The sequence below is a fragment of the Homarus americanus genome, unplaced genomic scaffold (genome assembly GCF_018991925.1).
Source record: "Homarus americanus isolate GMGI-L3 unplaced genomic scaffold, GMGI_Hamer_2.0 scaffold5201, whole genome shotgun sequence".
Lineage (NCBI taxonomy): Eukaryota > Metazoa > Arthropoda > Malacostraca > Decapoda > Nephropidae > Homarus > Homarus americanus.
Genome location: NW_024724685.1, coordinates 160,001 through 273,360, shown reverse-complemented (window position 1 = coordinate 273,360; position 113,360 = coordinate 160,001). Strand labels below are relative to the sequence as shown.

Below are 113,360 nucleotides of genomic sequence, written 5' to 3'. Positions count from 1 at the left end.
TCCGGTAGCTGCTTCGTTCAGTTACGTGACACTTTAAAAGTCACTGAATATGGAAAGTTTTATCGCAAAATCACAAAAAATGAAATAAATAATGTTTTTCATAAATGCTAATCTGTGAAAATAATTTATACAACAAAATGTCAAGAGGCATAAATATATAGAAAACCTTGAAAATTAAAATCAACATTTTCAGGGAAGAAAACAAAGAAAAAAGCAACAGTCAACAACAAAGGTGTAAATTCTTCCAACTCACAACTTTCCAAATAAATCATTCTTTTCATTTTTTTTTCACAACAATCCTATCAGGCCGTAATATTTCCCGTTTATTTCCATGTTGAAAGCAGTTTTTTGCCATTTTACTCTCTCTACAAATACTCGAGTTTGTTGATTTGGGTCCCTAACAAGTCAGAAATTGAATCTAAAAATCTGAGCGAATGTTTTTATCTGTGTTTTGTTTAACGCTTTACAAACTGGCGAGAATGTCGACCTTCTGGACAACCCTGGAACTAAAACATATTCAATGGAAAGTCAGTGTTTTGATGAACTGAAGCTCCACCAATAATGAGCAGCTAGTGGTATTCTCTCTCTCAGGTTTGACGGTTCACTTACATCAAAAATTAATTAAAATTTCTTTCTTAAAATATAAAACCGAATGAAAGTACGAGGAAATATTTTCATTTTTTTACAAGTTACCAATGACAGAGACTGATGTTTACACTAGAGAGACCCTCCTTACTCGCCTTCACTCCCTACAACAGTAGGTCTTCACGCCTGGGAGAGCTTTGAGGCTACACAATTAATATATAGATTCATCCTCAATTATTTTTTGGGTCAAGTGAAGGATGAGTCAATAAAAGAAAAATATATCAAGTGTTTGTAGATGAATTTTTCGTAGTCACTGTAGATTAAAAAGGAATTAAATCTTGCCAATATATTAATGTAATATGCTAGTCTCGTAGTCATCATTGAGAGGTTAGGATGAGTTAGGTTTTGATCACTAATGAGAGGAGAGGAGGAGAGTGGAGAGGAAGAGAGAGAGAAAGACAGGAGAGGAGTGAGGGAGGGTTGAGGGAAGTGAGGAAAGAGAAGGGAGAGGACTGTGAGGAGAGAGAGAGAAGAAGGTAAGCAGAAGAAGAAGAGAGAGAGACAAGAGGGAGTGAACAACTGCCCTCTCTCTATCTTTCGTTAGTTCGTTTCTTCTGAGCTGCTCACTACCTGTTTGCTCCTCTGAAAATTTCTTTTAGTTTGTATCCTTCTTCCTCGCCCCCTTCTCCCACTCTCTCTATCTCTCTCTCTTTCTCTCAATTCTCACATTCTTTTCTTCTATTCTTTCTCTGTTCATCTTTCTCTCTGAATTGTATTTATCTCTCTATTCTTTTCCATTGTCTCTCTCCTCTTTCTCATTTTTCATTCTCTCTCTATCCCTCCTCTCTGTTTCTCGTTCATATATCTATTTCCATTTATCACATCTTTATCAAAACACAAAAAAACTCACCAAACACTAAAAGGAAATGTTTTTTTTAAAGTTGACAAACAAACACACAAGGAAACAGATCTCGTGTGATATAAAAACATCAAGTTCTTTCTAACACAGATGAACAAAGCCACTGAAACTCCACGTCTGAGTTGGGATTATTTCTGCAGCTCTGACTACAGTGTTGGTCAAGATATTTTTTAATACCTGAAGCTTTTATGTTTGTGTGTCTGTCTGTCTATAATATCTATATTCCTGAAGTCTATCTTAAATGATATATATATATCTTTCAAAGCACCGCTCAGTTAATCTATTTCATCGTTATCATTGTCATTATCGTCATCGTCATTGTCATTATCGTCATCGTCGTCAATTGTTATCGTTATTATTATTATTATTATTATTATTAATCGCCATCATCATTGTTGTTGTTGAGAGGAAGAAAGTGGAGGAAGAGGGGAGGAGGGAGAATAAGGTAGGTGGAGAGAGTGAGGATGAAGAGGGAGGAAGGAGGAGAAGAGGAGGAAGAATGAAAAGGGGGGGTAGGAGAGAGGGAAGATATCAAGAAAAACTCCTAAATGTTCCAGTTCCTCGTCCATTTGTACAGAGAAGGTGGGTTATCGTCTCCACCTGATTGGTCGGGTGAAGGCGGGGACGATAACTAGCAGAAGAAAGAGACGAAATAAGGATATTGGTCTAAAATATCGGTGTGGAAGAGTTGTGAAGAGGATAAAACTGGTGTGTGTGTGTGTGTGTGTGTGTGTGTGTGTGTGTGTGTGTGTGTGTGTTTGGGGATATAAAAGGTGGATAAATGATTATAGGCTGGAGAGAGAGACATGTGCCTTCAAATAAACCCAACTGTTTTTATTGTTCACTCCTAAACACAGCCATAAATCTAATATACACATCAATACACCATTTGTATATATAAATTGTCCTGCCAAGAAAATATTACCCCCACAAGGTATATACTGTGGTACTTTAATTATTAGCCGGGCAGAGGTGATGTCTTGGGGGAGTCACAGAGGCTGCAGGTCTAACAGTTTAATAACGTTATGTGAAGCAGTGACTCCTGTCCTTGTGGTGAAGCTCTTGTCAACCTTCTCGTTTTTGTGTCTAAAGTTTTCTTCCTGTGTTGATTTATCCTTTATAGACTCGAAGGGATTAGACGGCCTACATTGTATCATGTTTCTCTCTCGTGTCATAAGTCGGTAATCCTAAAATAGTTGTCAAACGAACACCAGCAGTCATGTTGAGCTGCAGTCTGGTCACACATTAGTGCACTTGAAATTGACAAAAAATTAGTTATTTCTGATATATATTTTATCACTTTTTAATATTTATTGTGTGTTTTTTATTTCATCATTATTTTCATGTCTATCTCGTATCAGTTTCATCTTCCTCTATTTAAAACAAATTATGTTTTCCCTCGGGAGGATTATAAGCCCCTTTGACGTAATAGAGTTACCTTCGCCTCACGTTCAAAATTGGCCAATTCACAATGGGTATTCCCTTTACCCAACTTTTGGTCTGTTAGATTAAATAACACCAGAGGGGGAGGTCAAGTCTCAGAGGGGATTAATGCTGTTCAAATTCTGGACTGAACACGACTACAGTAGATAGTGTGATTTATACTCTGCCACGCCTTTTATTCTCAGCAAAACTGAGACCAGAAAAATGTTAGGACAGACGAAAGAGGATTTTGCTGTTATTTAGGTTCTGTAATACTGGCGACATCCAAGTTAATCCCAGGATGTAAAATTTTGCTCGGACGGATATTACAGGACACCGAGTGTGTCCCGGTACAGTGGATGGTCGTCCCGGTACAGTGGGTGGTCAACATACAGAACTATAAACTCCATAACTTGTATAGTGACACGAGTATAATTTGTATGCACTTGTATGTATATTCAGGTACATGTTGGCAACTGTAAGGGTAACTGTACACTCCGTCCTTACAGGTTGAGTCATCAGACGGTACACGAGTGTTGCCTCTACTACTGGCGGCGGTGTCAGGCATCGACTATACAGGGTCGCTCTCACATTCTGCTCGGAACTAAAAATATGTATTTTTCTGCTTTGCAATTCAAGTTTATAAAAGGGTTGGTGGTCATCTCTAAAAGACCGGGCTCTGTGGATCACATTTTTGTTGTATATTGTTTTGAAATTATTTATTTTTATGTTGGAAAAAAAAAGATGAAAAATTGAGACTGGTAAAAATAAACTGTGACGTGAAGTGTGTTATTGATTTATTGACTTAATATCTATGTCAAGCACACACACACACACACACACACACACACACACACACACACACACACACACAAGTCAGAGGATGTTGTAGTAGTGCATAGTAATGGGAACTTGACTCTATGTGTAATAATGCTGGTAGGATAAAAATGTAACATGTTAGATAATGGTGTGTGTGTGTGTGTGTGTGTGTGTGTTTGTGTGTGTATAACAGTATGCCATATATTACCATGAACGTCAATATCACTGTAAAACTTTTAACCCTGACAAAATATACAGCCTTGTGTGTGCATAAATAAATTAAAACCAACAATATCTGATAGTTCGGTGACATAACCAGCATGAAAAACACATACACGTACAAACACAGTCACAGGAGGTTAAACATAAGTCTCTATCCTAAACCCAACCTAAATAAAACACATGAGAGGCCCTTAACATAATTAGTCATGGTCGACCCTCCTAACACGTGAGTTAAGACCATTATATTCCTCCATTAACCATAACATTACACAATATGTCTCTCCCAGGATAAATAGAATTAATATATTAGTTACCCCCGTTCACCAGGAGAGGCATTACACATTTCATTCCTGGGTCAGCAACTATACGCTATTCATAACACAGCTTTGAATATTAATTTAATGTGATATATAATTAAAACACTCGTTGTAAAACCGGACATGAACAATAAGTAGATGTTTGTGAGTGGAAATACATATAACATAAAGAAATCGACGTTACTATAATTATAACTAGACTCTGTGTATAGGTGTAGGGTGGGGGTGATGACGTGTGTGGGGGGGTGATGACGTGTGTGGGGGGTGATGACGTGTGATGACGTGTGTGATAACGTGTGGGGGGTGATGACGTGTGTGGGGGTGATGACGTGTGGGGGTGTGTGTGTGGGGGGTGATGACGTGTGTGACGTGTGGGGGTGATGACGTGTGGGGGTGATGACGTGTGTGGGGTGATGATGATGACGTGATGGACGTGTGGGGGTGGGGGATGTGTGTGGGGGTGATGATGTGTGGGTGATGACGTGTGTGGTGGGGTGATGACATGTGGTAGGGACGTAGAGTGAGGGGCGATATGATAGAGGTGTATAAATGGAATTAAGGTCTGAACAAAGGGGACATTACAAAGGTACTCAAACTATCCAACCAGGAGCGAACTCGTAACAATGGTTTTAAATTAGACAAATTTAGATTTAGGCGCAAATAGGTAAACACTGGTTTGAAAATAGAGTAGTGGAAGAGTGGAACAAGTTACCAAACATTATCATTAACTCGAATACGCTGGACAGCTTCAAACATAGGTTGGATGGATATATGAGCGATAGGGGTTGGGTGTAAACAGGACTGCCCAGTTTCCTCCATTCTTAGGTTCTTATTTGTGTGGTGGGGGTGGTGATGTGTGTGTGGGGGCGATGACGTGCATGGCAGGGACGAAGAGACATTAGTGTGACGTGATTCTTGTCATTACACGACATTAATTGAATAATAATTATACAACCTTGATTATTTATTGTCTTAACGGTAACTAATTGTTGTTAAGATACATGATAAAGTCTTATTGTGAGAACACACACACACACAGACAGACAGACAGACAGACAGACAGACACACACACACACACACACAGACAGACAGACAGACAGACAGACAGACAGACAGACAGACACACACACACACACACCCACCCACACACACACACGTATTTTTCCTGCTTGGAGTCATTATGAAGGAAGTGATTTTTAACTGGTGAAGGAAGACCCTCGAGATGTGTTGATGAGACCCATAAAACCTTTTGTCTGTTGGTACTGACTTTTGAAGGACTTGAAGTCTTTCACTCTGAGATAATGAATGACCCAAACTCTTTGTCTCTTCCAGGGCAAAAATGTCGATGTTCCAGACACTTGGTCTACATCGCCTCCAGCTGCTGTTACTCCTACTTCTGGCAGGTAAGGCAGCGTTAATATTTTGGTTATCGTACTGCACTCAGCTCTACTGTTCTCTGGTATGGAAGCAACGAATTTTCTTTATAATCTTCAACAGTTTATTGAATTTTAGTTTCTGTTCCTTCTTGTGTAATATTACTTCCTACTGAACTGACGACTATGGGTCAGGCGTCATTGATAACCCCAAAAGACCCAAAGGTTGAATAAGTATCGTTAAATATTGTCATCGGTGTGTTCATAATCAACTTTATCCTCTGCTCTTACGGTTGACAAACGCTTTTACTTCGGTCTATTGTTTACAACGCTGGACCAACAGAAAGCTATCGTCAGGGTCTACGGTGTTCAAGGGATCGTAGAGAGAATATTTATCCTACGATCCTTTGGCAATCTTCTGTACCCTGATGGAGATAAAAAAATTTCCTTTATTATATTTCAACGGCAAATAAAAAGCCCGACGGTTCAATAGTTATTAAATTAATAACAATTAAACTGTGTAACAATGAAACAAGTAGAGTTCAACGCCCACCTGCTTCGCTCTCCCTCGTAAAGGATCATCTTACAACACCTTGGTAAAGCCGTCATCTATAAATAGCGATAATCGATGACAATTGCCGTCCTTTTATGGAGCTGCTGCCGGTGTCATTATCAACCAGTTTAGGGGCGAGAATGTGCAATGGCTAGTCCCGTATCTCACCCCAGGAAGGTGGTAATCAACACACACACACACACACACACACACACACACACACACACACGTTATCGAGCAAGGCAGGAGAGCATCAAGAATACTTGTGGTCAATAATGATACTCAGTAGACTGCAGGGTGCCCCGTGGTCAGTTAACAAGGTAAGCACAGTAAAATTCTTGATATCATGTCGTGCACAATAATTACCGAGTCGCTCTCTCGTTCTCTCATTTTAGAGTTTTACAGTTTCTTTCATAATACGTACGTGTGTGTGTGTGTGTGTGTGTGTGTGTGTGTGTGTGTGTGTGTGTGTGTGTGTGTGTGTGTGTGTGTGTTACAACCAAGGTTTCATCGCGCCAGAGAGAATTCTTTGTGGGTCGAGAAATTTTTAATATTTTTATCTGGCAGACCACCATCAAATATAGTGTTGAATAAGAGGAGGTGGGTGTAAAGTATTTCTGCTTGAGATTACACGCCATAGAGAGAGAGATACCCAGGTGAAATATGAGAACCAGATATAGCGAGAATTTCAGGAGAGAAAGAGAAAGAATAGGAGAAAAAAAAACTAACTGGGGAAACTGTGAGTGAGAGAAATACCGAGAATTTTGTTTAAAAAAAAAGAGACAGAAAGAGATGAAAAAGGGATATGTGAGAGAGGAAGAGAAATTAAAAGACAGACTGGTGCGGTAGGTAGATAGACAGGGAGATAGGAAGAGAGAAAAAGATAGACAGATAAGTAGGTGGACAGATATGTAAAGAGAGAGAGAGAGAGAGAGAGAGAGAGAGAGAGAGAGAGAGAGAGAGAGAGCATACAAACTTTTCTATATATATGAGAACCAAAACAAACACTTTATACAATAACATGTTATAGAACAAAAAAAAATCTTATACCGTGAGAAAAAATAAGTCGATTTTTCTAATAGTCAAAAACATATCAAATCACTTTTTTACGGTGAGTATTGTTTTAGAAACCATCTGACTCAACAGTATAAATGTTTGCTAATATCCTTTTGAAAGTCTATGAATACTTTTCTAACTATTACTTTTCCTTGAAGTGATAAAGATTTTCAACATAATTTCCTGGAACTTTGAGAGGATAAACGGCAGCAATTCACCTTAAAAAAAATAAAATATGCCTAAGTTGAAAGTACTTATATTTCATACGCAATTTTTACTCTACTAAAACTTTATATCTTGGATCTAAAGTTTCGTAATTTATTCAATCTCATGTGTTATATATAATTGAACTTGTTATAACTTATGAAAACTTATAACGATTCTTAAATAATACGAATCACGATGACTATTATCACGTAATATACTCTACTGTGCCTCTCCACCCCAGGTGATGTGTGGAGACCTGGGCCCCCCCACCCAGGTGATGTGTGGAGACCTGGGGTCTCCACACACACACACGTACACACACGCGCACGCACATACACGCCTGGGGGAGGCATAATTGAGTCTACACACAGTTAAGAAAGCCAAACATAACAGAGTTGGAGAATAGATTACGGATTTGTATTTTGTTATTTAAATATAAACTTAAACTTTTAAGGACGATGGTTTAACCCTTTAAAAACGGCGGTTTAACTCTTGAATAATGATGGTTTAACCCCTTAACAATGATGGTTTAACCCTTTAAGGACGATAATCTACCCTTTACTTCCTCAAAAGGTCAACAGCCAGTGACCTTTGGAGTATTATTATCCAGTCATTCGTCCATTATAACGTGTAATTTGCATGTCGCTTGTTTTCATTTCTCAAGGTAGAGGAGAAAACATGCGATGCCAACACACTATCTCAGAATATATCTTTAAATAGAGGTAAGCAGCAGCAGCTATGTCTTATAAATTAATCCTATACCATATATGATCTATATATATATATGCTGAAGGATTTAATTCAAAGTAATCAGTATTAAGCAAATATTAGTATGTCAAAGTAAGAAACATTAGATAATTATATAATGTAGAAACGCGTCGTGTTATATGTGATATATATCGCTGGTGTGGAGGCGGCGGTGACAGTGTCTCAAGTTAACTAACAAATATATATTCAGAATGAAGAGCATTGTGCACTGAGCAACATTCCTCTGTCTGGGTTGAGAGGCAGAGAACACAGCACCGGAAGCTTACCTCTTCCACACAGTTTAATTCTGGTTACAAACTGCGAGTTTGTCAACACAACAAAATGTGATATCTGGAAACTTTATTCACTGATTTAAATACAGATTCAGGCATTAATTATATACCTACCTTAAGCCTTATGTAGTGATGAACAAACACCATCACTTTTCAATAATTAGTCTCTTTGAACATTTACTCGGCTTTTAACCCGTAACATCAGTGAACTTGTTCAATCCCCAATTAAAACATCCTAACATCCACAGTAGATATGGGTCATAATTCTTCATGGCCAATATACTCTAATATCACCCGAATGTGCCACTTCCCTATGTTGAATAACTAATTAACTAAACATACATACCATGCAAACATACATGCACACACACACACATATATGCATGCACACACACATACACCCTTACATGCACACACGAAAATACGAAGGAACACACACACACACAGGAGCGTCATGTGGGAGTGTATGCGTGCAGTCGCTTTAAACCTGTATTCAGTGTGTTATTTTGCAAGGTAAAACAGCTCAACCGCACCGCAGTCTCCAACACACACTATTGACCTTGTTAATGCTGGTATATTCACCAACACCCTTCCCACCTCTGTCTGTCTGTCTGTCTGTTTGTCTGTCTGTCTGTCTGTCTGTCTGTCTGTCTGCCTCTTCTTTGTCTCGTAATTATTAGTATTGTTACCCCTAGCGCCAACAACAACTTAACCCATTCCCACACCAACAACTTAACCCATGCCCACACCAACAACTTAACCCATACCCACAACAACAACTTAACTCATGCCAGCAACTAGCCCACACCAACATCTTAACCCATGCCCACAACTAACCCACATCCACTGTACCGGATCTTTAACACACTTCTTCTCTTCAGTTGACTCATAACATTACTAACACCAACAATATTTCCTCACTCAGTGTCATCAAAACAACCCACCAATATATATTTTTTTATCAATAGATTCTTTTTGTTTATTTGAAGGATTTGTTAACTGATTGAGAGGCAGCCGTTAGTTTGTTTATTTTCTACGGTCGATAATATCAATTGGATTATCTCTGTCTAATGCGCTTAGTTTGTTGACGTTTTATTACCAATGGAGGAGAGGGTGGGGGGTGATCTCTGGACGTCATGTGTCGCCTTCCTGGGTGGCGTGACTCCTGGAGCCACACCCAGGGGAGGACAGATTGGCTCGCGCGAGTTTTCTTGCCGCTGACCGAAGCCATTAAAAACACGATTTTTAGTGAACGCGATTTGTGATTTTATGATTCAGGTAATACAGCTGTGTGTGTGTGTGTGTGTGTGTGTGCTGTGGCAGGAGGAAACTCTGATAATCGCTCCCGTGAGTTATTTTCCGACCACTTAAGCTGCACGGCTCTTCGCTCCATCAGTCAAAGGTCAAAAGCTTTTTATGCTCGAAAAAATCTAAGAAAAAAACGAGATTTCTAAAACAAAATTCCTCTTTCCTATTTTCTACCATTTTTTTTTCATGGCAATTTATACTGACGTCATTATAAATCACATAATGAAATATAAATTCTTTCTTTATCGTCGTAATAGATGACAAGCGATAGGCCCAGGATTTTGTCAGCAGGACGTGCGTGTTTATCCCTGTCAAACACATTCATTGCTGGTGGTTCACAGTAGAGTGATCAGAGCTCCCGCACGCCCGCACACGCCCTCACGAGACCCCCGCAAAACTCTTGAGTCTTGAGAGGCATTCTGCACCTGCCAGGGATCATTCTTCCCTTTTATTTGATTTTAGTGAGAAAAATCGTCCTCCCTGGGGTCATTCTTCTTCTTCAGGCCGACGCTGTTGTTGAAGTGTTTTAGTGGGTGCCGACCAGCTGCTGTCTGTACTGGCTGACAGACACACACACACACACACACACACACACACACACACACACACACATGTATACATTTACCAACATAACATAAATACACACACACACAAATTCAGAATTTGTATACACAGAAAGCACGTCATTTCCCGCGAGGAAAATTAATAATTTCCAGTAGTGAGCGTCAGGACCTGCAATATTCACAAGCACAGAGGCAGGAGGGAAGCAGCAGTCAGTCGGGGGGAAAAGGAAACGGCAAATGTCAAACGCGCCACAGGAGGAAGAGACCGTGAGGGGTTGAGACAGTGAACTTGTGTATTTTTCTCACTATAGAAAAGGAAAACAAATTTAAGATGCTTGTAGCGAGATGCGAGACTTGAGGAATGAGGGTCTCTCTCTCTCTCTCTCTCTCTCTCTCTCTCTCTCTCTCTTTCTCTCTCTGTTTGTGTGCAGCTTACATGACACAGTTAACAGTAATGAAATATTCGAGAGGTTCAGTAGAGTGTTAACAGCATCATACTCTGGTGGGAATAATCTTTAACATCCATGGAATAAATGACAAGAATTCCTAATATCATGGCAGGAACGCTTGGCCAGGAGGTTAGTTTATACCTCGTGTGAGAATGGGTCCCTAAGGCGTGACTCTCCGGCCGTAAGGAACAATTTAGACACAGTACAATGGACAGTAAGTCTTCGATAGGCAAGACACTGTACTCGATCGCCCTTACTTCCCCAACTGAACATGATTGTAACTTAGAGAATGAGGATAAGAAAGCGAATCTTCATATGAGACGAACAGTACAATGTAGGCAACGTTAATTATTTAGTTTGATAAGATAAAGAGAAAGTTAATACGAGAAGGTTAATGATATAAACATAATTATATAAAAATAACATGTTACACTAGCTGACAAATTCTCTCGACACTTGACACTACCTGACATTACCTTTGGGTCGAGTAAGTAAGAGAGGATTAACGTTATATTCACTGAACTTCCATTCTCCAGAAATAAACTGAACACACATATATGAACCACAAGTTGATGCCAGATGTTAGTAAAAGTTTCGAGGGAATTTTGTCTGAAACTGCACTAATATATTATGTACATTGTCGGTATGTAGTGTCACACAGCCCAGACCGTGAACACAGACACACGTGATTATAACAACATCTCAACTGAACACGTTAAGTCAACAGCCCAGGACTCAGTGCGGGGACCCTCAGCTAATCACATTACCTGCCACTCTCTCTCTACTAATTCCCTAAGAAATACATCAAATTACGAGCTGATTCAGAGTGACTCAAGATGATTACTTTTACTCTTCTTATCTTAGAGGTGTCTCACGGTCTGTCTGTGTGTGAGAGACTGAGTGAGGGGGGTACTGTGTGAGTGTGTGGACGAAGGGTGTGTGGGTGTGGGGACACAGGGTGTGTGGGTGTGGGGACACAGGGTGTGTGAGTGTAGGGACACAGGGTGTGTGGGTGTGGGGACACAGGGTGTGTGAGTGTGTGGACGAAGGGTGTGTGGGTGTGGGGACACAGGGTGTGTGGGTGTGGGGACACAGGGTGTGTGAGTGTAGGGACACAGGGTGTGTGGGTGTGGGGACACAGGGTGTGTGGGTGTAGGGACACAGGTGTTTGGGTGTGGGGACACAGGGTGTGTGGGTGTGGGGACACGGGTGTGTGGGTGTGGGGACACAGGGTGTGTGGGTGTGGGGACACAGGGTGTGTGGGTGTGGGGACACAGGGGTGTGTGGGTGTGGGGACACAGGGGTGTGTGGGTGTGGGGAGGCACAGGGGTGTGTGTGGGTGTGGGGACACAGGTGTGTGGGTGTGGGGACACAGGGGTGTGTGGGTGTGGGGACTGGGGGTGGGTGTGGGGACACAGGGGTGTGTGGGTGTGGGGACACAGAGTTGTGTGGGTGTGGGACACAGGGGTGTGTGTGTGGGGACACAGGGTGTGTGGGTGTGGGGACACAGGGGTGTGTGGGTGTGGGGACACAGGGGTGTGGGTGTGGGGACACAGGTGTGTGGGTGTGGGGACACAGGTTGTGTGGGTGTAGGGTTGGGTGTGGGTGTGGGGACACAGGGGTGTGTGGGTGTGGGGACACAGGGTGTGTGGGTGTGGGGACACAGGGGTGTGTGGGTGTGGGGACACAGGGGTGTGTGGGTGTGGGGACACAGGGTGTGTGTGGGGACACAGGGGTGTGGGTGTGGGGACACAGGGTGTGTGGGTGTGGGGACACAGGGGTGTGTGGGTGTGGGGACACAGGGGTGTGTGGGTGTGGGGACACAGGGGTGTGTGGGTGTGGGGACACAGGGTGTGTGGGTTGTGGGGACACAGGGTGTGTGTGGGTGTGAGGGACACAGGGTGTGTGGGTGTGGGGACACAGGGTTGGTATGGGTGTTGGGGACACAGGGTGTGTGGGTGTGGGGACACAGGGGTGTGTGGGTGTAGGGACACAGGGGTGTGTGGGTGTGGGGACACAGGGGTGTGTGGGTGTGGGACACAGGGGGTGTGGGTGTGGGGACACAGGGTGTGTGTGGGTGTAGGGACACAGGGTGTGGGTGTAGGGACACAGGGTGTGTGGGTGTGGGGACACAGGGTGTGTGGGTGTGGGACACAGGGGTGTGTGGGTGTGGGGACACAGGGTGTGTGGGTGTAGGGACACAGGGTGTGTGGGTGTGGGGACACAGGGGTGTGTGGGTGTGGGGACAGGGTGTGTGGGTGTGGGGACACAGGGGTGTGGGTGTTTGGGGACACAGGTTGTGTGGGTGTGGGGACACAGGTGTGTGTGGTGTGGGGACACAGGGTGTGTGGGTGTGGGGACACAGGGTGTGTGGGTGTGGGGACACAGGGTGTGTGGGTGTGGGGACACAGGGGTGTGTGGGTGTAGGGGACACAGAGGGTGTGTGGGTGTAGGGACACAGGGGTGTGTGGGTGTAGGGACACAGGGTGTGTGGGTGTGGGGACACAGGGTGTGTGTGGGTGTAGGGACACAGGGGTGTGTGTGGGTGTGAGGACACAGGGGTGTGTGGGTGTGGGGACACAGGGGTGTGTGGGTGTGGTTTGGTGTGTGGTTTGTTTTTGTTGTTGGGTGTGGGGACACAGGTTGTTTTGGGTGTGGGGACACAGGGTGTGTGGTGTGGGACACAGGGTGTGTGTGGGTGTGGGGCACAGGGTGTGTGGGTGGGGGACACAGGTGTGTGGGTGTGGGGACACAGTTGTGTGGGTGTGGGGACACAGGGGTGTGTGGGTGTGGAGGCTGGGGTGTGTGGGTGTGGGGACACAGGGGTGTGTGGTGTGGGGACACAGGGGTGTGTGGGTGTGGGGACACAGGGGTGTGGGTGTGGGGATGGGGGGGTGTGTGGGTGTGGGGACACAGGGTGTGTGGGTGTGGGGACACAGGGGTGTGGGGTGTGGAGGGACAGGGGTGTGTGGGTGTGGGGACACAGGGTTGGTGATGGGTGTTTGGGGACACAGGGTTGTGTGGTTGTGGGGACACAGGGTGTGGAGGACACAGTGTAGGGACACAGGGTGTGGGTGTACAGAGGGAGGATGTATAGTAGGTTTTGTTTTATTTTATTCCACATGTAATTTACATTAGGCTTGTTGGAATTTTTCAGGATAAAAAGTATTGTGATTCATGGTCAGGGGCGGCAGACGCTGTTTAACAGGGAGTCAATCACTGCTCTATTTTTGGATAACAAGGAGAGCCATCCTCCTGCTGCAAATGTTGTGGTCAGCTCACTTAACCTGACCTACTACTGTGTTGTGTTTCACTCTCACTTCAACAACTGTGTCCAGAGGTGACGTTTATTTACCTCGCTTGAGTTTGTTCTCTCTCCTGTGCAATGACTCATCACAATTAATAACATTAGGATATCATTCTTGCTTTTTTGGCTTTTAAGACTGCAGACAGGAGCCAGTTGTACCTGGATGTTTCCCCAGACCCCAGACCCCTACCCAAGGAGCAAGAGGTTCTTAAAAATTTCACGATTACCATTTTAGTGTGTTTGGTTACGACTCTGCAGTGTTAAGCAGAAGCGTTATGTTGTGTTGTGGCCGGTCAGAGAATATTCTACTATGACACACCCTGAGGTTGCAACATAGAATAAACTTGTTACCTGTACACATGGCAAGGATTTTGATTGGACAGATGAGGTCCTCCGTGTGGAGTATTTAGATAAATTCATTCTGGAATATTTCTTGTCATGTTTTAAGATGACTGAAGAGGTGTATAATATATATGTAGTTATTTAAGTCATATGTAAACTATCACCAACGTTTAACATATAAAAATAAATGCCTCTTTTAGAAAACTTTACGGCAAAAGGTGACAACTTGAAGAAGTGTACAGTGTGGGCTTTCAACAGTCACACCACCTGCCGCCCGCCACACGCCTCGCCACTCGCTGCTGGGCAACACCAACACTCTGTGAACTCAGGAGGAAGACGATCCTCAGAGTGGCCTGGTGATACGCCCCTCTGCTAACATATTTTCAGATAATCTATTACAATTTTTTATTGGTTGTGCCGGAGACAAGGATGTGACACTGGTGATTAATAACCCAGGTAGTTGAAGCAGCTCACACCACAACAACAACGTGTGGTGCTCCTCCTCCAGGCCTCTACCACACCCTTAACTAAAAACCTATTTCTTGTGTTAATTTATTTGAGGGCAGAAGATGTAGCCCAAGTGGGTGTAGGTGCTTAGTGAGATTAGGTCAGGTTGGGACCTATTAGGACGGGGCTCATTAGGACTGGACCTCAATCCTTGCAAGTTGAGTGAAGCTTGGCAAGGGCCCATGAACACTGGTTACTTAATATGATGAAGAGGTTAGGTTATATTAAATTAGGTTAAGGTACCTTCGGTTAGGTTAGCTAAAGATAAATTATCTTTGGTTATTTTCAATTAGTTTAGGTTAGGTGAGGACTGGGATAAGTTAAGTAAGGTTAAATTATTTATACTTAGTTGATTATGGTTTATGTTAAATCTGGATAAGTTAGGTCAGCTGAGGGTATTTAAAAGACAAACATGTTGAGGTAGATTAAGTTAGCTTGACAAGATTACATTAGGTTAGGTTAGGTGAGGTTGGCTTTTGACAGGTTAGGTTAGGTTGGGGCTAATTAGAACTGTGGTCCTATTGACCTGCAGGCAGGAGACAGATGTCCTGCAGGAGAGTAGCGCCAAACACAATTAATTTTAAAGAAACGACCCACCCTATAGACACACTCGTATGTTACCTTGTCTGGCTCAACCAATACAGTAAAACATTGGGTAGAAAGAGAGAGAGAAAGAGTGAAGAGAGAGTCGGCCTGGGTGCCACGGGACGGCTTCTGGGCCAATCTTGCGGAATGTTCTTACCAACGACCCGCACCAGCTGCCGCCAGCGCCACCTTCACGGCTGCACCCTCACCCACCAACTCCTGCACCCGTGACGCAGATCAGCTGGTAACACAGATGGCTACCTGGCAGCTGGAACAGATGAAATTCGGAGGCGGAATTTACGTGGGAAAGATGCAAGCGATGGGGCGAAGTTTTGCATTTGTCTCAGGTTGTCAGACTAAAGCTTATCAAGTGGCGTCGGAGTCGTGTTGTATCCTTATCTTCCACAGCTAAACTATGCCCCACCTTCGCTATCTATTGCCAAGCTATGCCTCACCGGTATCAACAGCCTGACTATGCCTCACCACCACCGACCACAGTTGTACTATGCACAAAACGATGCCTTTGATTTTCTCTGTACAGGAAACAGACGCCCTGAGGGGTTGACTCTGATCTGACTCACCAAAGACTATGCTCACACGCCTCCAGCTTGAGTACCTATGTTGATAGATGACTCGGTGTGTGGAAGTGGTGCTCTCACAAGTATAAGTGTGTCGACAGTTTAGAGGACATCACTACAGATTACAAGAGATATTATATTAAGCTCACAAAGTTTACGTCAGGCTGAGGTTAGTGGAGGCGTGTGGGGACGACCTGGTTGAGAGAGTGATTAAGTCAACACGTCACAATACACATGAGTGAGGACCAAATTTTATAATGCTCGTCCATTGAAAGTTGATTTTACTGCTGATTGTTTGATCATAAAACTGATCACTTCAACACACACAAGACAGAAGCAACGAGTAACTATGGAGGTCATCTCTGCCCCTTGACCAACGACCCGCCCACAGCATCACTCTCAACCAAACAGTGCAAATTGATCTCTCCGTCTTATAGCGCCTCTAAACTACCTATACACTCACTCCTACACATGCTCCCTCATTCCTATACACATATGCTCCCTCACCCTCCTACACATGCTCCCTTATTCCTATACACATATGCTCCCTTACCCTCCTACACTTGCTCCCTCACTCCTACACACGCTCCCACCCTCCTACACATGCTTCCTCACCCTCCTAAGCATGCTCCCTCACCCTCCTAAACATGCTCCCTAACGCCTAAACATGCTCCCTCACCCTCCTACACATGCTCCCTCACCCTCCTAAGCATGCTCCCTCACTCTCCTACACATGCTCCCTCACCCTCCTACACATGCTCCCTCACGACCCACCTTAGCTGTGTGAACAAGAGTAATAAACACGATCATTGAGGTGGGACATAGCGGCCAGAGTCAGCGTATGTTACTGAACCAACCTGTAAAATTTGGTTGGTTACGGGCAGACGTGTACAGATTACAGGTGTGTGTCTACTTGGGCAGGAGCGTGTAGCTGTGAATTATCCAGTTTTTGTGGCTCTCACGGTGTGTGTGTGTGTGTGTGTAGGAGTACTGTGTGTGTGTGTGTGTGTGTGTGTATGTGTGTGTGTGTGTGTGTGTGTGTGCGTGTGTGTGTGTGCGTCAGAGAAGTTCAGGCAATATTGTGTTGTGTGTGTGTGTGTGTGCGTGTGTGTGTGTGCGTCAGAGAAGTTCAGGCAATATTGTGTTAAGTTTCCTCTGTTAGTGTTTCAGTCTATCTTAATATTTACTTCTGTTTTTCTATCTTTCCTTTTATCATCTTTGAGTATATGTGTGTAGAAGATAAAGAAGAACACAAAGAAGAAGAACAATAACAATAACAAAAAGAACAAGAACAAGATCCATCCAAAATGAAAAAAAATGAAAGAAGACAAGAGAACAGAAGAACAAAATCAGAACAAAATCAGAACAAGAGGAAGTAGTTAAGTAGTTACCCTCATAGAACACTGTAACACCCCCCCTCACTCCCCTCTCACTCCCCTCCCCCCCTCCCCTTGGCTGGCGACGCGAGAGTTAAAGTGAGAGAGAGAGAGAGAGAGAGAGAGAGAGAGAGAGTAATGGTCGCTGCTTCAGGCCACAAATGCAAAGTGAAATAATCGTCAAAAAATCTCCCATTTGCTTTATGGAAAAACTCTGAATCAAATTTGTTGGTCGGTAACACAGTAAAAGCCTTTACCTGGTTCTTAACGTGCTGGCAGAAACCTGGGGACAGTAACGTTAAAGAGAGAGAGAGAGAGAGAGAGAGAGAGAGAGAGAGAGAGAGAGAGAGAGAGATAAGCTTCCTCTACCTATTCAGTTCTCATTATCAGCTTAAAAAAACATGTTGAGGGATGTCGGGTCTTGCCGCTTTTAAACACCAGACACCAGATGCCAAAACGAAGCTGGCAGATTTAACTGTCTTGCAAGATTAAGTACTCTGAATTATGTAGCAATATTGCAGAACCTTGCAAGAAAACACAGAGACGTGGATTAAACTCGGCAATTACCTCATGTGGACGATGGTCATCAATTTAGCTCTTATATTCCTTCCCTTTACCCCATTCCACTCCCCTTCCTGCATACCTCATCCCATTCCTTCCCTTTACCCCATTCCACTCCCCTTCCTGCATACCTCATCCCATTTCCTCCCGCCTACCCCATTCCACCCCCTTCCATCACTCCTCCTCCTCCACCTTTCCCACCACTTATCCACTACTCCACCTCTTCCACCGTCTACTCACCCCACCTTCTATTCCTGTCTCCTGTCTTTATCACCATCTCCTCCGTCCACCCTCCTTCATCACAGTTTTTGTTTAATTAAATTGCACCTATTCCCTCTCCGTTAAACGTTCCACCTCATGCCCTCTCCCTATCTTTTCTCCTCCCCTACACTCTTTTGATTTTCTCTCTATCCCTCTTCATTCTCCCCTCTCCCTATCATTCTCTTTTCACCCTATACTCTTTTGATTTTCTCTCTCTTCTACCTCTTTATTATCCTCTCTTCCCACTCCCCTACCATCCTCTTCTCCCCCTCCCCGTCATCTCCCGAGGCCGTTCTTTACACTGTATCGATTTCTGTCACTTGATGGTTACGGTAATATTTTCGGGGTTTTCAGTACAAGCCACATGTCTGTCCTCCTCAAAGCTAAGCCATAAGACCCGTCCTCGAAGCTAAGCCATAAGACCCGTCCTCGAAGCTAAGCCATAAGACCCGTCCTCGAAGCTAAGCCACATGTCTGTCCTCCTTGAAGTTACAGTTCGAGGACTGATAACAGCGAGAGACGTTCATTTTGTATCACGGTTTGAAAAGGTTAGTTACAGTATATTAGTTACGTTACATACACATCACATGAGTTACCGTTAGTGACACTAGTTGAGAATTTGTAACGTTTCGATGATGATCACTTTTAAATGCCACAGGTGTTAAGAGTTATTACTGGAATTATTATATTGACATTTAAAAGTTGGTGTGGCATTAGTTTGATATTATATATTAAAATGTTTGTGCTGTTACGAGTGTATTGTGTCGGCCTGTTGAGAGATGAAGAAATTTTAGCTGTGTTAAACTGACTGATGCTTTACTTTACCTAATGGCTGGATGGATGTCCGTATGTATGTATGTATGTATGTATGTATGTATGTCCGTATGTATGTATGTATAACACACTAGGTACACACGGAGACAGCCCTGCCACCAATGCACTCCACCTCCATAACTTCCCCGACTTACAAAGTTAGACACCCATTTGCGACAGGATGGACTAAGGTGTCCCCAAAATCGAACCAGGACAGTAAACAGTGCTCTATTCTCTCGGCTACTACACCTTTACATCCTGTTAGATGACTTATTAAAGTTTGATATAATAAATATGTAAAAAATACGAAATATCTGCACAAAGTTATTAAGTAAATGTTTTTGATTGATGGATTTTGTCTAATAGTGTTGATGAATATACCAAACAGTTCCTTACTAGTTGATCAAATTTTAAATACACATACATACATACATACATACATACATACATACATACATACATACATACAACTCTGACGTAAGTAAAGTGAGAGACACAGCAGGACGATAGCCTGCCACCATCTCCTCCTCACCCAAGCCAAGTTGTTTACTACAGGGAGCACAACGATAAGACAGTTATAAAGTTACAATTTTCGTCTCCGCTACAATATACTGCCTCGGCAACCTCACATAACTTGCTTCTCTCTTAATTACTGTCTCTTTATTAGGCAGTTTTATGACCACCAACCTACTATACCAATTTATATTACGGACAAATTTTTAAAGGGTGACGCTAAGCTGTTTACTGATAGGACTGTAGATGTGTAAAAATTCTTGTTAGATTTTGTTTTTCATTTAACTTTGGAGACGAAAATTTGACTCGAGACAATTTAAATTTTAGTTTTTATTGTCATGTTTTTACTGTATATAAGTTTTCACCTTATCTATAACGTGAGCATTGATGGAACCTTTGTTGATTCGCCTTTGTGACTTACGAGTTGTTTTGAGAATGTATCGTAGTTTAAGTGAGTGAGTTAGGTACAATCTTTACGTCTATTAACAGGAAAATATTTCACAACGAGCCATTTAGGTTTTATCCCAAGACTGATGATGAGATGGGTTGAATTTACTTGACAATGGCTCGATGGACTTATAAAAAAATATGCAATAGAGAAGAAAATATCGTAAATAAATATAGAGAGATAGGGAGACAGATATTTCCCTGGGAGATTAAGAGGGGGAGATAATGAAGCGTATAGGGAGAAGTGTGGGGAGATTAGACTACAAGAGAATTACTGTACACCTATTGTAGTAAATTACTTAATGTTTTTGAGAGGGATCAAGTACAGTTAGTCGACAGCTTACCCGAGGTTAGTGTGAGAGAGAGAGAGAGAGAGAGAGAGAGAGAGAGAGAGAGAGAACTTGATATACCAGTAATTATGTATACTATATAATAAACATGTGAGAAACAAGAGCAGTGGAGAGTTGTTTGTGATACAGAGAACCACTATTCACAAACTCCTAGTTTATACAATACACAACTTATAAAGCCCAGCGTTCAATAGCCCCGAATATTCCCTCGTAATAGTGACTTAACGTGTGTTAGTATGTGGCCGAGTGTCAAGAGCGTTAAGTGGTTTGGTCGGGTTCAGTAGTGGGTGGCTGGGTGGGTGGAGGGGGTGGCTGGGTGGGTGGAGGGGGTGGCTGGGTGGGTGGAGGGGGTGGCGTGTGTGTGTATGTAAAGATGTACAACTTATATACACACAATGAACGTTTAGTGAATATCTTACATATAACAATGAAAACAAACAGACATGACATATTGCACCGCTAACTGTGGGTAAGCAAACAGGTGTGTAAAGTTAATTATCTTCGTTGATATACAGTCAGTCAGGGGGTAATTTTTAAGTACAGTTAGTCAACCTAATAATCGCCTATCCTAACTGACTGTACATATTTTTTTTTTTCACGTGAGGGATTTTTTCAGTTGTGTTATTTTACTTCATGCTACAGGAAGTACGGCCAACCCGGCACTAACGCAGCTTGTGGAGAAATCTTGGCTACCCTAATAATAGAAAGGGTTAATTCTATCCAAACTTACTACAACATTAAAATGAATTATCCAAACATGGTTGTATATATGACTGAAAACAAGCGTTAATTTTTAAGGTTGTTCGTGTTATTACCAAGTAAATTACTCTCGCTAATTGCTGTACATGAGTTAATTTATTCCTGCAAATAACCTATGTTTTGTGGAGGAACAACCCGTCACGTTGGATCACTTACAAGTTTATAGTTCTCCTCCCTGGCTCAACCCTCTTGACCACGATGACTTAATCCCCTGAGCACAATGCCATCTTACTCAGGGGAGGTCATGGTATGTTAAGAGGTATTATTATTATTTTTTATCTCAGGGGATTAAGTCACTTTACTCAGAGGGTTAAGTCAATGTGTTTAATGGGTGGAGGTATAATGCTCAGTGGGTGGAGGTATAATGCTCAGTGGGTGGAGGTATGATGCTCAGTGGGTGGAGGTATGATGCTCAGTGGGTGGAGGTATAATGTTCAGTGGGTGGAGGTATAATGCTCAGTGGGTGGAGGTATGATGCTCAGTGGGTGGAGGTATAATGCTCAGTGGGTGGAGGTATAATGCTCAGTGGGTGGAGGTATAATGCTCAGTGGGTGGAGGTATGACGCTCAGTGGGTAGAGGTATAATGCTCAGTGGGTGGAGGTATAATGCTCAGTGGGTGGAGGTATAATGCTCAGTGGGTGGAGGTATAATGCTCAGTGGGTGGAGGTATAATGCTCAGTGGGTGGAGGTATAATGCTCAGTGGCTTGATCTATTGTGATGGTAGCGTGTGGTCAGGTCCTGAAGGCGAGTATTATCATCATGTGTGTGAGCCATGACCTCCAGGACACACACACACACGCACATACATACATACACACAGTTTTTAATTGATTTATAGTTTAATAATGAATGATTTAAATTTTTTTTATACATACTTATCATATAGTATTCATTCATTCATTCATTCATTCGTTCATTCATTCATTTTTTCATTCATTCATTCATTCATTCATTCATTTATTTATTTATTCATTCATTCATTCATTCATTCATTTATTTATTCATTCATTCATTCATTCATTCATTCATTCGTTCATTCATTCATTCATTCATTCGTTCATTCATTCATTCATTCATTCATATCATTTCAACTTATGTGATCAACTAATACATCATATTTTAACATCATTCATCAAGTAAGACTAAGAACATTTGTACAGTCCAATTTCCCTCGACACCTGACACCTGACACCAGACACCTGACACCAGACACCTGACGCCTGACACCTGACGCCTGACGCCTGACACCTGACACCAGACACCTGACACCAGACACCAGACACCAGACACCAGACACCTGACACCTGACACCAGACACCAGACACCAGACACACCTGACACCAGACCCAGACACCAGACACCTGACACCTGACGCCTGACACCAGACACCTGACACCAGACACCAGACACCTGACACCAGACACCTGACACCTGACACCAGACACCTGACACCTGACGCCTGACACCTGACACCAGACACCTGACACCAGACACCTGACACCAGACACCTGACACATAAGAACATAAGAACATAAGAATGGAGGAAACTGCAGCGGGCCTATTGGCCCATACTGGGCAGTCCCGTTTACACCCAACCCCTATTGCTCATATAAGCATCCAACCTATGTTTGAAGCAGTTCAGCGTATTCGAGTTAATGATGATATTTGGTAACTTGTTCCATTCATCCACTACTCTGTTTCCAAACCAGTGTTTACCTATTTCACGCCTAAATCTAAATTTGTCTAATTTAAAACCATTGTTACGAGTTCGCTCCTGGTTGGATAGTTTGAGTACCTTAGTAATGTCCCCTTTGCTTAGCCCTGCCTTCCACTTATACACCTCTATCAGGTCGCCCCTCGCTCTACGTCTCTCAAGGGAGTGCAAATTAAGATGCTTTAACCTGTCTCTATACTCAAGGTTCCTAATGCCCGGGATTAGTCTTGTCATTCTCCTCTGAATTCTTTCCAAGGATTCTATATCCATTCTGTAATACGGTGACCAGAACTGAACTGCGTAATCCAGGTGTGGTCTCACAAGAGCAAGATACAGTTTTAGGATGACCTCGCTAGTCTTGTAACTGACACTCCTTTGTATGAACCCAAGTACTTTATTAGCCTTGTTACGAGCAAAAACACACCAGACACCTGACACCTGACACCAGCAGAACATTATTGTTAACAAAAATTTTGATTCTGTTCACTTTGTTCAGTGGTTAAAAAGTTAGAAATTTATTAACACTCAACCAGTTGTTATTGTTATTCACGGCACCAATATACATGTTGACGTTTATATATATTTGTGGTGAATTGGCTGCACCAGATTGGGTTTGTCTCTTCAAACTTCAATTGTGTTCCGCTTGACAAACAGCCCTGCTTCCCCCATCATAAATGACCCGGAAAATGGACTGGAATACAATTTATGTTCTCCTGACTTTTGTTGAATCCATATATATATATATATATACATATATATATATATATATATATATATATATATATATACATATATATATATAAGCCGTACCGTCGCACTAGTAGTGTACCCACCACGTCTGGCTAATGTTTAAGCTCCGCCATATTGGAACCAGGCATAATTTTCCCCAAATTCAGTTGCCAAACCATTTCTCACTCAGAAAGACGCTCCCGGCTGCAGTTATTGTGTTTTGGAAACTAAGAGTTACGATGTAATGTTATTGTTACACATCTGTAGCTGCTGTATTTATTTACCTTGATGTAATGGTGGTTTATATGTTGATAATGGTGTAGTGTAGCTCTTGGCGCACCTTGGTGTTACTGGAGCTGTCTAACTCCGGGATATACCATAAAGGTGGGCTCAGTGAGGGAGCTTCTCTTGGTAGATATCAGGTGACGTCTGGCGAGAGCGGACAGCATAGCGTTTGCTGTAAGGGAATCTTACATTTTAGGTCGTAGGGTAATTCTTCAAAGGACTCTCGTCAACCAGCTTCAAGGGCTTTAGACCGATCAATGAGAGTAATTAAGGTCGGCATACAACCCGGGTCTTGTTCCATGAAACTCTCACCAGAGCAGCGGCGGTGAGGGAACACGAGACCGCTGCACCCCGGGGTAGGGAACACAGGACCGCTGCACCCCGGGGTAGGGAACACGAGACCGCTGCACCCCGGGGTAGGGAACACGAGACCGCTGCACCCCGGGGGAGGGAACACGGGACCGCTGCACCCCAGGGGACATGAACTGTGTGGTGGATCACTCTTATAAAGATGTGTTTGTTTTTCTCACTGACAGTATATCAGTAAATATTTGTTTGGCGGCGATAATGAAACATCACACCACGCGGAGTTGAGTTAATTCCTATTGTCATGTGCTGGGGTTGGGACCCGAGGTGTAATTAATATATCAGAGGGAGAAGAGCGCTAAACCTTGTGTAGCTGAGGCTCCTGATGCCCCACTCATACTGAAGGTGATCACAAACATTGTCTTATATATGCATAACTTGCTGGTGTTTAATCCCGAGGACTGGAAGACTGCTGATGGTATTTTCTTGGTGTAAGCTGTTCCTGATCCCTTGCTTAAGCAGGTGATTCGTCTGGTTTTCTGAGGCTATAGGGGAGCAGATCCTCTTTAATGGCTGGTAGGTGATGACTCTGGCCCGTGTAGAGGGTGAGAGTTTCCCCGGTGGTGCTTGAAGGATGAAGGACTCGACCCATATTGTTGTTGTTGTGGTCTCAGGAGGGGGAGGGGGTGGGGTGGACACTGTTCTACATGATGTGAGGCGTCTGACTGAAGGCTCGGATATACAACAGAATTTATAAGATCAATCCTCCGTTGGTGATCATAGGGTTGGTCCGGGTCCACCACTGCCGCCTCCCTCACAGTAAACCTCCTCGTAATAATGTAACACAACCTTAGTACTTGAGCTGGATCATCACCTTACGCCCTCTGTTTTATTAAATTTTTTCTATAAATGTAATTGCAATTTTAAGATTATTATATATTATACGAGACTATTAATTTTTTCTGGTTAATACTGTAATATTTTTGGCTCATTAGTGTTGTAGCTATAGAGTTGTTCTCTGACATGAATACTGTAATTACCTTTAATAATTACCCTTAATAATTACCTTTAATAATTACAGGTGATTATTTATAAATATACAAATATTTAACTTTTATTTGGGTTCCACAATAGCAATTAATTAATTTCTTTTCAAACATATTCTAAATCATTTTTGTCAAACATCAAATAACTTTAGTCCATAACTTGACTCATATATTTAGAGGAGTGTTAAGGTAGACTTTAGCCGTCAGTCACAGGGTGTTGATCCTCCTGGTGTGGACTAAACCCTCTACCTGTGTGTTGGGGATAGTGTTTTTATTTTAGTGGGATTAGATCATTTAGGATTGACATCGTTTTGTATTGTATAAAGGATTAATGGATTTAAGGGATTCTATGTATTGTAATTTTATTTATACTTTACGTCTATTTTAATATTAGGTGAATTGTAGACTAAATTTAGACTCCATATATTACGTTTGTATGAGTGTTTCTTTGTCTTCATTATACCTGCAGGGACACAAGTCAATTCCCTGTCATAACAACACCTGATGTAACTACACTACTGAACCTCACGCATAAGAGGGGAATTAACCTGAAATTACATAAGTAAACTCTAAGTGAACTACAGACTTCACCCACCTCAACAACAGACAAGAATATAATAATATATTCAGAAAGTATTCCGTTTTTTTTTAATTATTTATCACTGCCTTAAAAATATAGAACTTAGTTTGGACGAACAAAACAAATTTAAAGTTTGAGGTAATAAAGTTGTTGAAGTCTCCTCAAAAACGATCACGGGAAAAATTTTGTACAGCTTGTTTGGTTTATGGCGTTGTCTGGCACCTCCTCTTGTTTTATTTATTTAGTTTTTTGTGGTGTTGTTGAAGCCTCCGTGTGGAGCCGTGCCTAGTGCTGTCACCTGACTATGAGGTTTGGTCTCGCACCTGCCAGTGTTTCCTTCCCACAGTCTCGTTCTTTTTCTCTGGGGTCAACGGTCGTCTGGTGGATCTTTACGTAACGGGTGAACTAACTTGGGTGTTTTAAGACGAGAAGGCTCTGGTGTAAAGTTTACACTCTAAACGTTTTCCACAAGGGAACAGCATGCGTTTTAACTAAGAGGTAGTTTACTCTCCAAAACGTTCTCGACAAAGAAGCACTAAACATTTTAGCAAATAAGGCATTTTACCATCTTCAGAGTGTTAGCTATGAGGTAGTCAACCACCATGCACGTCTTAGCCAACAAGGTAGTGTACCACCATGAAGGTTGAGGCTGTAGTAACGTATCAGTCAAGTTTAGTATCAGAGACAAAATATTAATACCTAAAGCACTTGTTAGTTTTGACCTCGTCGACAAGACCATCTTCTTAACTTCACTCTAACACAATCTGACCTGTTAAAACGTCTTGGCCTCATCCACCCTCTCACGGGATAAAGGATCAACTCATTCAAGATTCAGAGCAGCATTAGGCTGATGTGAGGGCCTAGAGGGGGCTGATTCCTCGCCCCTCAGGAGTCCTTTCTGTGTGTGTTGTGGTGTAATTCCTCCTCCAGTAACCATCCAGGTACTGTAGGTGGTCGAGTGAAGTGGTTCTCTAACGTGCATCTTCAGACACACACACACCTCCACGCAACTCTTCGTGTACACATATGTGTGTTCCGGGCATGTGTGTGCGTGTGTGCGTGTCTGTTTGATATTGCATCTTTTTGTTTGTTCGCATTTGCAACTATTTGTGTTAGTGTGTGTCCAGGGCCGTGTGTATTTTTTATTAACGAACAGTTGAAAGCTGAAACTGGACTGTTGTTTACAGTTCCATGAAATAAATATGAAATTTGGACATGGCTCTGGCACCAAGCCAGCTTTGGAAGCTAATTGGTCGACAGCGGAGGAATATGGACGCTCATTGGACGATACAACACACATATCTAAGCTCATTGGATGACTGGGTTATTCGGTGGCTAATAAATCATTAATTTTATGGTGTCGTAGGTCGTGTTATTTAATTATTAATCTAAGCCAAGCTAACTAAACAGAGCTTCACAAATGTAAAGGTGAGATCAGGTTTGTTTTCATCAATCTGTTCTCTTATCATCGTCTTTATCGGCTGATGTTTGCTCTTATCTCTTCTCTCTTTCACGTCTTCTTCCGCTCTGTTTCTTTTGTTGTTCTTTCTCTTAGTCTTTTTCTTTTTTTCTGGTTCTTTTCCTTATGCTTCTTCTTCTTCTTCTTCTTACAGCTGTCCCCTACGTCTATGTTTTCTAATCCTCCGTTATCTTTTCTTTCTTCTAAATATTCTTCTTTTCCTCTGTCTAGGCCATAATCATCCTCTCATTTACCAATTCCTCTTCTTCTTTGTCCTTAATATATATCGAGTATTATTAATTTTCTACCAAGTACCAGTAAACAGCGTTGGTTACCTCAATATTAGCTAATAACTACATAACTCTCTACTCTTTCTAATGTATAATCTACATGTAACCATTTTGTATATACCCTCGGGAATATTTTCAAGGAATAAATATTAAATCATCGTAAGGCTTTCATGTTATACCCAAATTAAATTTTTTTTTTTTTTGGGAAATCCTGAATTTGTCTTGAACATTTTTCTTGGTAATTTTTCTAGTTACGTAGCTTAGACGAGAGAGAGAGAGAGAGAGAGAGAGAGAGAGAGAGAGAGAGAGAGAGAGAGTAGGTGTGTGTGTGTGTGTGTGTGTGTGTGTGTGTGTCTGTTTGGTGAACAAGATAATACCATTGTGAGTGAGTGCGCTAGACATGTTCGCTGATTCAATTTTCGTCGCTGGGAGTTGTGCCAGAATTCAATAAAAGTTGAATTCTTGAGAGTAACTTGGGAGCGTCGGTCAATAGTACGGATGTCGTTAACTCCACCACTTCCCACTATCCCCACCACTACCACCCCCACCACCCACACCACCCCCACCAGTGCTTGTGGTCGGATTTCACGAACACGTCGGTAATGTGTAGTAACTTTTGAAGAAGTCCAAACACGAAGGTCCAAACACGAAGTTCCAAACACGAATGGCCAAACACAAAGGTACAAACACGAAGGTCCAAACACGAAGGTCCAAACACTAAAGTCCAAACACGAAGGTCCAAACACGAAGGTCCAACACTAAAGTCCAAACACGAAGGTCCAAACACTAAAGTCCAAACACGAAGGTCCAAACACGAAGGTCCAAACACTAAAGTCCAAACACGAAGGTCCAAACACGAAGGTCCAAACACGAAGGTCCAAACACAAAGGTACAAACACGAAGGTCCAAACACGAAGGTACAAACACTAAAGTCCAAACACGAAGGTCCAAACACGAAGGTCCAAACACTTTCCTGGTAACATACATCTTCAGGGACAATATAGTATTAATAAAAACAACACGCCATGCTTTTTTTTTACCTTGATGTACTGTATGAGTGTGTGATGAGATTAACCTGTGTATTACGTGATTTTTCTGAGTTGGTATTATAGAAGAAATGCAAAACAGACGATATATGTAGTGACTGCAGTTCTCTCACGCTCGATGTTATTGTTTATAACTGATGTAAGTAACAGGTGAATAATGTTGATGATTAAATAATTATATAAAAATACCTGTATATGACACCACAAAAACCTGGAAAAATTATCAACAAATTTGCACTGTTTTAAAGGATTGTATGGTATAATGTATCCACTACATGGTATAATGCTCCTATCCACTATATGGTATAATGCTCCTATCCACTATATGGTATAATGTTCCTATCCACTTTATCAGCAGAAGGTACACTGGTTAGACATACTCGTAGACTCTTGAAGTGTACATCTTTATAACCAGCGTCAGGTTGAGTGAGTGTCAGTCAGGGGTGTTTGATATATTTCTTGTTCTTTACATCATTATTTGTGATTATCTCTCTCTCTCTCTCTCTCTCTCTCTCTCTCTCTCTCTCTCTCTCTCTCTCTCTCTCTCTCTCTTTCTTCTTTACACTCTATCTCTCTCGTTCCTACCTTTCTCTCTCCCTCTCAAGTCCCTCCCTCCCTCTCTATTCCTTCTCCCTCCCTCCCTCTCTCGTCCTTCTCCCTCCCTCCCTTCCTCCTCCATTCTCTTCATACCACAAACATTTTCTTCACACCACAGCCCAGGGAGTACACCTTCTCTCCACACCACCACCACTACACAGCTCTGTCTCTAATAACACTCACCCGTGCAGCTTAAACTGGGCTGTCAGACTTAATAGTGTCCACCTTTCATCTCTGGTTGCTAAGGTTGACGCACCTCACCTTGGCTAGCGTGGTGCAGTCATGGTTAAAGCTTAATCAATTTCATCCAGGTAGTGTAGTGTAGTGTAGGGGGTCTGGTGTGCAGTGTAGTGTGGTGTAGTGTAGTGTGGGGGGTCTGGTATGTAGTGTGGTGTAGTGTAGTGTAGGGGGTCTGGTGTGCAGTGTGGTGTATGTGTGTGTGTGTGTGTGTGTGTGTGTGTGTGTGTGTGTAAACTTATACTTACATTTAACCAATTAGTGTTCGAACTTTCTTGGTGATGAGATACAAGCGTTAACACTGTACCTACAGGCAGCCAAGCATGTCTGTTCATACATACATACATACATACATACATACATACATACATACATACTTACATACATACATCCTTGTTCACCGGAGGGTCAAGACCTACCAGGCGCTGCGGCCCCCCTCGGCCATGTTCGGCCCCATATCCCCAAGTCCCTCTCCCCGACCCATCCTCACCACCGGGATATCAACATAATCAAAAGTGACAATTTCGTTTCGCAAAGAAGTGGGATCAGTGTTGAACATTGATGAACAGTGTTTAAGCCAGTGAATTGAGCACTAGACAGTAACAGTGAGAACAGTGACCCGCCAGTGAGATAAGCACCCCTGAGAACCATCCACTATCTTCTAACCAGACGGTATTCATCAGTCCTCTCTGGGAACAACAATGGGCTGGATGTACACCTGACTACGAGATAACACAACACCACCCAGCAGAGAGTGGGGTACTGTGACACTACCCCACACCACCCAGCGTTTCTATGACCACGTGAGGTCCTTCATATCAACACCCGAGGACGAGTTACTGCATCACGTGAACACCACACCACCCGGTGTCTCCATGACCACGGAGGTCCTTCACATCAACACCTACGGACGAGTCACTACACCACGTGGCCTACGTGACCTCACACAGTATGGCAAGAGACCAGCCCGGGCCATCAGCTGTAAACTATAATAATTTGTATTTTCAATTCATGTTCCTTCTCCTTTTAGTAATGAAAGCTTTTGTTAAACGACCCACCAACCCCATGGCTTTGTATGTAATATGTCATTTTTGTCTAACGTATATTTTCAGCCTTCTGGCTGCAGAACTTTCTCAATAAACTGTTAATTATTAGTATTATTATTTACATTAACTACGTTTTATGAGTTACACCAGACATTCATCTATTTCTCGGTCACCCGCTAAGGTACTTGTATCGACAACAGCACAGTACAGCACAGCAAAGTACAGTACGGTACAGCACAGTACAGCACAGCACAGTACTAACTCCTGTATTTCGTTCATGCAGACTACAAAAAAATTCTCTGGGCATTTACATTGCGAAGGAGGAAATATTGCTCCTGGTTACTTGATCAGGATGTAGTGTGTAGACTCTCGTCTTGCATGGGTGGGAGGGAGGGGGGGGGGCCTTAGCGAGGTCAGAGGTCATCACCGGCGAATGTGAGGTGAAAATCTGCGGTGAAAATGAAGGATAATTTCCTGTTTCCCTCAGAATGAAAATTTTAATTTTCACCCATCTGGCGTTATGGAAAGGTGTGTGACGTGGGATTATTTGGCGTCTGAAAGACGAAATGAATGATTAATCTATTATTCCCTTAATTAGAACACTGTAATTTTCGTCCATCAGCCTTGAGAGAGTTTTCTTTGTTTTGCAGGATGCCTTGAGGAGGGGTGATGACTTAAGACAGTTTCCTTGGTGTTGCAGGATGCCTGGAGGAGGGGTGATGACCTAACACAGTTTCCTTGGTGTTGCAGGATGCCTGGAGGAGGGGTGATGACCTAACACAGTTTCCTTGGTGTTGCAGGATGCCTGGAGGAGGGGTGATGACTTAAGACAGTTTCCTTGGTGTTGCAGGATGCCTGGAGGAGGGGTGATGACCTAACACAGTTTCCTTGGTGTTGCAGGATGCCTGGAGGAGGGTGATGACTTAAGACAGTTTCCTTGGTGTTGCAGGATGCAGGAGGAGGATGCCTGGAGGAGGGGTGATGACTAACAGTTTTTTTGGTGTTGCAGGATGCCTGGAGGAGGGGTGATGACTTAAGACAGTTTCCTTGGTGTTGCAGGATGCCTGGAGGAGGGGTGATGACTTAAGACGTTTCCTTGGTGTTGCAGGATGCCTGGAGGAGGGGTGATGACTTAAGACGTTTCCTTGGTGTTGCAGGATGCCTGGAGGAAGGGTGGTGACTTAAGACAGTTTCCTTGGTGTTGCAGGATGCCTGGAGGAGGGGTGATGACTTAAGACAGTTTCCTTGGTGTTGCAGGATGCCTGGAGGAGGGGTGATGACTTAAGACAGTTTCCTTGGTGTTGCAGGATGCCTGGAGGAGGTGATGACTTAAGACGTTTCCTTGGTGTTGCAGGATGCCTGGAGGAGGGGTGGTGACTTAAGACGTTTCCTTGGTGTTGCAGGATGCCTGGAGGAGGGGTGATGACTTAAGACGTTTCCTTGGTGTTGCAGGATGCCTGGAGGAGGGGTGATGACTTAAGACAGTTTCCTTGGTGTTGCAGGATGCCTGGAGGAGGGGTGATGACTTAAGACAGTTTCCTTGGTGTTGCAGGATGCCTGGAGGAGGGAGTGGTGGCCGACGCCGCCGTCGGAAGAGAGCCACAGGAACAGCCTCACTTCCTACATGATCGCCTCACCCTTAACGTGTCCGTCCAGCTCGCCTCCACCGCCTACCTCCACTGTCAAGTGACCGGCCTCAAGGATCAGTCGGTAAGTGTCACATCACAGCCTCAGGGATCAGGAGGTAAGTGTCACATCACAGCCTCAGGGATCAGGAAGTAAGTGTCACATCACAGCCTCAGGGATCAGTAGGTAAGTGTCACATCACAGCCTCAGGGATCAGTAGGTAAGTGTCACATCACAGCCTCAGGGATCAGGAGGTAAGTGTCACATCACAGCCTCAGGGATCAGTCGGTAAGTGTCACATCACAGCCTCAGGGATCAGTCGGTAAGTGTCACATCACAGCCTCAGGGATCAGGAGGTAAGTGTCACATCACAGCCTCAGGGATCAGTCGGTAAGTGTCACATCATAGCCTCAAAGATCAGGAAGTAAGTGTCACATCACAGCCTCAGGGATCAGGAGGTAAGTGTCACATCACAACCAATAAAAAAAAACAATAAAAAAAATCACTCAACGTGTCACAAATATTAAGTTCACTCGTAAATAAAACCTTTATTGTTATCCTATGATGCCTGGTGCAACAGTTATGGCGTTGGTTTTATTTTCAACTATGACAGAGAGCGACCATCTTTGATTTACCTCCTAGCGGGAAAAAAATATAAGTTGCTTTATGTGTGTCGATATTTTTCCTGCCTCAATATCAATAGTCCAGAGTTAAGAGTCTCCTCACGTACCAGTAATAGACTCATTATGGAAAGCGTTGTTTGTTAATGAAGATCAAAACGAAGGGCGTCATAAACTTCTTCATTATTTATAGTTTCCAGGCAGCTACTACATAATAACACAGTCCATAAAAAATATCCATATGTCCGTCAGAATAATTCAATCAGAGTAAATTACATATGAATACATTATGATTAACAGAATGTTTTATCCCCAGTTGAGTTTCCGAAGACTTTTGCATATATTTCAACTCATCAAAAACCAGTTGTCAAAAAGTGTTATATTAATTTGGTTTGACCATTGTCTGTGTCAACTCACCCGTGACTCCTAGCTGAGAGACTCATTTGGTTAGGTTAGGTTAGGTTACAATGTCCTTACTTCTTAAAAAACATCTTGAGATAGTCTAGGTTTTTCTTAAGAATCTTGATATAAAAAAATTAAGGTCATCTGGGGACTCATTGGTCAGGTCGGTGAGCAGCGGCCATGACCTCAAGTGGACACATATTAGGATAAGGTCCCTGGTTAATATGTGAGACGTCTGAGGTCATAAAATATTTTAAGTGAGATAATAATAATAATAATAATAATAATAATACATGAAAAATATGAGAAACTTTCTAATATCTGGTATAATACTTAATATACAGTGTGAATATTGTGACAATATTTCTAACAGAGGCTGTGACACTCTCGCCTCACCCACTAATCAACTTTCTCTTCACCATTAAAAAAATAAGAAGAAAAAAATTCACGAGCATATGTCACTGTTGACGTCAGCAGGGGGTCGCTGGGTCGGGTCGTAAACTGAATAAATGTTTGTTAACGAAATTACGAAACTTTTACCTGGTTTTTCAACACTACAAATATATACATATATTATATCACACCAGAATATAGATATTACATGTACTACAATATATATTTTGTCATATTATATCTTTATGAAAATTGAACACTTTGTTTACTGAAGACAGTGACGTAAACAGTGATGTTTGTAAAGGCGGAAAAGTTGTTGACAGTTATCCGGCACCTTCACAACGGCTCACGAGCAAACATTATCGTTTGGAACTAAAAAAATTACTGGTTCTGGTGTGTTCCTCCGAGGATGAAATCTGCTCATCTCGATTCATTCTGTGATTTCACGTGGTTTTAAGCGAACTCGGCCGACTCCTTGATATGAGCTGTGAGGAGCCGGCGAGCCTCCTAGCAGTAATTATAGCAGCTCCTCGAATATTAACAAGGCTTGGAATTAAATGCTAATTCAAGGGTCTCGAGATTACTTTCTCTCTCACTCACGTACACCAGGGCACGCGTTGCCACGCACAGTTGTGTATGTATGTATGTATGTATGTGTGTATGTGTGTGTGTATGTGTGTATGTAGGTATATATTATGTAGGATGGCGTGAATTCAATACTTTCGCTCCACTTGTTCCTCAACTCAGGCCTCAGTAACCTCCTTCAGGTCTTCGTCATTATGAAGGCATTACCCTCGGAGGTTAGACTAGAGGCTTGGAGACAGATAACAGTCCCTCGGTGTGGGTCGGTGAATTGCTTGAAGCCAAAGTCGTGAATAACCGTCTGCAACACGATACAAGATTTGATGTCGGGCAGAGAGCCTGGTTCCGCACCTCTTGTTAGATCTCTCCGCCATTTGTCCTATATAGCACTGGGCTGTTTTCACCTTAAGCCAACTTGGTAGTCAATGTGATCGTTGTTTTATGTAACAGGCAGACGAACACCAGAATCCTTTTAACATTCAAGAAAATCATGATCAAGACCTTGGCAGCAGAAGGATGGCGTCTTATGGTCGGGAATTCTGATGCTTCAAATGCATAGATTCCATTTTTAACTCGAAGCCCCAATTTTGAATTCAGGTCTCATCTCCAGCCACCAGGCAGGAAACAAAGTTGGCTGGATCGGCTTCATACAGTCCAGGGAACTCGGGCCTTGAGATCATCGTCTGGGGTCGATATTGAGCGTTGAGTTTGGGGGAACTTAAATCATTCCCATTGTTCCTGGATGATGGTCACAACACGTTCATGGGAATTGTCAACTTCGGTCTTTATATCAACCAAATGGACAAACTGATCCGACACATTCAAGTTCTCGATGTGGGCTACAGTTGGTGTGTGTGTGTGTGTGTGTGTGTGTATATGTGTGTGTGTGTGTGTGTGTGTGTGTGTGTGTGTGTGTAAATCCCTTCCAATCAACAGAAACAAACGCGATCTTACTTCTGGATCCTCTCATTCGCGCCAAGGCTGCCGTGATTAGACCCCTTCGCCCTGCCCAGTGTGGGGCTTCATGAGGGGACTACGACGATTTAACAAGAGTGCAGTAGAGGAGTTGACATGGTGCCCCGTGAACCATTATTGCCACATCATCTACCACATCATCTGCCATATCATCTACCATACTATCTACCATATCATCTGTCACATCATCTGCCACATCATCTGCCACATCATCTGCCACATCATCTGCCACATCAACTGCCACAACCGAAGGAGCTGAGCCACAATAAACAAACTAAGATTGTCAAGGTTCTGTTTTAAAAAGGTGGAACTTCAATGAGTTTTCTTAATAAACTTCGTAGTCACATTTGAGATAATGGAAGGAAAACTTTGATATAAATGTTATGTGATATTTCCCGCTGCTTGCCAGAGCCTGAGTATAGCGGCCTAGAGAAGGAATGTCTCACCTGAGGAGTTAGAGGGAGTCTTCTATTTCTAATATGTACTGTAACCTGTAAGTAAATAAAACAAGCAAAACAAATGCAACAAAAAATAGATTAAAAACAAGGATGTTGTAGGCGACGGAAAATATCGACTCACAGTTCAGGTAAAATGATTCAGGTAAAACAATTTTTTGGTGAAAGATCCTGAGTCTCTTCCTTGAGGCGACGATCTCCCCAGCACAGCCAACAAGAGGATGGATGATTGTATTGATGGATGGATGGATGATTGTATTGATGTTTGGATGGATGATTGTATTGATGTTTGGATGGATAACACTATATTGCGTTACACACCGCAGGCTCTTCACAGTAGTCAGGTTTTTCTATGTTTTTCAAATATATGTTTGAACTTTAAAGTGTTCTGTTGTTTTAGTAAATACAGACTGTGTGTATTTTTTCCACAGAAATTACAAAATTGTTATATTTCTTGTATTTATTTTTCTATCCTGTTCTATCACTCACTCACTCACACACACACACACACACACACACACACACACACACACACACACACACACACACACACACACACACACACATATCTCTTGAAAACAATACAAATTTCGACGTTGAGCCTCCAATGGAATCATAATTTTCGTTTAATATGATAATACTTCGTCGTGCCCCTGGCTGAACACTGTGTCTTATGGTGGTCTCTTGTGTGTGTGTGTGGTTGACGGTCTCTGGAGGTTGGTTGTGTATGTGTTGGTTGATGATCTTTACCCGTAGCTGACAATGGTTGAAGATATGTTTGTGGTTGACGATGGTTGACTGTATTAAAGATAATCCGTATATAGGTCGCTTCACTTCAGAGAGAGAGAGAGAGAGAGAGAGAGAGAGAGAGAGAGAGAGAGAGAGAGAATTAAAAATATCTCTCAGTCTTCCATCTCTCCATCACACCCTCTGACCTCCACCCGGTAACGCCCCCCTTCCACCATATTAACTTCAGAGTCTCAGTAAATCGTAAATGAAGCTAAAAAATATATCTTAACTTGTTGGCTTAAGCTAAGACACACACACACACACAAAATTACGTTTAAAATGATCTCCATTACACAGGGACTCTACTTTACTGGACGTTCGTTTGCTGCCAGTCAGGGTACATCACTTTATAATCTTTCTCGTGATCTGCTAATTCTTGTCGTCTAAGTTGTGTTAATTAATGAAAACTGTGGTTAAGGTTAAGTGAATTGTAGTTTTAATGTTATGGTGGAGACCTTCCCTTGATGACTTGAGCAAGACAGCAGCCACGGGTGTAGGAGTTAGGACTCTGCAGGAGCTCCTAACAGTAGTGTGGTGGAGACTCATCTGTCGAAGAGCCTGCCTTCCCGGCACAACCTCGGCCTTAAAACTCCACAAATCAAATTGACGTTTCCCCCCCACGGACAATAAAGGGTTGGAGGTATGCGAGTCATCAGGCAGACCGGGTCGGCTATCTTGGATGGATTTCAGGATCACCCATTCAGCTGCAGCCACTACCTGCTCTTCTACGTCTCCTGTTGAAGCTAAGTGCTTTTTCCTTTACATTGATTGCGCTATAAAGCCGTTGGACTCGTGCCACGCATTCCTAAACGTTATTGTCAATACACGAGCTTTTGTCTTTGTTGTTTCACGTCGTAGGTATGTTTACGTTTGCTTAATGACCCAGGTTGTGAGTCAGTAGTGTACCAGGAGTGGGACTGAAGGTACTCCAGCATCAGGGAAGTATTACTACCGGGTATGGAGGATTGTTATCATTCCCTCAAGTGTCGCTCACAAGAGGTTTATATCGTGTCCTCTTTAGTTTAATGTTGGATCATATTGGGAGCCTTCAGGGAGTCTGACAGACATTAAAGCTTGGATTAGGTTGTTAATTGAGAACAATCAATCTTTAAACTCGTTTTCTTGTAGGTGAGAGTTACAGTTACCATCTACAGTAGCAGCTCCAAGGGGCCGCCACCCGCAGGTTTAAATAAGGAGTGCATGTCTGTTTCCTCCATGACTCTCCCTGTAATTGTTAAATGTTTACTTGTTTTCTTTTGTAAAGTAATTTTTATGTACGTGAACCACTAAAATTTTTTGTGTACGTCTAGAGCATTTCATTGTTTGCTCCGGTGAAATGGGACTGTGTGACGGTGTGAACCATCTCTGTGTGGGTCGGGGGTGAAGGTCAGCGTCATACATTAGTGTTGTCCTCTGCTTAGACACTGTTTGTTGAGCTTCGGGTTAAACAGAGTACGTGTTTGTACTGTGAGTGTTGTACAACAGTCCTCTGATACTCCGCCTTCTGTGGTAGTTGACCACACTTGAGGGTTGTGCTTGGATGTATGTCGTATAGATGTTAAAGATCTTTCCAGGGGTCCCGACGGAAGGTGATCACAGGTTTGGCTCCAAAAAGGGGCCGTGACACAACAAGGTTTGTGTCCTGGGCAGCATCTCAAGGAGACGGTATCTACTTGGAGTGAGGTGAAGCTTAAAATTCTCACCGAGACCTGGTTTTATCTGGTGTAGGTCCGCTGTCAGGGCTGGTCCTGGACACGGTGCTTGGCCAGACCTTTCTCTTTCATCACGTAATTGTACAGTGATTTGTTTTGGGTTGGGGCAGCGGGTGTAGATATTCGCTTTTTGAGGGAACTTCGAGTTTATTAAAACTAGGATTGATGCTTGGAAGGCTGTGTGGAAGGCCTGGCTTGTTAGTACACTTTCTCAACGTCCGAGTACAGTACTCTGGGGAGTTGCTTCTAATCCCCGGGGTAAAATATCCACTCACAGTTTGCCCCGACATCCACACAAAGGATAATTATTCAGGGGTCGTGCTTTAGAGCCGGATGTAAGGGTGTTGTTCCTTGCCTCAGTCCTCTGCACTGTTAGGTCGGCCTTCAGGCACCACTCATACTACGATCCTCGTCTTGTGAAGTAGTTCTTGTGTGGCCTCTACTTCAGTACATCTCGTGCAGGATTAAGTACTTTACTCTCGAGTAATTTGTTCTTTATGTGGGTACTTGTAGCCTTTCCATGAAATTCCTTCTTGTTGGGTGTTGCCCGGGGAAAAGAAGTTTGTTAGTAGTCTTTCTTTCTTGCCGTTTCCATGACACAAGAGACCACAGGGCGGAGATCAGTGGTGCTGATGCTGGTGAATGATACTAACGAGGCTCACTCCAGTGCACACATTACACCTGTAGACTGTGTTGCCAATGTCCCTGTTTTAGACAATTTGGTTTATTCCAGGACAGCTCCGTTTTCTTACAGAGGTGACATTTGGAGACTTTTGTGATATTGTGATAGTATGGAAGTCTGTTAGATAAAGAGTCTCGGCTTTTAATATTTGTGTCTGTTTTCCAGTTTTTGCTGCAGAATCAGTCGTAGTTCCGATTTTTACAGAAAATACGACTAATAATACGACAGCAGTCTAGTACAGAGTCTAAGACTGGCCTCTGGTGAAAGACATGAGCTTTTGATCTCTCTCATCATTAGAAGTCTTTCATTCTTAAACTTCCTTTTGGATGTTATATGTAACCTGGTCTTTAGTGGCGGTCTCTTGGCAACAGTAGGAACTTGAGGTTGGAATAGTCTTGGTAAGTTTATTCTCCCATTGCTCTTGCTCCTGTGAGAAAGGTTTTCAAAGCTTCATACTCTGGGAAGGAAGATATTTTGGTCTTTTTTATTATTTCCCTTTGAGTGTGTAGCTCCGAGTGGTGTGAGGCTCGATGGGTGAGAAACTCTTTATTCATTTCCGACTTTGGAATAAAATAATAGTTCAGCTTCCCATTGTTCTTTTTAATGTTTAGATGACAAGTTTCTCTATTACGCCACAGATCCTTTAGGTCAACACTCGAGTGTGGGAGTGAGGGAGTGAGGGAGTGTGGGAGTGAGGGAGTGAGGGAGTGTGGGAGTGTGGGAGTGTGGGAGTGAGGAGTGAGGAGTGAGGTGAGGGTGTGGGAGTGGAGTGAGGGGTGGGGAGTGAGTGTGAGGGAGTGGGGGTGTGGGGTGAGGTGTGGGAGTGGGGTGGGGTGAGGTGAGGTGGGAGTGTGGGGGGGTGTGGGAGTGGGAGTGGGGTGAGGGTGAGGTGAGGGAGTGAGGGAGTGAGGGAGTGAGGGAGTGTGGGAGTGAGGGAGTGTTGGAGTGAGGGAGTGTTGGTACAGTGTGTTAGTCTTCCTCCTCCTGATTGTTGTCATTAAGCTCACTCGTCCGGTGTTTGTATAAGCTTACTCTGCTTTCTCTCGACTTATGTTCTGACGCTCCCATCAATCAAGGCGCCGACCATCAATATAGTTTAACCCGGTGATGGTTACACGGGTTCTGGTGTTTGGCGACACAGAGGAACATGTAAAGGTATATTTTGTGTCTTACTTTTCTTTTAGTTGATTTATTTTCATCGTTGTTTAACACCAGTCAGTGTAACACCTGATGTCCAAGTCTTACCAAGTTATTGACGTGTTTAGTTACACGAGTCATCAAGTGATGAACGTTGAGTCATAAATGAAGGATTGATCATAAAATCTATTTTTATGACCGACCCTGAAGCTTGGGGTCTGGGACACTCTCTCTTGTCTCTACGGGGAGTGAAGGTCTGAACAGATGGTTCTGGAATTCATAAAAAATGGCTTGCTGAGTCGCATGCTAGTGTGACGTCATGACTCGTCAGCCTTTACTGTTAGTGAACAAAACTTCTGTTTGGCGAGGGAGGTACACCTGCTGGCGAGGGAGGCACACCTGCTGGCGAGGGAGGCACACCTGCTGGCAGGAGGTACCTGCTGAGGAGGCACACACTGCTGGCGGGAGGTACACCTGCTGGCGGGGAGTACACCTGTGCTGGCGGGGCACACATGCTGTGGCAGGGAGTGCACTGCTGGCGGGGGTACACCTGCTGTGAGGAGGTACACATGCTGGCAGGGCACACTGCTGGCGACAGGTACACCTGCTGTGGCGGGGAGGTACACCTACTGGCGAGGAGGGTACCTGCTGGCGGGGAGTGCACTGCTGGTGAGGGAGGTACACCTGCTGGCGAGGGAGGTACACTGCTGGCGAGGGAGGTACACTGCTGGCGAGGGAGGCACACCTGCGTTCCTACGGATTAGTTGATACGAGATTACTATTCTATCACTGGAGAGAGAGAGAGAGAGAGAGAGAGAGAGAGAGAGCACTCCTAGACCGCCATTCTCAGCCTATCACACAGCGAGTAAATTTACATAAGTGAGATACAAAGGTTCTCCGACTTCTCTTGTGTTAGTGGACTCTTAATGACCTACACTCCCTCACCTTACCTGTGTTACCTCACCTTACCTGTGTTACCTCACCTTACCTGTGTTACCTCACCTTACCTGTGTTACCTCACCTTACCTGTGTTACCTCACCTTACCTGTGTTACCTCACCATCACAGAGACTCGGACACGTAGATAGACTTATGGCATTAATGTCTTTAGGTTTTATTTCGTTTAATATTTTTTTCTTGTTCTTTTATTTATCTTCCTTGCCCTCTCCTCCTCCTCCTTCTCTACTCCTCTTCTACATCCTCCTTTACACCTCCTCCCTTTCAGTATCATCATTTTTTCTTCCTCCTCTCCTTCCCCTGTTTCTGTTTCTCTCTTCCCCCTTCCCTGTTCTCCTCCTCCTCCTCCTACTAAAGATGAAGTACCATGAAAGTATAGCGGCAACAGACTTGGTCCACCGCGGGAGCTAAGAGGGGGAACTTGTTATGGTGGAGGCGCGGGAGGTGGGACTACGTACCTCACACAAGTACACTTTGCTACCCATTACATTCTGTTGATATTGTTACTATCCTCATCAGGCCCAGGTAGATGTTGCTGCCTGTATCGAGTGTGTGTGTGTGTGTGTGTGTGTGTGTGTGTGTGTGTGTGTGTGGGTGGTGTGTGTGTGTGTGGGTGGGTGGTGTGTGTGTGTGTGGTGGGTGTGTGGGTGGGTGTGTGTGTGTGTGTGTGTGGGTGGTGTGTGTGTGTGTGTGGGTGGTGTGTGTGTGTGTGTGTGGGTGGTGTGGTGTGTGTGTGTATTATTATTATTATTATTGGTGGTGTGTGTGTGTGTGTGGGTGGGTGGTGTGTGTGTGTGCGTGTGTGGGTGGGTGGTGTGTGCGTGTGTGTGTGGGTGGTGTGTGTGTGTGTGTGTGGGTGGGTGGTGTGTGCGTGTGCGTGTGTGCGTGTGTGGGTGGGTGGTGTGTGTGTGTGTGTGTGTGTGGGTGGGTGGTGTGTGTGTGTGGGTGGTGTGTGTGTGTGTGTGTGGGTGTGTGTGTGTGGTGTGTGTGTGTGTGTGTGTGTGTGTGTGTGGGTGGTGGTGTGTGTGTGTGTGTGGGTGGTGTGTGTGTGTGTGTGTGGGTGGGTGGTGTGTGTGTGTGTGTGTGGTGTGTGTGTGTGTGTGTGTGTGGTGTGCATGTGTGTGTGTGGGTGGTGTGTGTGTGGGTGGTGTGTGTGTGTGTGTGTGGGTGGGTGGTGTGGTGTGTGTGTGTGTGTGTGTGGGTGGTGTGTGTGTGTGGGTGGGTGGTGTGTGGTGTGTGTGTGGGTGGTGTGTGTGTGGGTGGTGTGTGTGTGTGTGTGTGTGCGTCGTCCTCAGAAGTTACTTGACCAAACCTAACCTAACCAAGCCTAACTTAGCCTTGCCTCACTTGGCCTAGTTTGACCTAACCCGACTTAACATAAACACACTTGACCTCACCTAACCTACCTTGACCCAACTTATGCTGTCTATCAGAATCAACACAGTGTTCGCCTGTCAGCATTGAGCAGCCGTGTGCAGTAATGGGTCATAACAGGGAGCAACTCACAAACAACCTGACCCTCCTAGCGGTGATTCTATTATGACGTCATTATAAACAGCTTGGCTACCGGCAATTGGTCTGCAGCCTCGTTACAGCAGCGACGTAGTAAACGCGTCTTTAGTCTGAACGTCGCTCGGTTTGATCCAAAAACTTAATCAAAGTTAACCAAAGTAAACCCAATCTAACTTAACTTAACAAACATTACCGAGTTTGACGTAACGTAAGGTAACGTAACGTAACGTAACGTAACCTATTTTTTCCCAGACAAACTTAAAATGACCAAAACTAGTTACATAAACAACAGGACGCTGCTACATAAACAACACGGCACTGCTACATAAACAACAGGGCCCTGCTACATAAACAACAGGACGCTGCTACATAAACAACAGGGCCCTGTTACATAAACAACCTGACGCTCCCACATAAACAACAGGGTCCTGCTACATAAACAACACGGCACTGCTACATAAACAACAAAGGCACTGCTACACCAAACAACAGGGCCCCTGCCATAAACAACAAGACGCTGCTACGCAAAGCAACAGAACGCTGCTACGCAAGCAACAGGGCCCTGTTACATAAATAACCTGACGCTCCCTGTAAACAACGAGGGTCTGCTACACCAAACAACACGGCACTGCTACGCAAACAACAAGGCACTGCTACACCAAACAACAGGGCCCCTGCCATAAACAACAGAGACGCTGCTACCGCAAACAACAGGGCCTGTTACACCGGCAACCTGACGCTCCCACCGACAACAGGGTCTGCTACGCAAAACAACAAGGCCCTGCATAAACAACAGGACGCTGCTACATAAACAACAGGGCCCTGTTACATAAACAACCTGACGCTCCCACATAAACAACAGGGTCCTGCTACATAAACAACACGGCACTGCTACATAAACAACAGGGCACTGCTACATAAACAACAGGACGCTGCTACATAAACAACAGGGCCCTGTTACATAAACAACCTGACGCTCCCACATAAACAACAGGGTCCTGCTACATAAACAACAAGGCCCTGCTACATAAACAACAGGGCCTTACAACATAAACAACCTGACACTCCCACGTAAACAACAGGGCCCTGCTACATAAACAACAAGGCCTTGCTACATAAACAACAAGGCCTTGCTGCATAAACAACCTGACGCTGCTACATAAACAAGGCAGAAGCATATAGTCCTGGTGCGGTTAAATATTAAAAGAAATGTCCAATTTGCTTCACCTTTAATAAAAGTTTATCTGATCATTGAGCGTAAAATGTAAATCTTTCATATTTACGTCACCGAGTTGTTCACGCTCAACTAACTCGTTTTAACCTTAGACGAAAGACATGTTTTATGCAGTGTGCTTATATATATATATATATATATATATATATATATATATATATATATATATATATATATATATCACAATATTAACATGTGTGTCGGTGTGTGTGTGTGGGTGTGTGTGTGTGTGGGGTGTGTGTATGTGTGGGGGTGTGTGTCAGGGTGTGTGTGGGTGTGTGTGTAGGGGGTATGTGTCTGGGTGTGTGTGTGTGTGTGGAGTGTGTGTCTGGGTGTGTGGGTGTGTGTGTGTGTGTGTGTGTGGGTGTGTGTCAGGGGTGTGTGTGTGTAGGTGTGTGTGTCAGGTGTGTGTGGGGTGTGTGTGTGTGTGTGTAGGGGTGTGTCTCAGGGTGTGTGTGTGTGTGTGTGTGTGTGTGTTCTCTCTTACACACCCAACAAGGCTGACCGTCTCCCTTCACCTCTAGTTACCATATATTCAGCGACCAGAACATAGCGAGGCTCACCAGCTGCTGTCAGACGCCACTAAACAATAAAAGATTAATTATCTCTTCAGGTGTTTATGTGCTACAGCGACAGGCAGGTGAAGCTAGTGATCACACCTGTTTTAAAAATATACAGGGTGTTCATAAATGATTACCCTGATTAAAGAATGGTCTACCACTGTGTTTAGGGTAATCATTTATGGACACCCTGTATTTTTCTCGTTCTCTAAATTTTGTTAATTTATTTTTCCACCATTATAGTTGTGTTTGTATTTATCTTTATTTATATTTTTATATCTTATCTCTATTTAGTAGTTGTTAATGTTTTCTAATATTAATCTAGTTCCTTGTATCTCTGTGTGTCTCTCTTTCTCTCTTTGTCTCTCTGTCTCTCTGTCTCTATCTCTATCTGGATACTATATGCGATGTAGTGTGTATTAGATAATTTGCTCCTAAGGGCAAGAGGAGGAGTGTGTGCGTGTGTGTGTGTGTGTGTGTGTGTGTGTGATGCTGCCGGGGTTGCCTGATATATCTATAGGTGCGGTTAATGAAAACATCGATTTATGTTACACAAGGGAGAACTATTTAACTTTTTTAAACGCTTTAAAACCTAATTTGTTAGACAAAGGTGTTTACAAGGGCCTCCACTTAAATCTTAATTAGATACTAAATTGACTTGGTTAAGGCGTGAGTGCGAGCGGTGAGCCATAGGACGGAATGTAAGCCTGGTCACTTGCTAACACAATATTATCACGCTCAAAATACCTAAGTGTGTGTTCCAGGAGATGTAAACAGTTTAAGTCACTACCACAACTCTCTACCGTTCACCTACAGTGTGGTATGATCTTTTACACCTCCCCCCCCCACCCAACACACACACACACACTAGGAGGAAGGTGCTTATGAAAACTGGTGGAGTCTAACCCAAGCATGAACCACCACCACCACACAGTGTACTTGAGCAACACTTTCCTGGCCACCACACAGTGTACCTAGGCGACACTTTCCTGGCCAGTGTGGTAGTGACAGTGGCCAGCTCACCCCAGGACAGCATGGCGATACACGGTCCACTCCTCCCACGCTGAATCAACCAACACGACCCTCGCTCCCTTGGCTGAGACGTGACGAGGCAAACATTAAGGTTGTCAACTTTGGCTGTCAACTTTGGCTGCCTACTACGGCACAGCCTCCCACAATGATATAAAACTCGTACAACCAAAAGAGAAATGTGAGAAAATAAGACGAAAAAGATCGATAAGAGAACTAAAGAATGGTCGCTAGTCTTCGTAGAGAGGAAACTAAATAATCGCAGAAGAAATATTTATGGAGTCATTTAATAGTGTGATGATGAGCATCTTCCAAGTGGAAAGTTTTATGAAGCACTTAATGAGGCTGTGTGTGTGTGTGGTGAAAAAGAGAGGTGATCATCTTACTGAACCAGCAGTGAAAAATAATTTCTCTAGCAGGAAATACACCTTGAAAACCTGCAGCGAAAAACAGACTCGAGACTTAAATTATCTAAATTTGTGGACGTGTTGCTGACGACTCAAGTGTGACGTCTACAGGCAGGTGGTGGACACAGCTAAATTAATTCATTTACAGGAATAAACTTCACGAAAGCTAAAGGAATCTTCGTTGGTATTGAAAACTTAAATAAATAAAGAAAAATTTTATCCTGTTAAAATAGAACTGATAAAATAGGTTGAGTGCAGCCAGAGATAAAGACGAGAAACGGACGAAAATAATTTCAACCAACTTGTTATAAATTACTGAAGAAAGTCGCCACCTGAGGCTCGGCGAAGCAAGGTAATGAATTATCTGCTGTTACCCTCAACCAGGAACTGTTGAAGAGAACGAAGAGAAAACTAAAATGTGGAAACAGTCCAAGAGAAATTCTGAAAACACACACACGTAAAGACGCACGGAGAGTGTGTATTGGTCCCCACGGGCAGCGGCTGCATTATATAGTTGAGAAAAAAAGGGAAATAGTACAAAGACCTGCCGATAAAGTCTGTCTGTCTGTAAGAATAATAAAGGCTTTGTTTTGGACTGTGTCGAGCTGACTAAGAGCGGCCTCGTCGCCCCAGCCGGAGCCGCCAGCTGTGACCAACTGGTCCTTCCTAAAATAATGTTTGGACAAATTATAGTGAAGACCAAACCTTTTGTAGAGTTCCTTTCTTTATTCCAAATTGTCTCTGTCTGTCTGTCTGTGCGTGAGCTTGTGTGTGCACGTGAGCGTAACTGTAAATGCACGTCAGAAATTCCAGGAATGTCTGGGGTGTTTGTGGAAATAAATGCCGCTGTGGTCAGTGTCACACCAGGCACCGAGGCGCGCGCCGCACACTGGCAGTCTCCAATCCTTAATGTAATTTCTGTCTGGATGCAGCACCAGTCCTTGATGCAGCACCAGTCCTTGATGCAGCACCAGTCCGTGATGCAGCACCAGTCCGTGATGCAGCACCAGTCCTTGATGCAGCACCAGTCCGTGATGCAGCACCAGTCCGTGATGCAGCACCAGTCCGTGATGCAGCACCAGTCCGTGATGCAGCACCAGTCCTTGATGCAGCACCAGTCCTTGATGCAGCACCAGTCCAATTGTCCGTGCAGCACCAGTCCGCAGCACCGATCAGATGCAGCACCAGTCCTTGATGCAGCACCAGTCCGCAGCACCAGTCCTTGATGCAGCACCAGTCCGTGATGCAGCACCAGTCCTTGATGCAGCACCAGTCCTTGATGCAGCACCAGTCCTTGATGCAGCACCAGTCCTTGATGCAGCACCAGTCCATGATGCAGCACCAGTCCTTGATGCTGCACCAGTCCTTGATGCGGCACCAGTCCTTGATGCAGCACCAGTCCTTGATGCTGCACCAGTCCGTGATGCTGCACCAGTCCTTGATGCAGCACCAGTCCTTGATGCAGCACCAGTCCGTGATGCAGCACCAGTCCTTGATGCAGCACCAGTCCGTGATGCAGCACCAGTCCTTGATGCAGCACCAGTCCGTGATGCTGCACCAGTCCTTGATGCTGCCTCAGTCCTTGATGCAGCACCAGTCCTTGATGCAGCACCAGTCCTTGATGCAGCACCAGTCCGTGATGCAGCACCAGTCCTTGATGCAGCACCAGTCCTTGATGCAGCACCAGTCCTTGATGCTGCACCAGTCCTTGATGCTGCACCAGTCCTTGATGCAGCACCAGTCCTTGATGCTGCACCAGTCCGTGATGCAGCACCAGTCCTTGATGCAGCACCAGTCCTTGATGCAGCACCAATCCTTGATGCAGCACCAGTCCGTGATGCAGCACCAGTCCTTGATGCTGCACCAGTCCTTGATGCTGCACCAGTCCGTGATGCAGCACAAGTCCTTGATGCTGCACCAGTCCTTGATGCAGCACCAGTCCTTGATGCAGCACCAGTCCTTGATGCAGCACCAGTCCTTGATGCAGCACCAGTCCTTGATGCAGCACCAATCCTTGATGCAGCACCAGTCCGTGATGCAGCACCAGTCCTTGATGCAGCACCAGTCCTTGATGCAGCACCAGTCCTTGATGCAGCACCAGTCCTTGATGCAGCACCAGTCCCATGTGACTACACACAACCTGGGTGACAATAAAAAAACAACAAAAAGAAAGGCAAGAGGAAGACAAAGAGAGAAGGAAGATCTTCTGAACAATGTAATACACTAGTTTCTTCTGAGGGAATAAAAGTAACAAAAGTAGTTTAAGTAGCGGAGTGAAGTTCATAAGATAGTTAAGTGAGGGAGAGAGTGAGGCACCGTACACTGGCGTATCTCAGTGCTTCCTGGTGTGGGGGAGGAACGGTCCACTGCTCCCACCAAGACGCAGGAACATATATCATCATAGGCTTTGTCTCTCGGCTGTCGGGGAACATGGGTCATGAACTCTCCTTTGTGGTTTCCACGGGGACGCACTTCTAGACTAAATTAAATTTGCATATATGAATAAACTATATTAACGGGGTTCACGCATGATGTTTTGGACCGTGAAGAGGGTTTGGTTCAGGACCTTCCATAGCTGGGAAAACCACCCCAAAGGCGCCTCCACACACACACACACACACACACACACACACACGGCAGTACTTACACTGTTCTCTCTCAACCATCCAAACATGGGCGAATTTCGTATAAGAATCTGTTTGTGTCGTTGACCCTGGGAGGCACCAACACCTCACACGGACCTGTTCCTAACTGTCCACCTGTACGGCCTCACCACCTTTGTGTTTGTAAAATAAAATAATCCTTAACTAAAACTCACAAAATAATGATCAATGAAAAAGTACTCTGGAAAAATATAGCACAGTGCCATATTCTCTTAGTAACAACATATTGTAATATTTAACATATATTGTGTTGCAAAATCCCCGTAAAAGCTGCCTATGTTGGAAATGCGACCCATCAACAATATTACTTTGGCCCTTTGATGATTATATGCAACGTTTTAACTAAAATTAGCAACACTATTAGTTAGGGAAGTGTCCATTACTCCCCAATACTGTGGTAATTCTGTGCTGGTCAGTAAATAACAAAGTCATACCTGATAGAACACTATGACTGTATGACAATTATAATTTGATGGTGTATTTTTCCCTTCACAGTACCAGTGAGACGTAAAATACCTGCTGTGTTGGTACTAATTGTATACAGAAGACATTATAGTTATTTTCTTATTGTGGTTTACTGTGGACTGATGTGTTCATATTAAGCAAGTATTGTGCCCAGACGCGACAAAAAACAGGTGTCACGTCACTCTACTCGTGTCACACTTGGGTGCTTGGAATACCTTTAATCGACTGTGTTTCCTCTTCCCGCAGGTGTCGTGGTACAGGAGGAAAGGCGACGAGATCCACCTCATCACCTTTGGCTTCCAGACTTACCATAATGATGACAGGTGAGGCGAGCGCTTTCGTGTAATTCACATCTTGAGGAGTGAGTGAATTACAGCGGAGTGTGTATGAGGGAGATGATTATGGTGTTCCTAACCACAAACTGAAGCATAAGACACTTCTCATCATCAACTTAACCGTCGCCTCCCACGCTCATGAATGCTACATTAGTCTTATGAAACGTGAAACTCTCTCTGAATTATATGACTGCTTAATTTCCACCTCCAGAACACATGGGAGAGAGAACCCATACTCATTACACTATATAAATATGCGAGTTTTTCCTGGTAACTACTAAGAGACAGGTGTTTATGTCGCTAATTGCCTTACTAATTGTGTTTACTCTGAGTGTTTTATGGGAGGACGATGTTGAGACTCTTTACTACATGTGGCTCCTTCATCCCCGGTGGAGATATTAAATAGTTACCCCATAAACCATCTGTATGTATCCAGTTTCTTCATAGACTATTTTTTTTTCCCAACTTCGCCCGAGGTGTGGATATTATACCACTAAAAACAACATACGAGTTCATACAGTTAAGCAAACACTCACGATCACACACACACACATACACACACACACGAGCATACAGACTTACATAAAAAAATGTATATAAATCTTTTCCCCCGCTCGGGTTACGATCAACCGTATAATGTAGGAAAGTCTGCCCAAATAACTCGACGTTTTTGCCTGAAGCACTTTGATGTTGTCTCTTTTTTTATATGATAAGGCCAGAGGTCCTATTTACCCACCACCGTGTACTGTATATAGACTGTTCGCTATAGTCTGGGTTTTCACTCCTACATCTTTATTAATTTGAGATGTTAATGTAAATAGTAATGAAATATTGAGGGAGATTATTCGTTTGTCAGCTAAAATATACTGTAATGGTGGACTGTGTGTGTGTGTGTGTGTGTGTGTGTGTGTGTGTGTGTAATAATTATCTTGAGAATCAATATCACAATAAATATAATAAAGAATAAAACGTAAGATAAAGAAAACAAGGCGATACTAGTGGGAAATCTTCATTCATTATGTATCGTCCATTAAACAGAGTTGTGATGTAAAGAATATGATTGGTTGTTGTAATATAAACAAACTAAACACACAGACATTGATAAAGTCTTAGATGTAGTTAAAGGATTGAACGATTAAGTCTTCCAGAAATCCTCTTACAGGTAAAGTACTAAAGCAAAGGGAAACAGTACTCGGTGATGCTTCTTTGTTCCACTAACCGAATCTTAACTATAGGTAACTGGTTATTGAAGTATCTAAACAAAGGGACTCTATATAAGTAGTTTTTAATGATATATCTGTCCCCCTGAGTGTCTCGAGAAGTTCCTGTTGATATGTGCTGCCTCGAGGGTCCTTACTAGACGAGGTAGTAACCTGAATTCGTACGCACGCAAATAAACACACACACACACATACACACACACACACATCCACCAACCCCCACATACACACACACACACACATACACACACACACAAAGAACCACATGACAGAAATAGTCACGAACTTTATTTTTAAATACAAATAATCAGACAAATGTGTAATGCTGAGTTAGTCAGACTAGTAATTAAGTTTCGTTTAAAATTCATTAGGATGAAAGACTTCCACTCGTTGTTTAATCTACCAGTGGACGGGTCCCTGTGTGCGCTAGGCCTAAATGGTTTGGTTAATCTTTTTTATATATATGTCCAAAGACTATCATATTTTGTTCCTGCTTCCAGTGAAAATATCCTGCCGCAGTTTTGAGCAGTATGAGCTTGTAATGTATGACGGTCAATTGAGCGGGAGATTACAACCGCTTGTTCCTCGTGTAGATGGGTGGTTCAACACTTTATAGTCAGTTATTAATTAAACTTGTCGTGGTAATATAAGAAATTGTTTGAGATTATTGAACCAGCTGACGCTTCCCCCGACGCTGTCTCTACCAATGATGTGTTTTGCTGCGAGAGACCAGAGCAAACATTACAAGGCATTAAAACATTTTATTTTTGTGTGTGTGTGTGTGTGTGTGTGTGTGTGTGTTTGTGTGTGTGTGTGTGTGCGTGTGTGTGTGTGTGTGTGTGTGCAGTACAGTTCTTTTACTACATTAGAATTTAATTTTAGATAAAATCTTAAATAATACAGTGGCCGTAACACGACTCTTAACCTGTAAGTATATGAGACACAGAGGTGAGGTGTGTAGGCTGGTGTAGGAGGGACGAGTGTGTTAAGTCTTATAAGTACAGGGAACTGGTCTAATTATTGAGGAAATAAGGCATTATGCCCGTTCTTTATATTATTAAATAAGCCTCCAGGTCATTCATCACACCTGCAATAGTATATTCTTCACTTTTACCTGTAAACAAAACACTACGTAACATTAAATTAATTGAATTATTTTACAGTTGCTCTCATATCTTTATAGTCATCTTCTTAAATTAATTAAATAATATCTCGTCTGACGGGAGCTAATATGACTGAGTTACTTTAGGTACTGAAACTTTTATCATTTACACCAGTTTACTAAATACAAAACACCGTTTGTCTTGTCAGGTTAATGAGAAGTAAATGCAGATTATAGGTAATGACACTTAGGTAAACAGACACGTTTTGTCGAGTAACATGTGAGTAGAGTTGAAATATAGACCTTCTTCGGAGTCTAAGTTGATTTAGGAATTCATGTACACATTGTTTTGATTTTAAATTGGTTTTATTTACGACTGAGACGGGAGATGGATGACGGTGGTTTGTTAAATTCCCTCCATTGTTATTGATGGGGCTGTTCAGTGTTAGTGCAGGAGGTAGCCCGGGAAGGTCATACATTTGACCCGGATGGAACACAGGACGTACTCTTGAGAGGCAAGAGGGGCACTTAGTTGAGTTTTAGGTCTAAGACAAAAATGAGACTAACCTTAACCCCTGACCCTACCTTACCTTAACCCCTGACCCTACCTTATCTTAACCCCTGACCCTACCTTACCTTAACCCCTGACCCTACCTTACCTTAACCCCTGACCCTACCTTACCTTAACCCCTGACCCTACCTTACCTTAACCCCTGACCTGACCTTACCTTAACCCTTGACCCTACCTTACCTTAACCTCTGACCCTACCTTACCTTAACCCCTGACCCTACCTTACCTTAACCCCTGACCTGACCTTACCATGATATTTAACGATTGGTTCCAGGCCATCATGACGCATGTGGACCTAATGCATTCTGATTGGCCCCTGAACACCCTGACTCTCCCACAACTGAAACAAACAAACTTGCTGTAACTAAACTTAACTTGCCTTCAATTTCCCAAACTTACCCTAACTTGGCTGTGTCGTGGGGAGGTAAAGTGTGGACAGTGCGGCTCACGGCTAGAAGCACATGGATATTGCTTTTAATCCCATTCGGCCGTTCAGGTAGGACCCGCCCCGCCCCGCCCCGCCCCGCCCCGCCCCAGTTTCATGGAGACTCAATTAAGTATTTCCTGATGATGGTGACAGTGATGGTGATGATGATGGTGATGGTGCATGGTAATAATGAGACACTGTCAGCTGGGAATGTTTCCTCACACAATATACGTGTCACTTCTGTTCTGCTAAACCCACAACTTAATAATATTAATGCTGTTAATTATTGATGCAATGTTGAATTATTGACATTAATATTGATAAACATTAAGTGAACAATATAAACAATGTAAATTAATACTGCAGTGTTGGGTTATCAAAAGGTTTTAATGTTGAACTATTAGGATGACGCTTATTAAAACTGAATTAATGTTGCAATGTTGTATCCTCGAGACACTGTTACTGATAACCAATAAGGGTATATAATGTTACCTTCTAAAGAGAGTTTAGGTCAGGCCATTAAGGTCAGGCCATTTATCTATAAATTAATGTTGCATCTAAAGACACCATTACTGATAACCAATAAGGATAATATACTTTACGCTATGAATTAATGTTGCAATGTTGCATTTTTAGGATAATGTTGAGAATAAATATTTAGGACACAATTAAGTCTCTAATGGATCAACGTTGTAGTTTCAAGAGGTTAATACTAAGGTTATGGGGCTCAGTGTTGCCAGATAATATTATATGTTGAAGAGGAAACAGCAAACGAATCTCTGCTTCCCGTAAAAAATACAAACTATCTGTAAAATGAACGTGAAAAGGAGTGTAATCAAATCTACAATCACCAATCCAAGTTAAAAGATTGTAAAATACTTCACAATCACCAATCCAAGTTACGTCAGGTCAAACTGTTTCTTGAACTAAGCTGTTCACTCTCTGGCTCAGTTAAATGTTCAGGAATTATTGAAGGATTAAAATCATCATTGTTGTCATTTATGAATTATAACTTCTATGATAATTATCTCTCGTTAATTAAGTCATAATTACACCACTAACTACCGAAGATATTAGCTCCTCCCTAACTAATATTTCTAATGATTATGTTATTTAATACACTAATTATTATCGTAATGAGCATCGTTGTTTAATTAAGTTCCTAATGATTTGGTGTAATTACTCTACTGATAATTATAACACTGATTAATATAGTGATAAGCTTCAATGTTCAGTAGTGACATGTAACACTACACTCGTGAACTGATTACTGTCTGCTGGAGGGCCAGATTGAAGGGCCAGATTGGAGGGCCTTGGCCAAAGGCTCCCCAACAGGAATGGAAGTCAAAGGTAGTATCAAAGCCGTGTGTGTGTGTGCGTGTGTGTTTATACTCGCATGTTTGTGCGTATATGTACGTATGTTTCTCACCAACATTCCTTTCCTAACACTCACTCCCTCACCACCACTCCCTCACCAACACTCTCTCACCAACACTCCCTCACCAACACTCCCTCACCAACACTCCCTCACCAACACTCCCTCACCACCACTCCCTCACCAACACTCCCTCACCAACACTCCCTCACCAACACTCCAACTATCAAATCCTACCTGGCGATCAATACAGACCAGGTAACACCCGGCCACTGTCACCTGTCCTCACCTGTGTAACTCTAGCACTGTCACCACCTTTAACAGGGTAACTTTATATACACAAGTATATATATGTGATTTACCTCAAAACCCGGAAGTGTAGAGGAAAATAATACCAATAACAACAACGATAATAATAACGATAATAATAATAAAATAATAATAATAATAATAATAGTAATAATAATAATAATAATAATAATAACAAAATCGAGAATCTTACCTTTACACTTACCACAACTTGTACTATTAACAAAACAAACGGCATCAACAGGAAGAAACGGACGTAAACAGAACCTTCAACTGTTTTTAACGTCGTCGAGAAAGATAAAATGGAGTTTATTAGAGGCGCCTCCCAGACCTTCCTCTCCTCACAGACAGTCATAGCTATTCACAGATAAACACAGATACACACACATACTCACATACCCTCACAGACACTCACAGACGAACTTCTGACAAAGGATGTGGTGAGGATGCTGTTATCTCCCACACTACACCTAACCTGTGTTTTGACTGACAAACTAATTCATAGTTTATCAGTGTTGTTGGCAGCTGTTTCACTCGTCAGTCTTATTAATAAACAAAGATATATTTCCTTACGCTCAAACTTGATCTTTTTGTTATTGTTTTTCTCGTGTCTCGTTGTTGAGTCGGTTCTTACTTCAAATATATTTTCATATTTGTTATATTTCGCTACTGATAATGATGAATCAGTCAATCAAACAACCGTTCCTCTATCAGATAATGGTGACAGGTGACGTAGATATACCTCCGGCAGGGCACAATACAGTCCCCACAAGGAAACACGAACACAAAACATGCACTATAGCCTGAACATTGAGCTGAGTTGAGATATTTAAACATATGCTCTTGTTATTCTAGAGACTTTTACCTCTGGACCTTCTGTCAGTGTGGGAGGCTTCTACACGCCCTGCACCTTTAATGACGATACCAGGCTGTTTATGTGGGCCGTAGGTGGACAGTTTCTATGGGTGAGAGACGTGTAAACGTTCCTCTCATTAAATTGGATATTTCGTTTATCTTTTTTTTCAGTCAAGTGTTTGCTGAATTATAAACTAATATATATAATGGAACTAACCTCTCCCACCCTCCTGCAACCTCTAACTCCTTCCCCCTACAACCACCAGCTCCTTACTGCAACGTCCAATTCCCTTTCTGCAACTTTGAACTCCTTCCTCTCAACCTCCAAATCTTTCTTTTAACCTCCAGCTCCCACCTCCTCTAACCTTCAATAAACACTTTACTTTCATTAAACTCTCCCTCAAAAAACCTCCATCCAGGTCAATGTACACCTCGAGGGGGAAGGGAGGATTGTCCGGTTGTTTTTCTCGTGTTGTTTATACACAGAGTGAGGGAGGCAGTGTGAGAGGTCCACCAGCGTCGCCTTACGTCAAGAAGAAAATATATGCCAGCATACATCAGCTTAATGCTCACTTTCAAGCATTAGCCGGGGATGATTAATGCCCACCTCAAGTTTGTAAGCAAAGTGTGTGAACTCCATTTCCCGCGTGGCTCATCTTTTGAAAACTGGGTAACGAAGCTTCAGTTGCCTCAGGGCGCGAACTGGAGCCGTGAGGGGGAGAGCGCCAGACCTACCCTGAGCCACGTCTTACATTCTCGTAGCAACGTTTAATTTTCTCCTCTAAATAAGTGTAAGAAAACTAATCTACTTATGACATAATTTCAGTTTAATTTCGATGTCATTTTAGCTTCAGATATTTGTGCTTTATCTTCGTTAAATCTTGTTAGTTGAGGGAAAGACTGAAGGAAGGTTTGATGATCATCGTCGCTCGTGAGGTGGATCACGGGTGGTGGCAGGAGGGGTGGTGGCAGGAGGTGGTGAGGAGGGGTGGTGGTAGGAGGGGGTGGTGAGGGGGGTGGTGGCGAGGTGGTGGCAGGAGGGTGGTGGCAGGAGAGGTGGGGAAGGTGACATAAGGGGGGTGTCAGGAAGGGTTAGTGGCAGGAAAGGGCTATCCTTATATCCACTCAGACATGAGTCTCTAGAAAAGGTTTTATGCTCCTAAAATTAAAAACGAGAGAGAGAGAGAGAGAGAGAGTAAAAATCTTACTGATGAACACACTAAACACCGTCTTCCTATGTGTGATTCTATACACCAGGTAACTCATAAAAGCAGCAGCTGTTGGCATCAGTTCTTGTCGACAACAATAAAGGAGAAAAATACAAGTTACTACTGACTCGGGTCCGGCTCTTCATTAAGTGTTACAAAGAGAACCGGCCATTGTCTAACCTTACCTACGATACATGAGGCCTTTGTGAGCACGGAGTCAAGTCGGTGTAAGCCAGGGTCATTAGAACCTAACCTAACCTAACCTAACCTAACCTAACCTAACCTAACCTAACTCAGTTCTAAAATACAGTTTTCATTACTTAAAGATTTAATTTTCATTTACTTTTTACACACCCACTGATTCCTGCTGACGTAACTAGCACACGCTGACTCTTGCCGCTAACGTCACCAAAAGAACATGGAACTTAAAACTTAAAAAAATTCAGTATTTCAAATCATTTAAATGTTGTGCATTATTTTACATTTTTAAATCAAACGAAATGATTCTTTGTATTTGCATTTAGTAAATCACTAAACAGATCAACACGTAAATGTACGCGTTGCAAATCATTGCACAAAGGGCGGCGGCACGTGTGTGTGTGGGCTCAGGGATACATTTATATGATAATGCGGCGTCATCCTTAGCAGGGTCGGTAATACCCATTCTGGATTAACGAGACTCTGTAGTAAAACACTGTGTAAATCTTTTTCCCTTCCACGGTAGTAATACTTCACCCTTCTCAACCCAGACAACGTAGAAGGTAAGGTCTCGCTAACAAGGTACAAGGAACGTCAAAATCTGTCTACCAAAAGGTCATTCTGATAAAGGTAAAAAATTTGTCCCTTTTATGTGGAGTTTGTCGTTATCTGGAAATATTTTTGACTCGTGTCGTTCAGTCAGATTCACCTGACGAGGGAGTAAAAAAATAAATCCTTGTTTTAACTCAGGTGGTATATCGATGTCAGGTATTTTTTTAAGTGTGTTTTGTGGTATAGGAAAAGAGTACACAGAAATGCATGTTTTTTTTACTTATTTATTTTTTTTTAAGTGCGCCTTCCTCTTGGTCAGGTGTAGGTCGTATTGTGTCAAGAGAGTTGTAGGCTTGTCCACAATAGTTGTCTCTCAATCACACCAAGACCTTCCATCGGTGTGGGTCATGAGCACTATAAAAGTCGGTGTTCCTGAAGCATTCCTGCACATCTTGCCCACATCTTCCCTACATCTTGCCCACATCTTGCCCACATCTTCCCTACATCTTGCCCACATCTTCCCTACATCTTGCCCACATCTTACCGACGTCTTGCCCACATCTTGCCTACGCCTTGCCCACATCTTGCCTACATCTTCCCTACATCTTGCCCACATCTTGCCCATCTTGCCCATCTTCCTCTCTTGCCCACATCTTACCGACGTCTTGCCCATCTTACCGACATCTTGCCCACATCTTCCCTACGCCTTGCCCACATCTTGCCCACATCTTCCCTACATCTTGCCCACATCTTACCGACGTCTTGCCCACATCTTGCCTACGCCTTGCCCACATCTTGCCTACATCTTCCCTACATCTTGCCCACATCTTGCCCACATCTTCCCTACATCTTGCCCACATCTTACCGACGTCTTGCCCACATCTTACCCACAAACTAGGTATAAAAAATATTCCTGTCGTCCTCACAATAATACTTCACTTGATGACCATAAAACCATTCCCCTGTTTTTCACACACACACACACACACACACACACACACACACACAAGGCTTTATCCTCCATAATGATGTGGTTTGAGCTACTCCAGAAATTTCAATCAATCTTCCTGGAATATTTTTGAGAAACGAAATTCATTGATCAATAACACCTTAAGAGTATCGTAAATGATTCAATAACACCTTAAGAGTATCGTAAATGATTCAATAACACCTTAAGAGTATCGTAAATGATTCAATAACACCTTAAGAGTATCGTAAATGATTCAATAACACCTTAAGAGTATCGTAAATGATTCAATAACACCTTAAGAGTATCGTAAATGATTCAATAACACCCTAAGAGTATCGTAAATGATTCAATAACACCTTAAGAGTATCGTAAATGATTCAATAACACCTTAAGAGTATCGTAAATGATTCAATAACACCTTAAGAGTATCGTAAATGGTTCAATAACACCCTAAGAGTATCGTAAATGGTTCAATAACACATTAAGAGTATCGTAAATGGTTCAATAACACCTTAAGAGTATCGTAAATGATTCAATAACACCTTAAGAGTATCGTAAATGATTCAATAACACCTTAAGAGTATCGTAAATGATTCAATAACACCTTAAGATTATCGTAAATGGTCAATAACACCTTAAGAGTATCGTAAATGGAGTATCAATGATTCAATAACACCTTAAGAGTATCGTAAATGGTTCAATAACACCTTAAGAGTATCGTAAATGATTCAATAACACCTTAGAGTATCGTAAATGATTCAATAACACATTAAAGTATCGTAAATGGTTCAATAACACCTTAAGAGTATCGTAAATGGAGTATCGTAAATGATCAATAACACCTTAAGAGTATCGTAAATGATTCAATAACACCTTAGGTATCGTAAATGATTCAATAACACCTTAAGAGTATCGTAAATGGTTCAATAACACCCTAAGAGTATCGTAAATGGTTCAATAACACATTAAGAGTATCGTAAATGGTTCAATAACACCTTAAGAGTATCGTAAATGATTCAATAACACCTTAAGAGTATCGTAAATGATTCAATAACACCTTAAGAGTATCGTAAATGATTCAATAACACCTTAAGAGTATCGTAAATGGTTCAATAACACCTTAAGAGTATCGTAAATGGTTCAATAACACCTTAAGAGTATCGTAAATGGTTCAATAACACCTTAAGAGTATCGTAAATGATTCAATAACACCTTAAGAGTATCGTAAATGATTCAATAACACCTTAAGAGTATCGTAAATGATTCAATAACACCTTAAGAGTATCGTATAAACTCTTGGTGTCAGAATTTTTAATCAGATATTGAAATCCTACTTCTTCATCTTCCTCCACGAAGGTGTGTGTGTGTGTGTGTGTGTGTGTGTGTGTGTGTGTGTGTGTGTGTGTGTGTGTGTGTGTGTGTATTATCATCACACGTTAACACTTCAGCTGTTTAGGTCATAACAGCCAGGGGTAAGTGCTGCACCTGAGAGCTGCTGTTATTTGATCTGGGTTTCACTGCTGCTCACTAGACAGCCTCACACTGTCTATATTTTCTAGAGATCTACCACTTGTTAGCCATTAGAGTTGGTTAGACACATGCGCTCTGGCCAAGGTCGATGTTATAAGCTTGGCGGAGTGAATCGTCTGTAATATGCAGCATCTGTTAGCTAAGCTTAATGCCGCTATTCCCAGCACTACACACACACACACACACACACACAAACCTGTACACACACGCACACACACACACACACAGTCTACATACATACATCCATCCTTCCATCCATCCATCCATCCATCCATCCAGACAGACCATTGATCTCTACACCCCTCCTTTACCGCTTCTCCTTGTTCATAATTCATTATATTTAACTCTTTCTTAACCCTTCAGTAAGTCCTTATCTTCCTCCCTTTCTCTTTCTCTTTATCTTCTGCGTTAATGTTCCTTCCTTTCATCTGATTATTGCATGTTGTTAACTCTCACTCCTCATTTTTATCGTTTCTCCTTCATTTATCAACGTATTTTCATTACCTCTTGACAATTCATTAGTTATCTTTCTCTCTTGTGTCTTATCATTCATATTTATCATGTCTCTGCTGATTCCTATTCTTTGTTGTTCTCTTAATTACCTATGGCTTAAACCTCTCTCTCTCTCTCTCTCTCTCTCTCTCTCTCTCTCTCTCTCTCTCTCTCTCTCTCTCTCTCTCTCTTTTATTAGCACATCTCGTTGTTCTCTAAATCCTTCCATTTCCTCATTATTTCATTTTATTGTCCTCTTCCCCTCACCTGCCCAAGCCCAACCCTTGTCCTCTCGATCGTAATAATGTGAACTGGAGCCGAGGAAAAGGTGTGTGTGTGTGTGTGTGTGTGTGTGTGTGTGTGTGTGTGATAATTAATGTAGTTCACTCACCTGGTCTCACACGGGAGCGCTCTTCATATACCTGGGGACGTTATTTACTCATTAGTTGGCTTATATGAGAACCTACCACCTGTTATTTTCATTATCTAGATCCTTCTTCCCTTACCTTCTGACACCTCACCTGTTCTCTACCTATTACTGCCATCTGTCACCTAGGATCACCTACTTTCACCTGTCATTTACTGCTATTTACTGTCTTATTGTGCCAGTCTCTTTGTCACGACCAATCTGCTAGCTACTCTCTCTCTCTCTCTCTCTCTCTCTCTCTCTCTCTCTCTCTCTCTGGCCCTCCTCTTCATTATGAGTTAAGAGTCAGTGGCGGCAAAGGTTAATTGGATTAATTATAGCTGGTAGTATGGTGGTTGATTATAGCTGGTAGTGTGGTGGTTGATTATAGCTGGTAGTATGGTGGTTGATTATAGCTGGTAGTGTGGTGGTTGATTATAGCTGGTAGTGTTGTGGTTGATTATAGCTGGTAGTGTGGTGGTTGATTATAGCTGGTAGTGTGGTGGTTGATTATAGCTGGTAGTGTGGTGGTTGATTATAGCTGGTAGTGTGGTGGTTGATTATAGCTGGTAGTGTGGTGGTTGATTATAGCTGGTAGTGTGGTGGTTGATTATAGCTGGTAGTGTGGTGGTTGATTATAGCTGGTAGTGTGGTGGTTGATTATAGCTGGTAGTGTGGTGGTTGATTATAGCTGGTAGTGTGGTAGTTGATTATAGCTGGTAGTGTGGTGGTTGATTATAGCTGGTAGTGTGGTGGTTGATTATAACTGGTAGTGTGGTGGTTGATTATAGCTGGTAGTGTGGTGGTTGATTATAGCTGGTAGTGTGGTGGTTCATTATAGCTGGTAGTGTTGTGGTTGGTAACATCAGAGACACAACCATTGTATTTATCAATTGTGTAAAAATAATGATTAATTTACCTTTGAAAAAACAACAACAACTATTGATTATTGATTTATTTCACACATAATGAGGGTTGTTTAGTGACGTGGAGAGAGTAATTAAGATCATTATTGGGAAGAGAGATAATGGGAATAATAATGACGATGATAATGACATCTATCTTATAATGAGAGAAGGAATAGTTGAGTGTGTGTGTGTGTGTGTGTGTGTGTGTGTGTGTGTGAATAAAGGTTGACGAATTTAATATTAAGATTGTATCGTTCATGAACTTAAAATCACAAATAATTACTGAACTACCAAATGTCGTGAAGGATCCTAAATCACCTCATTAGGACCAGCGTTAATGACCAACTAATAATAATTAAACCTCTTCTGCTTTTCTCTGTAACCTTTAACGAGACTCACGAATCCGAAGCATTTATGGACAGAATAATGTATCAGTCTACTGCTTCGGGTTCACGAGTCTGAATCTCTCGGGGGGTTCGTGGTTCAGCAGGAGAGTTGAACGGACTTAACAACATACTCGTAATTCTTCTCTTATAGTACAGTCTAGTTTATCATAATAGAGGAGGATCGATAATAAACTTGAGGTGTCATTATAGTGTTTAGACCGTCAAGTAGTTAGACCGTGGATTCAACGAGGTGGTTTGTGTATTTAACTAATAGAATCATTCCTTTAAAGTGACGTCGTGTAAAATTAACCAGTGTTCAGATTAACTTTTGTCGAAGAGAAAGAACTGAATTATTATCGTTTTATATTTTCCTTCTCATTCTTAGGTGATAAAACACGCACGCACCCGCCCACCCTGGTACTGACCCACCCACAATCCCACCCACCCACCCACTCAAGCACGCCCATCCGTGACACCTGGCCCACCTGTGTCTCCGGCTATTCACCAGACCCGAGAGTTGTCATTGCCAGGCTGTAATTATCGGCGTTCTCTCATCTCCGTCCAAGAGGCAGCCGTTCCTCACGTCTCAGGAACACCTATTTTGAGTTTGTGTTCACCCTAAAGTCGGCAATTATGGCTGTTAACGCCGCCAGACACACGGTTCGTTCCTTCCTCTCTGAACATTGGAAAGATAGCCAACATAGGTGTCAGTCGTATCAATAAAAGGTTTACAGCGATATATTTAATTTTAGGCTATTAAAGATGTTACATGTGTACAGAGGAATGTTGAATGTAGTGTAGTGATGTTAAGAGATGTTCAATATATCTTTAGCATTGATTCTCGGACAGTAGTGACTCATGGTGCTGTGCTTCATAGTCTATCAGTCAGTGGTATTTTTTTAATATTTTCTTTCTTGCTGAACTACTTTCTGACACGACTGTTTGTGACGCCGACTGTCGTTTAGTATTCACATCTAAATCATCTGTCGCCTGTAATATTTGATCCAATTCCCTGAACTCACTATGCATTCAACCATCTCTTGTACACACACACACACACACACACACACACACACACACACACACACACACACACGTCTTATTTTAAGGAATAAGTGACCGTGTATCAGAATGGCGAACGTTCATCAAAAAAATCATATTTCATTTTGTTAATTCATACGTAGAATGTGAGAGATACAGGAAATACAGAATAATTCATAACACGTGTAAATTTTTCATCAGTGTGTGTGTGTGTGTGTGTGTATAGTGTGTGTTGAAGCTGTGATGTTCAACACAAATTTGGTTAGCCTGAACGTAATTGAATTGTTTTATACAGTAATATGTTTTTTTTTTTTTTCAACCTTGCCAACGCGACCAACTTCCACCAAAAAAATAACCACAATAATACGACCACCTCCTACCACCACCACACGACTTATTTTCACCACCACACTACCCCCAACCACCACCAGACGACTCCTTTCCACCACCTCCACACGACCTCTTCCCACCACCACACGGCCCTCTCCCACCACAAGAAGACCTCCTCCCACCACCACACGACCCCCTACCACCCCTCACCACACGATGACTAGGCAGTAGCACACCCCCAGCCGCCATTCAGTGTACACACCAAAGCAGTGTATTGGATTAGAGCGCTAAGACCCCGGTGTCCTGTAATCTTGTCTGGGAACTGTAGTGACCTCCTCTCGGGATGGAAGAACAGCCCCACGTTATTTCAGAGTCGATGGAATTGGTGGTATTTCGTTAAATATATCGTTAAATATATCGTTAAATATTATCGTTAAATATGGCACAAAATGTAGTGCCAATTCAGAGGACATTTGTGTCAGGTTAACGGGGACAAATTGGCCATGAAAGTGGTGATCAGGAGGTGGTTGGTGGTGTAGTAAATAGCGGGAAGAAACATCTTTTAATAATAGAAGAGTTTAGTTAATACATCTATGTTTTAATTGGTGTATTAAGAGAAAAATAAGTTGTAGTCTATTTCTGGCTAATTGTGATAACCTGAAGAGGAGTTTCTTAAATAACTAATTTTGTTAAGTTTTGGGGAAATTATATTATAGAAGAAAATTATCAGCTAATTCTATTAAAAATATATTAGGTTTGGAGAGGGGAATAAAGTTGTAATCCACAGGTCACATTAGAGGCTTTGTGGTCAGGTCGGGTCAGATCAGGTCATAAGCTGTACTTGACTCGGACCTGTCTCACTCAGCCAAAGTTGAGCACCAATAAGCAAAACCAAACTGCCTTCGTCCAGCCAATCTTAAAAAAAGCTTCTTGACTCTAATGAACGAAGAATAAGATTTACAACTTTAATCAAAATTTAATCAGAATTAGGTTGTGATCAGAGCCTTAATAACGGTGTGCAGAGAATCAACATTATAATCAAATTCTAACAAACTTAATTCACCTTACTTAATAATGCTAAACTTTTCACAGAATCAAATTATAATCAAATTCTAGCAACACCAAGTCAAATATTTTATCATAATTAATTAGAAGAATATTCCCGTAATATGAATCCATCTTACATGATAAAAAAAGTCGAAAACAGAAAGATTAAAAATTTCTTAAATAAAATATAAAAGCATTAGAATCCATTTAACGTAACATGTAATTAGATTTAGATTTTTAGATATTTATTAAAGTTCTAGGAGGCGTTTTATTTTATCTTAGGTAAATATGAAAGATAAAGTTATTATAGAAATTGACGAGAGGCTCTGGCAGTTCTTCCGTGGGTAAAGGAATGGAGAGAATTTTGGAGGGAAGGGGAGAGAGTTTTGGAGGTAAGGGGAGAGAGTTTTGGAGGGAAGGATATAATTTTGGAGGTCAGGGGAGAATTTGGGAGTGAAGGAGACATGTCTGGAGGGAAGCAACAATAAATGTGGTAATCATATTGTAAAAGTTGCTGTCTAGTGTATAAGCCCCTCAGGCGTCTAAATATGGAGACAGGACAGAACTGACGGCTCCCACAGCTGGTCTCATCGTTATTCCGGGGGTAAATTCGGTATGTGAGTCAGACACTAGTGTATGTATGAATGAAAAGATGATTTGCCAGCCCTGTAAGTGGTTTACCCGTGTGTGTGTGTGTGTGTGTGGCGTCCAGGCAACCTTCCTACACGACACGAGACTAGACCCGACACGACACGACACGACCCGACCCGACACGAGACTAGACCCGACACGAGACTAGACCCGACACGACACGACCCGAGACTAGACCCGACACGACCCTACACGACCCGACACACGACACGAGACTAGACCTGACACGACCGACACTACCCGGCCTGAGACTAGACCCGACACGACCCTACCGACACACGACACGACACGAGACAGACCGACACGACCTGACGACACGAGACTAGACCCGGACACGACCCGACACGACCCGACACAAGACTAGACCCGACACGACCCGATACGAGACTAGACCCGACACGACCCGACACGAGACTAGACCCGACACGACACGACTACTGAACACCAAGAGAGTGAGGCAGAGAGACAGTCCGGATTCTCAGGTGATCGTAAAGATAATTTTCCACCCTAAGTGTTAATTTAACCTTGAGCACAAATGGTACCATTCTACCGCCGACATTACGTTGAATCTTTACTATAATTATTGGCGTTACCTCAGGCCTAATTACTGTACGTTAAGGGAATAAGAAATATAAATTATGTACAGTGAGTAATTAACTCTACCGGGGAGGACATTTACACAACACAGGTAAATATTAGGGTAGGTACCACGCCTACAGTCTACGCCCACTTAAGTTGAGGCACGCCCACATGACCTAGGCCACGCCCACCGAGTTGAACTACGTCTACATTACTTAAATTACACCCACATTAACTACGTCTCTCTTGACCTTAACTACGTCCACATGACCTTACCCAGACCCTGACCACGCCCCTATGACCTCAGCTACGCCCACTGTGACCACCGCCACGCCAAATATGACCTAGGTCACGCCCATTAAGGTCAGTCTCCCTCCCACAGGTTCGCGTTGATCTACGAGCAGCCAGATGATTGGCGGCTCAGGATTCGTTACGTCCAGCACCGTGATGAAGGCACCTACCAGTGCCAGGTGGCCACCCATCCCCCCCTCATACGGACCATTCACCTGCAGGTAGTAGGTGAGTCTCTCTCTCTCTCGTTGTTGTTTGTATGTCAATTTATATTCACAGATAGATATAAAACTAGAGAGGAAATATAGTGTTGTATTGTGTTTTATGACAGAGTAAGTCAGTGTGAGTGTGTGTGTGTGTGTGTGTGTGCGTCTTCTCCCAGTCACTCACTTTTCTTCCCTACAACACTCACTTCAACACCGCCGACAATGGTACAGCTTTAAAACGAATTTTAATTAAAACTAAATGAGATTTTAGGTAAAATCTTAATATAACTGTAGTCATTAGTGAGTATTTATTCCACCAATTTAAAGTTTTAATGGCGGTGGCAGCAGTGTGGGTCATTAACACGTTGCTGCTGCTCTACACTGCCAGGTTTATGACCAGCACCACTACCTTGCTTCACTGAAGACTGCTTGCAATTTTTTTTTCTTTCCAAGTTACAGGTTTCATATATCCGCATGTGGAAGAGATCGGGGTTTTGTAATGATTCTCTCTCTCTCTCAGTATTAGTGGTGGCTTTTGTCTCTTTCCTCTCTTATTCTCTTGTTATGTTCTCTTCATTCTCTTCTCTATCACATATATCTCTTTTATCTGTCTTTGTCCGTCTACCGTTCGTCGTTTGGTTCAATAATCACTACAGTGTTTTGGTGTTTCTTTTTATAATTGGTTACCTGTCTCTCTTCCTCATTAGTGCCCTGTCTCTGTTCCTCATTATTTACCTGTGTAGTATCATATTAAGCTCTATCAGTGTTTATTAGAACCATTAAGTCATAGAAGGGAAAAAGATTCTTCACGCAAAACTGGGATCATTATTCTTGAACTCTGGTAGATATTGTGTTCTTCTGCCATTTTGTTTTTATTTATTTGTATGTGTGTGTGTGTGTGTGTGTGTGTGTGTGTGTGTGTCTGTGTGTGTATGTCCCTCTTCTAGCCGTCAGTATTACCACAACCAACAATAATTCTCAGCCATAAAGGTGTAAACAAAATGATCTGCACCAAAAGTCAACACCTGGTCCAGCCAACACTCAGGTACCATCCACCTTAATGACATCTTTCCCAGGTGTAATCTGACGTGAGCTTTATGGAGTATCTTAGAGTTCTATGAATCCAGCAAATCTGACCTAAGTCGTAAAGCGGAGTCTGATGGAGGCTATTTGAATGTTAACGTCACCTTATGATATACCTTGGCTCTCAGGCGTAACGTGAAAAATACAACACTGATGAGGTGTTGACGAGGTGGATTAGCAGGGAGTCGATGTGTGTGTGTGTGTGTGTGTGTGTTGGCGGCAGCTCGCCCTTTGAAACTTTACTCTCTCGTGTAGATCAACACTGCCTTCCTCCTGTCAATATTGTTCTATGTTTTATTGTGAGCTCTTTCTGCTCTCAACTAAATTGTTTTGTGTTTTGTTATGTTGTGGTCTGAGGGTGTGTGTGTGTGTGTGTGTGTGTGTGTGTGTGTGTGTGTGTGTGTGTGTGTGTGTGTGTGTGTCCTACGAGGTTTAACAATATGTTGTATTACTTCATATTTAGTTCTTATAATCAAATAAATCATTAATATAAACACAACAACAACAAGTAATAATAATAATAGTAATAATAAAGAATAAGAATAAGATTAAGAATAATAATAATACGACAAACACTACATACTAAATGACTCAATTCACCTTCATCTCTCAACACACTTTACCTCTCAATCGTAGGCAGCAAAACACAGTCCCAACTCTTCATAAACTGCACCATGAAGCATTTTTCCTCAACAATTATATACTTCCTCTCCTGAGCTCAGCGATACCCGGGACACCTGACCTGATATTACTGATACTTTGAGTATAAAAAGTTGGCTGTAAAGGTCAAGGTGTAAGAAACTATCTCGACGCAGTGAAGGTATTTTCTTATCCCTGGAGAGTGAGGTCATATAGCCGTGACAGGTGATTGGCTGCAGGTAAGACACAGACCTCTAATCAATTAACTGGAGTGGCTATAACTGTTCCTTCTTTAACTCAGAGGTGAGATTATAACAGGGTTGGTGTTCTTTGACGCCTTGTGAGATGAAGTTCAATATGTCACTGGGGTCGAGTTATTACCACTGAGTTTGTATTGTCGTAAAGAATCGTGAATTATTATTTATGACTCTGTGATTGCGTGTCCTGTGCGACTTATGACTCGTCCAGGAATAGATAAATTACAGCCATGAACCTGGAATTTGTACTATAAAAAAGCCTATATATTATCTTAGGAATGTGATAAAGGAAATTATATGTCTGTTGAAACCTACAATATTTTCTAAAGAACATAGATAAAATAAAGCAATGAATGGTTATTGGAACTACATGATGTTAACAAACGGAAAACTCTTGAAGACGCGTTAAAAGACCCAGACACATCTAGTCATTACACACATGACTACTTTTAGAGTTATTAAGTAGAGTTACCGGCAAACATGATTACTACTTTTAGAGTTATTAAGTAGAGTTACCGGCAAACATGACTACTACTTTTAGAGTTATTAAGTAGAGTTACCGGCAAACATGACTACTACTTTTAGAGTTATTAAGTAGAGTTACCGGCAAACATGACTACTACTTTTAGAGTTATTAAGTAGAGTTACCGGCAAACATGACTACTACTTTTAGAGTTATTAAGTAGAGTTACCGTCAAACATGATTACTACTTTTAGAGTTATTAAGTAGAGTTACCGTCAAACATGACTACTACTTTTAGAGTTATTAAGTAGAGTTAGAAGCAGCGATTTGTATGCAGACTGAAACCCCGTAAAGTATCCGTCTATACAAGTCATTCAGGAGAGTTAAAGGGCCCTGGATTTATGGGTATAGCTCTGGGTATGTGAGAGGGCGTCAGGGGGGCGGGTAAATAGTGTTGACGGGGTAGCCAGCACCTCATTACCCTGGCAGTATTACTCTCGTATATCTCGTCTAGTTGTCATGCCCGAGCCAGAGTTATGGCTCCTCCTTCTCTTCCTCATCTTCCTCCTCCATCTCTTCCTCCTCCCCCTTCTCTTACTCCTTTTCTCCCTTCCTCTCATTCTCTTTCTTTTCCTCCTAATTTTCCCTTATTTCTCCTCCCCCTTCTCTCCCCTTCCTCCTCTGTGTTCTTCTACTTCTATTCATCGTTCCTCTTCCCCCCCTTCTACTCTCCTCCTCCTCCTCCTCCCCTTTCTCCTCTCACCCCTTCCTCCCTCCTTCTCCTCACGCTTCACTTCCATCTTCTACAACCTCCCAGACATTCTTTTCCTCCTTTTATTACCTTTTTACTCCCCTCCCACCCCCTCCCCCCTTCGTCTTGGGAGAAGTTGTTGAGGTCAGCCCGTGTGTCAGTCAGAGAGCGAACCATTTGTCAAGAGTCCCGGTGACCCGTCTTGGTGAGCTCACACATTTCTGATCCTTAGGTCAATTCACTCTTTATTTTATCTAACCTTAACCTAACCTAACCTAACCTAACCTAACCTAAACCTAACCTGACCTAACCTAACCTTGAGCCTCTATCATAGTACCCTGTAGTAGTGCCGTGTTACCTAAAGACGTCTCTGGCTCAGTCATGTCCTGTGTCCGTCTCTACAACACACTGACGTTACCAGCCAGTAGTAACACAGGCGCCTCCTCCTCACACACCAGTCTCCTCTTATATAACCAAAGATGTTTTTTTCTAATGTTTATTTCTTAGTAACAACTATTAACTACCTTAGAATACGTGTTTAAAACCCCATATAGCTGTTAATGCTCGGTAACACACACACACAGTTCAGAGCCAAACATGATGGAACACGTGAAGACAAAGGTTCATAAACACCCGGGAAGTTCATGGGGTAAGTTTGCTAAACGTTTCTACAACATCTAGGTAATATAAACAGAGTTATAACACAATTACCTCACATAACCAAACAGCGGCAGACATACGAACATTCAACATTTAAACAAAAAGCCAAGAATACCCACCACATATTTACTCAACTTAAACACACAGCGGTGCGCATACATAATTGATAGTTATTATATATTTACCTTACATATAATGGTTACCCCTCACGTTGGAGGCTGGCCACCCAGGCGTGAGTTTGTTTAAGGTGTAGAAGCTGTCACCAACACAACACCAACACCTAAGTTAATGATCTGTATGACCCAGTATGAAGGAATGATCAGAGAAGACCGGACAACTCGCCAACTGCACTGGCTAGCCATTAATCCGGAACACGATCTGTTATATGATTAACATCCAGGTTCCCAAATGGAGTAAAGAAACTTGCCTACAATTTCAGCCTTCCCGGGGATCGACCCTAGGAAGACTTATTTGTGGGATGAGCATAATGACCACTACACCACAGGTCGCCATAAACACAAGGACAGTCATGAAGTAAAAATATATAGAGTTATCACATATTTGGTCAACACAAACACTCAAGGAGAGAAATTACCAAACACACATGGCAGACAGACACTCATATAACATCAAAAAAGACAGACATTCTTCACATAATATTTAACTGCATAAGTACACATGGACACACACACATATCATTATTCATACAATGCATATGAATACGAAATCATGAGAAGATAGTGTGTGTATACATGTGTGTGTGTGTGTGTGTGTGTGTGTGTGTATGTACTTACAAGCAAGTATACATGTAAACATACGTAGGGTCATGCACTGAGGTTAAATGCAAATCTGGAAAATTGGAAGATGGGAACAATGCATAGGATTAAAATACCTAAGGACGGCCCCTCCAGCTCACAGGGGCAAACATCAACAACGTTTACCCTGGAAAAGAAAACGGCGGTGGAGGAAAGTGGTGAAGAGAAGGGAGAGGAGGAGGAGGAGGAAGGGGGAGGAGGAGGGAGGAGAGGAGGAGGGGAGGAGGGGGAGGGGAGGAAGAGGAGGATGGGGAGGAAGAGGAGGGGGGAGGAGGAGGAAGAGAAGGGGGAGGAGAAGGGGGAGGAGGAGGAGGAGGAGGATCAGTAAAAAGGTGAAGAAAGAGGATGAGAATGAGGAATTAAAGATGATTAGGAATTGAGGAAAATATGAAGACCAAATGGAGGAGAAATGATAGAGAAAGATGTAATAAAGGAGGAGGAGGAGAAGAAGAAGAAGAAAAAGAAGAAACTAATTAGATTAACCCCTAAGTCATAATGTAATCTCTATTCAATAATATAATCGCCTATAATTGATAATAATTACACCGTCTTTATCTATATATTTTCTTATCTATTAGAGAGTCACGCCACAAGACACTTCTTTAGAATCAAATTAAGAAAAAAAGTAAAGTTTTCTAATAAGATATCCACTTAGTATGTAAATGAGCCCGTGAGTTAAATTCTCAAGCTGATTTCCGGCAGAGATTCTTCGTTTCCTTGGCAACTCTCTCTCTCTCTCTCTCTCTCTCTCTCTTTACGAGTATACAGTACAGGGCCACAGAACATTATTCAGTCACCATACACAACACTGCTCACCACCAGAACCCATTCCTGAGACACACACTAACTGTCTCACTACTTCATGCAGGCGTAAGAGAGAAGAGAAACATGTCTTCCACCAATGAGAAAACACACTGAGAATGTGGAGTATTTATAGGTATAATTACTTTCCTGTATGAGAGAGAGAGAGAGAAAGAAAGAGAGAGAGAGAGAGAGAGAGAGAGAGAGAGAGAGAGAGAGAGAGAGAGAGAGTACAAGAAAGAACGTGTGGCAATTATATTTTTGGAAGAAGTTTCTACTTTATAACCTCACTTTTTTTCAGTGTTTTCTCGTTGGTGGTCTCTCTCTCTCTCTCTCTCTCTCTCCTGACTCTCTTTACTCAGTCAATTTGGTCATGTAGCTCCTTCTGACTACCAGAGTGTCAGCCAGGGAGTCAGCCTAGTCCTCCAGCCTACAACTAACCCACCCACCCACCCACCCACCCACCCACCCACCCACCCGTCTAAACACTCACCCACTTTCTTCATGAATTAATCTTACCACTTGCCCAGCTACCGTGTCTAGTGCCCATCCACAATCACGCTTACACTCTCACACACCCACATATTCCTACACTCACACATCCACATACCCGCACACTCACACACATACACACAGTCACATACTCACACACGCTCACACCCCCACACACCCTACACCCACACTCACACACACACATGCCAACACTAGGAACTTGCCTCACACAATCTGAAAACTCCATCACAAAATTTTCTTTTTGGACCATAAAATTGACAGGAAGTCTGGCGAGTGATAACGAGAAAGTCCAGGCGGGCGTCGACCAGACCTTCGGGAGATTATCCCTAAAGCAAAACAACTTAGAAGACCCTTAACATTATTAATTATTTATCTGAGAAAATTCCTTTTTTATCGATATCCTAAAATTCTTTGAAAGTCTCCTCCCTTCACCCTTTAACGACGATGATTTAACCCCTTGATAAATATGATTTACCTCTTTAACGACGATAATTTAAAGATTATTTCTTAAGATTGTATGGTAATCAATATAACCTTTACTGATCGCTCCCCTAGAATAAAAAAAAATAAGTTCTAAAAACCTCTGTGAACCTGTCCGTCAAACAAAGCCTCACTCGACAGATATAAATATTACCGTCAAGTCTCCCAATAAACGACTGTCTTTCCCCCAAATCCCCGAGGAATTGTCCCTAAAGGAATATTTTCTAAACTTTATGGTAATCAAGATGGAAAGTTTGACGAAGGAGTCGAGACACGATATTAGTTCCAAAAATTAGTTGCTTCGTCTGATAGCGTTGAGAACCTTAGGATGTGATGTTAGTATTTATATAACATGATGCGTTGAGAACCTTAGGATGTGATGTTAGTATTTATATAACATGATGCGTTGAGAACCTTAGGATGTGATGTTAGTATTTTTATAACATGATGCGTTGAGAACCTTAGGATGTGATGTTAGTATTTTTATAACATGATGCGTTGAGAACCTTAGGATGTGATGTTAGTATTTTTATAACATGATGCGTTGAGAACCTTAGGATGTGATGATAGTTTTTCCTCCACCTCTTTCAACATTGAGCGTTTTGAAGTGGAGTTGGGAGCTGGTGGTGGAGACTACTTAAGATTCTACCTCTTGGATCCCCCGGGAGAGAACGGACCACTGCGAGAGAGGATTCCCCCTTGATTCACTTACGAAGGCAATCCTCTCACTCGACCATTTCATTCTCTCTCTCTTTTTTTTTCTTTCAATTTATAGCCCAGCCCTTGAACTCTCTCTCTCTCTCTCTCTCTCTCTCTCTCTCTCTCTCTCTCTCTCTCTCTCTCTCTCTCTCTCATTAAGCTCGTTCCGTCGTCAGTAGTTTCAGCTCTTTTATGACCCTCGTCTGTGACAACCAATTCATCTCTTCCCAGGTTTAATTGCTCCTCGGTTAAAAGCATTTGGAAAAGATATCTGTCCAGTGTCATGCTGTGCCATACTGTGTCATTCTGTGCTAGTTTGTGTGATTGTGTGTGATTTTGAGTGGTTTTGTGTAATTCTGTACCATCCTGTGTCATTCTGTAAGGCATCTTTAGCTATCAAGAGCCCTGGTGAAGCGTATAAACAAACACCTTTCCTCAACTCACATTATGAATTCGTGTGTAGCTCAGCGAGGCATTGTGAGTCTGGTCATGTTGCAGCTTCTTCTATGAGATGCTGGGATGACGAAAAGATCCACGTGGGAGGGAGAAGTGGAGAGAAAGACTGGGGAAGAGATGGAATGGTGAGAAGATTAGACGGAGATATGGAACAAGGAGGGAGAGAGAGAGAGAGAGAGAGAGAGGGAATGTGTTGGTGTGTGTGTGTGTGTGTGTGTGTGTGTGTGAAAGAGAGGGAAGGGTGGAGGATAGGTAGATAGATAGGTCGACCAATATTTAGATAGATATATAGACAGATAAACAGTAGATAGAGAGAAATAAATATAGATAATTAATGAAGATATATACACAGGAATCATCATCCTTTATGAGTGAGTGTATATCTTGTTAAGCGAAATACTTCAACACACATTTGCTTTAGTTCAAGTTTCCGCTAAAATGATATATGTAAATTTAATCTCGACTCAGCACTGATCATTCTCACTGACGCTATATATATAACAAGATCGTCTAGACTGCTGGTAGTCCTTTCAGTATCCAGTCCTCATGTGTTCTCTTGAGGTAATGACTATGTTGGGTCGTATTTTATTCCAAAGTTTAAGGTATTGTATTTTTTCAGATATGTGGGGTAGTTTTTTTGAGATATTTGGGGTCGTATCTCTTTATAAGTATGTGGAGTCGTATTTTCCCAGATATAAACACACACACACACACACACACACACACACACACACACACACACACACACACACACATTACGGATAGCCATTGGATCATTTCATCAGCGGGAAAATTTTAATAGGTATATTAAAATAATTCTCCTGATAGAATTACACCCAAAATATAATTGGTTCAAATATAATCAAAATAACACATAATTGTCCCATAAGTATTCATAAATTAGAACAAAAATTCAAAACTACGATAATTATCACAAAGATTACGACAAATACCCAAACCGCCTCACCAGTTGACCAATGAAGATCTGTTTTAAATTAGGTCATTTGGCTGAAATACCAAAAGTTGAAAAAATCTCAAAAGCTCTGTCATAGATTATTGTTTCTGTAATAAAGAGAGACTGCGGTGGCCTGTTTATAGACCACGCAGGCAGGCGGGGACATGAGGCAGGCGGGGACATGAGGCAGGCGGGGACATGAGGCAGGCGGGGACATGAGGCAGGTGGGGACATGAGGCAGGCGGGGACATGAGGCAGGTGTTGTTCCCTGGTTTATACTGTAGTAGTGAAGATAATGCCCCACTTTATCACCACCACGACTTGACTTAGGGATTTGAATAGGATTACCTTAAAGAATTTTATGGGATTTGGGATTTGCACCAGGTGATTTAATAGTGTCGCACCTAGGATTTTTAATTAAGATTTCAGCGGTGGATTTAAATAGGATTATACAAAGCGGGTATAGTGTTACAGGTGGTCGAGTGGATACAGCGTTCATCTCATGTCCTTAAGTGTCTGTGGTTCGCACTGTAGGCACCCCTAGTTCACCCAGCTGTGAATGGGGAGTAAAGGTGGTCGAGTTCAGTGCCTCCCTCAGTACACTATATCCACACTGACCATAAGAGACCTACCGGATCCATTTTCACTTTTTTCACATTAGAGAATTTTATGAGAGTTGCGCTTGTAAATTTACACGGACTTCCATTAAAGGATTTTGTGAACGTTTTACTAGTGGATATAGTAGCACAAGTGGATTTAGTTACGGCTGGAGTAGTGGATTTAGGTCGGATTGCACCAAAGGATTTATCTGGTTATTAGAGCAGATTCAAGGAGAGTTACAACAGTGGATTTAGTTCAGGATTAGACAGATGGACGACGATAAGAAAACAGTCAAGAAGGAAATTCATTGTTGCAAATAATTCAGAGTAGACGAAGGAATTTACTCAGCTAACATTACCTTATCTAACAAGGCTTCAGCAGTTGGGATTAATAGGGATGACAATAAGGGATTTAGATAGGGTTACATTATCCCAGTTAATTAATTAGTGGCCAGGTAGGTCGTGCAGGTGTCAGACACTCATTAACACACAGATTGGTTTCCAAATTTATGGCAGTACTAATTAGGTCAGACATTAATGAGCCCCAACTGTACACTCTAATGGTCGTAGCGGTTGGATATGTTGGGTAAGTTAGGTCAGGCTAGGTTGGGTGACGTTAGGTTGGGTTAGGTTAGGTGCACCAGACTGTACCAGGTATAAGTGTAGCCGAGTGTACAGAAGCACCACCACGCTCTAGTTAGGCAGCGACGTGATAACTTTTTTAAGTCTAATATAACTAAAGAAAAAATGACGGACTTACAATAAAAAGATACGAAAAATAAACACGAAATTAAGTAATTGAAAATATAAATATAACCAGAAGGAAATGTAAGAATTTGGTCATGTGAGGTCGAGAAGCCATTAAATATATATTCAAGAAGCAGCAGCCTGAGAGGTCATTAAAACTGGGCAGCAAGACGGGAATAAAAATACTAAAAATGAAACATGAAGAATTTTACAACATTTTTTATTTAAAGTTGATTAAGTTAAAAAATAACTTTACAACAAAATCTTACCTTAATTAAACCAAGAAGTGTGTCAAGGAAATATTAGAGGGTCAAGCCATAGTACATTTATTTAATCATATTTACACCCACACCCACACACCCTCACCCCCATCCTCTCACCCACACCCCATCATCTCCCTCACCCACCCCCATCCCCACACCCCTATCCCCTCACCCCCCCACACCCCCCAACCTATCTACGCTGGTGTCCATACACATACAATTATATATCTCACCTCTCACATGGTAGAGCCAGAGGGGCAACACTCCAACACGTCCCGACACTCAGCTACGCTTCCCCTTCCTCTACATAAACAACCTGGCCGTAAATATCTCCGTCGCCTCACCCAAGATCAATGTTTACATATATATATATAATTTTATTTCCGTATTTTTTTTTTTAAAGAATTTCCACAACGTAAACATAACAATTTTCCTAACAATGGAGTCTGTGTTTTTTTTTTACTGGAATGTTTTTTTTTTATTTTGTTTTTCACGCGTAAAATTTATCTGTAAAAGTTGAAAAGAAAATGACAAAAATGCAGGTGTTTGTGTAAAGTGCAGGGGGACTTATGAACCACCTCTTCTCTCCTTCTATTTCCTGTTATTATTTTTCTATATATTTTCTTTTCTACAGGTACAGTCACCCACAAAAGTCCTCTCGCCCTGAACCACGAACCCCGAAAGATTCAGACTCGTGAACCCGAAGCATTAATGGATAGACTAATGTATCAGTCTACTGCTTCGGGTTCACGAGTCTGAATCTTTCGGGGTTCGTGGTTTAGGGTGAACGGACTTTTGTGGGTGACTACTGTGCGGATATGACTCTGAGGTTAGGTTAGGTTGGGTTGGGTTGGGTTAGGTTAGGTCAGGTCAGGTCAAGTCAGGTCAGGATACGAGGAAACCCTAGTAAAATATTCGCTGTTGTTTTTATTTTAGACGAACATAAATGATATTAAACAAGTGACAGATGATGAAGTATTCTCAAAAAGTTCCACACAACTTCAGTGTATTCACAAAACGCTTCAATGAACGGAGAAGAAAGAAAGAAAGAAAGAAAGAAAGAAAGAAAGAAAGAAAGTTAGAAACATTACATCAGTTTATCGCAAAGACGTCGACCACTTAGCTTTCCTGTGTGTATTCATAAATTATATTACGACAATGTTCACTAAAATGTTATCATCAAACTTCAATCTGAATTACCTAAGAGAGCAGAATATGTTTAGAAAATTGAGTTACCGTGTTAGCTGCTCAGGAGGTGAAGAAGCAATGAGTTAATACGTCTCATGTCTGGGTATAAATGCTGCCAGGAATCAGACTATTGAAGCATCTTGTATTGCCAGACATATTTACGTACAAGGTGAATGCCCGCGTCAATGGTGTCAACACTTCAAAGGTCTGGAAACTGTCACTGTGAGGTGATTATAGAGCACTTAACTACCAAAGGTATAATTAGTCCTCAAAGCTCTCCCCCCCTCTCCCTCTCTCTCTCTCTCTCTCTGTCTCTCTCTCTCTACAGCTGTATAATAAGAAAGTTAGTGATCTCTCAACTAGGAAGAACATAACCTCGACACCACTACACAACCCCTACACCACTACCACACTCACCACCACTACACAACCTGACACACACACACACACACACACACAGCTAACAGTGGATGGAAATATCGACGAAAAAATAAAGAAACAAACGTAAATATGTGAAATATAATATAAAACATGTATATAACACAAGGGGACATTATCACTCACTACAGCTGTCATATATATCAACGTTCAGTACAGTAAACCTCCAACGTTAAAAACCACTTAACCTCCAGTGTTGATTACTCCCCCAGTGCGCTTAATGGCATGAATTATACTTATTAAAACGAAAACATCCAGCGTTATGGTAGTACCGACCCTAAACCCGGGTTGTAAGTGGGAAAACACCGCTTTTATGCCATTTTTGACTCATTGTGTGAGGAATATTTTGGTGTAACTGTCCACTACTAACTCCCTTCCTACCCCACTCCCTCCCTTCTATACTCCCTCCCTCCCTTACTCCCTCCCTCCCTCCCTCACTCCCTCCCTTCCTCCCTACCCCCTCCCTCTTTGACTATTTGTAATGCGGCTTCAAGATGTGACTAGATAACTGTCAAGGAGTAACTGTGTCTAAGGATGACCTCCGACGTTGACTGTGTCTAGACTGTAAGGTGACCGTGCCCAGGTTCCCTCCAGCCTGACTGTCTCCCATGTCGTTTCTCCTGACACTAACGCAGCGATAAACTGTCTTTACACCTCGCCATTACAGTGTTAGTTCATCCCACGAGCATATTTGCCATGAAGCATTTTAGTGAAGGGAGTCAGCTGCTGGGAGGTCTGAACACACGCTATACCAGTGTGTCAGAGCGAGAGGCGACCACCACCACTCAGTAACATCCACCCACCACGAGTGTCAATATCCATCGTCTACTTTAAACAATAACTTTTCCTGGAATCAACAAAGAATTACATAAGAAATTAGGCTTCCTTTTTCCCGGCTCATCCAACCTTTACTTCCACACTATCTCTTGTTCGTGTCGGCCGCCAGAGTATTGTTGGCGCCACCTGCCATTACGAGACAGAACTCAATCAATTCTATTTGTCTCTAAACAAGTCCCCCACTACATCTCACACATCCCTTCCATACCATGTGTACCTCCCCTAGTTCATTATCTAATATACTATAGGACTAGCCGTGTGTGTGTCTGTCTGTCTGTCTGTGTGTCTGTTCTGGGCAGCCGAAACGGCACAATCGTTTTTCATCAAACTTGGTGGAAAAATCGCAAAAATTTCGTAGAGTGGAACAAACCTGGTCCCATGTCGATGGTTTCTTTAGGAAGGCATTAATTAACCATTTCATTTACGCTGGAAAACGATACAAGTCTACGGACTTGGCGCACCCTCATTCGCTGTACGCTGTCACGAGCGTTCAAACTTTCACAAGGGCAGGAAGGGCCCGCGATCACTTGTATAATCCTAAAGAGCAAAAATAAAAATAGTGATATTTATTCCTCTAAAATAAGTATTCAGTATATTCTTGTTGTCTTACGGTGAACAGGAAGAGACATCACTTATATGATATTACTTTGTTGTGTTAATTACCCGGATGTTCGATAAACCATCTCAGGTAAAGGAGCCATCAACCGGTGGTGTCACCTCCACATTGTGTACACACCAGGGGATGAAGAGCAGCTCACGATATTCTTCTATTATGTCTTAGTGAGGAGATAATTTAACATATTGTTCAGAATTCTCCGTATTTTAGGCATTGTTAAGAACCTGTCACCTTCACAATGGCTGGCGGGGCTAAGAGAGTGACCCAAGAGACTTTTCTTAAATGTCTTATTATGGGATATTAATTGGAGTAGCGCTCATGGGTCCGTCGTGGTTCGTAAGGAAGCTTGGCTATCACTAAGCTGACACCATCATGGGTGGAGGAGAAAAGTCACTCTTATAGGGGTGAATAAAGTTAGTTTGTTGGCTGTTCTGGTGGTGAAGTTCTTTATGGTTTCATCTTCACTATGACTACTGTAAGTTGATGTAACTCTTTGATGATGATGATTTCATCCTTTGACGATGATTATTTAACCCTTTGACGATGATGATTTAACCCTTTGACGATGATGATTTTGCCCTTTGACGATGATGACTTAACCCTTTGACGATGATTATTTAACCCTTTGACGATGATGATTTAACCCTTTGACGATGATTATTTAACCCTTTGACGATGATGATTTAACCCTTTGATGATGATGATTTAACCCTTTGATGATGATGATTTAACCCTTTAAGGACGAATAGTTAACCCCACAGGACTCAGAGGGTTAGGTTAGGTTAGGTTTCTTCTCATGGATATCTTGAATGGGAGACCGAACCATGGACCCTGTCAGCAAAACCTTCCATATATAACCTCGGCCACAGCCCAGCTTCCCGCGGCAGTCAAAGGGCTCGTAATGTGAGAGTGAGGGAGAAGGGGTGAGTGAGGGAGAAGGGGTGAGTGAGGGAGAAGGGGTGAGTGAGGGAGAATAGACTGCGATATATCCCTCCCAGGTCCGCTTTCCCTCAGCGCCAGGAGCCAACTATTCCCCTAAAGACTCGTCATATTCAGTTGGTGAATTAAACCCGAGGCAGAGGGAGGGTCTGTCTCTGAGTGGACCTTCAGTAGTGACCTTGACTTTGTTTACTGGTGAAGATAACATTAATTATTTCTCTCTGGTTGTTTTGTGGTGTTAGTTAAGTTAAAATGGTGTATTATTATTTTTAGGAAGTATATCAACGTAATGTGTATACAACCTGTATATATTATATATCCGTATAGGTCCATACATGAACACAAATACACACACACACACACACACACACACACACGTGTATACATGCATGAACACACACACAAACACATGTAAATATATACACACAAAATGACACTGTAAAATATCAAAGCAGCCTCGCCAACTAATTAAACTTAAAACAAACTCACAATAAAAGAAGTTGCTCAGAAAAGTTTTATGTGACGAAATACATCACTGGTGACCAAACCGGACGAAAACTAATTATCATACGTCACCCCCCACCACCACTGCCTCCACGCCTTCGTCAGGAACGACCCGCTGAGCGTCATGCTCTCGCTACTCGCAGTGCTCCCTGTTTATTTGGCTAAGATCAGGCACAGTTCAGTGTTGAGTCACCGGAGTGTAAAAAAAGATTTAGGTGTAAATAGTTGGTACTTAATTAATAAACATTCACAATCATGCATGTCTGGAGGAAAGATATACACATGGATAAATAAACATACTTATGTTAGTAATAAAAATGGGTGACCTTTAGGACGGTCTGCCCCGAGAACACCTAGACGTACTACTGAGAGCTTCACCGCCCCTCACCCGCGGGAACACCAGAGTGGTTGAGACAAGACAACCAGATCCTCTCCTCTTTGTCGTCGACGTAAAGCGGAGTTACAGCCGTCCTCGATAAGCTGGACAAATGTTACTTAAAGTTTAACCAATTTCCCAGCCTCGCAGTGATCACAGTAACATAACTCCCCTCAAGAAGAGTGGGTCATTTACCAGACGGCAAGACTCCCAGTCCTGTCCTACATCGTCAAGTAATCTGTGTGTAAGACTCCCTCTAATGAGCGCCATCTGTCCTGCAGAGTCATACCCTCTTCACACACCCAGGACCCGCCTCAGCTGCAGTAGTTTCAAGACTTTTTGTGTTCGAAGAATCCTGCAGTTTAGAGATGTATTCCTACACTACCGAGGTGGATTGATCTTCCCAAAGCTTTCCCTCTCAGTATAAGCTTAGTATAGTAGCTCCTCTCCAAAGCTTTCTATCTCAGTATAAGCTTAGTGCAGTAGCTCTTCCAGAGATATACAAGAAAGGTTGGTAGATATAACACTAGAAATTATCCTACACTAGAGGTAACTAAGCTGGTATAATCAGAGCCCTAAGACTCATCAAGCGCTGGGTGTGTTCTTAAAGACACCGTTTGACCTCTGAGTCTTACCTCCAGCTTGACCATTATGGCTCCAACCTTCATCATATTGTAAACCAAAATGAAAGTTATATTGTTCCCAGGTTTAATGTTCTATTATTGTGAAGACTTTAGGAATATTTACTCAATACTGATGTTGTGGTCACGAGGTTGTCTGTATCAGGGGGCTGTGTTGGGAGTGAGTGAGGGAGGGAGGGAAGCCGTGAGGGAGGGAGGGAGTGAGGGAGGGAAGCCGTGAGTGTCAGTGATGAATAAGAATGAGTGTATTGGAGGTCTATAACAAGCACAGGGTCTACAACAACGTGGGGTCTACAACAGCGTGGGGTCTACAGCACCGTGGGGTCTACAGCACCGTGGGGTCTACAGCACCGTGGGGTCTACAGCACCGTGGGGTCTACAGCACCGTGGGGTCTACAGCACCGTGGGGTCTACAGCACCGTGGGGTCTACAGCACCGTGGGGCCCACAGCACCGTGGGGTCTACAGCACCGTGGGGTCTACAGCACCGTGGGGTCTACAGCACCGTGGGGCTACAGCACCGTGGGGTCTACAGCACCGTGGGGTCTACAGCACCGTGGGGTCTACAGTGGGGGGTCTACAGCGTGTGGGTCTACAGCACCGTGGGGTCTATAGCACCGTGGGTCTACAACAGCGTGCACCGTGGGGTCTACAGCACCGTGGGGTCTACAGCACCGTGGGGTCTACAGCACCGTGGGTCTACAGCACCGTGGGTCTACAACACCGTGCCCACAAACACCGTGGGGGCAGCACCGTGGGGTCTACAGCACCGTGGGGTCTACAGCACCGTGGGGTCTACAGCACCGTGGGGTCTACAACAAGCACTCTGGAATATCAACAAGAACTCTCTCACTGTACACACTCTTGGGGCGCTAAGCTCGCCGTCCGCCCAAATCCAATCGCTATTACAAGCAATTCTCAGCTTCACGCTCTCACAAGATCCAGAAAGAGGTATCCAATGGCATTCAGGATACCGGGACTTAGCGGGTTGAAAGTAGTGATTTTGTTTTCCGTGTGTGTGTGTGTGTGTGTGTGTGTGTAACAAAGCGACATTGGATCACAGAATTACTCCCAAGATGTCACCATCGTCTTCTAACATCAGCACCACAAGAGCCTATCATCTCACGAGTGTTTCTTGCTCCTTGACTGCCTCTACCTCAAGACGTCTCCTCACCCCTGGCATCAACCTCACAATATCCATCTCCTCGAAAACATTGCCTCACTTCCCCCACCTCCCTCACGACCTCGCTAGACCCAGAAAACAACAAAACCTCCCAAAACCTCCCAAAACCTCCCAAAACCCCACACAACCCCACACTCTCCCCTTCCCTTGTTGACTTCTCAGGGCTATAAGGAAATACCTGCCTGGCTAAGATCCTCTACAGCTGGACTCGGTAACACAATCAGAAGCAGATTCCATTAAATGTTTTACCTCATTAAGAGCTAATTATACTCCATTATGGGATAAAGGTACATTTGCCTCCGGAGTTTTGGTTAAATTAGGAATTAAGAGGAGGATACTGAAGCCATTGTTGTGGCCTGTGCTGGCTTATACCTCTACTGTGCACCTGCTGGCCTGTCTACCTGGTGATGTTATTATTATTATTATTATCTACCAATCACAGTCTAAGAATATAATATAGTTTCTTGTAATTATCCTCGCTTTAAAGATCAACACAAGCACCACATGACTGACGCACAAACAATACAATTTTTTTTAGACACGAGATGACCGAACGTCTTAGATTTTTTATGTGTTCCTCAGGGCCAGTTTACTCGAGTGATCTGTCCTGGTGAAGGTAAGGTAATGGTGACCATATATATATATAGCCACGCTGGGGCTTGTGATGGTGACTATCTGTTGTCGTGTGACCTGAGTCTTCCCAGTTTGGTGAAGGTGGAGGGAGAAATGACTTCTTTTTTCTGTTGATGAGTTTGTGATCGACCGGAAAACAAGAACTGTAACCCCTATCTCTCTCTCTGTCTCTCTCTCTCTCTCTCTCTCACTTTTTACCTGTCCCTTCTGTCTCTGTCTCTTTTAGCCCGTCTGTCATTCTGTCTCGCTGCGTCTCTATTTCATTTAACGTAATAAAGATATTTTTCTAACAAAGGAATCGCTAGACATGAAAAAAGTATAAATTTATAAGTAATATAAAACAATATTTCTTACTTCATTTTATTTGTTCGGTAAGCAAGACTGGCGGGAGTTACCTGTTATATAATTGGTGTTTTATTTAGAGTCTAAACAAACGGGCATAAAGCTGGCCATTACAGGATAATTGGTGGGCGTTTCCAACAGGGGAGTAATTAGTGGGGGTGATGGCTCCATAACCCCGGTGGAGAGAGTTTTGAGGATAATATGAGAAAGTTGAAATTCACTCGTAGAATACACCTCAACTGACCAGCCCCCCCTCCCCTCCCCTCATGGGATGTACCAAATGACAGTGGCGTTTTAATTAAATGTTTATTGTTGCATTAAAGTTTATTAAATGTTTTATTTTTTGTTAATTGATTACAGTATATTTGTTGTGTTGTTATTCCCACACGTCATGTAAGTTGGTTATTTATCTTAAACATTTATATTGTAATAATGTTTTATTTCTCAATCAATATGCTTAATGTTTCTCTAAATTTAACTTTTGGTTCTCACCGTCACCATCATCACTGAAGAGAAACAACAAACCCCTGACTAACGAAACATAAAATGTGTATTAATATTCAAACAATAATAAGGTTATTCTCGTCAGGCTGAGAGAGAAGTTAACTACGAAAATAAACAATAATGAAACCAAACTCCTTTAGTATAAGAAGACAAGTCAAGTTTAATACAACAGCGAGATGATCACGTCACGTCTCCAGAAAATATATAACGTAAAAGATGGCTATAAGTCGATAAAAACATCACGAACGTCAAAATCATATTCATACGTGTCCAAAAACAAAAAATAATATGCTATAAGAATTAACTGTAGAGGCTAAAGTTATGAACCCAAAAAAAACAAGAAAAATGGATTCGTTTCATCATCACATCTCGGAAACTGCTGAATAAAAGCTCTTGGCGCTGTAAGGAGGGAGTTTCTAGGACCCTTCATTGCTTCATAAAATAGAAATCACGAGCGAAGTGTCACATGTCGTCAAGAGCGTAAGGTGTCCCAGTCCACATTATTAGCTTGACTGGGGAGCGAGAGGGGAGCTATCTGGTTACCTGCTCAGATTAAAACAGAAACCTTTAGCTTGACTGGGGAGCGAGAGGGAAGCTATCTGGTTACCTGCTCAGATTAAAAGAGAAACCTTTAGCTTGACTGGGGAGCGAGAGGGGAGCTATCTGGTTACCCGTTCAGAGTAAAACAGAAACCTATAGTTACGGTAAAGTTTCAGGTGTTAAGTGTGACGCTCTTTACCACACTTTCACTTATGGGGGAAATTTTGAACACGATTCTCTGTTCTGCCTATTACAGCCGAACTCTCTGTCCAGACTATTACAATCTTACTCTGTATTCTGACTATTACATTCATTTTTCTCCTGCCAATTCCAACCTTTCTTTATCCTGCCAATTTCAGCTTCTATCTCTTCTGCCAATTTCTGCGTTCCTATTTCTCTTGCCAAATCCATTCCTGAATATCTCTACCCAGTTTTCACGCATGTCTGCCAGTTCTCACATATACATACTTCATCACCCTTCACACTCTCCCCTAACTCTTGCTGCTAAATTCCGTCTTCTCTTGTGTGTTTTCTTGTCTCTTCTTTTGTTTTCTTTCTACTTTTGTTAATGTTTCTCTTGTTGATGTTATTCTCGGGTAATCTTTTACGTTTATGGAATTAATTTTAGGATTTTTGTGTTTTATTTCGATTTTTTTTCTCTCGATTTAAAAAATTGATATTTACACAATCTCTCTCTCTCTCTCCCTCTTTCTCTCATTGTTACAGAGGCAGCGTTACACATGTTACAGTTGTTGTTGTTACAGAGGCAGCGTTACACATGTTAGAGCTGTTGTTGCAGCGTTACATGTTACAGCTGTTGTTACAGAGGCAGCGTTACACATGTTACAGCTGTTGTTGTTACAGAGGCAGCGTTACACATGTTACAGCTGTTGTTGTTACAGAGGCAGCGTTACACATGTTACAGCTGTTGTTGTTACAGAGGCAGCGTTACACATGTTACAGCTGTTGTTGTTACAGAGGCAGCGTTACACATGTTACAGCTGTTGTTGTTACAGAGGCAGCGTTACAGATCCTGGACGAGCGCGGGGTGGTGCTCAAGGAGAAGTTCTACCGTGCTGGCTCCACCATAGAGTTACAGTGTCACGTGGCGGACGTGCCCACGGCCACCACCCTCCAGCTGGCCTGGTACCATAACAACCACAGACTCAACTACGACGACTCCCGGGGCGGCGTCAGGTAGGTAACACGACCTCACCACAACTACGACGACTCCCGGGGCGGCGTCAGGTAGGTAACGACCTCACCACAACTACGACGACTCCCGGGGCGGCGTCGGGTAGGTAACACGACCTCACCACAACCGACGACTCCCGGGGGCGGCGTCAGGTAGGTAACACGACACCACAACTACGACTCCCAGGGCGGCGTCAGGTAACACGACCTCACCACGACCACAGACTCAACTACGACGACTCCCGGGGCGGCGTCAGGTAGGTAACACGACCTCACCACAACCACAGACTCAACTACGACGACTCCCGGGGCGGCGTCAGGTAGGTAACACGACCTCACCACAACTACGACGACTCCCGGGGCGGCGTCAGGTAGGTAACACGACAAACTCCCTCATCTACAACGACTTCAGGGGAGTAACTGCGTCATTATAACTCTTAATCTCTGTTTTGGTCATTAATGCAGCTAAAATTAGTAGATTAAGTTGGATTAAGTAACGAATACAGACAAAATTAAAACAGGTGATTAAATGTTTGTTTCCTGTATTTTATTTGACAGATAAAGATATGATAATAGTCTGGTAATCTTGGAACACTTTAGAATCGATAGAGAGAGAGAGAGAGAGAGAGATGATAGAAGGTTGTCATGACAGCTGGCCTATCCCGTCAATATTACAGGTGGACGCTAAACAAGCTGCAGGTAAATAAAACCCTCGGTGTATCTCAGCTTTAAAACCGCCACTCCTCCATCAAGCTATAAGGTCATGGGTAAAAAACTGGAGGGTTTAATACGAATAATAAAACACTAAACCTTGAACTTACGCCTCAGTTGTCGGACGGGAGGAGAGTTTTTCCCGCCTGAAGGAACACCTGAAAGGTCTCAGGTCACTGTCTGGGGGAAACAGCTCTTACTTGTGACGTTCAATTTGCAATATTTTATTCTTCGTCTTATGAGCTTTAGTTTCTATGGTCAGTTTCCAGGGAAAATAGTTAATTAATCGGTATATTTTGAGTTATGATATAACTAGTCTTTAAAGCCCCGTCGAGGTTATGATTGGCTACCGTCTATAATACAACCCTATTATTGGCTACCGTCTATAATACAACCCTATTATTGGCTACCGTCTATAATACAACCCTATTATTGGCTACCGTCTATAATACAAACCTATTATTGGCTACCGTCTATAATACAACCCTATTATTGGCTACCGTCTATAATACAACCCTATTATTGGCTACCGTCTATAATACAACCCTATTATTGGCTACCGTCTATAATACAACCCTATTATTGGCTACCGTCTATAATACAACCCTATTATTGGCTACCGTCTATAATACAACCCTATTATTGGCTACCGTCTATAATACAACCCTATTATTGGCTATTATTGGCCGTCTATAATACAACCCTATTATTGGCTACCGTCTATAATACAACCCTATTATTGGCTACCGTCTATAATACAACCCTATTATTGGCTACCGTCTATAATACAACCCTATTATTGGCTACCGTCACCTGACTGTCACAGCTGCTATCCTCTCAAACAACAACAAATCTATTCAGTATACGAGGCAGTGCATGTATGTTGCTTACTAATGGTGCCCGTTACCATGGAGTCTTTCCCACCGACCGATCACCATCACACCTGTGGACTACGTCACATCTTAATCAGCCTCACAATACCTGGGGTAATTTCCTCACAGTCAACACACTAAATGAAGCTATATCCTTGGTCAATACTCCCCGCCTTAGTTCATTAAAGCTGTCCACCATTTTTATTTCTTCCAAGTCAAGCAATTTTACCTCTTACTTTACAAATTTTAAAATATTTCTTTCTCTGCCAACAAATTAAAGTTTATGGTGAGTGAGTGAGTGAGTGAGTGAGGTAACAGATTTAGACTGGAGTATTCTATAATGTATCGGTCCTTAGTCTTGTTAACATACGATATCAACCAGAACAACACAGATTTAATTATGAAATAAAGTAAATTTTGTCTCTCACTAGACCGAACAATCCTCAGTCGACAGGTAGATAAATAAATAAATAAATCAACTCTCACACCTCGAGCTACTTCAGATAAGTAACCCATACAGATTTCACTTCGTCTTCCTTCCAATAAAATATTTTACCTATAATACCCAACTCAGTAACTGACTCAGGTTCGTAATACAAAAGCTGGGAGTGTGTTCGTTACCTCCCTGGCCTTACCCGTCGAATGAATAATAAAAGCTGTGGTTCATCCCCGGGGTCCGTGTAAACTAAGAGTATCAGGTTATTTTACAGATTGTCCCCCAGCGTACCACTGTATCTCCTTGTTACCTGTTACTTAATTAATCTCATAGGTTGATATTTGCTCTTTTAACATAGTCGCTTACTGGCCTGTCACATACCCTCTGCTTGTTGTACCTAACTCGTGTTTTTTTGTGGCACATGTTTGACCATACCTACCCTGTCCCATACTGAGCTCTCCCTCCTTCCCTCCCTCCCTCCCTCCTTCCCTCCCTCCCTCCCTGCTGCCCCCTCCTTCCTTTCCTACCTGCTTCCTCACTCCCTTCCTGCTTCCTCTTCTTCTCTCTACCAGCTTCCTTCCCCCAATCACAGCTTTTTCCTTCCTTCCCTCACTACTTCCTTCCTCCTTCCCTCCTTCCCTCCGCACTACATTTTTTACTACCTCTCCCCCTCCCTCACATTACTCCTTCCTTCCGTACCCCCATCTCTCACTGCTTTCTGCCTCCCTTCTTCTCCTTCCCTATAATTCTCACTTCTTTCTTTTCCTCGCCTCACAGTCTCTTCCTTTTATCTTTTAATACTTCCTTCCCCCTTCCCCCTTCCCCTTCCTTCCATCAAAGATTTTTTTCCTTACCATGTCTGAAGTTAAGTTTCTGATTTATTAGTGACGACAACAAAACACTGTACTGGTAGTCTCATTTTTCACTGTCACCAAATTAACGTCTATCAAATGTCAAATAGTGAAATATTAAGACCAGTCTCCTCGCTGACAACCACCTGTCAGGCACATGGGTAATAAGGGTGCTGAGGTAGGCTAGTCCAAAGTTCATTGTGTCTAATCTTGTCAGAAATAATAGATTAGCGAGTAATTTACGGCTACATTATGTCTGTTAGTTTCAAGAACAACCGCTGCAAAACAGAAACTAAATGATAATGATTTTATGGATAATATTTTTTGTAATTGTTTTTATTTGTGCCCTTTGATGGAAGTGAGATGAACCTTATGTTAAAAAAGGTTAAAATTAACTACCAACACTAATTCCTGTTTTACTGACACACACACATACACACACACACAAAGTTTACCGTCCCTCACTAACTGTGCGCCTCCTTCTCTCCCTCTAACCGTGGCCTCCTCTCTCCTCACTAACCGTGGCCTCCCTCTCTCCCTCACTAACCGTGGCCTCCCTCTCTCCCTCACTAACCGTGGCCTCCCTCTCTCCCTCACTAACCGTGGCCTCCCTCTCTCCCTCACTAACCGTGGCCTCCCTCTCTCCCTCCTAACGTGGCCTCCCTCTCTCCCCTCACTAACCGTGGCCTCCTTCTCTCCCTCACTAACCGTGGCCTCCTCTCTCCCTCACTAACCGTGGCCTCCCTCTCTCCTCACTCCAACCGTGGCCTCCTTCTCTCCTCACTAACCGTGGCCTCCTTCTCTCCCTCACTAACCGTGGCCTCCCTCTCTCCCTCACTAACCGTGGCCTCCTTCTCTCCCTCAGCGTCAAGACAGAGCTGAGAGGGACTTCGGCTCGGTCGTGGCTGAGAGTCAACAACGCTGTGACGCAAGACTCAGGTGTTTACTACTGTAATGTGACCCACCTGGCGGCAACCAGCGTCACCATACACGTGGTGCCAGGTGTGTAGCAGGTGTTGTGGGTGTGGTGCAGGTGTGGGCTGGTGTTGTGGGTGTGTGCAGGTGTGTAGCAGGTGTTGTTGGTGTGGGTGCAGGTGTGTGAGTGTTGTGGGTGTGGTGCAGGTGTTTAGCAGGTGTTGTGGGTGTGTGCAGGTGTGAAGCAGGTGTGTTGTGGGTGTGGTGCAGGTGTGAAGCAGGTGTTGTTGGTGTGGTGCAGCAGGGTATGTAGCAGGTGTTGTGGGTGTGGTGCAGGTGTGTGGCAGGTGTTGTGGGTGTGGTGCAGGTGTGTAGCAGGTGTTGTGGGGTGTGGTGCAGGTGTGTAGCAGGTGTTGTGGGTGGTGGTGGTGCCAGGTGTGTAGCAGGTGTTGTGGGTGTGGTGCAGGTGTGTGGCAGGTGTTGTGGGTGTGGTGCAGGTGTGTGGCAGGTGTTGTGGGTGTGGTGCAGGTGTGAACAGGTGTTGTGGGTGTGGTGCAGGTGTGTAGCAGGTGTTGGGGTGGTGGTGGTGCCAGGTGTAGCAGGTGTTGGGTGTGGTGCAGGTGTGTGTGGTCTGTGGGTGTGTGGTGCAGGTGTGTGTGGTGGTGTGGGTGTGTGGTGCAGGTGTGTAGCAGGTGTTGTGGGTGGTGGTGGTGCAGGTGTGTAGCAGGTGTTGTGGGTGTGGTGCAGGTGTTTAGCAGGTGTTGTGGGTGGTGGTGCTAGGTGTGTAGCAGGTGTTGTGGGTGTGTGGTGCAGGTGTGTGGCAGGTGTGTGGAGTGGTGGTGGTTGTGGGTGTGTAGCAGGTGTTGTGGGTGTGGTGCCAGGTGTGTAGCAGGTGTTGTGGGTGTGGTGCAGGTGTGGCTGGTGTTGTGGGTGGTGGTGGTGTGGGTGTGTGGGTGTTGTGGGTGGTGGTGGTGGTGGGTGTGTGGCAGGTGTGGTGGGTGTGGTGCTGGGTGTGTGTGGGTGTGTGGTTGTGGTGGTGGTGCAGGTGTGTAGCAGGTGTTGTGGGTGTTGGTGGTTGCTAGGTGTGTAGCAGGTGTTGTGGGTGTTGGTGGTGCCAGGTGTGTAGCAGGTGTTGTGGGTGGGTGGTGCGCAGGTGTGTAGCGGTGTTGTGGGTGTGGTTGGTGGTGGTGTAGATGTGGGTGGTGTAGATGTGGGTGTGGTGTGAGTGGTGGTGTGGGTGGTGGTGTAAATTGTGGGTGTGGTGTGGGTGGTGGTGTGGGTGGTGGTGTAGGTGTGGTGGGTGTGGGTGTGGTGGTGTGGGTGGTGGTGTGGGGTGTGTGGGTGGTGTGGGTGGTGGTGTGGGTGGTGGTGTAAGTGTGGTTGGTGTGGGTGGTGGTGTGGGTGTTGTGGTGTGAGTTTGGGTGGTGTGGGTGGTGGTGGTGTGGGTGGTGTGGTGGTGTAGGTGGTGGTGGTGTAGGTGTTAGTGGTGTGGGTGTGGGTGGTGGTGGTGGTTGTGGGTGGTGGTGTGGGTGTGGGTGGTGTGGGTGTGGGTGGTGTGGGTGTGGTGGTGTGGGTGGTGGTGTGGTGTGGGTGGTGTGGGTGGTGGTGTGGGTGGTGGTGTGAAGGTGTGTGTTGTGGGTGGTGGTGTGGGTGTTAGTGGTGTGGGTGTGGGTGGTGTGGTGGTGGTGGTGTGGGTGGTGGTGGTGTGGGTGGTGGTGTGGGTGTTGGTGGTGTGGGTGTGTGGTGGTGGTGGTGTGGGTGGTGTAGGTGGTGGTGGTGGTGGTGTAGGTGGTGGTGGTGTAGGTGGTGATGGTGTAGGTGTGAGTGGTGTAGGTGGTGGTGGTGTAAGTGTGGGTGGTGTCGGCAGTAATATTGATTCCCACAGGAAATAAACTGTCAGTGTAGATAATTTAACCACACACACACACACAGACACACACACGAACGCACAAGCATACACTCAATAAAGCCAATCTAAATCAACTTTTAAATATCACAGGTCAATCAACTATGGACACACACACGAAACATATCACTCTACCATTTTGTACATTTGTTGGTAAATATTATGAACTGTGTCCTGTGAGTTTTACATTAAAAGTTGAGCTGTGAATTTATGTCTGTTTATATATATATATTCATTCATATATACATACACTTTTATTATACATTAAATTTTACCTCTGGTCAATCTGTACAAACCCTTGACTTAATTAAATGAACAGTTGTACACAAAGAAACAGGTTTGTATTTAATGATCAAGTAAATGAATTCAAATGAATATTGTCAGTACCTCAGTTTACGGATAACACGAGCGGCCAAGACATCACCCTCACAGTTTAGTTTACACGACAATATAGATTTCAACTTCTCTGTAATCCAACACATTAACCAGATCAATGAACATCTGATCAAATTCGCTATTGTTTTCAAGATAACTCAGTTTTTGTTATTTTATTTATTTTTTTTACGTTTTTGTTAAAGTTTTGGGTTATAGGATTTTACGCTGGCATTTAATTGACTCTTGAGTGTTCAAATTATAGGGTAGGTTCCCGTGCAAAGTTTTTAACTACACTTGATGGCGTATATTATGTGCCTTTCATTTTCTGTTTTCTTTATTTTGTTGGGGGAGACTTTGTGTGTGTGTGTGTGTGTGTGTGTGTGAGTGTGTGTGTTTGTGTTTGTGTGTGTTTGTGTGTGTGTGTGTGTGTGTGTGTGTGTGTGTATGTACCAATTATTTTTATTTTTCCACCCATTTATTTGTCTCTCTGTCCGTCGCCTTTTCCTCTTGTCTCTCCCACTTGTCTCCCGGTCAGTATCTCCCACTTGTCTCCTGGCCACAATATCTCTCACTCGTGGCCACTATATCTCTCTCCTGGCCACAATATCTCTCACTCGTGGCCACTATATCTCTCACTCGTGGCCATTATCTCTCACTCGTGGCCAGTAAGCAAGAGACTGTTCTCCCACAGACGAGTACCCGGCGGCCATCCAGGGAGGAGCCAGAGTGTCAGCGTGGAGAGGCGGCGTCATCCTGCTGCTGTGCTTCACGTCCACCTTCTTCCACTACCTCGCCTCCTCCTGCACCACCTTCTGCTACCGCTGCTTCTGCTGTCCACCATACAGATAAAACTACCCCACGTGTTGAAGCTGGCCACTCACCCTGGCCACGTGAGAGGGGGTGATGTGATAATGGGGCCATACGTTGTAAATGGCACCTTAAACGGCCCGCAGTGGACTAATACCCACTCGCCCCTGAAGGATGCCAGGAACAGTCTACTACTCTAGACAGTAAGGGATGACCCTGGGGAAGTTTATATTCAGGGTCTGGTGTAAGTATAAGGATTTACTATACACAAGACCTTTTAGGGTGAAGAAATATTTTGTTCTTATTCAGGGTAACGCATCAGAAGCGGTTGTCTCTATCAGGGTATCAGAGGTAAACTCATATCTTATATTTGGTCATAGTTATCACCCATGTTTAGCACCACATAACAAAACATCATCCCATTTACGTTCACAACAAACTATCATCCTACTTAAGAAAGCAAAAACTATCATCCTTTAGAGGGCTGGACGAGAGACTTCCTGCAGCCACAACACTAAAAGAAATATTTTCCCTGACCAATGCAACATGGAAGCGCTCAGCGGCTGGCAGACTGACGGTGCTCAATATTTCAGTCATGTGCACAGCTTCGATAAAAAGAGACTGTTTTATCTACACGAGAGCAGAACCTACGAGTACCTCCTTCTAGTTCATGTTGACAAAGCTCCACCGTCTTGTCAGTGCTCGGTAAGGACTCCGCCGTCTTGTCAGTGCTCGGTAAGGACTCCGCCGTCTTGTCAGTGCTCGGTAAGGACTCCGCCGTCTTCAACTGGGTACTCGTGGAATCCGCCGTCTTGTCAGTGCTCGTGGGACTCCGCCGTCTTGTCCAGTGCTCGATAAGAGACTCCACCGTCTTGTCAGTGCTCGGTAAGGACTCCGCCGTCTTGTCAGTGCTCGGTAAGGACTCCGCCGTCTTGTCAGTGCTCGGTAAGGACTCCGCCGTCTTGTCAGTGCTCGTGGAGACTCGCCGTCTGTCAGTGCTCGGTAAGGACTCACTCGTCTTGTCAGTGCTCGGTAAGGACTCCCGCCGTCTTGTCAGTGCTCAGTAAGGACTCCGCAAATGCTTGTCAGTGCTCGTGAGACTCCGCCATCTTGTCATCCAGTGCTCGATGAGACTCCGCCGTCTTGTCAGTGCTCAGTAAGGACTCCTGCGTCTTGTCAGTGTTCAGTGAGACTCCGCCGTCTTGTCAGTGCTCAGTAAGGACTCACCATCTTATCCAGTGCTCATAAGGACTCCGCCGTCTTGTCAGTGCTCGGTAAGGACTCCGCCGTCTTGTCAGTGCTCGGTAAGGACTCCGCCGTCTTGTCAGTGTTCGGTAAGAACATGTAAACAGAATAACACCCCGATGCGCTCTCTTTTTATTTGACATAAAATGAAAAGAACAACTCGATGTACACATTTCTTTGTTCACGTATTGAATTGAAGAACTCTTGACGCACGCCTACCTTTTGAACACGTAATACGAAAAGTAATTGTGAGTTATTACAACCTTTTCTGTGAACACATATCCAGAACAGCATCTCACCATCACACACACACACACACACACACACACACACACACACACACACACACACACACACATTTCCACGGACACACAATCATGAACGAAACTTAACATAATCTTCACCTGACATTAATGACAAAAATACAAAGAATTATGAGGAAATATTGCCTTCCGGTGTTGAGTTATGAGGCCACGGGAACATCTGTGCGGTGAAGAGACTTTAGTAACTGGACTTATATAATGTTATAAAGAATCTATTTAATGTTTAATGTTTTGTGAGGTTTATGAGTACTTCTCTAGGTGGTGGTGGTGTAAACAAGATGAAGGTACAATAAGCCATCACGGGGGAATAATTTCTATGGAAGTGTAATATTCTTATATACTGTGTCATTTAGAAACGCATTTTCCTAAATAAATGATTAAATAAAAATAAAGGTGTTTTATTTTCAATCTTATTCTAAAAAAAAAAGACTTTATTCCTCGCTTGGCACTGTACTTGATGAGGTACTGTAGTCAACTGTAGGTGAGTGTGTTACCAGGTGTGGTTGTGGTAAAGAGACACAAAGTATTGATAAAAGTTCAACGAGCGGAAGACATCGTGTTATACCACTGGTGTTAAAACTTGGATGAAACTTATTTAAACCTTTGAGGATGAAACTTATTTAAACCTTTGAGGACGATGGTTTAAACTTTTGAGGACAATGGTTTAAAACCATTGAGGACGATGGTTTAAACCTTTGAGGACGATGGTTTAAACCTTTGAGGATGATGATTTAAACCTTTGAGGACGATGGTTTAAACCTTTGAGGACGATGGTTTAAACCTTTGAGGATGATGATTTAAACCTTTGAGGACAATGGTTTAACCCTCCAGGAATCAAATGTTTAACACTAATGAATCTAAGGATGAAATATATTGGCAGCTGAAGGAAGAATCTGAACCAGTAGACTGACACATTAGTCTGTCTATAAATGCTTCGGGTTCACGAGTCTTAATCTCTCGGGGGTTCGTGGTTCATTGGGTTAGGTTAGGTTTCATTGGGTTCAGAATGGCTGATCCTTGACCCAAGCATAAAGGGGGAGTATTCACGCCCTTGATGACGCCCTTGTAACTATAACGAGCCGAGTTCCTTGAGAGGATGATGTGGGAAAAAGGTCATCTATTACCTGTAGTGGTTAGAGGAACTGACTTGACGAGAGAAAACGAGTCCACAACCCAGCCAATAGTTATCTCAGGTCAGTGTTTTGGTCACAGGGTCACCAATCATTCATGACCAATACTTGTACTGAGTCAAACAACAAACAAATAAAACAAATAAAAACAAATAAACAACAAACAAACAAGCAAGTACACACATGGCGAGGAGAGATGTGAGAGTAAGAGACATAGGAGTTATAACAGGGAGATACCAGGGAGAGAGACAGTGAGAGTGAAGAGAGAGCTATGAGAGTGAGAGTGAGGAGAGAGACAGTGAGAGTGAAGAGAGAGCAATGAGAGTGAGAGTGAAGAGAGAGCTATGAAAGTGAGAGTGAGACACAAAGTAAGAGTGAAGAGAGAGAGCTATGAGAGTGAGAGAGAGAGCTGTGAGAGTAATAGCAGGTTTGTAGTATTTTAAGTCACCATCACGGGATCAGCTTAACTCCCAAGATAACGAGATACTTATGAGGAAACTGCTGTGTACTACGAATGATAACAAACTTGGAATACTAATAATAAGATGGTGGTTCCTGGAATGACCCTGATAGCAAGATGGAAGGTTTTTTGGAATGACTGGAATAATGATAACAAGATGGTGGTTCCTGGAATGACCCTGATAGCAAGATGGAAGGTTTTATGGAATGACTGGAATAATGATAACACGATGGTGGTTCCTGGAATGACCCTGACAGCAAGATAGATTTTTTGTTGAATGACTGGAATACTCGTTAGTAAGATTCCTGGAATGTCTCTGGAATGGCTATTGAAAAGGCAGAAACTCTCAGTGATTAACAGCAAGTGTCGTCGTATATAGGTAGTGGAATAACTGTACCTGAGAAACTAATATTTTTACCTGGATAAATCTTATGGTAATTATACACCTGTAGGTATAACAGCCAGCTACCTGACGTCTTTTAAAGGGGAGGGGAGGAGGTAGGTGCGGGAGGGGAGGTAGGTGCGGGAGGGGAGGTAGGGGAGGTAGGTGCGGAGGAGGGAGGTAGGTGTGTGGGAGGGGAGGTGGTGCAGGGAGGGTGCGGGAGGGGAGGTAGGTGGAGGTGGGAGGTAAGAGGAGGTAGTGGAGGTAAGTGGGGGGTCTACCATTACAAAATATCAAACTGATGGATCCAAAGGTTCTTAGGTTATAAGAGGGGCCGCTGGTCAGGTCACTTAAGTTCAGACAATTACTCTTTGAAGGAGCATGTAGTTTAGTGTGCGTACTGTAGTGTGTAGTGAGTGCACTTTACTACCTAGTTAATACACAAAGCCTTTACTTAACACCTGTACTGATGGTATTTCTCGACTCACGTTCCCCGATTGATCTGCTAATGTACTTTTCAACATCACACCACCAAAAAAAAAAACCAGAAAAATATTATACGTTTCTACACTTCTTTATCATTCATGAGTAACGAACACACACACACACACACACACACACACACACACACACACACACACACATGCTGAATCTTCTTTTTTCACGGTGCAGAAAGTTTTACGTCGTGTTTTTGACAACTGGCCAAAGATTTCACATGGGGTTGAGTTCTCCGACTACCACAGTTTCAGGTTATTACTCGTCATAATATGTTTTATTGCCCCCCAGTTTGTAGCTCGTCACAGAGTCCACCACGGCCGCCTCCCTACCAGAGCGCGGGGTCGGGGAGAGTGGCTGGGCGGGAGGTGTGTGTGTGTGAGTGTCAGCTCCATGTTAACGAGAGGTTGGCAGAGACGGGACACCTTTATGACGTTTTAGCAGTTATCTTTTACTTAGTTTATTGTGCTTGTTCCTCTTATTTCGTTGAGTAAATAAGATAATTATATAGATAGTTGTATACAAAAGATGCTTACAATGATAGATAAATAAACAGGTATAGAAACAAAGGTATATATTGATATACCTGCATAAGCATATAAGAGAAGTTGATATATGAAGTAAGATAGATTGATAGGCAGGTGAACAGGTGAACTGACCAGATAAAGTGACAGAGAGACGAACACACAGAAAGGCGCTGTAATCAAATGTGCTCAACACACAATAACCTAAGGACTCTAATGACCAGTTAGACCAAACACTTCACCTTCAGGTATTAGTTCCTCACCTCCTGCCTCGCCTTCTGCTGTCATGCACTTTGTAACTAATTAATGAAAAAAAAATAAATAAAAAAAATAAGTTTTTACATTTTATGATCCAAAATTATATATAACGATTCAAAATTTTTACTGAATTTATTGTTTTACTATAAAGAAAGTTTTTTATATAAAATTAATGCCATTTGAGGTCTCGTACCAACACTACATAAGATGACTGTTACAGAGGACATTTGGTGGCCCAGAAGTGTCCAAGATTCATGAACGTTTTACCATAAACTTCAACTCCTCCGGGTCGTCTTGGCTGCCGTGTTTACTTTAGCCGGTCTACAGCAGAAGAACCCACACATTGTAAGAGGTGTGTCGAGGGTGACTGTGTTAGAGAACAGTATATGAGATTTCAGATAACGAGTGCGGGCGAATGGTGGAGAGAAGACTTCGTTAGCTAGAATGTAAATAGTGGCAGATTCGTTACTTGCTGTGAAGACGAAATGAACTGAGAATGCAGAAAAGACTGAGAGACAAACTAAAAGAAAATATTTATACAGAAGTGAAAGACAACGATAATATACATCTGTACATCGTTAGTTCTCTTTCCCACCCATGAACCCTGAGACTCATGAACTTGTGAATCCGAGACATCAGTTATTATTGGGTCTACAGAAGGTTCACTGGTTCACGTCTTGGATTCACAGGTTCATGAGTCTCGAGGTTCATGGATGGGAGAGAGAGAGAGAACTGAAGGGAGTTGTTTTGGTGACTGTACACGACGTCATTAAGGAGGCGGCGTTATCTTAATCAATGTTTCTGCCTCTAAATAATGTTCTCTCTCTCACAGTGGCCACAACACCGCCCTCCAACCTCAGACAACAATAATAATAATCATAACACATAAACCTCAACACGAACGAGGAACACAGACAAGGCATAAAAGAAACAAACGATAAAACTTAGATGAAACAACTAGAAGAAGGAAGGAAGGAAGAAAGGAAGGAAGGAAGGAACGTTAGTGAAGGCCAGGAAAACATGTTAAGTATCCACGGGGAGACGACCAGTAAAATGTTAACGGCGGGAGGAAGGAGATGATGAACCACGGAAGCACCAATAAGAAATGTTATCAAGGAAACGGCCACCAGGCTATTGGGGGAGTTATCGCTCACGTATCATGCGGCGCTAGTCCTGGGTATGAGGCAGACAACATGGCGAGAGAGAGAGAGAGAGAGAGAGAGAGAGAGGAGTGATAGATAGAGAAAGTGAGAGAGAATAGAGTTTGAGAGATTAATATTGTGAAGGAGGAAAATACGGATAGATTAATAGAGATATATAGCTAGTCAAGTAGAGAATGATAGACAGTTAGGCAAATTGTGAGACAGACAGACAGACAGACAGCCGTCCAGCCATCCATTCAGCCAGCCAGACAGACAGACAGACAGATACACAGCTCAGGTCTCATGCCATAACACCACTACCACAGGTGATGGCTGTGCGTGACCTCCACCTTCATGTCAACATGGGGAAGGGGAGACTCCAGGATTCTACCTTGATCTGTCCAGCGTGTCTTCCTGCCTTGATGCCGTCGAAACACATTAACAGGCTGAGTGAGGTAACATGAATTAGAACCGCTCTCATACATGTCTGGTTTGGTGTAACGTGAACTAACGCATTTAAGCCAGTTTCATGCGATTTGGTCCTCAGGTGATGGTTGGTTAGAGGGCCTTAACGAGGACGTGTTTACCTAGTCTAAGTGATTATAATTATGATTTATGATACCTATAGTCAGGTATGGTGTTTGAACATGGTATCAGGGTGTTAGTTCCTCATGGACGCCTCCCTACAGCTGATTATAGAGGTGTGGGACCATAGAGTGGTTTTATGGCACCAGTCACTCGAAAAAATGATAATTATAGGGAAATGATATTCAGGTATCGAACCTTAACCGTCTATTTACAGCTGGGTGGACTAGTTGTACCTTGAGTGCTCTGCTGGGTGTTATTCACTAAGTACCTGCGCAGGGTAGCTCTATACCCGTGGTAGTTTAGTGTGGTAAACATCAACAGTCCAGCACTTTGAGATACACCCAGACGGACCATATTTCTCTTACATATTTATAAATACTTTGTAGTTAGTAAACAGGTCGAGAAATTTTGTGTTTTTTTAAGTTATTTTTTAGCTTCTCAGTTGTTTATTGAACCAATGTTGTATTTCCAAGACATTAATAGCTACTCCACCCAGGCCTGAGTGTATTATACGAGGGAGAATGAAGGGGGAATATCCTTCAAAACTTATATATTAACGAGACTAAAATGAACCAAAGTTTAGACAGAGATCAACATAAATAACACCTCTAGCGGCCATAGTGCTGAGGTAATGGTCGCTAGGGGCTCAGTCGTTCTCATTCTCAGTGTTTTATTTACTCTTTTAGCTACCGTATCTCCCAAGGGGTGCGGAGGTCAAGTGGATACACCGATCATCTCCTGTTCTAAGAGTCTCTGGATCGCTCCCTCTTCCACCTTAAATGGTTGTGTACAGTGGAAACGTCGCTGCCTCCTTGTGTACCCAATATAACCTACATGACCTACTTTCACTGTGTTACCTCCCATGAGAGAGAGAGAGAGAGAGAGAGAGAGAGAGAGAGAGAGAGCCTCACGCCCCACTACCTTTTGGGCGTGAGTACTGACTGTTATTATCCAGTTGAGACTATAATCCTGCACCACCTGTTGTTTCTGTTGTAGTCACGCTTGGTCGCCACTCACCTCAACACCTCAACACCTCACCCCTCAACCTCACCTCACTCAACACCTCAACACCTCAACACCTCACCCCTCACCTCACACCTCACACCTCACCCCTCAACACCTCACACCTCACCCTCAACACCTCAACACCTCACCCCTCACCCCTCTACTCACTCACCTCAACACACCTCACCCCACAACACCACACTCTCAAACTCACCTCACACAACACCTCACCCTCAACACCTCACACCTCCTCAACACTCAACACCTCAACACCTCACCCCTCACACCTCACCCTCACCCCCTCAACACCCCACACCTCACCCCTCAACACCCCACACCTCACCCCACCCCACACACCTCACCTACACCTCACACCTCAACACCTCACCCTCAACACCCCACACCTCAACACCTCACACCTCAACACCTCCCCTCAACCCCTCAACACCTCACCCCTCACACCTCACACCTCACCTCACACCTCAACACCTCACCCTCAACACCTCACACCTCAACACCTCAACACCACCCTCAACACCTCACACCTCACCCCTCAACACCTCAACACCTCACCCTCAACCTCACACTCACAACACCTCACACCCCCCCTCACACCTCACCCTCAACACCTCACACCTCAACACCTCACCCTCAACACCTCACACCTCACCCCTCACACCCTCAACACCTCCACACCTCCACCTCACACCTCACCCTCCACCCTCAACACCTCAACACCTCACACCTCACCCCTCAACACCTACACCCCTCACACCTCCACACCTCACACCTCACACACCCCTCAACACCTCACCTCAACACACCTCACACACTCACACCTCCACCTCACCCTCAACACCTCACCCCACACCTCACCTCAACACCTCACACCTACACCCTCACACCTCCTCAACACCTCAACACCTCACACCTCACACCTCACCTCAACACCTCACACCCCTCCTCACCTCAACACCTCACACCTCACCCCTCAACACCTCACACCTCCCCACACCCCTCAACACCTCACCCCTCAACACCTCACCCCTCAACACCTCACACCTCAACACCTCACCTCACCCCTCAACACCTCACCCCTCAACACCTCACACCCCTCCCCCTCAACACCTCACCCCTCAACACCTCCCTCACCCCTCAACACCTCACCTCAACACCTCCACCCCTCAACACCTCACACCTCACCCCTCAACACCTCACACCTCAACACCTCACCCCTCAACACCTCAACACCTCACAACCTCACACCTCAACACCTACATGGTTGTCAGGATCTGTACTACTGACCCCATCTCCTCACTCCGTCTTCTGACCAACTGACTCACTCCCTGAACGACCATCCTCGTTCTCTCACTGAGGAAGATTATAACCATTTTTAGTCACTTCTCTACTGGAGTGTTCGTTGACGATAACATAAACTATCTATAATACCTTTCTGCTAATGAGGTAGACCGCACCTGTGTTACTATCCTTTAGACTACTTGAGACTATTCTTGAGACTATTCTACTGTTATCATCATTATCATCAGTAAAGATCTATTACCTTTGTAGTTATAGATTAAAGAACTATAGCCTTAGATAATGACTATGATATTTTCTCGGAGCGACGAACACCATTAGATTTCACTTGAATAGAACTAAAAACAATGTGACTTTTTACCCGTTCAAAATACCGTAGTACATGTATAGATGAAACTCATATATTATCTAGTACTCTTAGCATAAAGATATCGTACTCAAGGGATAAATCATTGTACTCAAGGGATAAATCATTGTACTCAAGAGGATAAGTCATTAAAGACAAATTGTGTAAAAAAAAAACTTGCCCATAATTTCACCCTACACCGGGAACGAACCCGGGTCCACTACCTTGTGAGTCGAGTATGCTGACCATTACAGCCACAGGTCACCACGGTCCTACAGTCATATGGGACCTACAACTTGTTCATAAACTGTCCTTGAGAGTCTCAGTAAAGCCTTATAAGAGTATTACAGGAGTCACTTAAGTTAACCTCTCTGTAGCGGCCATAATGAGCCACACGCTGATGATAAAAAAAAAATTCTAAAAAAGAGAAAAAATCAAGGTATTGGAGGAAAACCTGATTAATTTGGACGAGTTGTCTTTTGTTGAGAGGAAACAAGAGCGTAATGACATGATAGTGAGTGGTTGTAATGGTGCTGAGTGGTCATGAGTGGTGAGGGTGGTGGTGAGTGGTGGTAGTGAAGTGTGAGGTGGTATTGAGCAGTGAGTGGTGAGTGAAGTGTGTGATAATTAGTAAATAGCTCAGTGTCGGTGCACGATGTAAGACTCCAGACCTATAATCACCTGGATACACCTCACACCTACCTACCCCTGCACCCTACCCTAACACACACACACACACCTACACCCCACCCCTACACCCTACTCTACCTACACCCCACCCACCTCCCCCACCTACACCCACCTACACCCCCACCCACCTCCCCCACCCACCTACTACCCACCTACACCCCCACCCACCTACACCCCCCACCCACCTACCCCACCCACCTACACCCCACCTACCCCACCCACCTACACCCCACCCACCTACACCCCCACCCCTACCCCACCCCCACCCACCCCCACCCCACCTACACCCCACCCTACACCCCACCTACTACCCCTACCCCCACCTACACTATCACCTACCCCCCACCCACTACACACCCACCTGCACACCACTCCCACCTGCCCCCCACCCCCACCTACACCCCCCACCTGCACCCCACCCACCTGCACCCCACACCTACACCCCACCCCACCTACACTGAAGGAGATATGAAGGTGCTCGTAGACAGGCAGGTTATTTACACTACATCACAAAAGTTGCCCCTAAAAGAGGTAAATAGAGGCTGTTATTTTATGTACACTAGACGCCTTGAAGGGAACTACCTGCGTTATATAGGAACCACACAAGCCCTTAATGCTGATAAAGACGTGACTCCACCCCTCCCCACTCCTTCCTAACCCTCTCCCCTCATGCTTCCTTACACCCCTCTCCCACACCCTCCCCCCTCCCCTCACACCCCCCCAGGCCATTTATGTGACCTGGATACAATAACTTGAGTCACAGAACATCAGTATCATTTCTTCATTGTCTTTTAGTATAAGTATCAGGTATTATCACTGTACCTGGCCACGGTTCGGAAAGTATCGAGGTTCGTTTAGCGTTTATCTGCAAGGTTCAGTGTATCTAAGTGTATATCTCAGTATATTTCAGTATATATCAGATTCCATTGATATATTGTACAGTATAATGTAGTATTTTTCATTGGTTTAGTATGTATGTGTGTGTGTGTGTGTGTGTGAGTGCTTGCATGAGTGTGAGTACGGGATTGTGAGTGTGTGTGTGTTTGTGTGTGTGTGTACGTCTCTGCGTGTGTGTGTGTACGTCTCTGCGTGTGTACGTGCGTGTACGTGCGTGCGTACATGTGTGCGTATTAGCATATCTCAACCCATTTAATCACAGCCTAACATACCACAACATATCCCTCTATACACCTCAACACATTCCATCAAATCCCAAGAAATCTCATCACACCGCAACACATCTCGGCACACTCCATCGCATCTCCTCATGGCGTCTCACCAACACCTCGACGGGAAAATTGCTGGAATCCTGGAGGTTGGCGTTATGAGGGAGTCACCCATCACGCCAGGGAGGAGGGAGGGAAGAGGGAGGGAGGGAAGAGGGAGGGGGGGGAAGAGGGAGGGAGGGAAGAGGGAGGGAGGGAAGAGGGAGGGAGAGGGGGAGGTATGGAAGAAGCATTTGAAGGAAGCCCCATTTCCTAGATGGGCGTCTTCATTCACTGGTTCTACGACTGTGTGTGTGTGTGTGAGTGTTAGGCGCCGTGGTTGTGTATGGGTGAACCCACTTTTAGGTAGAGGGTCGGCCACCAATTTATACGTTCTTGAAAAATTTCGTGGCTACTTATATGAGTATATTCAGCTCTCTATCTTAACCAAAACATCCGTGCAGAGAAAAAAAATTATAAACATTAAAAAAGAAGAAAAAAAACACAAAAATTTATGTATTTCTTATAAGGAGGTTTTATCTTTGCATGTGGTGGGGGGAGGGGGGGACTACTATGGCTCAATCACCAAACTATTCACTTTGTCCACATCTCTATGCCAAAATCATCACTATTTTCAAAACTATATCCGTGTATATCGAGCTGCCACCCAAACAAACACACAAACAGACCTTGTGCTTTATATATGTATATGTTACAGCAAGATCATAAAACTAGGAATCATAGTAGACAGTAGTCAGCTACCAAACAGGGAGTACTGGAGGATATTAAGGCATAATGTGTTGTCTAATGGTAGACCCTGCTGCCATATGGCATCACGAAAAATTGTGACCAAGTCCCAGGTTGCTGATCTGACTTTCTGCCTCATTTACACACACAATTGCATGGCCTCAATATTTTCTCTACTTACGGATAACACAATATATATATATATATATATATATATATATATATATATATATATATATATATATATATATATATATATATATATATATATATATATATATATATATATATATATATAAATATATACGTTCTAGAGCCCAGCGACCGAAGTTGTCAGTCGCAGCACCTGTAAGACGCTCACTGCCCACCACACACCACAACAGACGTAACTCTCTACACTGGATATATCACAACTAACTGAGCCAAAGACTAGCATTCACAGGTAATAAAAAAATTATCTGAAATGTATAAAAAACAAACACTTTCTACACCTTCTTCTGAATATCTTTGTAAACAATGACAACAGCCACACTCCCTCCAGTGGGTGGTACCAGACCCCAGCCACACTCCCTCCAGTGGGTGGTACCAGGACCCCAGCCACACTCCCTCCAGTGGGTGGTACCAGACCCCAGCCACACCCTCCAGTGGGTGGGTACCAGGACCCCAGCCACACTCTCCAGTGGGATGGTACCAGGACCCCAGCCACACTCCTCCAGTGGGTGGTACCAGACCCCAGCCACACCTCCAGTGGGTGGTACCAGACCCCAGCCACACTCCCTCCAGTGGGTGGTACCAGGACCCTAGTCACACTCCCTCCAGTGGTGGGTACCAGGACCCCAGCCACACCTCCTCCAGTGGATGGTACCAGGACCCCAGACACGCCCTCCAGTGATAGTACCAGACCCCAGCCACACGCCTCCTCCAGTGGGTGGTACCAGACCCCAGCCACACGCCCTCCAGTGGATGGTACCAGACCCCAGCCACACACCCTCCAGTGGATGGTACCAGGACCCCAGCCACACTCCCTCCAGTGGATGGTACCAGGACCCCAGCCACACCCTCCAGTGGATGGTACCAGGACCCCAGCCACACGCCTCCAGTGGGTGGGTACCAGGACTCCCAGCCACACACCTCCAGTGGATGGTACCAGGACCCCAGCCACACGCTCCTCCAGTGGGTGGTACCAGGACCCCAGCCACACACCTCCAGTGGATGGCAGTACCAGGACCCCAGCCACACGCCTCCAGTGGGTGGTACCTGTGACCCCAGCCACACACCTCCAGTGGATGGTACCAGGACCCCAGCCACACTCCCTCCAGTGGGTGGTACCAGACCCCAGCCACACTCCCTCCAGTGGGTGGTACCAGACCCCAGCCACACTCCCTCCAGTGGGTGGTACCAGACCCCAGCCACACTCCCTCCAGTGGGTGGTACCAGGACCCCAGCCACACACCCTCCAGTGGATGGTACCAGGACCCCAGCCACACGCCCTCCAGTGGGTAATACCGTCATCATCATCGCTGCTCTACTTACTGTAACATAATCGTTTCGGGTTCAATGCTTCCGCCTCCCCAACAAGACATTCAAGTAGTAATATTGTGTTCCCTTCAAATAACTACCAGCGCACGAGAGAGGAAGACCATAATAAACTGGAGGAATGTTTTAAAGGAAGAACCAGATAACAAAGAAACGTTCTCCTCGTTCCGGGAAGGATCACCAACATCTGGTTGGATCCAGATCCAATCCAGTATTGCGGAAAGTGCAATGAAACATTGCTTTTGCTTATTGTGATACACTCTGGACCCAATCTTTGATAATAACAAGAAACACTGGACAACTTGCCAGTAGTAAGAGGATGCATGATGCCGGGATGGTAAATGAATTAAGCGATAATATAATAATGACGAAGGAATAAAAAGTTCCGGAAGCTGATTGAGTTAATAATATACGAGTACAATAATAATAAAACATAAGGTGGCGGCCTCCTCCCCAACCCTTACCAACTATTGTTACTCTTCACCTAACAGGAACAACTATTGTACTAACAAGGCTTTTAGTTAACACCAAAGAGTAATGAAAGTACTTGTCCATCATGTCGTAATAAGAAGTAGTACTCACATTGTCCTGGTAGTAGAGGAAGCCTTGGCATCACCCATCCTGTCTTGGGCCAGACACCATCCTGCCTGTGATGGTAGAGGAAGCCTTGGCGTCACCCATCCTGTCTTGAGCCAGACACCATCGTGCCTGTGATGGTAGAGGAAGCCTTGGCGTCACCCATCCTGTCTTGGGCCAGACACCATCCTGCCTGAAAAACAATCATGAATGAGGCAACAGTTCTGCTTTCACTATATACAACTTTATTGATATTTAAACCCAAATTCTATAAAGAGTAACACAAGAGATGGTGGATACTTCCGTTCCTCAGGACCAGTGCAGCTTGACACAGTGAAGTACCGCATCTTATAATGGTCACAAGAGTAACTCTCTCACGAACCTACGTTGACAATTTTCCGGAGCTGTGTTTGTTCGTCGATTAATTAGGAATATTTTACTACAATATTTTCTCTAAAACGAGTGACAAGGAAGGTGATGTAGATCGTGACAAAAGTGTGTTGATGTCTTCCAGCGAATTACAACAACTGGTGGTCAGTACATGCTCCAGAGAGGTTTCTTAAAAGGCTAAACAACTTCCTGCTAGTCACCAAAACGAGGAGGAAAAAATAGTCAGTATAATAGGAACAGACCACAGCAGTGTTATGGTGACCCCTGACTGAAAGAACTTAAGTCTAAAGCCAGGCAGACGGGTGAGGGTTTCAAACACCTCAAATGATCAAGCTGTTTCAAGCTTCCCTCACTGTAGTCAGGAAACGCGTGAATGAACTTAGACAAAATGCATGGTAAAAATATGTCAACAGCCTGAACGAACACATTCCCCTCAGCAGAGCCTAGATGAACATAACACAATCAGAGGTAAGAACACAATATACGTCTCCCATCCAAACCCGCAGCAAAATCGAATGAGCTAATAACAACGTGGGCTCATGTTTCTAGCTATGACATGTTACCAGCTAGGACTCGGGGACTCCTTGATGCGGAGTCTGTAGAGAGAAGTAATCTTATTAACTTTATGCTGGGCAAACAGCACGATGAATGTGATGCTCCATATACTGAGTGGGAGCGTGACACCGCCCTCCCCAGAGGTAGATCCACAGTTCATCTCCAATATTGTTACACTACTGAGGCGTGTGCCGGGCAATCCATTACTGGGATTGTACAATACAAATATAACCCGTGTTGACCACCACTCACCTCTTGTTGTTATATTCCCTCACCAACGACGACACTATAGCACTTGTTTACACGACAACAGCCACAACACCACTGCCCGTCGTGGTTCATAACATTGGTTCATGAAACATCACAAAGCAGGTGTCGGAGCTTCATGAGACCGAATGAACTTGTCTCATTACTGTGAGAAGACTTCCATTGCATCTCTCTCTTTGAATTTACCAAATACCTGATTCTCTGATCTAGAACCACAGGTAATTACTTTGTTATTTGTCAACATAAATTATTCTCAACCCATAAGAAACCTTTACTCTTACAATTATAAAGACTATTATCCCATATTAATAAGGTTGACGGTAACGAACACACATCACCGCTGGTCAAGAACCTCTTAGTTTATTAACCCTTAACTTTTGTTTGTTTTCTCAACAAGTAAATCGTTCAAAATATGCTGAGTATTGTAGTAAATGAAGGAAGCACAGGTAAGAGATTGATTTACTGGACATCGTCTTATTTTGTCTTCATATTAATTACGGTACTTTATATTAATGTACATCTAATATCATAATGGCAAATTATTAATATGAAACATTCTAAAACGTTTTTGTTTATAGGCCTATGTACCGTATATGTATGTAATTGTTAATGGTAGATTACTAAAGGAATTCCTAATCAAAACACATTAAAGAATTTGACTTAAATGGCAGTAAATTTTTCCAATTATTTGAACAATCTGTGAATAACATTAATAATTTCCAGTGAAGATTATTAAAACAAAACACAATTCTACATGAAGAGTTATTTTTTATTGTGGTACCAAAAATGACACTTTTCCTGGTTTCCAAACCTGTATTCATCGTAGCTACATTCATATAGTTTTAATTATGTATTATACATACACTCAAATGTTCCTCTTGTCGAGGGAATCAATGAAATAGAAAAGTAGGATGAGTTTCTTTGGATGTCCCGCACAGGAACACGGGTGAGGCCAAAGTGGGTCTACCGAGGTGACATTCGATAAACACTGAGACCATACCAACGCCATCTGCCTCAGAGACCCGTAACTAACACACACACCAAAAGCTCGAGGTTTTCCTATTTTTCATAAATAATCTTTGTCTATGTCTCAAACTCTCCCTCAACTATGGTTCTTATTTTCTTTAACTCGGTTTATTATCTGAATAAAACAAAAACAAAACACATAATGAGAAACAAAACACAACTATATTAAATCGTCATATATCGTTAACAATTGACAAAAAGAAACTTATTTTTTCTAAGCAACGTTTTTGGAGACGTCCACCTGGCTCACCTACCAACGTAATACACAAACAATATAACATTATCCTTATACTCTTGTGATTCACTTGAGTGTTGTATTAATGTGTTGTAAAGACTGTAGATAAACTCACTAGAGAAGACGACTCACTCTTATTTACAGCCATTCAGTAAGATCGTGTAAAAAATCATGACAATATATCAGTAATTTCCTAAATGTTTAAGTAATTACGTAAATTCACATGAAATTTCTTCCAATGATTTCACTAAATTACTGGTTAAAGAAGGATTATTTATCACGTGTAAGAAGAAAGAATTTTCATCAAGGGAACAAGACGAAACTGCTTCAGAATGTGGACAGTCTCCCCACACGCCCACTACCACGGTCTTGTGCCTGGATACCTCGCCTGCTGGGAGGAGGAGAGAGAACAGTTTCTTCCCCTCTCTCCTTTAAGCCATTTCAGAACATGTGGGTCTTTCACCTGTAGAGACAAGGGAGAGAAAGAGAATTCAAAGTGAGATGATAGGAATAACGATAGAAATAAGGATAAAAGTGAGTGTAGAATCAATAAAACCAATAAATGGAGAAGAAGGAATAGAGAATAAGTATTTACAAATGAAGTGGAGATAGTAAGAATAATAATAAAGAAATAATGATAGGAAAGAGAAAACAGTAAAACCTCGATTTAACGGACTACGTGGACAGGAAAATCCATTATACTGAAGGTCTGTGAAACCTCCATCTAACGAACTACAGTATATAGCGATAAAAATCCGTTATTTCGAGGGTGTGGAAAAACAAAAGAGCAATGAATGGAAGATAAAAAGAACGAAAAAACAAGTACAAAATGTGTGAATGATTTAGACAAAGCATAACAGAAGATAAAACCTAGAAAAATTAAGAAAACAGTGAGTGGAGTATAGAGAAAAGGCATGAAAGAGAAAGAGGGTGTAGAAAGAATGTATAAAAGAGAATTTACAAGAGAAAGTGAACGAGAAGTGAGGGAAAAACGTGATGAAAGAAGGGATAAAGAAAATGAATGACGTGTGTGAGGAGGATGAGGAGGAGGATGAATGAAAGAGAATATATGATTGAAGTAAATTTCTCAAGGTGTAAAGTATGATTAGAGGAGAGACGAGGAGAGAGAGAGAGAGAGTTCAGAACAGCTATGCGGAAGAATCACTGAATATGTGTGTAGATGCACTGGGTACTGGGTGTGTAGTGGTGGTGAGTGGTGTAGTGGTGGTGAATGGTGTAGTGGTGGTGATGGTGTAGTGGTGGTGAGTGGTGTAGTGGTGGGGCTGGTGTAGTGGTGGTGAGTGGTGTAATGGTGGTAATGGTGGTGGGTGGTGTGGTGGTGGTGGATGGTTGGTGGTGGTGGGTGGTGTAGTGGTGGGGTGGTGGTTGTGGTGGTGGTGGTGGTTGGTGGTGGTGGGTGGTGTGGTGGTGGGGACTGGCATAGGTGGTGGTGGTGGTTGTGGTGGTGGTGGAGTGGTGTGAGTGGTGGTGAGTGGTGGAGTGGGTGGGGACTGGCATAGTGGTGGTGAGTGGTGTAGTGGTGGTGGTGGTGTGGTGGTGGTGGAGTGGTATGGTGGTGGTGAATGGTGTGAGTGGTGGGGGACTGGATGAGTGGTGGTGAGGTGGTGTGGTGGTGGTGGTGGTGTGGTGGTGGTGGGTGGTGTGGTGGTGGGGTGGTGTGGTGGTGTGGTGAGGTGGTGTAGTGGTGGTGAGTGTGGTGTGGTGGTGGTGGAGGTGGTGTAGTGGTGGTGGGCTGGTGTAGTGGTGGTGGTGGTGTGAGTGGTGGTGAGTGGTGGTGGTGGTGGTGGTTGTGGTGGTGGTGGTGTGGTGGTGGTGGTGGTGTGGTGGTGGGTGGTGGTTGTGGTGGTGGTGAGGTGGTGTGGTGGTGGGGACTGGTGTGGTGGTGGTGGTGGTGTGGTGGTGGTGGGGTGGTGTGGTGGTGGGGTGGTGGTGTGGTGGTGGTGAGCTGGTGTGGTGGTGGTGGTGGTGTGGTGGTGGTGTGGTTGTGTGGTGGTGGGTGGTGTAGTGGTGGTGAGTGGTATAGTGGTGGTGAGTGGTGTAGTGGTGGTGAATAACACAGATAAAACAGTGAAGGATGCACAGGGTTACGGTGTACTTGTCATTCATATATTATCCATTTCTTACCCCACCCAATTAACAGGTGTGTGTGTGTGTATGTGTGTGTGTGCATGTGTGTGTGTATGTGTATGTGTGTGGAGGGAGGGGGGGTACTTCTACACAAAGCCTTAGCTGTATTGAGAAGATAATCAGATCATTTATGTTGGAAATCTAAAAAAATAAAAAAACCTGATTACACTAAAAATTAATACTTCTCCGAGATGAAACGTCACTGAGAAATGAAGTACGTGTGTGTACGGACATATTAAACATAATTCATATTTTTTTTTCTTTTAATCTTTGAAAAGTTGTCCTAAAAACACGAAAATTCATTGGTTTAATCTTACTATTAATTATTTATCATTTAATTAATTCCTTCACAACCGCCGGAACCAGTAAATAATTGTATATGAACTTTAACAAAACTTTAAACTTCTATTGAATATAAATAAGGACAAATATGACTTAAAATTTTACAATACATGATTTTGTATTTTAAAGCGGTATAAATTTTTTTTTGTGTTGACTCACCAGCCACAACCATCACAACACAGACACAAAAAAAACACAAACAGAGAAAAACAAATAATTAGAGTTTGTTATTTTTGTCGAGTCACAGTCAAGAGTTCATGGCGCTATTGTCTGAAAACAAATATTTTCCGCAAAAAAGTGAATAAAAACGCTATTTACTTGATCAATGTTCAGCCACGAGTTAGTCTGTCTGTCTGTCTGTCTGTCCATATTTATATCTATGCCTTTGTCTTTACATCTATCTATCTATCTATCTATCTATCTATCTATCTATCCTCAAACAGAACACCAGTAAAAATCAAAGTGTCGATAGGAATGGTTTTTTATTTCAAATATTTGGTGTTAGTGTTAGTGTTAGTGTTAGTGTTAGTGTTAGTGTTGATGTTAGTGTTAGTGTTGGTGTTAGTGTTAGTGTTAGTGTTGAGTGTTGGTGTTGAGTGTTGGTTGGTGTTGGTGTTGGTGTTAGTGTTGGTGTTAGTGTTGGTGTTAGGGTTAGTGTTAGTGTTAGTGTTGAGTGTTGAGTGTTGGTGTTGGTGTTGGTGTTGGTGTTAGTGTTGGTGTTGGTGTTGGTGTTGGTGTTGGTGTTGAGTGTTAGGTTAGTGTTGGGTTGGTGTTGTTGGTGTTGAGTGTTAGTGTTGAGTGTTGGTGTTAGTGTTGGTGTTAGTGTTGGTGTTAGTGTTAGTGTTGGTGTTAGGTTGGTGTTAGTGTTGGTGTTAGTGTTGGTGTTGGTGTTGAGTGGTGTTAGTGTTGGTGTTAGTGTTGGTGTTGGTGTTGGTGTTGGTGTTGGTGTTAGTTTGAGTGTTGGTGTTGGTGTTGGTGTTAGTGTTGGTGTTGGGTTGGTGTTGGTGTTGGTGTTGGTGTTGGTGTTGGTGTTGGTGTTGGTGTTGAGTGTTGGTGTTGGTGTTAGTGTTGGTGTTGGTGTTGGTGTTGGTGTTGGTGTTGGTGTTGGTGTTGGTGTTGGTGTTGGTGTTGGTGTTAGTGTTGGTGTTGGTGTTGGGTTAGTGTTGGTGTTGGTGTTGGTGTTAGTGTTGGTGTTGAGTGTTGGTGTTGGGTTGGTGTTAGTGTTAGTGTTGTTAGTGTTAGTGTTAGTGTTGGTGGTAGTGTTAGTGTTGGTGTTAGTGTTAGTGTTAGTGTTAGTGTTAGTGTTAGTGTTAGGTTGGTGTTAGTGTTAGTGTTGGTGTTAGTGTTGGTGGTGTTGGGTTAGTGTTAGTGTTAGTGTTAAGTTGGTGTTAGTGTTAGTGTTAGTGTTAGGTTAGTGTTATGTTAGTGTTAGTGTTAGTGTTAGTGTTAGGTTAGTGTTAGTGTTAGTAGTTGGTTAGTGTTTAGGTTAGTGTTGTGTTAGTGTTAGTGTTAGTGTTATGTTGTTAGTGTTAGTGTTAGTGTTAGTGTTATGTTAGTGTAGAGGATGATGTCTGTAGGATGTTTGTAACCCATCACTAGACAGACTGAAAACCGCATAGAAGGTGCTGAGGATTTGGTTAAGAAGTGTGTTAAATAATAATAATTAATAATAATAATAATAA

General features: G+C 43.3%; 1 protein-coding gene across 1 annotated transcript; it reads left to right on the top strand.

Moving 5' to 3' along the window:
* Positions 1 to 5,617: 5,617 nt before the first annotated feature.
* On the top strand, positions 5,618 to 93,524 carry LOC121864463 (the record flags this gene model as incomplete). The annotated part of the gene is given in 7 exon segments (XM_042363484.1): positions 5,618 to 5,688; positions 32,123 to 32,280; positions 49,016 to 49,092; positions 65,644 to 65,780; positions 85,696 to 85,876; positions 89,609 to 89,745; positions 92,631 to 93,524. Coding segments are annotated over 7 exon segments (912 nt in total). The 3' UTR covers positions 92,789 to 93,524.
* Positions 93,525 to 113,360: the final 19,836 nt, after the last annotated feature.